This window comes from Malus domestica, chromosome 14 (assembly GCF_042453785.1).
Source record: "Malus domestica chromosome 14, GDT2T_hap1".
In the NCBI taxonomy this organism is placed as follows: domain Eukaryota; kingdom Viridiplantae; phylum Streptophyta; class Magnoliopsida; order Rosales; family Rosaceae; genus Malus; species Malus domestica.
Genome location: NC_091674.1, coordinates 3,702,532 through 3,846,710, shown reverse-complemented (window position 1 = coordinate 3,846,710; position 144,179 = coordinate 3,702,532). Strand labels below are relative to the sequence as shown.

Below are 144,179 nucleotides of genomic sequence, written 5' to 3'. Positions count from 1 at the left end.
GAGCTAAAATAACCGTTAAATTGTGATTTTTCGTTTATAATCGTCGAAAACTTTTGTTCCATTACGTAATCTATGAATGTTTGTTTTTTACGATTTTTTACATATGTGATCTTGGAATGTGTACAAATAAGTTTGACGGTTGGATCATTGAAATTGTTTTTGTAGAATCCATATTGCGTCAAAACGATAGATTAAACAAACACTTGGAGTTAATATTATACTTTTATTAAGTATAAAATAAGTTTTTGTGGTATCCACTAGTGTAAATACTTTAAATTAAAGATCAAATTTATTCATTACATTCTTATAGGGTTGAGGAGTGTATCTGTAAAAAAATCATCAAAATCGGAGATAAAATAACCGTTAAATTGTGATTTTTCGTTTATAACCGTCGAAAAGTTTTGTTCCATTACATAATCTCTGAATGTTTTTTTTTTTATGATTTTTTACGTATGCGATCTCAGAATGTGTACAAATAAGTTTGATGGTTGGATCGTTGAAAAAAGTTTTGTAGAATGCATATTGCGTCAAAACAGTAGATTAAATAAACACTTAGAGTTAATATTATGCTTCTATTAAGTATAAAATAAGTTTTTGTGGTATCCACTAGTGTAAATACTTTAAATTAAAGATCAAATTTATTCATTACATTCTTATAGGGTCGAGGAGTATATCTGTAAAAAATCATCAAAATCGGAGATAAAATAACCGTTAAATTGTGATTTTTCGTTTATAACCGTCGAAAACTTTTGTTCCATTACGTAGTCTCTGAATGTTTGTTTTTTACCATTTTTTATGTATGCGATCTCGGAAAGTATACAAATAAGTTTGACGGTTAGATCATTGAAAAAAGTTTTGTAGAATGCATATTGCGTCAAAACAGTAGATTAAACAAACATTTAGAGTTAATATTATACTTCTATTAAGTATAAAATAAGTTTTTGTGGTATCCACTATTGTAAATACTTTAAATTAAAGATCAAATTTATTCATTACATTCTTATAGGGTCAAGGAGTGTATCTATAAAAAATCATCAAAATCGGAGCTAAAATAACCGTTAAATTGTGATTTTTCGTTTATAACCGTCGAAAACTTTTGTTCCATTACATAATCTCTGAATGTTTGTTTTTTATGATTTTTTACGTATGCGATCTCGGAATGTGTACAAATAAGTTTGACAGTTGGATCATTGAAAAAAGTTTTGTAGAATGCATATTGCGTCAAAACAGTAGATTAAACAAACACTTAGAGTTAATATTATACTTCTATTAAGTATAAAATAAGTTTTTGTGGTATCCACTATTGTAAATACTTTAAATTAAAGATCAAATTTATTCATTACATTCTTATAGGGTCGAGGAGTGTATCTGTAAAAATTCATCAAAATCGGAGCTAAAATAACCGTTAAATTGTGATTTTTCGTTTATAACCGTCGAAAACTTTTGTTCCGTTACGTAATCTCTGAATGTTTGTTTTTTACGATTTTTTACGTATGCAATCTTGGAATGTGTACAAATAAGTTTGACGGTTGGATCGTTGAAAAACGTTTTTGGACCGCCAACAATAGATAATTTTGTAGTAGTGAAACCTTAAATTTATTTAACCGTCGATTATCATTTACGCTTTATTCTTCTTACTGAATTTCATTTTAAAATTTTATTTTTTGAAAACATGATCATCTGGCGGATGTAAGAAGATGATATCACGTTTCGATATTTATGAACTGAAATATGAGTCAATGTCATATAATTTGTAGAAACTTTATAAACATCAAGCAATATTTTCACTAACCGTAAAACTCTAAATATAATATCAACGATCCAAACCGTTCATCTACCTGCACCCTCTAATAGATCATGTTTTCAAAAAAGAAAATCTAAAAAAACGAAATTTGATGAGAACAATGAAGCATAAATGTAAACAACAATCAACGGTTAAATTTTGATCTATGAATTATATGATTATAGTGGCGAATTTCGAAGTTAAGCTCTTCATGAAAGTTATAAAGCTTGTCATTACGAGTGTTTATATATTTTTTTCTATATTTTTTTACACTTCTACATTAATTAAAAAACTATTAAAGACTTTAGGTAAGCGAAAATATACTTAAAACAAAATTGTGTTTTTATGTTTTGGATGTGATAATATGGAATGTATATACTTATTTAGTATTATGTTTTTCATTTGATTATTTATTGGTTTAAAATATATTTTCCTTAACGGGTAACGGGTCGGGTCATATTACCTGTTAATATTATCGGGTCGATTTCGGGTCGGGTCATTTTACCCGTTTATTTTAACGGGTGTTACACGACACGACCCGTTAAGATATCAGGTATGACACGAAAACGACACGAACACGGAAAACACGACACGAATGCCAAGTCTAGTGTTAAGAGTATAAATTTCACATTTGATAAAAAAAAAGTAACTTCCATGCGCTTTTAAGTAGTTGGACTACTTCTTATATTGTTAATTTGTTTTATGGTGGAACCTCAATTTTTTCATGGTATCAAATTAAGCAAGTTGTCCCACGTGTGAAACTCTAGGGCCACACATGCTTCACGTCATCATGTTTGTGTCCACAAGTAAGACTTGAAAAGTCGCTACACGTGAGAGGTCTTATTGAGAGTATGAATCTCACACCATTAAAGGAAGGGACACCGCGTGTTTATAAGTTGTTAAGCTACTCTCTATATTGCCAATTAATTTTATTGTGGAATCTTGACTTTCTTGAGAATAAATAATTAAGAGAGGTAAATCAAGAAAAGGAAGAAGGTACAATTCCACTCTACCACACCTCTCTACAAAGTTAATAAACAAATAACACTGTGAGTCGAAGATTTTGAGCCTGTTCAAACTCGAGAATTTCAACAGACTCACATATCATATTAGACAACCACTAAATTTTAACGTACACCAAAATAACAATAATAACTTTGTTTTAGAGTGAGTACAACTTAACAAAATTGATTTAGTCTTCCATACTACTTTTTTTTTCTTGTGTGTAAATTCCATTACACTAGAGCCAATAAAAAAGTACAGATTTCGAAGGATGGGCATTAGTGAAAGTGAAAGGAATACCTTAAACTTTTTTTTTTTTTTCATTTTTTTGACTCTCTGGACCGAAGTTTCCTTCTCTCACCAATCACCAAAAAGCAAGGCATGAGGGCATAAAATACCTAATATTTTTGTCTTTACTTTTGTGGCTCAATCAAAAGCCTCCTTTGCACCGCCAGGCCTGACCAAATATAGAATCATTGAGCAAGAATAACCCCACACATACTAAAATGTTATATTTTCCTATAACAAATTAAAAACAATAGTATTATAAAGTGAAAAATAAATGTAAAAGATGGTTAGAATAGAGGAGATACCTTGATAATGCTAGACAAATCAATTTTATTGATAAAATTTATAAATCATATGATGAGTCATCACTAGAAAATAAACACGTTAATTAACATTTAAATCATGATTCACTCATCAACAATTACATTATATGATTTACAAAATCAAATTTAAATAGATCGTCTCTTTAGTATTCCTAGAAATATATGAATGATGGATCCACCTTTATGTCGGTGTGTTTGTGGAAGGAGAATGATTGGTCCAACCGGGTACGAGAGCTCCAGAATTTTCTTCCGTGAAAAAACAAGCATAGACAAGAGATCACTCATTTCCCCACTAATGCAAGTGCAACTGGTACGATTTACTTTTCGTGCACTCTAATTTCTTTTCCCCACCGACAGACAAATTGTTAAATTACTCATTTCCAAGAAATACATGCAGTAGTTGGATTATTGACTATGAGAGAGTTTTATCCTTTCTCTAAGTTCCATTTTTTGAAGTACCTTCAACTACCACACAAGAAGACGTTCGGGATATTGATCACATCGAACAAAATATATATAGAGAGAAACATCTTGTTTTATAAGATTGATTAAGTTGATTCTTGTCTTAATATTATGTCGTCTAGATTTCTAATTTGATAATAAGTGCTATAGTAACCAAATATATATTGCAGTGTATATAAAACGTAGTATGCATCGTTCAGATCATATGATCGCACATAAGATTATCTCGTTAAATAATCACAAGTAATTTTCTTGCATGCATCTGTTAGGCTCATAGTAAGACTTTCAACTTAATAAAACGGTCAGCCAACATTACACATATCTACCGGTCGAACACTAACTATTCACACTTCTTCGTTATGTGACTGGTTTTGTGAGAAAAAAATCTCCTTTACAAGCAATGTTCAAATATAAAGAACCCTATTTCGGGTATTTGAATCCAATATTCATTCCTTTTAAGAGCTCAATTCAATCCAGCTTACTTTGTTTACTTAGATTGAATGTTTAAAGTAAAACCTAATATGCATGTTTTTTTAGTACATCGATATACTATTATACTAAAGGGAGGGAAAGTTTAGTTAAGCCACACAATATGCAACCTAAGTTGGTATCAAAATTCGTCAGAGATTCGAACATAAGGTATTTCACTTACAAATAAAGAGGAATATCATCATGCCGTAAGACCTATGACCTCTCATACAATGAGCAACCTATGCATGTTAAAAGTTCCAATATTCAATTGTTTTAACTACTCGATCGTTACTGCATATATATATATATATATATGCACTCCACCTTATTATAGTGTGTGCGCGAATGCACAAAGCCAACCCCAAAAAGAAGACATCAATTCTGGACATGGATACTCTCCGGATCCATTGGTCCTAATCCACCAAGTTACATCAACGGGGTCATTGAAATTTAATCCAACGACTAAAGTTATTATAACTTTTAAAATGAACTCCTGTTTGTAGCCGTTGGATTAAATTTCAATGATCCGAATGATGTGACTTGGTGTATTAGGACCAATGGATCCGAAGAGGATCCATGTCCATCAATTCTTGCCCAATTGACTTCGACAGATTTATAATTAATAGTGTCAAAGATCACATTATATTTGGCATATATTGTGAAAGTTCTCCGCCGTTGCGCATTGGTTAGTACTTGGTGTTGGTGTCTCATTCTTTGCAATCTCCACTGCTCCTAAATTGCATGATGTATTGATGTGACTCTTCAACTTTCAATAATATGATTATTATTAATAAAGCTTGTGTTTGTTTTGCTGGAACCCATTCCTAAGTAAATTGAACAACAAATTAAAGATGGACAAGGGTTTAGAAAAATGCAACTTGATTAAATTATTGTAAAAAAAAATGAAACTGAATCTACTTCATTGACTTTTCCAAGTTTGACATTGATTTTTCACTTTTTTATTTTTTTTGTTTTCGGTTTTTATTTTTAAATTCAAAAGCTAAAAGTAGTTATCAAACAAAATTTCAATTTTTTTTTTAAAAAAAGAAGAAGATATCTACAAGCTACAAGCTAAAAACTGAAACGAAAGTGATCAAATTACCCTGAAAAATGAACTTTCACAGTGAACATAAATTTATTAAATTATAAAATGAAACACATGATTCGTGAGCAAAATTATGTGAAAACTATAGGGTGTGGTACTTGTTAACTACATTGCAATGGTTGTGAATTGAAGGGAAAAACAAGGAGAAAGGATGAACAAAAAGATGAACAGAGAGATATGAGAGAGAGAGTTTAGAGAGAGAAATATGATTTGTATTAATTAATCAAATGAAGATTACACATACTGTTTATATAGAAATCATAACTACTTTAACCAAATACTAACTACCTAACTATATTACTAAATGTATTACATTTTTACCCTCAATACTCCCCCTCAATCTCAACTGGGGTAACCCAGTTTGAGATTGGAAGAACAACTACAATCACTGTTATGAAACCAGAAAAACAGAACACAGAGGACAAAAAGTTCAAAATACTTCCAATGAGCAACAGCAACTTGTAGAAACAGAGGACATTGCAATTTCATACTCATTAATCAACTTCCCAAAGAATTTCAGCCCCTCAAACAGATATCTACACCGCTGTAGCTACTGTTTTCTTTGCGATAAGGTTTCCAATATTTCACAGTCCACATTCCTAGAAGACCTTCAAATCTTCACAGATTCCACTGTATTTTCAGACATTTTGATTACTCTGACCAAATCCTTCTTCGTTCACAATCGAGAATGGTCAAACAACAAGCTTTACAATCACAGAAATCAAGAAACACAACCCTCTTCGGAAATCGGCCTTCAATGAAGAAAGGGAACAAGAACTGCACTCCGGCAATCGGCCTTAATGGAGTTGCACACAATAACAACAGACAAAACTTTTCAAGAACGTTACTCCGGCTATCGGCCTTTAAGGAGTAACAAACAATACTTGAAACAGAACTTTTCACTTCGGCTATCGGCCTTGTGGAGGAAACATAAAAGGGAAATGGCTATCGACCTCTCTATCTCAACAAATAATTAAAGAACCAATCTTTTAGCAATGGCAATTGGCCTTCATTTGCTGATCAATCAGGAAACGATAGTACACTCTTGGCAATCAACCTTCTTGAGTGTAAAATGTTCAACAATATTCAATCAAATAATCAATCTTTCACTTAGAAGAAATGGCAATCGGCCTTTATATTCTTCTAAATCAATAACTGGCTATCGGCCTTAATACAAGAATTAACACAGAATTCCTCACCGAGACAAACAAACAAACAGTTGGAGTGCATAAAGAAAGATGAAACCTGAATCTTCAGTTCTTGAGAAAAAAAGGCCAGAAAAACACATTGGAGATCAGTAACCATTCAAGATAGCACAATGCAAGTAGCAATGATCAATATTGAATCCAAATACCCCAAATATCACACTGATAAGAACTTCAATCTTGACCTAAAGAACGTTGAGGAAGCAAACCAGAACCCATCACAAAAGCTCGTTGTTCTTCTCGAAGTTGACCGGGTTCATATCCAATCCAACCCACCAATGGCTTGCACCCAGCAAACCCAGCACGTTTCGAAGGACGATTTGAAGGAAAGTAGAGCAAACCCAGGGCAGGATGTTCATGTAATGGCAGAGCAGTTATCCAGAATATTTGAGGACAGGTGGGCCATCATAGAGTCAGATTAGAGATTACAATCGTGAGCTGAGGTTTGGATATGATTATGGGGTTAATCTTTCAACACCTACACCAAGAAAGGCACCTCCACTGCTACCACCTCCTATTGATATGCGAGGATAGCGGGAAAGTAGTTGCTGGAGTTGAATAAATGGGAGTCTTCCTCCATTGTTGATCCCAAGAATCCCACGAAAAACATTGAAGAGGCGATCCCAACAATGGCAGAAAAGCAACCCAATCTCGTGGAAGCACCGAAAAACTAATGGAAATTTGGAAAGAAACTATGCTAGAAACAGATGAAAAATAATGAGAAATGGAACCACCAGAATCAATGGTGTGAGCCTGGTGGCTCTGATACCATGTTAACGACATTGCAATGGTTGTGAATTGAAGGGAAAAATAAGGGGAAATGATGAACAAAAAGATGAACAAAGAGATATGAGAGAGAGAGTTTAGAGAGAGAAATATGATTTGTATTAACTAATCAAATGAAGATTACACATACTATTTATATAGAAATCCTAACTACTTTAACCAAATACTAACTACCTAACTATATTACTAATTGTATTACATTTTTACCCTTAATGATATTATTGCGTACTCTTGTGACTACAAAGATCAAAGCTCTACTAGTAAATAAAATCCCAAGACAAGAATATAAACAAGTAGAATAACGCAAATTTAAGCTTTGCAAAGTTAACTAAAGCAATGTGATTATACTTTTACATTCAAATTCAAATTTTCCTTCCTATAGCTCAATCGATGATGTTAATATAAAAGATTGCATGTAAAAAATAAAAAACAAATAGAATAGCATACCAAATGACAAACTCCACACACCAAACAAATCAAAAAAAAAAAAAAAAAAAAAGAAGAAGAAGAAGAAGAATTAACTGATAACATCTTAATTTGAACCGATTTTTACTACACAAGTACATGAATTACTTGGAACTGAATTTGTGAGAGAACATCATAATTATGATTTGCGCACTTCTTTCAAGAAAGGCATAAGGCATGAAATCTGCATAAATACATATTACTGCATGGGGATATACGGCCAACTGCCAAGCCATCATTTTGTTCACTGTTTTCCCGTTTCTTTGTTGTCTAAGCGAACACATTTATTTAAATAGAAGCTCTAACATTAATTTGTTCGGATAAGATCACGGGAATTACATGACATTAAGGCTAATAAAGTAGTCGAACGTGACCACCATTGCTTTACATCCTCATGAGCAATGACAGAGTTAAGAATTTTTTATCGGGTGTGCTAGCTTAAAAATTTAAATCTTTATAAATAAAAAAACTTGATGCTGTATTTTTCATAGTATCAGCTAGCTTAAAAAAAATTCACAAGGTGAGCCAAATTTTTTTTGTAATTAAACAAATACGTGTTAAAATTAAACAAATCCAAACTTGTATATGTACAAGAAGTGATGAGAAAAATAATGTAAGAAAAAGAGATGGTTTGAAAACTGTATTGTATAATTTTATATAGTTAAACCTAGATAATTCAGATTAGTGACTAAATATTTGGTGGGTTACATCCGAAAATCAATCAAAATTACATGTAAAATTTTATTTGTCACAGAAAGCTACCTGGGCTACAGCCTAGGGCAGCCTTTAACCTGGCTCCGCCAGTGCTCATGAGTCAGGAAGAGGCCGGCAGCCAAAACAAAAAAAAATATGCCAAGGAGACTCTTTCATAGCAATACTTTTCATGGATTCTTCCCATCTCATGATTTTGACATAATATTTTATAATATTGACATAAAATTATCGTTAAATACGTGGCCACGTCTCTAAACCCTAAATCCAGGATTAGCACAATTTTTTTTTTGGGAAACTAGGATTAGAACAGTTTTTATTGACTATTTTAACTAATATTTTTTTATTTGCTTCTGACTTGCCCCAATTTTTTTTACTGAATTTTTATCACAAATGGTTCATGAAATTGATTTTCACCATTAAGATGGTCTCTGAAATGGAAATCAATCAATGTGGTCGTTAAAGTGAAAATAGGTGTCACAAATCAATGTGATCCTTCCGTCACAATTCTGTTAAAAATTTCGTTAAGTGCTGATGTGGCACATAAATAGGCCCCACAAGATTTAAGGGTTTTTATCACAAATGATCCCTGAAATTGACTCACACCATCAAGATGGTCCCTGAAATTAACCCACACTATAAAGATGATGCATAAAATTGAAAATCGATGAAAGTAGTCCTTGAAAATAGGTGTCGCAAATCAATATGATCCTTCCACCACAATGAAATTTAAAAAGTAGTCCTTGTGTTTAATACCTCTTTGCACAATGAAATTTTTTTCTTATGGTATGACCTATTCCGCAGAGAGATCCATTCCATAAATTCTCAAAGAACAAGGCTTAACCAAGGCCTAAGATGGGGTTTGGAAATAGTTTTCAATCAACAATAGACACACACCTCAATTATAACCTTATTATCTCAAGGCAGACCTTGCCATTCTTTGAGTCACCAAATCACCAAGGAAGCCGCCAAATAAGCTCTCCAAGATTAAGGTTGTGAAGATATTGTTCGCTTAAATGTTAACGGTGATGTCCCAAAAGTCATTGCCAATCAGCCAAGCCGTCACCAAAGGTGATCTCGATCCAGGTTCAATTCGGTGAAGGGCGTCAAAGTGTGTAAAGATGAATGTATTGGGATTTTTAATTTTTTAATTTTAATTTTTTAAATTTATTATTATTATTTATGAATAGATAGCAAAGATGGTAGAGGAATGTGGATTGGTATTGAAGGTCAATACAAACGATATTTCTATTCTAAAATTTAAAAAGCAAGGAGTTTGAACACAAAGCCACCCATTTACCTGCTTTAATTCACTCTTCTTCCAGTTTTTACTTTTGTCGTTCACATATGTCCGTTAATTAATTTCCTAAGAAAATTAACAGAAGTAATTTGGTGGTTTACACGCTATTTTCATACTTCTTTTTGTCAATATTTTTACAGTTTATCTCACCTATTCGTTTTTTTTTTTTACTGTTTGTTCGAGTGAAAGTCTTCAAACTTGTGTACACATGATGTTCTTGGATTTTTTTCGTGAGTCATTGATTCATATCATCCATATATGGAAATTATGAGTTGGTAGTTGAATAGAGATATTCAAGATTGTCGATTGAATCACTATCGACATGCATTCGAAAGAGTCACTAATTGAAGACTACTGATAATCCAACAGAAGTGCCTAATAATATAGTTGCATATATTTACCAAAATTTTCCACCTAACAGCTTAATTTTTCAGTTGTGTTTGTGAATGCGACTAGCTATTATCCCAAGTGTAATTTGATTATTTATTAGTTACCCCGATTCTGACAATTATATATCTTGTCACCATAGTTTTTTGTTTTTCATCCTACTTATAGATAGGAATGTGGGAGGAGCAAATCTACAATACAAGACTTTATTTTAGAGACAATGATATTGTGAGGCAGAGATTTTTAGCCGAATTGCACGATGTATCAATCATAATTTAGTTCAATATTTATACTAATGGAGTTGAACAAAAAAAATTCAGAGAGTAATAACACTAAATTGTTATAACAATAAAATTTATTTACAAAATCATTTTGCAAGGGAGATGTTACCAAATAATTGATGGAGACAGTCTTCTTCTCTTTTTTACCCTTCCTGTTAATGAAAGCTGATAATTATATATACGTGTCAATAAACCAACAAATACATTCTTTTCCAATTTTGAGCACAATCGCCAGTTTTTGCGAGTTTAAATTTCCTGCATTTATTTTGTATGATATTTTTATGGCATCTCTTTATCATAGATTGACATTGTGTATAAAATTAATCATATTATTTAATACGTATCTATTAATAATAAATGCTATAAAATCCACAAATAAAATAAGTACACTTGATCTCATTTTTTGCAATGACACTACAATAATAAAAACGAAATTGACGAGTAAAAGTTTCCAACAGAAAATGAAAGTAAAAAACTAAAAGTTAAAAAGGTAGCTTGTATCAGAAGCTGTGGAGTATATAGCTTCTAATCTAAAACCATTTATAATGGCTTATTCCCACTTATTGTTGATTAAACTCCACATACTTAATACACTCTACATTTACTTTTTCAATTAAAAATTATCTTAATAAACCCCACAGACTTTCTCATAATACCCTTACACCCCTCATTCTCATACACCTAATATTTTCCACATACACCCCACATTCTTCAAATCTTATAATACTCATTTTCAATTTTTATAAACTAAATTGACATAGGATTAAAACCCTGACATTCTCTAAAAAGAGAAGTCTACAATCTGGTCTGTTGAGCTTGAGTTTCATTGGGTCCTCACAACCAATCTCCTTTTCTTTGTCTCTTAAGTCTTTTGCTAACAAAAAAGGATTTATGCTAAAAAATGGCAAGTAAACAGAGCAAAAGTAAACCCCAGAAGATGAATAAGAACGGAAAAGGTGCTGCTAGGTTGGGCTCCTATGAAATTGGGTAGTATGGAAAGCAAAAGCAGGCTTAAATAATCACCGATGTCATTGAATAATTAAAACAATGACAAATATGAAATTTTACCTCATGTGAAGCTTCCAAAATATTGATATCATGTTTCATTCGTTAATTTTTTTCTCAATCAACGTGTTTATAGTTTTAATAGTTAGAATTCTATTCAACAATGGAGTGGAGGGTGAGAGGGGTTTTGATAGTTGAAGAAGATAAATAATACGTTAAAAGTAATTTGGGGTGTATTAAGAAATTTCTTATTTTCTTTAAACCTCATAAGGTCGAAATTGTCATTGCATAGTAGGTTACATAAGCCACTTAATATTAAATTTTAATGTGGGATGCTAATAAAAATAGCCTTTATAATTTATATCAGACAAAATCTAGGTCACGGAATAGGACGCTGCCATGCATGCATATGGGATCGGTCTCATGTTCAAATCCACCACAAAAATATTTTCGAGACAAAATTAATTAAGCATAAATTAAACTATATTTGATATAATATTTTGTTTGATAGGTTAGTGTTGTGGCCTATATTTAACTGGCAGGGAAAGGGGGTCGGCGGCACAGAGAGAATAGAGAGAAAGATGTGTTTGTAGGGTTATGTAATAAGAGAGAGAGAGAGAGAGAAGAAATCATTCTCCTCCAAGAAATACAAGTCCTAATAGGGAAGAATAACTAGAATAAAATCTAATCTAGGATTTGCACAATCACACTTAAACACGAAGTTTATAACACTCCCCCTTGAGTGTGTAAATACTCAAGTAGATTCGGCATCATGTAGAGGTTGAGGAAGTCGACTCGTCGACACTGATTCTGGGAACATGTTATTCTCAATAAGGTAGGAACTTGCATAAGGAACTAAGTCTCACCCAAAAACTCTATGGCTATGGTAAAAACCCGAGTAGGGACAAAACCCATAGTCTAAGGAAAAATGTGTGAGTAATGTAAAGTCAAATGAAACGTTTACTGGACGTCATCAGGGATATGATCAACCTAAAGTGGGTGCCTCGTCAAAACCTCGATAGGTAGCAAAAACGCAGTGGGAAAAATGCTCCTAATCGTAGGGAAAAATAGTACATTAAGATTAAGCAAGTATACTTTAGGATACTCCCCCCGAGTTTGACATAATTCCAAAGTGAACTAGCAATGTTACAACTCAGAAAATTTATGCATACCAATTCCTTGAACAAGCTTCTGAAATCTCACCTTCTGATGCTCTTGTTGTTGATGTGAGAAGAAGAACTTCGGCGTAATGTGCTTGGTGTTGTCTCATTCGATGTAACCCTTTTTGAGTTGTTCGATGAATGTTGCGTTATCTTCATAGATTGTCTTCGGGACATCAATGACGGGGTAAAGATCGCATGAGCTACAAATATGGTCCACAACTACTCTCAACCAAAAGCATTCTCGAGTTGCTTCATGTAAGGCTAGAATTTTAGCATGGATAGATGAAGTGGCAACTAAGGCCTATTTAGTTGACCTCTAAGAGATTGTGGTGCCTCAAGCAGTAAATACATAACTCATTTGAGAGTGTGCCTTAGGCAGATCAGATAAGTATCATGTGTCGGCATAATAAATAAGGTAAGAATCGACTTGAGATAAGGGGGTGTGGCATTACTCGAGGATCTGTAAGGATAGAACAATCCCAGGTCTGTAGTACCCTTAACGTAGCAGAAAATATATTTAAATTCAGTCTAGTTTCTGCGTGTTGGTGCATTACTATATCATACCAAAAGATTAACAGCGAATGAGATGTCGGGTCTAGTACATTAAGCTAAGTACAATAAAGCGCTTATCGCACTTAGATAAGGAACTTTAGGTTCCAAAATCTCTTCATCATCCTCATTCGGACGGAAGGAATCTCGTTTTGCATCTAGCGATCGAACGACCATAGGAGTACTCAAAGGTTTCGCTTTATCCTCATTAAATCGGCGCAATACCTTATGAGTGTAGTTCATTTGATGTACTAAGATTCCATTCTAACGGTGCTTTATCTCGAGACCGAGATAGTATCAAGTATTTCCTAGATCTTTCATCTCAAATTTTGACTTCAGGTGCGCGGCAGTTCTTGCGAGCTTCTCAGGAGTTCTGATGAGGTTCATGTTGTCGACATAAATTGCAACTAACGCAAAATCGGAATATGACTTCTTAATGAACACACAAGGGCATAGTTTGTTGTTCACATATCTCTGACTAGTCAAATACTCACTTAGACGGTTATACCACATTCTTCTGGATTGCTTCAAACCATAGAGTGAATGTCAAGCCGAATTGAGAGCGTGTTCCGGGGTTTGGAAATATTTGATCCAGTCAATGTAAGTTATTCGGGAACTTTCATATAAATTTTCGTATCAAGCTCCTCATAGAGATACACAGGTACTACGTCCATCAGCTACATACTCAGTTTTTCGAAAACTACCAAACTGATAAGGTAGTGAAAAGTAATCACATCCATAACGGGTGAATAAGTTTCGTCATAGTCAATCTCGGGGCGTTGTGAAAAGCCTTATGCAACAAGACGCGCTTTGTAACGCACACTTTCGTTATTCTCATTACGTTTTCGAACGAAAACTCACTTGTAGCCAACGGACTTCACATATGGAGGAGTAAGAGCTATAAGTCCAAACACCTTATGTTTCACAAGCGAATTGAGTTCGACTTGGATTACTTGTTTCCAATTTGACCAATTGGTTCTATGTCGATGATCATCTCATTTCAACACTAAACATCATCCAATAAGCATAATAGACCAAAATCTCATGATTCTCGGGAGGTGGATTCGTCTCTTCAAGGACGCTTTCGTAATCTAGAATTTCTTCATGAGTTGGATAGAATAAGTAAACGACAGTCGAATTCACGGTAAGCTCTTCAAGTGCTTATGTCATGGGTTTCCTATTCTGGGGGTGTGAATCCTTTGAATCAAAAAGTCTGCCACGCTTTTGTGTAGGGGCAGAGGATTGGCTAGCCACTAATGTACACAGATCGGCCAAAGTGGCGTCTCGGGCCTCCAGGAGGGAAGTTCGTTGTACATTTGGTACATTCATCTTTGCAGGCACATTTGCAGTTGGAATATGTGATCTTATCACTCGTGCTAGATTGATGAAAACATCTGGCATGCTCTGAGCTATGCTCTGGATATCTAATATGCGCTACATTTCAGTATCAGACTAAGTTGTGCGGGGATCTAAATGAGACGAAGTGGGAGTCGTCAATGATAATTCACGTCGTTCTTCAGGAACGTTGGCGTTCTTATCCGGGAAGACTGTTTCATAGAAGTGATAATCCGTAAAACAAGCGATAAACTGATCGCCTGTCAAAGGTTCTAAGTAACGAATAATCGAAGGAGAATCAAATCCGACATAGATTCCCATCATTCGCTAATGCCCTATTTTTTTACGTAAGGGCAGTGAAATCGGCACATAGACCTCACAACCAAAAACGCGCATATGCGATATGTCAAGTTTGTATATGGTAACCAACTGATGGGCGCTATATGGTTGGGTTGCAACAGGCCTCAGGCGGACCAAAATGGTTGCGTGCAATATTGCATGGCCTCAAGTTGCGATCAAAAGCTTGGTATATATGACCAACGATTGAACAATTGTGACAACCTGTCCCTAAATTTACGATTTTATTAATATTAGAAGAGTAAATTGACTAAAATGCCCTTGAGGAGATTGTTGACTTTTGTTGACCGTTATTTCATGATATGTACAAGCTTCTAGTTTATCGTAATCTCGAAGTACTTGGTGGTACGAACGCATAGGCATAAACGAAATCGAAATTAGAGTTACGACTAAGATTTTACGGAATTACAAATCCGAAACATACTTTCGTAAAAATTACTATTTTATAGTTTATATACTTATTTATTTATTCAAACTTTTATATTATTATTTAATATTTTTAAAGAAAGATATTTTAATATTTTAATTATGCTTTTTTACCGTGAGGCCCACACACAGACACACAAAGCGCTCATCTCACTTCTTTCCACGCGTCCCTCATTTCCAGAGCTCTTGGGCTCTCTTTTCTCTTTTCTCTCTCTCCTTCCTTTCTCTCTCTCGCTCTTCACTCTCCCTCTCAATCTTTCTCAGCCACCCTATTTTTCTCTGATAGTAGACCATCACCACTACCACTCGTCATTTCGATGAGCACCACCTATGGAATCTCCTCATCAAAAACCTAATCTGGTGAGTTCTCGTCGTTTCAGACGAAGGTAAGGCTTGGAACCTCCCTATAAATTTGTAGATCGTACCTAGGACTACAATTGTGATGTTTTTGAGTTGATTTAGTGGTGTTTGGACATAAGAACCATGTCAGGGAAGAACTTCCCAATTTCGGATGAGCCACCATGAGTCGCAGATGCTTTTCTGAGCACGACAAGACCTTATGTTGGTATATTTCTCTTCCTCTCCTTTCAAGCTTCAAATTGGTATATTAGATTGCTAGTATTAGTTAAGTTTCGAAGCTAGGTGGAGCCGGGAACGTTTCCTGCCAAGTTTCTAGGGTTCCGACGGTTGCAGTGGCAACCGGCCGGAGAAGAAGAAAAAGAAAAAGAAAAGGTGCCTTGGGCCCAAAACCCGGTCCAAAGTCTTTGGCCCAAATTTTAGCCCAACTGGCCCAAACCTTTGGGCCAATGTTCTAGCCCAGCCCATTTCCAAAATGGGCTCAGAATATTCTCAGGAATATTCTTGGAATATTCTTAGAATGTTTTATGTGTTGACTTTTTCAGAATTTTCTTGAAAACCCTCATAGCCTAATTTCGACGCTCCGAGTCCATTTTTGGCATGAAATTTTAAAGTTTTAAGGTAGTTGACCATCATAGCATTTTGGTTGACTTTTTAAGGTTGATCGTTGACTTTTTGTTAACTTTTTATGAAATTGCCCTGGACCCTCTTTAGCATGTTTCGACACCCTGATTCCAAATCGACACTATGTTTCCCCAAATTTAATTGTTTTAGTGGAGTTTTACTAATGGATCCTAATATGATGCTTAGGTGAGATTATTATCGGTGACTCTAGCTTTCTTAGTTGGAACGGTTACGACCTCACAAATATATGTGAGTGGGTCTTTTCTTTTATGTAGTATATATATAATTGTCAGTTTCCATTTATATATTTCATAAAGAGTTTTCCACAATATGCCTAGATTAGCGTGACGTTATTAAGATGCGCATTGATAGAAATTATGACATTATGCTACATCAAATGGGATGCATAGGTATGCATATTATTATTGATGCCTTAAGTATATTTATGGATGTGAATAATATTATGTTGACTAGAATTATCAAATCATTGTGGCATGACTATATTTATGTTATCTGCTCATCGTTTGCTGCACCGGTGTTAGTACTTACCCAGGCCAGGGCCAATCTTTCATGTGTATGTGCACATCGCACTGTATGCTCACTTTGGATCCATTGTAGGTGCTAGTCCTGTCTTAGATTGCTATAGGAAATTAGGACTCGTATGTGTTGCGCATAGCGCCAATCTTCACGTGATTGTATTACTAGAGCGTATATCATTATTACACCCAGTCATGTTCATGTTAGAATATCTCTGCATGAACTATTATGTCAGCATGTGTCGATGAACACGCGATATGATATGTTTGCTTATGCGAGATTATGTGATTACAAATGTGCTTACTTACGAAATATTATGTTGTATTGAATTCTTGAGATTTTGTAGGCTACAATAAGTATTTTCTTACTATACGTAGTATGTATATTTTGGAAACTATACTTGTTTTACAGTGAAGGGTTATTATGTTTTTGAAAAGGTTTTTACAAAGCTTTGTTTTTTAGGCCCATTCACCCTTGTTTTTTGCCCCCCCAGGTTTTCGCGATGAGTTTTTGTGTCGACAAGAATTCTTGGCAAATCTTGGTATAGGTGTTACCTTTAATGGTATAATTCTCATCCTACATTACTGTATTTTACTTATGCTCTGACATCACGTGTTAAATGGGTTCATTCCCGTTTACAAGCGCACTCTTATATTTAGGCACTTTTATGTTTAAATTTATTTACATTTTCCACATCACTACACTGTATGGCTTTGTCACCCTCCGGGTGTCGGCCAACACAGCTCGATTCGGAGTCCAGGTGGACATTTAGAGTCAGGGTGTGTCAACAATCATTTGTAAGTGCTTAATGAATGTCCTGCCAGGCTATTCTGGATGTAAACATAAGGTAATGGATGCTCAACTTCAACCTAACCAATATGCAATAGTCATCAAAAGTTTTAGATGTGAATTATCCAACATTATCCAATCGAATATATTTGATCGGATAATCAGGGTGGTGAGCCCTGAGCTTGATAACCTGAGCCAACAGTTTGGAGAATGTAGTGTTCCTTGTGGACAACAAGCACACATGTGACCAATGTGTGGAAGCATCAACCAAAACCATAAAATATCTAAATGGTCTGCAAGGATGGTGAATTAGTCCACAAATGTCCCCTTGAATCATTTGTAGGAAAAATAGAAGGATTTGATCGAATCTTGTCATAAGAAGGCTTAATAATAAGTTTTCTCATGAAGCAGGTTTGACATTTGATTCCTTGCATCAAACCTAAACTTCGGGTTAGTGGATGCCTGTGTGATGATTTGAGCATACAGCGCATCATTGTTCATCCAAGTTGTCCCAAACAATCATGCCAAAGTGTAATTTCGTGCGTGATCCCAGAGGTAGGGATGGCCACATAGTGGCTTTCTATAGGGCGTATGGTCATAGTATACAGACCACTTAGGATACGCTCCATCTTCTCTAGAATACGTTTCTGGCCATATTCATAAGAAGTTATGCATAGAAATTCAACTCCATTTTCTACATAGGTTTCAACGTGGTAATTATTTTCTCTAATGTCCTTAAAACTCAACAACATTCTTCCGGAACATGGAGAATAGAATGCCTCATCAATGGTCAAAATTGTACCATTGGAAAACATTATATGTGCCTTACCGTATCATCTCGATCAGGTTGGATGAGCCTGAGAGGGTTGTCAGAGATGCATTCTTAAGTATGAAGTTATTGAAATAGATGCGTTCACGTAAAACAATGTGCGTGGTTGCACTATCTGTCAGACAACTAACTTTCCCACTAGTCATACCTATAATAAAAATTAATTTGAATCGGTCACATGCATAAAAGTTCTAAAAACAAATATCCATTCAAGATAATTTAAGTATTCAAGGATGGTAATTAATTAAAAACTTAATATCCAAACAAAAATCACCAATAAATAATCCAAACATAAAGGAAAATTGTTCAAAAAATTAAACTAAAAACAAAGGGGGGTTCAGCCACTAGGTGGAATTCGGCCCCATTATCTAAATTTCAACTAGAAAATAGTTTATGTCTAAGATTCTAATCTTCCATAGGGGTAATAGCCTCTTGAAAGTGAGAAACCTCCATCTTGGTACTCTCTGGTTCATCCACTTGCACAAAGTTTGATTCAAACTTTTTACAATGAGAATGATATTCAGCTACAACCTTATGGGGAGCTTAGCAAACACGGGACCAATGGTCTTTTCAATCCAATCACAGCGATAGCATATGTCTGCATCCATGGTTTCAGGTGTTTTGCTCTTATTCTTGAAGTTTGGGGCATTTGGAAAGAGGTTAGGGCGCTTTTGGGCTCGGCTCCCTCCCTTAGATGGGCCTTGGCTTTGTTGACCTTGATGGGGTGACTTCTAGCCGCCCCTACCATGCCTATATTGGCGTTTTGGGCATTTGTTTGTGTTATAATGTGCTTTAGGCACATTAGTCATCGCAGTAGGTCAAGCTTGATGATGTTTCATCAACAACTGATTTTGTTTTTCAACGAGAAGTAAAATAGAGATCAAATCAGAAAACTTAGTGAACTTATAAGCCTTATATTGTTGTTGTATGACAATATTAGTAGCAGAGAAGGTCGAATATGTCTTTTCCAGTAGATTTTCTTCAGTCAAGGTCTCGTTACAGAACTTAAGAAGTGATCAGATTTGACAAACTTCATAATAATATTCATTCACAGACTTAAAGTCTTGGAAGCGCAAATGCTGCTAGTCATGTCTTGCTTCAAGCAAGAAGATGTCATTTTGGTGATCAAAGCGATCAGCCAAAGCGACCCATATTGCTCGTGGATCCTCATCAGCAAAGTACTCGGTTTGCAGTGCATCATGATTATGTCTTCGGATGAAGATCATGGCAGTTGCTTTCTCAGCTTCACCAACCAGGTTGTCCGTCTCATCTTCAATTGCAGGATGGAAATTCTTTGCAGTGGGGTGGAGCGTCACATCTTGGATCCACTTGAGGTAGTTTCTTCTGGAGACCTCCAAAGTGGTAAAGTTGAGTTTGTTCAAATTCGACATGTTCCTCTCACAAAATAAATGGACAAGATGTGATTAGTGTAATGGAGAAAAAAAATTAATCCATTCACATAGGAGTAGAACATTCAGGTTCTAATAGACATGTATTAGTTTAAATTCGCATGAAAAAGCTTCAGGTTTTCATGGGTGATGTTTTTAAGGAAAACTTCAGGTTTTCAAAGAAGGCATGTTTCTAGAAACTTCAGGTTTCCAAATAATTATGAACTTCAGGTTCATATGTTCCTGCAAACAAACACAAATATATATAAATAAATATGCAACAAGAAAATATGCAATAGAACTTCAAGTCTATAATTATAATTGAATTAATTATTTGGACTTCGGGGCAAATTTAAAGTGTAGATGCAAAATTATAAAACCCAAAAGTACCTGAAAAATAGGCAATTAACACTCGGGGCCCAAAAATTTGGAACAAAGCCCACGGATAGGCTGAGTAAACTGGTGCCTTGAGGCCCAGGCCCAAAAATGGGCTGGGGTAAGCATAAGTGTATCATGTAGGTAGACCCAGCATCACAAAAAACATGTTGCAGGTGCAAACCCAAAGACAAAGGCCCAAACGGGCTCTGATCTGGTGCTTCGTGGACATATGTACCCAAGGGGACGTAATCCTGTGTGTCGCGGTACATGGGTGCCGTAATAGCCACGCGAGTTATGATTATCCATGGGGCGAGACACGAGAACACGTGAACACGTGGCCAAAGAGGGCTGGTGTTAGGCCGAGAAGAGCTCTAAAGCTCAAAGGGCTGGTGCTCACTGAGAACGAGCCAAGCCCAAGTGGGCTTGGGGTTTGAACCAAACACCTCAGCCCTAGTTGGGTGAACTCGCCGAAGAAAAAGATCGGCGCCACTGTTTTAGGCGATCGTGTTGTGGTGCAACAATCACGGTAAAAAAAACTGTGGGTTCGACGATGACCTAGAGAGGTAAACAGAGAGTAAAGACTCTCAATGTGTTTAGAAAACCTAGAAAAATTAACTAGGAATTTCAAAGAAAAACCGGTGAGATTCGAACCAATCTTGGTCAAAAACCCATCAAGGGACGATCTTCAGGTTGTCGGGATGTTAAGACAAGGATTGAAAGTCAGGATTGGGCTACAGGCCCACCTGTGAGGAAGAATACGCCATGGAAGGCGTTGGGTTTTTTTTTGGGTTTCAAAACAAGAGCCCATAACTTTGGCTTCTTGATCTCCCGGCTTGGCTCAACCACACAGGCTACAGGCCGAGGGCTAGTGGCTCGACGGCTTTGTGGTTCGCCAGCCACGGCTCACATAGTGGAGGGGTTTAGAATGAATCCCTAATCCATATTTTAATAATTTTTTTATTCAATTTTAGATTAATTCAATGCATATTCATATAAATAATTTAATGCATGGACATATATTTGATGCAATTCATGGCAATATCAAATTCACATAATTCAACAATTATGGATATAATGCATGCACAATTTATGTAGAATCTAAAATTTGAATAAACATAAAGTTGAGTCATGCATTATGGTGAATGTTCATGCTATCAGAGCTACAAAAACATCGAGATAAAAACCGTTGTTTTGAAAGAACGTGATTGCGTGATAATATTAGTGAACTGGTTTGATGCAAAAAACTTCCACGTCAGATTCCTAAGCGCAATGGTAGAAGCATATTGATAACGTGTTGTGGCCTATATTTAACTGACAGAGGAAAGGCGCCGGCAGCACAGAGAGAGAATAGAGAGAGATGTGTTTGTAGGGTTGTGTAGATTATGCTGTTATTCCCCCTACGCAATGCTTTTATTTATAGTAATAAGAGAGTGAATAAATCCTTCTCTTCCAAGGAATACAAGTCCTAATAGGGAAGAACAACTAGAATCAAATCCAATCTGGGATTTACACAATCACACTTAAACAAGAAGTTTATAACAATTATCTAATTAATTCATATTATTAAAGTGTAACTATGTCCTCACAGCCTCAACGAACATAAATCCCGTTCCCATCTTATTAGTCATTACCTTGGGTCGGCCGAACATCACAAACATAAACAGAAAACAAAATTAACGAAAAATATGTTTTACATGATAAACAATCTGATCAAGGAACATTTCTAGGAAAAATCTATGTAGGGCATTCCGTTCGCATGGTTTCAAATTTTTTTTTATCATTGCATCATTTCCCCAGGGACTGATGAAGGACTTTTCTAGAAAAAATTCAATGGCTAGAATCTTACGGAAAATTCAACTTAATAGAAAATTCCAAAGCAAATGGAGAGTCTTCTTCAAGCGTAACAAATCAGGCTCTCAATGAAAGCACCAATTTGTGGTAGCAAAAATCCATCTGGGGAGAAGAGGGGGATTTGACCAATGGATCTTTGATGCCTAAGGCTTACTAGTAAATGGTGGAAATGAGGTATTTAAGGGAGGTGGCCGGCCATGAGGTTAGTGTTTTTCTCTACACATGACGGGGTCCCATTGACCAAAGTTGTGTCATTTATATAATGGATGAGGAAAGATTTATCCTAAGATATTAATTAGGAGATAATATCGCGGGATTATCAAATAAGTATTATTGATTGATTGTGATGAAGATTCCTTGCTTGTTTGAGTTAATCTTCAATTAGAAAGGTATTAAAGATTGACACACCCCGACCTAAATCAAGGAATGTTGGCCGTCACGTAAGGGTGACGTAGCCATGTGCGCAGTGCGAAAGTGATAGTTATATGAATATGTGGGTAAATAAAAACCAAACTAGCTAATTTACACTAGGTAAGTATATAAGTACTAGTGAAGGTGTTTAGAGTATAGATACACATAACTTGAGCATAGGTACCAAAGTGCAGTCCAACAGGCTAAGTATTAATTATACAGGACATGAATCGAAGTCTGTCAGAACCGTCGTAGAGTTCTTGTGAGCCACCAACATGAACTTCTAACTAGAACTTGGAAGAGTGTGTGGGACGTCAGAAAATTATTCTAAAAATATGGGGATGCTCGTGGTGTTGAGTAGGCCACAAAGGTATATTCAAACATCCTAATTGAGCAACGTATGAGATGTAATTACAAGGTTTTGGTTATGTGCTTAAAATTAATGTTAAATTAGTTGTTTCGCATATAGGTTAGACATTTCCGGAGGACGAGCGTAGCCAAGCTAGACTCGGGGGTTACGACCTTGCTATATACCAGTGAGTGGGCTTTTGGTTATATACAAGGAAGAAAATATCGGTAATATCGAAAATATCGGTAGTCCGAAAACACGGAAATATCGATGGAAATATCGGGATAATATCGATATCGATAAAAATTACATGGAAACCACGGAAATTGTAAGAAAAACTTGGAAATTTTTAATGAAACTTTGCAGGATGTTTATTTAGTCAATTATCTATTAGTTTATCACAAAAAATTGGAAGGAAATGCATTGCATGATGGATTTAACTTATTTAAGTTGATTATATAGCGAGCTGTCAAACATTGTGAGTGTAGAAAATATGTAGTAGTTAATGAAAGAAGTTTAAACATACCATAATCATTTATATATAATTAATTAGTACAATATTGAGAGGTTTTATTTAGGATATTAAAAAAAAAAAAGGAAGTGAATAAAATGATGAAGAATAATGTGCCGAATTTGACACTGGTTTTCCGGCCAAACCACGGCGAGTTAGCCGGCGTACAAGGTATCAATCTCTTCGTCTCGTCGAGTAGTACAATTTTCCTTTTTGTTTCACTCAATTTCGTTGAGTATTGAAAAAGTTATACTCATTTGAATCTTACCCAGTTTCCGGCCACCTCAGTGACTTTCGAGGAATTTTCCGGCCAAACCACAACAATTCAGACGTCGTGTGAGGTACCATTCTCTTCGTCTCTTCGAGGGCTACAACTTTCGTTTTTGTCTTGCTTGATTTTGTTGAGTTTTGAAAACGTTATGGCCGTTTAAAGTGGGTGTGGATTTCCGGCTGAAATTCCTATTTTCTTCCTTGGTCGAGTCCCACATCGCCCATGCGAGGGCAGTGAGCAACCAAGAAGGCTTATAAAACCCACATTCCAAATCTGAGAAAACCATGACTTGGTTGGCCTTTGGGCTATGATCAAGTTGAGTATGTGTTGAGATTTCTCAACATTTTTAAGTATTTTTGAATATTATATCGTGATATTATCGATAATTTTGAAAATATTGCGATATTTTTGATATTATTGATAATATTGCGATATTTTGACGAAAATCATTTGGATTGTTAAAAAAATATCGGACCTTCAAAAAAACGATAATTTCGCTGAAATATTGCATTGATTTTTTCTTCCTTGGTTATATATATATATATTTACATTTTCCCAGAAATTGTTTTAAATGGATTTACGTTTTTAAATGCCATGTCAATTGCATTACGTTTTAGTTTATGCATTAGTATTGATATGCATATTATTGCTTAATGCTGCGGACGCTCGGGTAAGCTTCATGTGAGTATATATTGATAATAATGATTGTAGTGTGTATGGTTATGTTGAGATACATTTAATGCTCATTATCCTGCACCCCAGTGTTAGTGCTCTGCCCGAGGCTAGGGCTTAGCCTTCACGTGATCGTTCACCTCTTGCACGAAGATCCTTACGTCAGATTCCCGATCCTTACGTCGGATTCCCGATCTGACCGTCAGATCGTGGTAAGATTTTAGTATGTTATTCTAGAAACATAATGTGGATCATGTAAGCCTTATATGTATATTCCCATATCTACCTAGCACGAGGCCTTTTGGGAGCTCACTGGCTTCGGGTTCCATCAGAACTCCGAAGTTAAGCGAGTTTGCGCGAGAGCAATCCCATGATGGGTGACCTACTAGGAAGTTCTCGTGTGAGTTCCCAAAAACAAAACCGTGAGGGCGTGGTCGGGGCCCAAAGCGGACAATATCGTGCTACGGTGGAGTCAAGCCTGGGATGTGATGGGGGCCCAGGCTGGGATGTGACAAAGATATAATTTGATGATTAATCCTATCGTTAATGTCTTTGACATTACTCAAGCCTCCAGGGATGTTAAACTTCGTGTGAGAATATTTGTGTGCCCGACCTATTTAATGAAGGCAATCTAGGAAAAATCCACATGTCGTCATTTGAATATTTTTAGATTATTTTTTACTCCACATGAATCATGACCACACATTAGATTATCTCGTTAAAATTGCGAAAGTAATTTTCCTACATGCAATTATTAGGCTCGTAGTAAAACTTTCAACACAATCAAACCAACTTTACACGTATCAACAGGTCGAAGACTAACTATTCACACATCTTTGTTATGTGACTGGTTTTGTGGAGAAATTTTTCGTTGTGACGGGAACACAAGTGGTACATCACGTATTTTAATAGAAATGATGAAAATTTGTATTTTTTAAGTTATTAACTTTTTAGCACACATATCTCACCATTTGTGTAGTGACACGTCGTGTACCATCCCGTGTACCGGTCACATTGAAAAATCTCTCGGTTTTGTGAGAAGAAAACCTCCCTTACAAGCAATCAATGAACTTCAAAAATAAAGAACCCTATTTGAGGTCTTTAAATCCAATATTCATTCCTTTTAAGAGTTCAATTCAATCCAACTTACTTAGTTTACTTGGACTGAATTGTTAAAGTAAAACCTAATATGCATATGTTAAAACCAATGTAATTTAGATTTGCTTATATGTTCATTATATTAAACTACTCGATTGTTAGTTGTTACCACATAAGTATGCACTACACTTTATTATACTCTATGTACAAATGCACAAGGCCAACCCCCGAAAGAAGACATCAATTCTTGCCCAATTGGCTTTGACAGATTTATCTATCTTCTTCTATATATAAAGAGAATGGAAAATGTGAATAGTGTTTTGATGTCACCAAGCTTCAACAAAAATATTTGGACAAATATGCCCCCCAAAAGAAAAAACTTCAAAGACATTCCCAAATAATGTATCAAATAAGGCAAGGGCATTTTTGTCATTTTAATAGTATTTTTTTAATAATTAATTTTGTTTGTTTGTTTGTGTGTATGTTTTTTGTTTTTTGTTTTTAATTAGTACCTCACAATAGGCTAGCAATAATGTGATTCAATTTCTCTATTTTTAAACACGTTCAAAACATCTTAAGAGGCGTGTAATGCCAGTTATAAAAAAATTCATTCGCACGTGGATAATAATGTGATTAAATTAGTTATCAAATGATTGTTTTTTTTAACAAACAATATTATCTACACTAAGGGGAGGTGGGCTTAACCTCATAATGAGTTAGCAATAATGTGATTTAATAAGTTGTTTATTAAATATTATTTTCTCTATTTTAAACACGTTCAAAACATCTTAAGAAGCATGTAATGTTAGTTATAAAAAAAGAAATTTCACACGTAGATAATAATGTGACTAAATTAGTTATCAGATGATTTTTTTTTTAACAAACGATATTATCTACACTAAGAGGGAGGAGTGGGCTTAGCCTCACAATGGGCTAGCAATAATATGATTCAATCAATTGTTTATTAAATATTATTTTCTCTATTTTTAATGTAAATTCTATAAAGACCGATTTTATTATGTGAATTCAGCTGTTTTAATTGGTTTATGAGAGATTTCTTCTAGCATAATCTAAGATTATTCATTTACTTTAAATATTTGACTTTCCTTGTTAAAAAAACAATCATTTAACAACTAATTTAATCACATTATTATCCGCGTGCGAAAGATTTTTTTTTTATAATCGGCATTACACGCCTCTTAAGATGTTTTGAATGTGTTTAAAATAGAGAAAATAATATTTAATAAACAACTGATTGAATCACATTGTTGCTAGCTCACTGTGAGGCTAAATGACACACCCTGACCTGGAATGTCCACTAGGACTCCGAATCAAGTTGTCCTGGCCGACACCTGGAAGGTGACGAAACCATATAGTGTGATGATGTGGAAAATGTGAATAAATTTAAACCTAAGAGTGCCTAAATACCAGAGTGCATTGTTGAGCGGGAATGAACCAATTTCACACGTGACGTTATAGTATAAGCAAGTATAGAAGAGTGAATTAAGAATTGTACCCTCGAAATAATCTCGAATCCTAAGAATCGCCACGAATCTTCAACAATAAGAAAGCTCAGCTAATAAAACCTGGAGGGTGAAGACAAGACAAGGGTGAGTGGCCCTGTACATAAAATTTTAATAGAAACCATATAAAACATTATAACCCCTCGCTACAACACCTGTATAGTTTCAAGAAAAATCATAAATATACCACAACACATCATCTCATCAACAATATCAAATAATCATGTGATTAATAACTCATACTAGCACGCAAGTCGGAGTCACCTATGGTGACCTGTACGACTTACCCACATCTCATCACATATACTAGTTCATCACATATGCTAGCTTATCACATATGCTAGCTCATCACATATTTCATTACATATGTCATCACATATTTCATCACACATGTCATCACATATTAGCTCATCACATATGCTAGCTCATCACATATTCATCACTTATGCTAGCTCATCACATATTCATCACATGTGCTAGCTCATCACATATTCATCACATATGTTAGCTCATAAGTCGGAGTCACCTCTAGTGACCTGTACGACTTATCCATAGCTCAATAAGTATACATGCACATGAGTCGGAACCACCTAAAGTGGTATATAGGACATGACTGAGTGTAAATAAATATGCTCAAGTGCTATGATCACGTGAAGACTGTGTGAATAATCGCGGGTCACCTACGAGTCGGAACCACCTATAGTGGTCTGTACGACAGGACTGTGCACCTACCTTGGATCCAAGGTGAGCGTAAGGTACGGGAGGTGAACATCACGTGAAGGACTGTGCCCTGGCCATGACGGGAGCACTAACACCAGGGTGCAGGTTTATGAGTACGATTCATGAGCAATCCGTACGACAGTGTCGGAGTTGCTCAAAATATAATATAGTCATGCCTTCACTCGATCGTTCTAAAAAAAATGTAATCACAATTATGCATTCCACATTTCATAACATATGCCCACCTAAACTTATCTATGCATCTCACGTTCACCTTTGTACCTTAAAGCGTTCATAATAATTATGCTCAATAATATACTTATGGACATGCCTTGATGCAATTCAAAACTTAACCATATCGTAGTGTTGCCATATATATATATATACACACACATTTTCGACCATTGTCCCTCACCTTGCACAATTTTCCAAACAAGGTTATTGTCTTAATTATTTAATCACATTTATGTTATGACTGCATCTAACGTTTCGTTAGACTGTCTACGTACCCTAAATAGGGATCAAGCCATTCGTAGTTCGCATTACTACTTCACAGCATTCACAGTAATTATATGCAGTAATCAATTTATAACCGTTTGTAGAATTATCGATTATATATATATATATATATGTGTGTACGATAGAGGGGAAAAGACCCACTTACCTGAGGTCCGTGCTACAACTCTCTAGCACACATATCTAGACATCACGAACCCTCGTCACCTGTGACCAATTATCAAATCACATCTCAGAGTTATAACCGATAAAATACATAATTTACATAAAATGCATCCTTACATAATTCAATTTGGAAGATCTGCATCATGGATTTCTGATCCGTTGCTTCCAAAGATCCACATTATACTTCTAGAACAACATCCTAAGGTTTCATTATGATCCAACGGTCGTATCTCCACCAATTGCCAAAACTAAGTGGCGATTAACCTTTTATTTTATGAACTTATAAATCCAATTTGGGAAGATCCGTATATCGAATTCCCGATCCGTAAGTTCCCATGATCTTCAAATATTATGTATTATAACGTATTAAAGTTTGGTGAGAATCCAACGGTCAGATCGTCGATTCATGTTTTTTACCAAGTAATATATCTTAATGAATTTAGGTCCAAACGATCAACCTACATTATACAATTACCAAAACTGAACTCAAGGCATCTAATTTAGCCTAAGAATAACATTGACAGTCCCCTGGCCACGCCCCGCCTCGGGTGGCGGTCGGCCGCCCCAACTCACCAGAAAATTCAACTATTTCTAAAAATTACCAAATTTTACAAAAATGAAGATCTCAGTGAGTGGAGCAACTTTCATACCTGTGACCAAGGCCAATTTGGCGGTGAAGAGCTCCAATTTCACTCAAATCCGCCGGAAACCCTAGAATGGGTGTTCTTCAATTCGACATCCTCGGTGTTCCAACGTCTTCACCACTTATTGGGCTATGTTTCTAGGGGAGTGTTCTAGTGGTGGTAATTGAAGGAAATGGTTTCACATTGGATGGATTTAATACATGGTTCCCGGCGGCACCCACATGTGTTTTTCACCAAATTACAATCAAATCCCTTCCAAATTTGGATGGAAATGGAAGAGGAAAGGACTAGGTGATGATTGGGAGTGGTGCCTTGATCCAATTGGTGAGAAATCCGGTGGAAAACCGCTGGAAAATATGGAGAGATTGGTGCACGGGTCACACAGGTTAGGGAACCCGTTTCTCCCTTTCCCCCCTTTCTCATTTCCCTCCTTTCTTGCTTTCTGATTGGCCAGCCCTTCCTTTCTCCTCTCCTGATTCAGCTAATCTCTCTTTCTCACTAGTTGGGCAGTTCTGCCCTTCCTCCTCCCCTGTCGGTTCTCCTATTTCTTTCTCCTCTCTAATATCCACATCCTCTAATAATAATAATATCTTTTTATACCAAGATATAAAATAGCAATATATATATATATACACACACACAAAATTTATCGAGAACTTTAGGAATACACTATAGAAATATTTCGTACGTCTCACTATACGTTGGTCCACGAAAGTCAATACCCTCGTCTCTAGGGTATTCTCGTGAATTCACATTTTAAAATTTATAAAATTGTAAAATTTGGGACGGGTTGTCATAGTAAACCCACATCCCTCCTCTTTAGTATTGATAATATTGTTTGTTACAACAACAACAACAACAACAACAAAAAAAACCAATCATTTGACAACTAATTTAATCACATTATTATCAGCGTGTGAAGGATTTTTTTACAACCAGCATTACACATCTCTTAAGATGTTTTGAACGTGTTTAGAAATAGATAAATTGAATTAAATTATTGCTAGCATATTATGAGGTACTAATTAAAAAGAAACAAAAACAAACCACAAAATAATTTAATTATTAAAAAAAAATACATCACCAAGCTTCAACAAAAATATTTGGACAAATATGCCCCTAATACAAAAAACTTCAAGGGCATTCCCAAATAATGTATCAAATAAGGCAAGGGCATTTTCATCATTTTAATAGTATTTTTTTAATAATTAATTTTGTTTATTTGTTTGTTTTTTTTTTAAATTAGTACCTTACAATAGGCTAACAATAATGTGATTCAATTTTTCTATTTTTAAACACGTTCAAAACATCTTAAGAGGCGTGTAATGCCAGTTATAAAAAAAAGTCCTTAGCATTGGGATAATAATGTGATTAAAATAGTCATCAAATGATTTTTTTTTTTAACAAACGATATTATCTACACTAAGGGGGGATGGGGTGTGCTTAGCCTCACAATGAGTTAGCAATAATGTGATTCAATCAGTTGTTTATTAAGTATTATTTTCTCTATTTTTAAACACGTTAAAAACATCTTAAGAAGCATGTAATGCCAGTTATATAAAAGTTATTTCGCACGCAGATAATAATGTGATTAAATTAGTTGTCAAATGATTGTTTTTTTTAACAAACGATATTGTCTACACTAAGAAGGAGGGGGTGGGCTTAGCCTCACAATGGGCTAGTAATAATATGATTCAATCAATTGTTTATTAAATATTATTTTCTCTATTCTTAATGTAAATTCTATAGAGACCGGTTTTATTATGTGAATTCAGCTGCTGTAATTGGTTTATGAGAGGTTTCTTCTAGCATAATCTAAGATTATTCGTTTACTTTAAATATTTGACTTTCCTTTTGTCAATTTACGCATATAAATACATTTAAAACGTGTAAGTCGTGCGTAGCACGCCGTGATTCAAAAAATACCTTCTGCACGTGCATGAGCGCGTGCATGAAGGCTAGTTATATATAAAGAGATAAGAAAAGGTGAATAGTGTTTTGGTGTCACAAAGCTTCAACAAATGGAAGGACAAAAATACCTCAAAACAAAAAAACTTCAAAGGCATCTCAAAATAATGCATCAAATAAGGTAGGGGCATTTTCGTCATTTTAATAGTATTTTTTAATAATTAAATTATTTTGTGGTTTTTTTTGTTTTTTTAATTAGTATCTCACAATAGGCTGGTAATAATATGATTCAATTTATCTATTTTTAAACACATTCAAAACATCTTAAGGGACGTGTAATGCAAGTTATAAAAAAAATTATTCACACGCAGATAATAATGTGATTAAATTAGTTGTCAAATGATTTTTTTTTTTTTTGTAACAAATGATATTATTTATACTAAAGGGGAGGGAGGTGAGTTTAGTCTCACAATGGGCTAGCTGATTCAATCAGTTGTTATTAAATATTAGGGTTAATCTCTGTTTACTAGCCTCATGTTTCGTTGTTTTCAACATTTAGTATCAAGTTTTTTTCGTCCCAGAGTCATACCTAAAGTGTAAATTTTGGGATAGTCTCATACATCCGTTAGTCAAACCGTTAACTCTCTAATTAATTGATGACGTGATGCCCATTTGGACAATAATTGGGCGCCACGTGTCATTAAGGGTCCATGTGGAAATTAAAAATTAAAAAATTAATTAATTATAAATAAAAAATAAAAAATAAAAAACCTAAAAGCTTCCTGTATTCTACCTCCCCCATTTCTTTACTCTGCAACACCAACCCCCCTCTCGCGGCGCACCCTCTCCTTTCCTCATCCCCCCGCACCATCTCCCTCCCTTCTCTATTCTGCAACACCTTTTCCCTTCCTTCTATCCTCTATCCTCTTCTGCAATCCAACTGCCAAGTCTTCCTCCCGCTGTCGTGACCTCAGTTCCCCCTTCTTCTCAGGTAATTGTTATCTGGGTTCTCTTTTCTTTCCCCAATTCTAGAAGTTCTATTTGTTCCTGATCAAATATTTGAAATTCTCAACTGGGTTTGGTTTTTTATCTCCGATCTCTCTCTTTTTTTTTTTCTTTCCTTCTTCTTCTTCTTCTTCTTTTTCTGGGTTGGGGGGGGAAAAGGACGAATTAGGTTTGGTTTGATTTGGTTTTTTTTTTTTTCCTTCTTCTTCTTCTTCTTGGTTGGGGATGGAACTGGTTTTGGGTTGGGGGGGGGGGAAGGACGAACTGGGGTTTGTTTGTTTTTTCCTTCTTCTTCTACTTCTTCTGGGTTGGGGGGGGGGGGAAGACGAACTGGGTTTGTGTTTTTTTTTTTTTCCTTCTTCTTCTTGTTCTTCTAGGTTCTTCTTCTTCTAGGTTGGAGGTGGGACTAGGTTTTTTTTTTTTTTTCCTTTTTTTTTTTCCTTTTTTTTCTTCTTCTGGGGTTTTTTTTATAACTTTTATTTAATTAATTTTTTAATATTCTTTAATGACACGTGGTGCCCAATCATTGTCTACATGGGCGCCACGTCATTACTTAACGGGAGAATTAACAGTTTGACTAACGAATGTATGAAACTGTCCCAAAATTAACGTTTTAGGTATGACTCTGAGACGAAAAAAACTTGATGTACTAAATGTTGAAAACCACGAAACATGAGGGTAGTAAACAGAGATTAACCCTAAATATTATTTTCTCTATTTTAAACATGTTCAAAACATCTTAAGAGGCATGTAATGCCGGTTATAAAAAAAGTCTTTCACACTAGATAATACTGTGATTAAATTAGTTGTTAAATGATTGTGTTTTTTTTAACAAACGATATTATCCACACTAAAGGGCAATAAAGGGAAGGGAGTGGGCTTAGCCTCACAATAGGCTAGCAATTATGTGATTCAATCAATTGTTTATTAAATATTATTTTCTCTATTCTTAATGTAAATTCTATAGAGATCGATTTTATTTTGTGAATTCAGTTGCTTTAATTGGTTTATGAGGAGTTTATTCTAGCATGATCTAAGATTATTCATTTACTTCAAATATTTGACTTTCCTTTTGTCAATTTATATATCAATTTATATATATACACATTTAAAACGTGTAAGTCACGCGTAACACGTCGTAATTCAAAAAATATCTTCTACACGCGCATGAGCATGTGCATGCACGTGCATGGAGGCTAGTAATTAATAATGTTAAAGATCACAGTATCTTTGGCATTTTGTTTGGTGTCTCATTCTTTGCAATGCCCATGCTCCTAAAATTGCATGATGTATTTGTCCCAAAAACAAAAATTGCAAGATGTATTTGATGTGACTCTCACTTTTAATAATATGATTAATTATTTAAACTTGTGTTTGTTTTGCTGGAACCCATTCTTAAGGAAATTGAACCACAAATTAAACAAAGGTTTAGCAAAAATACAACTTGATTAAATTATTGCCAAAACATAAAACTGGAAATTACTTCATTGAGTACTTTTCAAAGTTTAGCATTCAGTTTTCACTTTCTGATTGTTCATTTTCATTTATTTTAGTATGAAAACTGAAAGTTGTTAACAAACAAGATTTCAATTTTCAAAATAGTGAAAATTGAATACGAACTGGTTATCACACGTTCCCTAAGAATGAGTTTTCACAATGTATATAAATTTATTAAATTATAGACTGAAACAAATTGTTTGGTTATCAAAATTTAGTGAATAAGTATGGCATGTAGTATTATTTGTGACTATAAAGATAAAAACTCTACTAGCTAGTAAAAGTAAAATCCCAAAACGAGAATATAAACAAGTAGAATTAAGCAGATTTGAGCTTAATCAAGTTGACTAGAACAATAGTTTCTAACACTCAAGTTCAAATTATCTTCTCTATAACTCAATCAATGATGTTAGTGTAAAAGATCGCATGTAAAATAAACAAATATAATAACATACCAAGTGACAAAATCCACACACAGAACAAATATAAAAAAAGAAGAAGAATTAACTTATAACATCTTAATTTGAATAGATGTTTACTACAAAACTACATGAATTACTTGAACTGAAATTGTGGGAGAACATCATAATTATGATTTGCGCACTTCTTTCAAGAAAGGCAAAGGGCATGAAATCTGCATATATACATATTACTGCATGAAGATATATAGCCAAGCCATCATTTTGTTCACTGTTTTCCCGTTTCTTTGTTGCCTAAGCCAACCCGATTTATTTAATTAGAAGCTTTAACATTAATTTGCTTGGAAAAGATCACGGGATTTACGCGACATTAAGGCTAATCAAGTAGTCGAACGTGGCCACCATTGCTACTTGCCATACATCCTCAGGAGGCAGGGGAGAAAAAAAAAAAAAAAATCTGGGGGACAAGTCGTGCCCAGCTGTATTTAGTGTTTCTTCTTCTCTGGTCAATAGTATACTGATCTGATCAACAGTGATGTGCGTGCGTGGTACCTTTGCCACCGTCCACCGCAACTATCGTTAAATACGTCGCCACGTCTCTAACCGTAATTCCAGGATTATTGACTCTTCTAACTAATCTTCTTTTATTTTCTTTTGACTTGCTTGGCTCTGTTTTTGACAACAATAGAGGAATATACACTAAAATTTATTTAAATTATCGGAAAAGAAATTGAATACGGGATTTTGAGTGCAATAAGTAATGCTTTTAATCAATTGAATTGCAAACTATTTGCATCTTGCTCGAATCTTGAATATAAGAGATATTTCTCTTTCAAATGGATAATGTTAAGAAGATTAAATTTGTAGACAAAATTTACAAACTAAATGATGTGTCACTAATAAAAAATAAGCATTTTTATCAACGTTCAAGTAATAATCTAATCATCAACCTTCATGTCATTTAATTTACAAAATTCTAGCTATAAATTTCATCTCTCTAGCATTACCTCATTCAAATCATTTTGAAAAAAAGAGGAATTTGAACGGAGGACACCGAAAGTTAAAGATACCAGCTTTAATTCATTCTTCCGGTTTTTACTTTTGTTATTCACATATGTACGAAATAATAATCAATTTCCTAAGAAAATTAACAGATTTAATTTGGTGGTTTACACACTATTTTTTTTTTTTTGGGAAACTGGTTTACACACTATTTTTTTTTTTTTTTTTTGGAAACTGGTTTACACACTATTTTAAACTTTATTTGGTCAATGATTTTACAGTTCATCTCAGACCTCAGATTTTTAATGTAAGTATTCTATAATTTCGTGATTTTTTTTTGTTATTGTGATTTCAAGTGAAAGTCTTCAAACTTGTGTACACGTGATGTTCTTGGATTTTTTCGTGAGTCATGCATTGATTCATTCGTCTATGGACTATGAATTGGCAGTTGAATAGAGGTTGAGCAATCAACATTGTCAAGACAAATCTTAGCTTATTAGCAGACTGATGAGTGAATAATTTTATACAAAGCTTGGACAATCTAGCTAGTTTTCAATAAATATAGGGGGAAAAACAGAATAATTTTATACAAAGCTTGGACAATCTAGTTTTCTATCAATATTTGACTGGAAAATTGGAAAATTAAGACGGAAATCGATTAAGTGGCCTGGATGGGCAGATGTTTCTAAATGAAAAACCAAATACTTTAGTTTATTAGCGGACTGATGAGTGAATGTTTTTTCATATATATTTTAGAAGAATATTAACCAATAACAATACATAATCTTGCCGTTAATACTTATATCGTAGTTATATAATTTGTTGTAATGTAAAATTATGTATTTATGGTTAAATTTACTATTTAATAGGACAAAAGTATATAAAAATAAAAAGGCTTAATTGGATTAATAGTTCCCGTGGTGATATGGTAGTTGGAAGATAGAAAAAAAAAATTATTGGATTTAAACCCCTGTGGTAAAGTCTATTAAGATTTATGCTCAAAAGAAAATTTCATCAACTTTGTGTTAATTATTAACACGTGAGCCATCCCCACATGTTAACAATTAACAGAGATGTATGCTTTAGCCTAATATGTGTATGGAGAGTTCCGTTTTAGCCTAATATGTACGGCTCACATGCTAATTATTAATATAAAATTGATGGAATTTTTAATTTTGGGTATAAATCTTAATCGACTTTACCACATGGGCTTAAATTCTAATTTTTTGACCACAAGAGCTATATTCCAACTATCATATCACCACGAGACTGTTAATCCAATTAGGCCAAAAAACAAAAAAATCAACACCTCTATCTGTCGCGCTCACACACACACACACACAAACATAAAAATAAATCGCGAACAACCCACATGCATTCATAAGAGTCACTCTCATTGAACACTACTAATAATTCCACATGGCTAGAAGTGCCAAATAATATAGTTGTGTATCTTTATCAAGTTTTTCCACCTAATAGCTAAATTTTTAGTTTTGTTAGAGCCAATAATATTTGTGAGGCAAAGATTTAAGTTGATCGGTACGATAGGCCAGTATCAATTTGATATCAAATCCACTATTTAATTAATGGAGTTAAACAAAAACTTCTCAAACAGTAACAATAATACTAAACCACAATACTAGCGACAATAAAACTAATTTACAATATGAGATTTGCAAGGATGATGTTGTTAGCTAACTAAGGATCGAAATAATAAAACCCTAGAAGACAGTTTTGTAATGTCTGTTGCATGCTACTGCATTCAGTGCAGCATCAACATAATTAGGGTTACAGTTTTGTAGTTAAGGCTTCTTACTTGTAGTCGAAGACATTGAAGCCATGATCGAACTTGTTTTCTTCTCTTCTCTTGGACACAAATTAGATCCCAGAACACACGATGGGGTTGGTTCTTTACCGAAAAGGAGATCACAGTAACTACCCGAGAAGAGAGACCAACAAGTTCTTATATCAGTTGCTATTCGTCCACTCAAGGATGCAGTTGCAGTCAGTTTTAAGTGGCTTAACTGCCACTTAATTCAAACAATTAAATTCATTTGTTTTCCCTCTAATATGACTTTGATCCGGTGCATACCATTCTTGCATGCTCCTGCCTTTTTTTCTTCTTACTACTATAACAGACGTTGTTGCATATCAGTTTAAATCCTTGAAATTCAAATTCTCAATTCAAACTCTTTTCCATTCCAGGCTAGGCTTAATTTTTCTCTGCATCCGTCTTATTGCAATCTTCACTTCCCCTCCTTATTCTATTAACTTTTCTTTGGCTTTAATTTATATTTTTAAAAACTCTTACTCTTTACCCCATGTTTGGGTTTTTGGATGTGTGCAATATTTTTAGTTCTCTATTAAATTTAGGTTCTTTGAATTTTTATGCAATTACTCCAATATTTCATGTAGAGTTCAAATTACCTATGTAAATTAGAGCCCCTCATACATAAAATTTTGACTCCACTACTGCTTAGAAGTCTACATTAAATACAACCATTTTGTTCGAAACTATTGCACCATATGTGGAGAGATTTTTCAGTGTAATCGGAATACAGGATGATATACTACGTGTCATTATACAAATAGTGAGATATGTGTGTTACAACTAAAATTTCGCCCATATGTGACCTGATGAAACTCACTACCGTTAAGGTTTCTTACAGATGTTACCAAATAAATCCATGATATAGACAAGAGGTCACTGAATAATTGATGGATAGATCGTCTTCTTTTATTTTTTACCCTTCCTATTATTGAAAGCTGATAGCTATACGCGTCAATAAACCAACAGATACTTCTCTTACAACTTTGAGCACAATACGCAAGTTTTGCAATGACTTTATCCTTATCCATTTGAAATGACAATACAAAATAAAACAATTTGCCATGACAGATAAATATAAAATAAATTGACCACTAAAAATTTCCTACAAAAAATGAAATTAAAAGTTGCAACTGGATCTTTATTACAATGATAAAAATATGATCTGCTCCGTGAGTTCGAAACTCGTTAATTCTCTAATCTAATATCTAACTACTAAAACAATATTGTCTATCCAAAAAAAAAAAAAAAGGTTGCTTGTATCAGACAGAACCTGTGAATTAGCTTCTAATCTATAACCATTTTCTAGTTTATATCAAACAAAATCCAGGTCATGGAATGAGAAGCAGCCATGTATGCATATCAGCATATGGGATCGGTTTCATGTCCAAAGCCACCACAAAATTCCAGACCAAATTAATTAAGCATAAATTAAACTATTTATTATAATATTTTGTTTGATAGATTAATCAATTATTAATTCATATATGTGTAATTATGCCCTCACGGCCTCAACCAACCATAAGTTCCGTTCCCATCTTATTAGTAATTAACTTGGGTCGGCTCAACAGCACAAACATAAACAGAAAACAAAATTAAAGAAAAATGTTTTACATGATAAACAATCTGATATTATTTTCAGTCTAACATAGCATGCTATAGAATTACAATTTATAATTAACTAGTCAAAGTTCCACCAGCTAATATTTGGTCGAATAGTAGTTTGTTTATACCAGGTTGGAGTAGATTCAAGTTCTCATGACATGAATGTGAATTTAGGGTTTTATTTGCAGCGAGTTCAATATTTTGTTGTGGCAGATGTCATACCCAAGTTATTTTGGTCTAAATATAAGTTCTTGGTATCGAACTTGAGACCATAAGCTAGTCGTATGTAATTAGGTAGTGAACTTGCCATCAATAAAAACCGAAACTAAAATCTCACATTTACGATTGGAAAAGAACATTAAACCGTAATACGAGTGGCTAAATGCAGGCTTATATACTAAATGACATCAATCATCAATTATAAATGTGAAAATAACTTTTACAAACTATTTTTCTCTTTTCACACGACTCTTGTTTATTTCGGCATCTTAAATTTCTTAAATTTATTAACCTTAAACGTAAAAATAAACATAAACGTGTATGAAGAGAAAAGTAGTGTGCGAAGACCGCTTTATCTATAAAGCATTGAGCATATGTTTGAAGGACAATAACGCTCTTTGGTAGTTGGAAAAAGGACGGTGTGGTATGCGTCAAACGTCCAGTATGGATGAGACATGCACAAACACAATAAGGAAACATTAATCCTAATTAAGACATGCATCCGACATTTCCAATCTTTCATATTTGATTCTATGGGAGTTGAATATTTCTCATAAAGATCCGCCTTCGGTGGTTGCAACTTGCTCCGAAAGCTTGTCTCGTTTTCGTCCGAAAAAGCAAAAAAAGTAAAATTAAAGCTTAAACCTTTATAGTTTTTAATTCCATTTTTAATCAATATTTTCCAATAACTACTCGGAGTCTGTGAGTGAACAAATCTTTTGTTGGTCGTGGTCTTCAAGTTAAATCCGAATTCCTTCGCTTTTTTTGTCAATTGGGTTCCAAGATTTCACAAGGGCAGTCCACCAAAACCGCCATTGATGCTTGCATAAAGCTTCTTCTCCACAGCTTTCTGGGTTTTCTTCAATGCTTCTTCTGAAGCTGCAGATCTGCCATGGAAGAACACCATAGTGCTGCAGCGAAGCTTCCTCTCTCACTCCTCCTCCTCCTTCTCTCACTTGCTTCATTTGCTCTGAGCGCCACAGACCCGAACGACCTAGCAATCCTCAACCAGCTGAGAAAAAACCTACAAAACCCAGAGCTCCTGGAGTGGCCGGAAAATGGCGACGACCCGTGTGGGGCCAGTTGGCCCCACGTCTTCTGCGCCGGTTCGAGAGTGTCCCAGATTCAAGTCCAGAACCTTGGCCTGAAGGGTCCTCTGCCCCAGAACTTGAACCAGCTCACTGAGCTCTCAAACATTGGCCTCCAGAGGAACCAGTTCAGTGGGCCCATCCCTTCCCTCAAAGGGCTGTCGAAGCTCCGGTTTGCTTACTTGGATTTCAACAACTTCACTTCGATTCCCGTCGACTTCTTCGAAGGCCTTGATTCTCTTGAGGTTCTGGCGTTGGACGGCAACAATTTGAATGGCACGACAGGCTGGAATTTCCCTCCTCAGCTGGGGAACTCGGCGCAGTTGCAGAACCTTAGTTGCATGAGTTGTAATTTGATCGGTCCGTTGCCCGATTTTCTCGGGAACATGTCGTCCTTAACGGTTTTGCAACTGTCGGGCAACGGACTGTCCGGCGGCATCCCGCCGAGCTTAAAGGGCCTTAATTTGCAGATTCTTTGGCTGAACAACCCCATCGGCGACGGATTGAGTGGTCCGATTGATGTTCTGACCACAATGGTGCAGCTCAACAGCGTGTGGCTTCACGGGAACCAGTTTTCCGGCGTGATTCCGGACAGCATTGGTAATTTAACTTCTTTGAAAGATCTCAATCTTAATCAAAACCAATTTGTTGGTTTAGTTCCTGATGGTTTGGCTAATTTGGCACTTGATAGATTGATCTTGAACAATAATCATTTGATGGGTCCAATCCCGAAATTCAAAGCTCGCAATGCGAGTTTTGATACGAATGCGTTTTGTCAATCCACTCCTGGGATTCCTTGCGCCGCGGAGGTTATGGCGCTCATCGAGTTCCTTGACGGGTTGCATTACCCTTCAACGCTTGTTTCTAAGTGGTCTGGTAATGATCCGTGCGGGTCGTGGTTGGGAGTGAGTTGTGGGAACAATGGGAAGGTGTCTGTTATAAATCTGCCCAAGTATAATCTGAATGGTACCTTGAGTCCTTCGGTTGCCAACTTAGAATCTCTTGTTCAAATTAGGCTTCAGAATAACAATTTGCAAGGTTTTGTTCCTGACAATTGGACTAGCTTGAAATCCTTGACTGAGTTGGATCTTAGTGGGAACAATATTTCCCCTCCATTGCCAAAATTCAGTAGCACCGTCAAAGTTTCCGTTGATGGGAATCGTTTGTTTAATGGTAATCCATCTGCGGCGGGTGCTACACCAAAGGGTAGCCCTTCTTCATCGACAGCACCAAAGGGTAGCCCTTCCTCATCGACAGGCTCAGGTTCTCGTGTCAATGGTACTTCTGAACCAAACCAACAAAAAGGATCGAAAAGGTCTAGCATTGTTTTTATTGTAGCTCCGATTGCAAGTGTTGCTGCTATTGCTGTTTTGCTTGTACTTCCTTTATCTATGTACTGCTGTAAGAAGAGAAGAGATGCAATTCAGAATTCAAGTTCACTTGTAATTCACCCGAGAGATCCATCTGATCCAGATAATATGGTTAAGGTTGTTGTTGCCGATAATACCCATGGAAGTGCTTCTACAGTTACAGGGAGCTCTGCAAGCAGAAACAGTAGTGGTAGAGCTGAGTCTCATGTCATTGAAGCTGGGAATCTCATCATATCAGTTCAAGTTCTTCGAAATGTGACAAAGAATTTCGCCCCAGAAAATGAGTTAGGCCGTGGTGGCTTTGGGGTGGTTTATAAGGGAGAATTGGATGACGGGACAAAAATAGCAGTGAAAAGAATGGAGGCTGGTGTGATTAGCAACAAAGCGTTGGATGAATTCCAGTCCGAAATTGCAGTTCTGTCAAAGGTCAGACACCGTCATTTGGTATCACTTTTGGGTTATTCTGTTGAAGGAAATGAGAGAATGCTCGTCTATGAATATATGCCTCAAGGGGCTCTGAGCAGGCATCTTTTCCATTGGAAGACCTTCGAATTAGAGCCGCTCTCTTGGAAGAGGAGGCTAAACATTGCCTTGGATGTTGCTAGGGGGATGGATTATCTTCACAATCTAGCTCACAAAAGCTTCATACACAGAGATCTTAAATCATCAAATATCTTACTTGGTGATGATTTTAAAGCAAAAGTTTCGGATTTTGGATTGGTGAAACTGGCTCCTGATGGTGAAAAATCCGTTGTGACCAGGCTTGCCGGGACTTTTGGTTACTTAGCACCAGAGTATGCTGGTAAGCTTTCTGAGACTTTTCCAACTTATATTACTGATGATTGATATTTCATGTACATATGATTTGTATATTTCTCCACATTCAAATAGTATAGCTGACACAACATGAGTTTAGCAGCATTACCCGCTGCACAAATACGCTATTGCGAACATATATGAATTGAATTTAATGTATCTTCCGAAATATATGTTTCTTGGGACCGAATATTAGAGTTTGTGAATTATTATCAAACTATGACACCATTTGCTAGGATTTAAAGGTTTAACTTCTTTATTCTGCAGTATATACTTCATTAATTTCTGTTGTCTTCCTTTGATGCTTGTGATCAATCCTGCTAACTCCACCTCACTTGCTGATTGATTCAGTGACGGGAAAAATCACAACGAAAGTAGATGTCTTCAGTTTCGGGGTTGTGTTAATGGAGCTATTAACTGGAATGATGGCACTAGATGAGGATAGACCTGAAGAAAGCCAATACTTGGCTGCATGGTTCTGGCACATAAAATCGAATAAGGAGAAACTCATGGCTGCTATTGACCCAACTCTTGATAGAAAAGAAGAAACATTTGAGACCATCGCTATAATTGCAGAACTCGCTGGGCACTGCACTGCAAGGGAACCCAGCCAAAGACCGGATATGAGCCATGCCGTGAATGTATTGTCCCCGCTTGTTGAAAAATGGAAACCTGTCGATGATGAGAATGAGGAGTATTCTGGGATTGATTATAGCCAGCCGCTTAACCAGATGGTGAAGGGTTGGCAGGACGCAGAAGGAAAGGACTCCGGTTATCTGGACCTGGAAGACAGCAAGGGAAGTATACCGGCAAGGCCAACTGGCTTTGCAGAGTCTTTTACTTCCGCTGATGGTCGGTAAAGGAGGTACTTTGTCACTTTCATGTTTCGCTTCATTTTCCTTTCTAGAGGTTGTTTTTCCATCCTCTGTTAGGTGTAGATAGTATGTTGTGTTATGATATCTGCTGGGGGATTAAATGTCAACATATATTTTGTGATGTTGGTTTTGAGTTGGAGATTTCGGTAGAGATCTCCCGTGTAAGCTACGATATATTCCGCTTTTAAGATTTTACGCGCTAATGCTGTAGATAGAGCGCAATTATGAACAAGAACTGGTTCCTTTTGCTCTTAATCTTTTACTTTAAATTCCACGTCTGAGTTTCATGAAAATGTTTGCATTGTTCCGAGTCTTGTGAAGACTTTTATGTACAGAACTAGAACATACCCAAGTTGCAGATTGAAAGTAACAACATTTTTGTAACCGGAAATCTGAATGTTCCGGCGTTATATTTGGTTGTAAAGGCTGAAGATAACCAATAGGGTTTAGGGTTTGGTACTAGGGGGACCCCAAGCCAATAAGGTTCCCACTTTGCAAGGGTCAAGGGTAACGTTTATAGTACACAGCCTTATCCTTACTTTGCAAAAAGGTTGTTTCCACAACTTGAACCCGTGACCTTTCGGTCACAAGGGAGCAACCCTTCCATTGCGCCAAGGCTCGCAACTGCTATCTTGTGTAGGTTGGAGACGAGAATTATATATCATTTGTGGCAGCTTAAAATTAATGAGAAGGGAGCTTCTTGGAAACCAATTTTTTATTCAGGATGGTAATCTCACCAAACAATTTAGTGCTGACTTGGGAATAATTAGAAATCCAGGAAGAAATAAAATATATTCACACAACGTCACATTGCTTCACTTTAGGATAATATATGATTTGATCATATCAAGGGGAAGTGATTACCGAACGTCCTGTTTCTTCTCCTTTACACGCATGTTTCTTTCAGGTCTTTAGACTGAAAAGGTTAAAAAGAAGAAGAGTAACCGGAGCAGGCAAAAGAAAAAAAGAAAGTGTGCAGAAATCATTTTTGTTTGATCAAACCTCCTTCAACAGACAAGGTTAAGTTGAAGTAATTTGATAGCTAGTTGGCTACATTGAGTTTAAACTCAGCAGCTGAGACGGGGTTGAAGATCTAATTCAATTGAGGGTGACATAAAACCAATGAACCAAGATTAGTGTATTGAATTTGGTTCAATTAGGCCGCTAAAAAATTAATCTCTAAACAGCCTCGTTACTGTAGTGGTGAATTGTCCTAGTGGATATGACATTTTCCCTTCAACCCACTGTGTTTTTTGTTCCAACTCTCCTTTTTGCCTTAATAAAGCATAGAGTAGTTCTATTGCTTGTAGGAATATAACAATATCAAAAAATAATAATAATAAAAGAATAAAACCTCATCAATCATAAAATTAAGAGAACTTTCACGAAAAATTCTCGGTACTGTTTATTTTAACGAAAAATCACATTTTTACACTAAAAAATCAATATTGATACTATTCATTTTACCTTTTATTTTGTCCTTATTGTTAAAACTCAAAAAATTCAAACTATTTTTATTAATTTTCCTTAAAATTAAGTGTTTTGAATCAATGAAAGAACACACGGAGCCCACCACGCTGTTCATGCTTGTGGGCCCTACTGGAATTACATATTTGGTCATGGGGGTGTCAAGTGGAACTTTTAGGGGGTTCAATCAGTCCATAAGATTGAGGAAGATGACAAGGTCTCGTGGGCCCCTCTCTATAACGCGGAAAGCCACGACCAATCGAAGGAGCCAAAGGCGTGGTGGTGGCGGTGGTCAGCATTATTAGTGCTAATAACACCAACCAGCGCAAGTGAGTTCCTGACATGATTGCCGTTGCATGACACCTAATCACTCTTTCATTTTCCACAGGTGGCAATGTCTTGTTGGTTTGGTCTTGTCAGTCGTCCACGCGTGTTTGAAATATGTAGGCCATTGATACAAATGAATCCCACAACGCACCAACGTCGCTCACGGGGCTATATGGTCTCATTAATTAAGAAGATTAGCTTGAATATGACTTAAAAATATTTTCAAAAATAAAAAAATAAATAGCTGACAACTTCCTCATTTTGTCCAAATTAAGGGTTACTCATAAAGAAAAGATATCCTGCTAATCCCTACAATTGTCATCTGTTTCTTCCTCCAAAATACCTTCAATATAGCCCCGCACAACCGAGTCACTCATGACAAGAAGGGTGGGTTACTGGTCTTGTTTAAGGGCTCATTTGAAAGTTTTTTTTTTTTTTTTAGTACATCGATATTTTTACATTAAAGGAATGGAGAATTCGGCTAAATCACACAGTGGACAACCTAATTTGATATCGAATTCGCCTTCAATGAGATTCAAACCTAGGACCTCTCATTTCCAAGTGAAGAAGAATACCACCAGACCGTAGTATTGAATGGTCATATGAAAGTGCTTTAAATCGATTGAAGGTGCTTTTGGTGAGTATTTGGGTTCTAAAAGCACTTGAAGTGCTTTTCCAACTTCACTTGCATTTTTACTAAGAACTAGTTCCGAAAGCAATTTCATCAAAAGTGTTTTCTGCCATTTTAAAAGCACTTCCAAACAAACCCTATAACAATACTTCCTAAGCCCTAAGGAGGCGTACCAAACACAGGCCACAAGTTCTGAACTTGTAACACCATAATATTTTGTAGTCGAATCAGCAAACTCTGAAAAAGCATGTGAGTTTCAAAGGAACAACACTTGTAAGTTGTAACTTCGTACATGTCAAAGAGAAAGTTGATTGGCAAGGCAATTGAGGAAGCACATTTGCCCAATCCCTTTGTCCCCGTTTCCCATTTTCGGACGTGACCTCCTTAACAACCTAAATATTTCAATCTGATCTCTCAATGCAAACTACATTCACATTACACCCGAGCGGGCTTCATGCAAGTATGCAACTATTGCACTCAAAATGATGATAGGAACAGCATGTAGGTGCCATCTACTCTTGCGAGTAAAAGGTATACATCCTACAAGCCGAACAACGAATCCCACAACAGGTATATCGAATTTCCTTTTAACCTAACATGGAATTACGACGGTCCGCTGCAACAAACTAGAATTACAAGTTTTATTTCTCAAATGTCAAGCACTCGGCCTTGTTATAGAAGTAAGATCACATACATGAATGTCACGAATTCTGTCTAGACACTGCTAGCATCTTTTTCTACAAATAAGATCTATTGGGCAATATCAGAAGGGCAATTTCCCATAGCACAACTGTGACTTATGCCGATTAAAGATAATAGCACCTGAATCGGAGGAACACACATGCTAGTAAACTTTAACAAAAACACAATATTCGAAAAAAAATAAGACAACCTATCATTAAACAATCAAACCATAACAAGGAAAAGGAAGAAAGGCAGCATGGCAATTCAGTTAGAAAGAAAAGCGAGTACAACTTCTAACTAGTGATCAACATGTTTCTTATGATAATTTTCTTGATTAAATAAACCAACGACCAACATAACGGTTGTTTCAACAGTATGAACCAAAAAAGAGAATAAGGCAGCCTCATAGTAAATTTCATGATACGCAATCATATCATTAGTATTCAACAGAACATAAAACTGTCAGACCAGTCCATAGGTGCCAATACAGCTAACACATACAATTGACAAGACCATCATGAAGTACGAAATGACTGTAGAATTTGCTAAAGACCAATTGATGATGGAACCAACAAGAAAACTTTTGTTCATTTAATGCATTGTCACAAGACTCGAAATTAGATTATAGAGCAGATAATTTGATTGTAACCATCTCCCGAAATACTGAAAAAACATCATAAATGAAAAGTTCACGACCCAGTTTCAACACAGCTATCAAACAAATTAAGAAAAGACGTAAAATTCAACATTTGAGTGGGAGTTCTTTGAATGATGTGTTATAAGTTCTTTATCTTGCCAATTCCGTATCTGAGACAACAGACAGTTTTTACCTGTCAACAGTGGAGATCACAATTCCTCTGAGAAACAACCTACATGGTAAGCCCCGGAAACATTCAAACTTGATGACACATTCAATGTAGTGAACTGCCGATAAGGACGATAAACTGGCGGTAACAGTTGAGCTGATTTCCGGTCCATTGCTAGCAGCCGTCCACACTTGCTGCATCAAAACTGTAACGTCAATAACTTCAAAGCCAGTAAAAGATTTCAGACATATAAAGTGAGAAGGTTGTACCTGCAAACTTTTGTAAAGAGAGTTTGATAGCTGCAGATCCAATGCTATAGAATGAACACAGAAAGTTAGAATTTAATGTGTATAAGCTGGTGCACGCATATAATTTAATAAACAGTTGGTTCACAGGGACACGCTAAAGATGATACCAAAAGACAATGTAGAGCTGTTTCAGCTCGAACTCCAATGAAATACTGCAAAGCAGTAGCAGCATGTTCCTGAAAGAAGAAATGATACGCAATTTAATAGAAAGACCATTACTTGACTAAAATAAACTTGAATAGACGATTAAAGCTTTTACCGTGATATGCTTATAGACATGATAAATTGAAACACCTCTTGCATGTATGTAGCTGCCTCCCTGTTATAGAATGAAAATACAATCATGCTCCGTTATGATTGGAGGAAAAAAGAAGAGAAACACATTCTTATATGATCCAAAAACCAGTGAAAATCTAAAGGCCTTGTAACAGAACACAAGCTACATGACACCTCAACAAAGCATGAAACTGGAAAATGTGTTTTTAGGTTGAACAAGCAATGATTACAATAAATGATTTAAGTTCGTCAAAGCCAGAGTTTACGATAAACCATCTTCTTTTGAACACGAATGCAAGTATCAGTTCTACAAAAGCATGTCATAAAGTTCAATCGTACGGTATGGATGAGTTTCGAATACAGGAAAAGTACAAAAATGCTCAGCGCGATTTTTTTTTCTTTTCTTTTGGGGGGAAAGAGAGGGGGGGGGGATTGAAAATCTAAAAGCTTTGTAACAGGATACATGACATGTTTTAACATAGCATGAAACTGGGATACATATGTTTGAGGTTGAACAACAAATGATTTAAGTTCATCAAAACCCAAGTCTATGATATATCGTCAATTAAACGCGAATGCTACTTCAGGATGTTCAACCGCACGGTTGGTTACAGCATGACAGATCCACTGTAAGATTGGATAGTACTACAAACTCTAATATCATACAACCTAAGTAGCATCTGGAGCTAGTTTATCATGGGATGACTATGTAATTTGATCAACTGAAATATGCATGGTGGTAACCAAGATCACCTCATCTGGAGAAAAAAATGCCACTGCATCTGGGTCAATAGAACCAGCAGGATGCAATGAAACTACAGCTCTGAAGGTAGAAGGAAACAGCAACTCAATGACAGCAACCTTATCTGGTGCAACATCAGGCGGACCTGATCGTAACTTACTTGAACTATGATAACTATGATCCTTTAATGTTTCACTGGAACTCTCATTTTCTGGCAGTGAAGATGCTCGTTTCAACCAATCCAATCGTTCATATATGGAAACTTTCAAATGAGGAACCTTTTCCATACGCACTAAAACCTCTGATAGCGTTTTGCAATCTATACCATCTTCTTGATTATGTGCTGCGGGTGCTTGAGAAATGCGTTGCTTCTTCGAAGCTGATTCATTACACTGATCATTTGATGCATCATCAAGGTGAGGAAAAAATCGCCTTTTCTGATCAGTGAATGCCTTGAGAGCTAGCCTAAAACATTGAATAAAAGAATTCAAGAAATGGTTTCAAAGGTCAACACAACAAAATACACAACCACTAAATATAATCCTCAATAAACCAGATTCGAAACCTGCTATGAAATTACGAAACTTGTACTGGTTCCATATTTTTTACAGTGAAAATTATTCAAAATCTAGACTTTTTGGGAACAGAAGCTTCCATATGCTTTTGAATTTCAAAAAAAAATCGCTTAATCATGAATTTTCAAGTAAAGGAAACAGCGAGGCAATGCTAACAAGCAGGAAGACCAATTCCATGAAACTCGAAACCAACCTGGTCCTGTCAACTGCAGAAGCACCAGCTTGGCCGGCGAGCTGCCGCTTCCAAGCATACGCAACCACGGCGCCATCCGGACAAACCAACGGCATGTGTAATCCCCAAGAATTGCTCCGCGATCGCAGAGACTCGTTCAAAACTCCAGATTCTTCCAGCTGTCTTCCTAACAAAAATTAGCACCAAATCCCTAAAAATTCGAGGATTTTTCAATGCGAGATAGCATATTGTGAATTAAACCCTAGAGAGAGGGAGGAGAAGGTACCGACGGAGCGGAGGTCGAGGAGGTGTTGGCGCATGGAAGCGTCCTCGTTGAGGAACAACTGGAGAGGCTTGGAGCTCTGGTGCGGCTGAGCGGCCACGAACAGGGCTTCGAGGAGGCGGTCGGCGCCAATCCTAATGTCCGCGATGAGGCGGCTGGCTTGAGAAAGCCGCTCCATCGCCTGCGCCACCTGTTTTGGCGGTGCTTCCGCCGTGGTGGACCCCGCAAAGGAAGGCTGCGGCGGCGTGGAGTTCTGCGTCGTTGCTTGCGGCTGTTGTTGCTGCTGCTGCATCGTCGTATATGGTACTAGGAGACTACAAGGTAAAAAATGAAAGCGGATGAGTTCGCTTGCGATAAAAACCGAAAACGGGATCCTTCTTGGTAAAGCAGAAGCCGAACCGGTTCTTTAACCGAAAACCGAAGTTGCACTGGTTTTCATAAGGTAAAACCGAATTTGGACCGGTTGTTTTAAACGCTTGAAACTGAAACCGAACCTATTGTTTAAGCTCAAGAGCAATGCTAACGCCCTCCTCTCAAAAGTCGGACTCCCGTAAACTCTTTTTCATCTTATTGTTTAACTCAAATTTCGTACTAATATTATTTTAAAAGGTTGATATAGAGTCCATAAAAATCTAATTTTAAAAGAGTTCACAAACACAGGTTGTTTTATATTTAACATCGGAATTGAACCTGTTGTTTAAGCTCAAGAACAAGAAGAATGCTAACGATCTTCCTCAAAAGTCGAACTCTATCAACTTTCTCTCATCTTACTATTTAACATTAAATCTCGTACTCATATTATAAAATATTATATCAAAATGATGAGGCAGCAGAGAATTTATAAAATATCTAATTTTAAGAGAGTCCACAAAATGGCTTTTTTTTTTTTTTTTAAGCTTAAAACCGATACCGAACCGGTTGTTTAAAGCTTAAAACTGAAACCAAACCGGTCTTAAGCTTAAAACCGAAATCAACCTATACTTTTACAACAAAACCGATTGCAGGTAAACCAAAAACCGAAAACGTTTTGGGGGAGGGTCCGAAACCGAACATTTTGAAGTCGTCGTTGCTTGCGGTGGTGGTTGTTGCTGCATTGCCGTTTATGGTGCTAGACCACCGCAACACCTCCGTCCTCTCTAGCTCTCTCTTCCGCTAGACCACTGCAGGTGACGGAATCCGTCAAAATTTCGGCGTCAAATGAAGTCGTCGGACCTCAACGGGTCGATTAGTGTGTGCGGCATCCAGTGAGAGTCCAACTGAATAGCTGGAGAGAGACTGAGACAGAATGCATAAGGGTAAAAACCGAAATCTGAGCGGTTAGTTAATGTAAACCGAAAAATAACCGATTCTTCTGAGGTAAAACCGAAAGAACAAGGGGATGACAGAGACAAAAACCGAATCCGGATAGGTTCCTATACAATAAAATCGAAAGAAAAAGAGGACAGAGACAAACCCGAAACAGAACCGATTCTTCTCAAGTTACAACCGAAAGAAAAAGGGAAGGACTGAGACAAACCGAAACAAAACCGATTTTTCCAAAGTAAAACCAAAAGAAAAGGGGGAGGACCGAGACAAAAACCGAAACCGGAAGATGAAAACCGAAACCGAATTTTTTAGCCAAAAAAAACCGAACTAACCGAAATTTCGAGGTAAAAAACGTGATAGAAGCAGTTTTTATTTTTATTTTTATTTTTTTAGAGAAAAGTACTATATTCATTAAGCAAATCAGAACACATACAAATTGAGAATAATATGCATAGTAAATTCCGATAAATACCTTACCAGAATTTCAACCGATAAAAAAAAAGAACGTCACGCACAACAAACCTATCCTCAAATGAACAATAATAGTTGAAGAGGAAAAAACTGAGAGTCTGAGACCTTACCAAAGGTAAAAACCGAACCCATTTTTCGAAAGTAAAAATGAAATCGAAACTGTTTAAGCCTCGGTGAGGAACAAGTGGAGAGGCTTGGAGCTCTGGTGCGGCTGAGCGGCCACGAACAGGGCTTCGAGGAGGCGTATGGCGCCAAGCCTTATGTCGGCGATAAGGCTGCCGGCGTGAGAAGGCCACTCCATCACCTGCGACACCTGTTTTGGCGGTGCTTCCGCAGTAGTGGACCCGCAAAGGGAGGCTGCGGTGGCGTGGAGTTGTGCGTTGTTGCTTGCGGTTGCTGTTGCTGCACCGTCGTCTTTTGTACTATAAGTGCTCGTTTGTTTGGCCTCATTAAATGAGACTGGACTGGACTGGATTACAGTCCCATGTTTGATAGGTGCTGGAACTAAGTTAAATGGGACTAAAGGGGACTCGCACGGATTATCTCCTTCACTAGGAGCTCTTAGCCAATCCCCCCAAAAACCATGGGATTGCTAAGACCATGCTGCGTCCCGTTCTCTCTCCTCTCATCTGCTCGCTTCGCTGTTGCCTACACTCGCAAACTCTCCTCTCCCTGCTTGCTTCGTCTGCTCGCTTCGCCGTTGCCTGCCTACACTCTCGAACTCTCCTCTCCCCGCTTGCTTCGTCTGCTCACTTCACCGTTGCCTACATCGTGAACCCAGGATCTCTTCATCTGGGTTTCATGATTCAAATATGGGATTTGCACTTCCAACGAAGTTGGGTTTTGTGATTCAAGCGAATTTGGGATTGAATTTGGGTTTTGTGATTTGAATATGGGTTTTTTGGTTTGAGCAAATTTGTGAAGATGTGCAAAATATTGAGATGAAGTTGTGGTTGCAGAGGCTCCACATGGGGATTATCAGAAGAACCCAATCAAGCAGACGATGATTATGGGTTGTGAGGATAACATTTCAAGAAAAAATGGAGAAAAGGGAGAACTTTGTCAGACAGAGAAAGTGTTCTGGAAAATGGTAAATGAAAAAGAAAAAAAAATATTATTTTACTTGTTAGTCCGACACTGGAACAAACACTTCACTAAATTAATCCAGCTTAGTCTAGTCTAAGCCAGTCTAACTTAGTTCCTGAGCTTAATCCAGTCCGAGATAGTCCAGTGCAACAAACGCCCCCTAAGCCTACAAGCCTAGAAGGTAGAAACTGAAATAGAATCGGTTCTTTGAGTTAAAAACCGAAATTGGGATCCCTCTTTGAAGGGTAAAACCGAAGCCGAACCGATTTGTTTAAATAAAAACCGAAGTTGCACCGGTTTTCGTAAGGTAAAAGGGAATTTGTACCCGTTGTCTTAAGCTTAAAACCGAAACAGCACCTGTTGTTTTAAGGCAGAAAACCGAAGACGAACCGGTTGTTTTAAGCTGAAAACCGAAATCGAACAGGTCTTAAGCTAAAAAACGAAATCGAACCGATTCTTTTAACAAAAAAACCGAATTGCAGGTAAACCAAAACGGAACGGATTGAGGAGAGCGACAGAGACAGATCGAGAGCAAAAGCCGAAACCGAAAAGGTGGAAACCGGAGCGTTATGACAATAGTGAAAGACTCAGGATGCAATACTTGCATGGATTATCACAAAACCAAATCTTGGGTAGAAGAAGCTGTTTCGTAGCTTCGACTGAGTAGGCATATTGACGAATGCCTACTCAGTCGAAGAAGAAGCTGTTTCTAGCTGCTTCAACATAGCCATAATCATTGGTTCGGCTCGATGGGAGAGCAATTACAATCTACCAAGCTCTGAATGCCTGAAACCATGCGAGTTCGTTGAACCTCGCCAGCCATGGTAGTAAGGTCCTGGTGCGGCGTCAAGCGAGAATCCATTTGAATAGCGAGAGACAGACAGAATAAGGGTAAAAACCGAAACCTGAGCGGTAGTTAATGTAATAACCGAAAAAGAACCGATTCTTCTGAGGGAAAACCGAAACAAAAAGGGGAGGACTGAGACAAAACCGAAACCGATGGGTTCCTATATAGGTAAAACCGAAACCAGATGGGTAAAACCGAATTAAAGGGTAGGACTGAGACAAAACCGAAGCAGAACCGATTATTCTGAAGGTAAAACCGAAAGAAAAAGGGGAGGTCTAAGACAAAACCGAATCAGAACCGATTCTTCTGAAGGTAAAACCGAAACCAGATCAGTTTCCTGGGGTAAAAACCGAAATCGAACGTTTTCATTGAAGGTAAAAACCGAAACCAAACCGGTTTAAGGGGAGGAATTGAGACACATAGAGGGTAAAAACCGAAAGATAAAACCGAAACGGGATAGGTTATTAACGAAACAAACCGAAACCGAAATCGAAATGGACGGCGTAGAGTTGTGCGTCGGTGCTTCCGGTGGTGGTTGCCGCTGCATTTAGCGTCAACTTTCAGGTCAGTCCTCTTTATCCCTCTCGTCCCGAGAATGTTATGCTCTTAAAACGCGGCATGGAGATCGAAAACGGAAACGCCGCCGGATTGACCATGCCTTGTGCGGGTTGGGTCGAGTACGAGAATGGGGCCAGGGAGCAGCAGTCTGGGAAAGAGAGGTAGTTGACGGACATGGGGCTGGGACGGGCCGATGGGCTCGGGATTGGGCTGGGCCGCCGTAGTGGAGCGACGGCGTGCGAGGAGTGTTAGAGGGCGAACGAGATGGGGAGAGAAGTCGGGTTCCACTGGTGCGCTTACGACCCTGTGACTTTCGGGTTCAGGTCGCCGGCGGGTCCGATTTCCCGACCCGTTAAAGGGTCCGACTAGAAAAGTCGCGGCCTTCTGGGTTTTTGATTGGTGATAGGCAGGTCGCCGGCGGTTCCACTGATTTTGCATGATTTGCAAGTGTAACAGGAAAATCCGGTCAACTTGATAAAAAATGTTTGATATTATTGCTACCAAAGATCATTTGAGTTTCCTGACAAAAAGAAACAAAATTGTACAGGAAAATAATATTGTAAGCGCACATCGCTCGCCGAATGCTGGACTGAATCTCAGTCATTCCACTTCATCTAAATCTCCAAATTGTTCTTTCCAGTTAACTGATGCTTCTTCTGGAGTTCGAAAAGTCCAGATGTGAGACTTGCCTTTCTCCCGAGTTTCCAAAATTTCCTGCATTAAAAAAAGTCCAGATTGTAATTGCCCGAAACACATATATATATCATCGATTGACAAGCGAGACAGAGAACAAATGGAATAGATGGCTCTTCCTACATTTGCACCATATACATGAATTGCAATTACCACAGGCGGGGAAGGAGCTAATTGGATCTGTGATGGTTTCCCATGACCCGATATAAGAAGCCACAACCCCTTACCCACTGGTAAAACACCAATTGAAAGAACATGAACAAACTTCAAAGACTCAAGATACATCAGAATTCATAAGAGACAAATAGAAGGATGGCTCTTCCAAGTTGTCCACCCCCTCAAACTTCTGCCAAAACTACACTGGGTGTGGTGCCAGACGGGGAAGTAAATGAAAATGCAACTCTTGGGTAATTTGAAGGGAAATATTCCAAATAAGCCACAAATCTCCTGCACTGCTGACAATCATTAAATGAAAGGGCAAGCAGGAAGCATCAACACTTCTCTAGAGGGTCCAACACCAACACACTACTGCTATTTTTCAACAGATTTTAAAACAATACATACAAATATGTTGCAAGTTTATGTGGGTGCCTGTTAGGAATAGGCTAATGGGCAACCAATCAGTTTTTTTAATTCTGTATAGCAACCAATAAATTATGGAAGCTCAGGAGCCTGAGAAAATTGAGCCTAAAGGAAGAGTAAAAGTAGAGCTTTTTTATTTCTGAATTCCCGAATGATTTTTAAAGCAACAGACCCTTTAGCAACAGCTCATAAATCTGTTTCTGATAACAAAAAACAACCATAGGAAACCAACCAAATTTCATCTAATTCATCACAAAACTAAGTTAACCCTCTTATCTTCTCAAACTATTTAGAGGCTTTACATGTTCCGTATTAGTAGCAATCATTTGAAAAACCACAGCACTGCTTTATCTGTATTATTATCCAGCATCCTCAAACAGATGGAGGAGAGCCAACCATCTCATCTGTTTGCTTCATATTTCACTTAATGAGCTGAGGACATGGGCATGGCAAAAATGTCAACAAGCTGATCAGTGCCAAGAATGTACTTTATTGAAAAATGACTTGAATTGATCAACTATAAACGCTGTGGACCAGTTATCCACCTTAACGTACAAGAAGCAGGCTAGACAACAATCCACAAGCCGGTCCTTAAAACTAATTTGAGTACTAAAGAACAGCTCCTCTTAATCAGTTCAAATAGCCGAAAAAGATAATCCCAAAATTTAGAAAACACTGAAGCCCAAAGGAAAGGACTGCAACTTTATCCCATCACTCCATCTCAACTACCCCAATATAGTTTCCAAATATCCTTTTGACACAGCAACCCAATAATTTTTGCTTTATAACCACCACCCAACATGGAAGGAACACTTGGGGGGGCCTTTTACCAACAACACAACATGAGAATCTACCTCTACTTGAAACCAATTCACAAAAAAGAATTACAACTAGCTGGAACCATCCAACTCACATTTCCTTCCCTAAACAGCAGGACTCCAATGCACCAAATAGCCAAATCCTTTTGGTGAAACACCGTCCAAAACAAAGTGATGGTAAATTTCAGTTGGCATGGGGAGAAAACATGCAATCACTAAAAAGTTCAAAAATTCTGGGGTGAGTTCAGCTGTTATGATAGTCTTGGGTCAATATTCAGCTTCTATGGAGGACCAAGCCACAGTGGCTCATTTCTTGGCCCCTATTAATTGGTTTAGGTCCACAACACACAAGGAAACTAGTGGTGATTTACTGCCATTGGATTGAATATTTCCTCAAAGTCTAACCAACTTCAAGAAACCACAAGTCCTGCTTCATAACTTGTAATGCCAATACTCGAATCTATAAAACGCTTAAGTTAAAAGAGTGTAATAGCTAATGTCAAGTGCTATTAAGAGCTGATTCATTTGTCTAAGAAGGACTTAATTTCTATCAGTCTCCTATTATTTAATAAGTCTTTTAATTTAAGGTATTCTTTATAAAGAGACTGTACAAAATAAGATGAACTAGTCCCACCCAAGCCCAAACCGAGATCAAATATCAAAGAGAAGAACGGTCTAGAAGAATCAAACTAAGGGTAATATCATTCAATGTTTTAGACCTAGAAGGAAGAAAAAAAAGATTGTCCTAAGGTGAAGCCACAGTGTCTTCTTTATTCTAAAAGTTTCCCTATTTATACTCCACCAAACCACCAAAAAGAAAAGCCAAAAAAGCAGAGTTTCACAAGGTGATCATATCTTGTTAAAACCATTAACCAAAAGAGAAATTGCAGAGCAAAGAGTAAAAGTTTCTCAGAATCACCCTGTCCACCCCAAAGGAATGAAGCACAGTGCACCAAATTTGAGTCACAATGGAAAAAATGTAAGATGTGATCCGAATATTCACCATTAAAGCTGTATTGTATACACCAATGAAGAAACAATGAAGTGTAGGGCTTTCTTTTTTTGAAACAAATCCAAGGTTTTAAGTTTTTCATGAAATCAACCAAGCAAGAATGTGAAATTTAGTGAAATAATCTTGTAAGGACGAAAGGCATGAAGGAAAGGAATATCAAGGTCAGAAAGGACGGGCAAATAGGCCCCTGGCTAACCCAAATTCTTTTATCAGGACAAGGAGGAAGAAACACAGCATTGCTAATGCACAACACACTGATGAGAAAACTCATTAACCTCCCTCTTACTAATTTTGTTTACTTTCCGATGAGTCTTTTAGGATTTTAATGACCCATTTAATATTTCTAGCAGCCATTGAGAATTCTATTTCCCTATAACCAAGGTATAAAATATCGATGATATCGGAAATATCGGTAGTCCAAAAACACGGAAATATCGATGGAAATATCGGGATATTATCGATATCGATAAAAATAATATGGAAACCATGGAAATTGTAAGAAAAACTTGGAAATTTTTATTGAAACTTTGCAGGATGTTTATTTAGTCAATTATCTATTAGTTTATCACAAAAAATTGGAAGGAAATGCATTGCATGATGGATTTAACTGATTTAAGTTGATTATATAGCGAGCTGGCAAACATTGTGAGTGTAGAAAATATGTAGTAATTAATGAAAGAAGTTTAAACATACCATAATAATTTATATATAATGAATTAGTACAATATTTGACACTTTATACATTGCATGGTAAGATACATTAGTGACTTAGTACCACATAGAGTTCCTATGAGGTTCAAAATTATATATTGACGTAAAATACTATGTCAAGAAAGTTGCCGTACAAGTTAGATGGCTTTATCTTTATGTCTCCTTCTACCAATTTTTCATAAAGCAATCCATCAGTTGGTATATTTCTAGTTTAGAAGGGTCACATCTTCAAATAAGGCCTTAAGGTAAAACCCCTCCCTTTAGTCTATAATTTTACTTTGTAGGTTTTTATTTTTTATTTTGAAAAAAAATTATTGTTTTTGGATCTTAATTAGTGAGCCCAAGGGGTCCACCCCCTTATTTTTGTCCCCGAGGCTCTCATCTCTCTTCTCTCTCAGTCCTCTCTTTCTCTCCACTTTCCCATGCTCTCCCTCTCTTTGCAACTCTCATTCCTTCTTCGGTTCTTCCCCGGACTCACACACACACACACACCAGCACTCCCTCATCTCCCTCGTTCTTCTTCTCCCTCTGCTAGTGCAGACAAGGATGGTAGCACCATGGAAACCGGTGCAAAATTTTTGGAGAAAACCAAAACCCAATTTCCGGTGTGGACCGTGGGTTCCAAGGCGAAACTCCGTGGAGCTCCGACAACGGCATGCCTTGAAAATGGTATAGATCTCTTCCTCTTCCCTTGGGCTTCAGTTTGGTAGTTTATTTGACATGTGTTGGTCACGTTTTGGGGTTGACCAGAGCTTGTAAGCTCCAGCGTCCTCTTTCCGTCGAAAGTGAAACCAAGCCTTGGGTGTCGACGAACTTTCCGAACACCTCCGACCGTTTCACGGCAAACGGAAGTTATAAAAACATTCATCTCGTCTTCTATTTCATTTTGATACCTAGATCAGAGTCTAGGTGCTCTTTTACAGTCGGCCGGAGCTGTAGAAGCTCCGACGTTTTGCTCCGATTTGCACAGATCCAAAATATCGGGATATAATCGGTAATATCGCGATATTTTGACGAAAACTCATTGGATAACCATTAAAATATTGGTAACGCCAAAAACCGATAATATCGGCGAAATATCGCCGATATTATCGACATTTAAGACCTTGCCTATAACTAAGGCTATTCCCTATAAAGCAAAATCAATATGGCTTAATGAAAAAGTATGTCATGTTAAAGGCTAGCTACACCTCCTCCTTTACTTTCATCTCTTTGTCGTCCCTATTATTTTCTATTTTTCCAATTTCTTTAAAATCACATTGACCCTAAACTTTCTTGCTTTAAATCATATCTATTACTTAGTCCACCGTAATTATCGGCAACACCCACCTTACATTGTCCTACATCATCTAGATAAATAAACACTTAGGGCTCATTTGGATGTGCTTTTAAAATGACTAAAAACGCTTTTGGTGAAAATATTTTTGGAAACAATCCTTAGTAAAAATGTTAGTAAATCCTGGAAAAGCACTTAAAGTGCTTCATGGTAGAAACACATAACTGGTGCTTTTTGTAGAAAGCGCTTAAAGTGTTTTTGGAACCCAAAAACATTTTCTCTAAAAATGCTTCCGGTCATTTTAAAAGCACGTTCAAACGAGCCCTTAGTAATCCAATGTGTACGAGTGTATTGTTTAGTTTTAGTTAGTAACTTATGCAAATGGTAAGGCCTTATATTAGGATAGCAAACACCTCAAAAATCCTTGAAACTACAACCTGGGATGAATGTATAGCTACATGCACGGAGATTTAGCAGCAGTTACCTACTAGTCAGATGATCAATTAAAACTACTATAGTGGCATTGGCATGAAGCCAGAATTGAAGGGAAAGAACAACTTATACAATAAAGTGAGACCAGTTTCAACAATATGTCCGTGTCTATGTTCTCCTACTCCATTTTGTTGTTGTGAGTGCATGAGATTTTCTATGCAGGATATCACACCATCAGTCCTAAGTATTTAGATTTTGGTAGACATCAACTTCTCAAAATTGGCCTTAAATTAAGGGAAACCCCAATAAAGCAATCTGATTTATAAGCCGAAGGAAAATATCGAAGTGCATGTTGTACAATTACCAATGGAAAGACACATGGTAATGAAGCGGAATACATTAACGCACGGAAAAAGGATGGAAATATGCAGCCAAACTCAAAATCAAACCTGCACTTCAGATGACCTCTTCGTCTTCAAAACCAAGCAATCAACCAGAGAAGTCCATTTCCCGGAACAGTTATCAAGTGACCCAAGTCTATAATACTGCTGCATCTGATGCACCGGAGCTGCCAAACACGAGTGCCCATCAGATTAAATGCAAGAGATAAAAATAAACAGACGCTACAAAACAACCCCAAATAGAATGAGTAATATAGCAAACATCTGGAAGAAACAAAATGTTGATATCAGAAACAATTAGCAATAAGATTTAAAGATGTATGAAGCTTCACTGACACAAAGAATCATCCACAAAATTTAATTGTCAAAAATAAAAAAAATATACCCACCAAGAATTTGCTTTTATAAGCTTGTAAGACTATCAGTGAAATTGCCAGAAATTACCAAACTTCTTTTGTGGGCAGTAAATAAATTGGCAGTAAAAACATTTCACCAGAAATTCAATAAAACCAAGTTGAAATTGACCATATATAAAACATGTTATGAACAATTATGCAAAACCCATGTTTCTGTTGAATTAAAATTAAGTTATAAGAGCCGAAAAGTACACAAATTTGAGGGAAAAATCATAGCATAAGCCAGCTATACAATTGTGAAATTAATTCGACCGAAATGAAAGAGGAAGAGAATGCAAAGAAGGAGGAGCGTACAATAGCAAAACCAGAGGGCGTCGAAGTAGGTGGCGCACGACAACCGACGCTTTGGAGGGGAAGGTGTTTCTTCCATTGAAGACATAACTGGCTGTCTCGATTGAGGGATTACGAGGGCGAGCTCAACTGATCCCCAACGCTCTCTCACTTAAACAAGAAATCCTGGGAGAGAGAGGAAACTTGGTCAGCGTCTATGAATATACGGAGTTGTCATCCGCGAGGTGGGCTGGTCGTGGGTATGGGTGATTCAGTGGCTATCGGTAGAACTGAAGAATTTGGCGTTTACTCTACCTTTGTATTTCTGGGTTTTCGGTTTTAAATAGCAACACAAAACAAGAAGAAAAATTTGGTAAAATTGTTTACCAAAAAATTTGAAAGAAAAGACAAATGTTATATACTTTGAGCACAAAACGGTTCAGCATTGCATATGAAAACCTCAAAAGTAGGGTGGGTCTAACACACATTAACAAAGCAGGTATGAAAATTTATGCACCATTTGACAAACCAAATCAAGCAGTGTCCAAAGATTAGAAAAATACTAGCAAATGTACCCGCGCGTTGCTACGGGATTTGAAACATTGTTGAAAATGTTAAAACTTGCTAAAACATATATGCTAAGATGTGGTGTGTATGCATGTGTTACATCCATATGTTAATCAAGAGCTATTTACATTTGTATATAACATTACAAAAATTGGTGATGCTAAAGAAAAACAAATCAGGGATGCTGAAGGAATGTATTCGGTAAGCTATGGTTCTATCTCGTCTTAAATTGCTCATGTTTACAGCTATACAAAGTTAAAAAAATCCAATATTATTCCACTGAAAGCATCCAAATCCATAAATTGAACATCAAAAGAAGGAAATTAAAAACAGATTTTGATGACTCGCTGAATTGAATTATGTTAAATTTCATATAAATTGAATTTGAATTAAACTGAATGAAAATATAAAGACAAAGGGATAGTTCTCATAACTTTACTATGCAAGAAAGGGGTCAAAATTTTATGTTCGCCTAAGGATATTTGAGGTTAAAAATTTAACTCTACTTAGTTTAGCTTGCGATGATTTCTTTGTGCTTATAAGTGGGGGTTACAATTCCTAGTCTGTCAGACAGTTCAATCTCTTTATTTTTTACACAATTAAACTTTAACCTATGTCTCTCAGTTGTAATCTTACTTAGTCTTTCCCTCAAACACTTTGCAGTACTACTTCATCTAAGCATTTAACAGAAAGGTGATAACATATTTTAATCAAATTGGTTAGTCCTTTAACACAATTTAGTTAAGCAACACAGATAAATTTGTGTACATGTTTGTGAGATAAAAATTATTACAAAATAGTAGGACTCTGATTTCTTTTTTTGTCTTTCAATTATTGAATGAATCAAAATATGATACTATATTTTTAGAAACATCGAAAGAACCCTAAGGAATTGAGAATGATAAAAGTGTCCAAACTAAAACCTGGGATGACATATTGTGAACCACAAAGAGTAAATTGCAAATAAAAAACAAAGTCAACATAGGATCAGTGGATACCGTACCTTAAAAAAAATATGTTCAAGAGTGATCTGAATTTGATAAAGGTCGTACTCAGTGCACAAGGCTCCCGCTTTACGCAGGATCTGAATTTGATAATCAGAGATAAAATCAACGGTCAATAATGTTAAGTTTTTGTATGAACACTCATAAAATGAGAATAAAATGATGAAAACTGCTAGGTTTTGATAAAACAGAGAGCAATCTAGTGTTGAAGGGAGCAAATGCTGGCTTAAAAATGGAAGGGGCAGTAGACAAAGATGGATCGGATATGTTTGGTTCAGTGTTTCTGTATACATTGAACCAACCTGAAATACCTAAACCCTCAACCCTCAATGCTAAACCTTAAACTAATTAGCATGACCAACACATTTACATATTACAATCCATTACATCTATGTAGGATAGTTTTGCAATAGTTTATATGCAATTAATTTAGTTTAATACAGGGTGATGAATCACTGTATATGTAGATGGATATAAACACTGTATATGTAGATGGATATAAACAGAATGCAAAGAGAAAGTTGAAAACAACAAAATATTAAACAAAAAAAGAGGGGGGGGGGGGAGAACAAAGATGGATCATGTAAGATTTTTCTTTCTTTAAACATATTGTATTGCATTATTTCAAAACTAAAGCAACCAAATGAAATCTCTAAGATTAAATTAAATGACTCTATTGACAGAACGAAGCAGAGTTTCCCACCAACCTATTCCAAAACTAAAATTTGAAGAGGAAATCTTTATCAATGATTTGATGAAATGACTCAAATGGGAGAATCAAGCGGACTTAACCTCATGTACCGATATGAAAATTTTCAGAAACACTGACAAAAGAGATGAGAAGCAAGAACATACCCAAACAATTATCAATTTCTAAATAAGCATCCAATCTACATTTGTTATAAGTGTCTAACACAACAAAAAACCATGAACTCCCATAAATTGCTGAACCAACCAATAGACAAAAACAATAAAAACAGTCGTTGGACACAGAAAATTTCCATTAAAATAGACACAATGTAATCAAACTAACTTTGCACAACTATTTCAAAAACCTCAGATAAATACACATTTGTCACAACGTGGGTAAACCCATAAATCAGAATAAACGCTTAATTGAAACCAATTTAATCCCAATAAGGCCCAAAAGTACGAAACTTATTTATCACCAACTAACTCAATTTTCTCAGCAACCAAACAGTAAATAAAGAAAATCCAAAATTGCTTTAAAAATAAAAAATAAAAAAAAGAACTCATGGTTTTTTTCGTTTAAGCTCTACTCTTGGTTTCCAAACTTCTATCTTTCTATTTCATTCTACAATACCCAAAATTGATTACAGTAATCAGAAACCCACCCAAAAATTACCTTCAGAAAAATACTACCAAATACCCATAAACTCCCACATTCAATCAAAAACCCAAAAACTAAAGATTCTGTTGTGCTAGGATAGCACCAAACCCGTTGGAACCAACTCAAGCTAACCCACAGATAATTTATCAAATGAAAATGCAAGAACAAAATATTAAAGACACCAAGATTTTAACGAGGTTCCTCCACAGTCAGTGTAACTGGAGTACGTCCTCGGAGCAGTAGGAGCTCACCCAATAATCCACTATCAACCAAATGGGAGTTTACAAAGTGTTGGCAATCTCACAACCCAAATAACCCAATACACCCAATAACTCTCACACTCTAAAGAAACAAATAGAGAAGAAAATATAGTGATTAATTTCTTCTCTATACAAAGCTTAAAGCTATTACAACAATAACACTTTGATGGAGTGAGAACTATCCAATGAAAGGAACAACAACTCCTCTCTGAAAATGATACTGCAGCAGTACCTTCTTTCTCTCCCTCTCTTCTCTTCGGCTCCCCAATTTTTTCTGCTCTCTATTTTCTATTCTTCTATCCGACTCTCTCTACTCATTACAACCAAAACTTATTATTCAAAACCTCAACCGTGACTTCCCATGGACCAAGACAAAAAAACTTTTCCCTATTTTCCTCCCCAAAACAAGAAAAGGTGTTGTCCACCTTTGGTTTGTTTAATCTAAAGTATATGGCCACTTGGCCACATAATCCAACAGATTCCTCAACAACTTGAACAAACCCAAAAAACCAAGGAAAACACAAATAATCTGACAGAAAAATACCACAAAAAATGCTCACCAGATCATCGCTGAAGGTTAGGGATTTCTGGAATTTGGGGGTTTTTTTATCTAAGAGAGTAAATACATGTTCTTCCCCACCTAAAGAAAAAAAAAATATCGGGATCAGATTAATAATTCACATAGCGTTTTAACCACTCCTACGCGAGCAATTTTTCAATGTATCGAGAAAACAGTATGATACATCAAGTGTCTGATACAATCAGTTGAAATTTTATTTTTCAAATTTTCAACGAATTATATTATTATACTTTGTATATTAAGCCGCACACTAAAAATCTCTTCATCAACACGAGCTTGTACTATCGTTGCAATCTGCATCAGTCCATGTCCCGAGTCAATCAGCGAACTGGCTTGTTAAATATTTAACATTTTAAACTCTTAGTTTTTGTAGGAGGCAGATTGTCTGCCCTCCTGTTATGGTGTCATTCTCATCCCCTCTTATTTATGCAGTTACAGTTAAGCCACGTCAACATTTTATATTCCTATTGTTTTTTGTCTTATCTCTATAAAAAATCAATATAAAATGTTGACATGGTTTAACTGTGACCGCATAAATAGGAGGGGATAAGAATGACACCATAACAAGAGGGCAGACAATCTGCCTCCGTTCTCGTAATGCAACTCATTATTCATTTAATTTAGGGAACTTTAACGAAAAACTCTAGGTACTGTTTACTTTAACAAAAAAATCATATTTTTAGAATAAAAAGTCAATTATGATACTATTCATTTTACCCTTTATTTTGTCCTTATCGTTAAAACTCAAAGTTTTCAACCCATTTTCATTAATTTTCCTTTTAATTAATTACAACATTAACTACAATATTAACATGTATTTTATACAATTCTCATCTGACGACCATATATAATTTTACATGAGTATATGTAAATTAGAATCCTATATTTGATCGTTGAAATGATTGTATTAAATACATGTAAAAAGTAACAAAATAAAGAGTGATCAAATTCAATAAAATACAGCAAGGGTTCATTCAAAAGGGGCAGAAGCCCCAAATAAATTTGCAAGGCTACATAAGTTAGGCGGGAAAACTGACTCAATCCCACTATTTCTGCGCGCCAAAAGCAAAGTAAATGACGATGGAAGGGCAACGAACTCAGATCGAATTCAAATCAAATACGAAGCATTCATGAAATGCAATCAAAGATCAGTGCCTTCTTCAAACCCTCCTCCTCCTATTCTTCTTCTTCTTCACCCAAACCAGCAGCCCCACCTCCGATTGTTACCGGTGGAAACGACGACGAATTGACCGTCTGGGAAAAGACGCAGCACCAATACTGCAACACCTATAAGCGAAGAGCTCCAAACCCGCAAAGGTATTCGTTTTTTGTTCTGGGATTTGAGCTGTTTGGATGCCGAGAAAAAGTTTTTTATTTTTTGAGTTGTTTTGTTTCTGGGTTCGCTTCAGTTAAGAGAATTAGGAAATGGGTTTAGAGTGAATTTAAATTCTGGGATTTCCCTTGCAGAAAATCTTAGATTTTTTTTTATTTATATGAACCCTTTTTATTTATTGGATTTTGTTTCCCTTCCAATCTTTTCTTTGTGTACTAAAGTAGTGGAAGGGACAAAAGTTCAGTTCAATTGCCGGAGAAACCCTTTTCGGATGATAATTCCAGGAAGCCGGAATCGACCACATTGGGAAGAACAGTGATCAAGAACAAGAAGAGAAGCTATGCTCAGTTCTATTTAGACTTTGGTCAGTCTGATTTCAATTTGCACACGTGCTCCACGTGCGGGGTCAAGTATACCGCCGGAGACGAAGGCGATGAGAAGGCTCACAAGGCATTTCACAAGGACTATACCAATGGAATTCCATTCAAGGTGCAAATTTGTTAGAAGTTATGTGTCTCCTTTGTTTGGTCCATTGATAAAAAAATGAGTTTGTTAGAAATGGGTGCTTGTTTCCTCAAATTGCTGACCAGATTTTGCAGGGATGGTGCAATGAGAGGGTTGTTCATCTGCCTTCTGTTGAAGGAGGTCGGATTGTTTTGGTGTTAGATTCTGATCCTCCGGCGCAGAGAAACAAGGTTCGAATACAAAATCTGTTTTCTTGAATTTGATACTTTATATGTTAGTAGGGGATGTTTTAAGGATACAAGGAGGTTCGCTTAGTGGCGCTACTATGTTGTATTGGCAGGTCGGGGAAGTTGTGAAGAGGATGGAGACTGAGCTTGGAAATGGATGGATTTTGCACAAGTTGTGTAAGGTGACTGGTTGGAATTTTTTGTTGCATCAAATGTCATTGAGAATTCTTGAACAGCCATTGATTTCGGCATTTGCGCACACTTTCATCTATTCAAGATTTTCTCTTAACTTTCGTGAATTTTTCGGTGCCATGTAATTTCATAATTATGCCAATGTCTATGCGTTCCTCTATGCTTATAGGAGGACAATATATCTCAGTTTTTCTCTATGGTATGATTGAAATATTAGCTCCGTTTCCGGTATCTCACCCTTATGTTTGCAGGTGTATCTGTACATTTTGTCTCAAAGGGTTGCTGGATGTCTAGTTGCGGAACCAATAAAAGAAGCACACAAAGTTCCTTCATGTGCAGTCGATGGAAGTTCTGATGGTACTACTACGCATGAAGCTAAATTATCTACTCTCCAATTTGGGGATATCAGGTTTCAGAGGGAAGTCAGGAAAAAAGCCCATTTTGCATCCGAAGCATTGAATGAGAATCTCAATGGCGCTATATTCTGCGAAAGGGAAGCAGTGCCTGCTGTCTGCGGCGTTAGAGCTATTTGGGTCACTCCATCTAACAGAAGAAAACACATAGCCACCCAGTTATTGGATACCCTGAGGTATGCCCAAGTCCTTGCTATCATATCCTCTATATTTTGAAATGGAAATCGAATGTAGGATAATAAAACTCTGCGATTTGGATCACGAACTGCTAATTACGTCCGCCAACTTTAAGTAGATTTTGGTATAATAAATTGTCCAAGTGTCTGAAAGAAACACAAGTTCTTTTCATTCAGTCCTTATTCATACCGATGATGTCCTTCGGAACTAAGAAATTCTTTTGAACCTCTGATCATTGTTGGTCCTTCTAGAGATCGTAACCATCAAACCCTAATCTGTGTATGGAGAATTTATTGCTTGAGCGGCAGACCACAGTTATACCACCGCTTGAGCGACAGAATTCAGTTACACCACTGCTTGAGCGGCAGAGAATTACTTTAAAGGTTGATGACACTAACCTGCATTTCACGCCATGAAGATCACTGCAGCAATATAACCTTTTTCTCTCGTGTGATCGAAAATATTACCAAACTCCCAATGGGACGAGTTTATGTCTAAATCTGAAATGGTAAACACCTTTTTCACACCGAGAGAAGGGACCATATCACTATATCTATATATATATACTTATGGACACTAGCGGAGCCAACATGGGGGCATTGGCATCCTTTGACCCCAATAACCTTGTCAAGTTATCCCTTTGAAAATTTTATGAACCCGTATAGTAGCACTGCAACAGCAGCTTTGCAGCAGCACGTTGCTTTGTAAACTTATCCCAATAACCTTTTACTTGTAAACTTATCCTTTTCTAAACTTATCCCTTAAAAAAAAATTAATACCTTTCTAATTTAACAAAGCTACGTCGTTTGCATAATGAGTTTTCTGCGTTGAAAGGGATTATTAGCCTTGCACAAAAGTTGACGGAGACAAAGAGGGACAGACAATATCCCTTGGTGTACTCGCTAATGAAATTAACATTGATTTTAACTGTTGCGACTGCTTCAGTTGAAATAGTTTTTTCGGTGATGAAAATTATGAAGAGTCCACATCTTAATAAGATGGGTTGAATGATAGTTTGGTTGTGTACATTGAGAAAGATGTTTTCGGTTCTATTGATAAAAATGTTCTAATTCTATGTTTCTAAAATATGAGAACACACCATGCACAATTATAAATGAAAGTATGATGGAATTTTTAAAGCTATTTTATGACCCCATCGTTTTAAATTCCTGGCTCCGCCACTGCTTATGGAAGTTCCTCCCATCAAGGAAAGGAGTTACCATCAGTTACATCTTCAATGTAACCGTCTGATTCAAATCAATATGAATCTCTTTAGGTTTCCCTCCAAGACTTTGTTCCGGAAACTGCATTAGTGCATTAGTTAGGCTAAGTTCAATATATATAACTCACTTAGCTTATAATAATACACTTGTTGAATGTTTGATGAAACTCACATTAAGTTTCTTACAATCATCTGAAATCATTATCTGTCCTATTATCGCAGAAGATTGATTCGCTTGCTTCTTGTCGATGTCTGTTCCATCTAGCATTTGGATGTTTACATATTATTTCTCCATCACAGGAAAAGTTTCTGCATGGGATTTGTCCTCGAACGCTCTCAACTGGCATTCTCTCAACCAACATCGGCTGGAAAGGCATTGGCGTCCAATTATATTGGTGGTGGAGGATATTTTCTGGTGTACAAAACCAACCATATTGTCCCATGAAACACAGATATCTGTGACTGCGTCCATGCGTACCATGAGTTTCATTTCTTTAAAAACAATCTTGACATGTCCGTTTACAACACGATATTGTAAACTACTCTTGTTTATGAGAAGGGGATTCAAACTCAGGTGCAGACTGGGTTCGTATCTTAATTATAAAAAACATGTACATCGGTAATTCCGTAATTTGATATAATCAAATACAATCAATGTTGTGCTAGAGCATCAAATGGAACAAATAAAATGAAAGAAATAACTCTTAATTTATTAATTGATTGAGATAACAAATGTACAAAGAGAATCTCACAATTGGCTCACACAAATTATTTCTAGGTGAGCTTCTTTTATTACAAAACAAATGATTTCCCTTCTAATATGTAAAGCCATAAACAAGTTTGTGATGGAGAGAAAAACAAGGATAATCGATACAAAGTAATTGACTATGATTTATATCGAGCCACATGTCAACAACTAGAAATATATAGAAACCCAAAACTAATTTGTCCTTTTCAAGTTTGCAGAGGAATTAAAAAGGAGTGAAAATCACACATTTCTTGTGTACTGTACATCTACAAAAAGAGATCTGTTCAAAGGTCAAACAACTTTGTTGCTAATTGTGGGTTATGAAAGCAGCGTGTTTGTCTTCTTGCACTTGAGTTCAAAAACACCGAATCTATATTTTTAGTGATACAAGTGGTGCAATGGAAAGTAGAATCAAACTCAATATCTCATACAAATCCCAATTTGGGGTCACGGCTTCAACAAAACAAATTGGACCAAACGCCCTCAACAAAAAAAATTCAAAACTTGCCCAAAATAATATATCAAATCATGCAAGGGTAATTTGGTAATTTGGACATCATAAAATATAATATAAATATAAATGGGAAGAGAGAAAAGAATAAAAAAAATGAAAGGGAAGAGAGAAAAGAGTAAACAAATGACAAAGTTGATGGTGCCCACGTGATGGGGATGAAAAATATAATAAAAAATAGGAAAAATTAGTATCCGGTCCCTAGCTTTTACTGTTCATTGACTAAAACCTTATTAGTTCTCAAATTTTGATTCAAGTCCCTAGCATTAATGTGATAATGAATTTACTTGTTTATTATATAATTTTTTAATATAAAAATTAGTAATTAATTTAGGGTTTAATACTCACACCTCTATTAAACTTCTAATTAATTTTCAATTCAAACATTTCCAAAATAATAAAAAATTAAATTAACTTAAGTTTGTACCTATTAGTTTTTTTTATATATAAAAAGATTCTCAATTTTTTAATCTTAAATGTACCCATTCATATAATTTTTCAATTTTTTTAATCTTAAATGTACCCATTCTCAAATATATTTATTTGTTATATGTAAAATGTCACAGCCCGTTCCAAAATATTACATTCGTGGCTGTGAATGGACGAAATTGCCCTTAAGAAATACTAAGTATGTGAAGCTCAAGTTGATAATTATCTAGGTTCCTAAGTTTTGAAAATAAAATGAAATTTAATAAGGATGGAACTTAGATTTTTAGGTTAAAATTTTGTGGTTTGGAGTTGGGGATTGGAAAAGGACATCCCCACATCCCTCAATCCTCTCCCTATTTTCTGCATGCTGTCTCTCTCTCTCTTCCCTCACGACTCTCTCACTCTCTCTGTCACTCTTCTTCTCCGTTCGAACCAAACCAACCACAAAACCACCCTAAACTTCTACCAACGACGGAGTTAAAACCACCATCAAACTCCTGGAACCTCCACGATCACGATGGTATCCATTTCAGGTAAGTTTTGCTTCGGAAAACCCTAGTTTCAAAGTTCCCGTGAAATGGTACTGTTCATGATCTTCTAAATGACTACGTTTTAGGCTAAAACAAGATCACAGCGGGCTTAGTGAGGTCCCAAGGAAGCTCGGAGTGCTTCGTTGGAAGTTTTTGGACGTAAGAACACGGAGATCGACAAGTTCAAAATTTGGCCGGAACTTTCTAGGATTTTTCCGGCGAATCCCCGGCGAGTTAGGAGTCAAGGTAGGTATCAATATCTTCGTCTCGTCAAGTACTACAACTTTCCTTTTTGTTTCACTCAATTTCGTTGAGTATTGAAGAAGTTATACTCATTTGAAAAATACCCAGTTTCCGGCGACCTCCGAGGCTTTCGAGGCAGTTTCCGGCCAAACCACGGAGAACTAGGTGTTGTGCAAGGTACCATTCTCTTTGTCTCTTCAAGGGCTACAACTCTCGTTTTTGAATCACTTGATTTCGTTGAGAAATGACAAAGTTATGGCAATTTGAAAAACCGCCGCTGGAAAAACCAGTCCGGCGACCCAAGGAAGAAGAAGGTGCGCGTGGGGGCGCGTAGGTCCGTGCCTTCCTTGGCGCGTGGGGGCGCGTGCTACAGTAAAAAAAATTATTTTAAAAATATGTCGACGTCCGTGACGTCGAGTAGATCACCGTGGTATATTCATATACCCAATTTGAGCACCGTATGAGAAATTTATTACGAATTGTTGGTTAGGTGCTTTAAATAACGTTTTATAGTTTTTGCAATAGGTGAAAATGTGAATTAACGATCCGACCGTTGGATGGTGATGAAATTTTAGGAAGTTGTCCTAGAGGTATATTGTGGACCTCTGGAAGTTATGGATTTAAAATCTGAGTGGCAGATCTTCCGGATCGATCTACGTAGTGACGTATTTTATATAAGTTATATATTCTATCGATATGAATTCTAAGGTTGGAATTGATTATTGTTTTAGGCGCCGATCGTCATGACGCCTTGGCGTATTGTGCTAGAGAGTTGTAGGGCGAACTCCAGGTGAGTGGGCAGTTTTGTTTTCCGTATATATATATACTTGACGTTTTCCCAGAAATTGAATTAGAATGAAATTATGTTTTAAATGAAAGGTATATAAAATTATATGAAAACGTGAATTGAGATGCCATGCATAAAAGTATATGAAAAGTATATAGAAATGTGAATCGAATTGCCATGCATGAAATGATATGAAAAGTATGAATTGATATATGATGCATATGTATGAATTGGTGCGGCGGACGCACAGGTGAGTATCAGGTGAGTATTTAAATACTGTTATGATGATGTTGATATATATTGAGCTCAAATCCTGCACCATGGTTTAGTGCTTATAGTATTCACCGCATCGCACGCTCGCCTTGGATCCAAGTAGATGCTGGTCGCACAGTCCACGTGGAGTGGGTGCGACGGGCCAGTCGTAGAGTGTTAGTGAGATTTCGACTGGTGGGTGACCTTAGATTATGTGCACAGATGATTGATGAGAAAGCACTAGAGCGTAACTTGTGTGCAGAAGGCCGTACAGGTCACAGAGGTGACTCCGGCAGAGTGAGAGTGATAGATTTTAAGCTCTAGGTTCAACCGTACAGGGCTATTAGAGGGCCTCCGGTTGATTACTTTCTTGCACCTGATATGATTATTGTTGATGCATCCATACTTAACTGTTGAATTAGACATGGCATGGCATGATTGTTAAAGAAAAAAATGTTGAGATAGTAAAAATGAATTATTGAGAATATATATGTATATTTATATTTTACATTTCTGGGAAAGTATACAAGTTTTACGGAGAGGGGTTACAACGTTTGCGAAATGTTTGGATTTGGAAAAGAATTGTTTTACTGACCCACTCAATTTTGGTTTTGCGCCCCTCCAGGTTCAGGAATCACAAAGGTGTGGTGACTACAAGGAATTTGACGGTGTTCTGACAGATTGGACAAAATTAGGACTCACCTTCAGGTGTATCAACTTATAAATTGTATCTTAAAGCTTCCGTACTGTGCAAATGGTTACGTCACTCTCACGTGACGGCCAGCATGCCCTCCTTCGGGACGGGGTGTGTCAGTTGGTATCAGAGCATGGTTGCAGTCTTGGACATTTTGAGAAGTTCTAGTGAATTCTGTCAGAACTACACCGCCTCGTAGCAAGCCACTTAGTTAGAGGAATTTAGTCTCCCTGATTTAGCGGTTTAGGGGAAACTATTATTATGGTGATTCAGTATATTATCGAAATGGACATTTTAAGACGGGTTATGAGTTGAACTTGAATCACTTAAGAGAAATGATGAACCTGAGGGAACAAAGTGACGGATTAACCAATGGGAAAAGATGTTTCGGATTATGCAAGTTAAAGGAAATTTCCTTCTGACAGGTGGGTCGAGACGACTACCTGGTTTTGGTTATGAATTTGTATCCTGGTGGAAACAGGAGTATGATTTGTTGTCACCGGAGGAACAGCCGATTTAAAATTGTTTAAGGACTTGTTTAAGGAAAAGTTTATCCCTCCGGCATTTATCGATGGTAGTAAGCAAGAGTTTGCAAATGTGAATCAAGGAAGTTGACGATAAATGAATATTATAGAAAGTTTTCAGACTAGCCTCGTTTCCATTCGGATATTGCTGCTAATTTGGTGGAGGTGTTATGTTGTTTTAAGCTGGGTGGCAAAAAGGGAAGTGGTATTTTGGGTGACCACTATCCATTGTACTTCTTACTAGGAATATACGAGATGCTGTTGAGTCTTGAGGACTCTGAGAACATGAGCAACGAGAATAAAGAAGAATAAGAAATGAATGGGAATTAAAAGAAGACGATAAAGTTAATGATTCGTCATATCAAGGATATAGAAAGATTTAGAGCTTCGAAAGAAGTGAAGCTAGAGTTAATTCTTCCAGCTGAGGTTTTAATGTCACTGGTCAGAGTAAAAGTGATGGATATACTGGTAATCCCAGATATTTGAGACAAGGTGTCTCGAGTAAAGGAATTGTACCTTGTGCAGCAGGTACAAAATTAACACTTTGAGAAATGTGAAATCAAGGAATGTGTTTATGTGAACAGAGGGGACACAGAATTGTGAATCGTCCCTAGAATCAGTTGTACTCAACAATTTTCCATGATATCATAGTGTCGATTCAGCAGAGTTATGGACTTAGTAGTTTGGTCGGATTGACCGTGGGTACAGAGAGATTTGATGAGTTATATGTTCAGCCATACATGCCACGAGAGGTGGATCTGGCTGACGCATGAGAAATTGGTGAGTTATAGGCTCGGCCGTACCGACCACGCGGAGTGGATCCGGCCGACGTATTATTGAGATAAGAGTTGAATCAGCCGTATTGGTCATTCTAGTTGACTTCGGCTGATATATTTCTTATTATGTATGTTATTATCTAGAGAGTAGTAAATAAATGTAGTTGAGACGAGTGTATGTATTTTGCATTAGTAATGTTATATCTTTGAGGACAACGATGATTTATCAGTATTGCGGGCTGCAGACCGTAATATTAATAACTCATTCGTGGATTCGTTAAGCAAGCAACCCGGTAGATTATTTTATGTTAGTATTGTACTTATTTAGAATGCTTAATAATAATAGAATATATATTGTATCAGTTAATTCTGTTCCATTAGATTGGTTGGTTATAATTGTGACAAGACGGAATGTTACGGGAAACCAGTACTTTCCATCGATCTGGATGACCAGAGATTACTTTTGTAAGTATGCAAAGTGAAGTGAGTTCAACCATTATTTATGCTGTGAAAGCAAAGAGATTGTTTTGAAAGGCTGCCCAAAAATACTTAGTTCCTGTGGTGCTAAATGATGTTGTTTGGAGTAGTGTGAATAATGTCGAAAGGGTTAGACTTTTCTTGATGTCTTCCCTGAAAGTATACCTGGATTGTCTTCAGGCAGAGATATGAGGTTCATTATTGATTTGTTACCAGGTATAAATTTATATTGGAGATTGGTTCAGGATGAGTTAAGGGAATTGGAAATTCAGTTGAAAGAATTGGTTGATAAAAGCTTCATTCAACCTAGTACAACACTTTTGAGGAGCCCCAGTTTGTTGGTGAGGAAGAAAATGGATCTTGAGACTGTTCATTGATTATAGACAATGGAATTGGTAACGATCGAGAACCGTTATCCATGATAGTGTACTGATGTTTAGTTGATAAGCTCAGAGATGTTTGTGTAATTTCAAAGATTGATTGAGGTCTGGTTATTACCAATTGAAGATTTTGAGCGACATTGATCATAAGATGGTTTTCTGGATTTGTTATGATCTTTTATGAGTTTTGGTGATGCTATAAGAAAACTCACGCTGTTTTAGGAGTTTATGGATGAAGTATTCCACGAATGCCTTGATAAATTGATATCATTTTCATTGAAGATATTCTGGCATATTCTGAGCCAGGGCAGAGCATGTAAACGTATTAAGTCGGTGAAGCAAAGATTGAGAGAACGTTGGTTGTATGCTAAGTTTAGCAAATGCGAATGTTGGATGAATCAGGTGGCATTCTGAGATTGGTTATATCTGCTTAAGGTATTCAAATGAATTCTTAAAAGGCAGTAGAATTGAGAAATTGGAACAACCACAAGCCATAATTGAGATTCGGAAATTCTTAACTTACCAGGCTATCTTGAATGGTATTGGATGCATGTTAATGCAAATGTTAGGGTGATTGCATACGTTTCACGACAAATGGAATCTCATGAGATGAATTACCCTACTGGTGATTTGGAAGTCACGATTACCATCCTTGCTGTGAAGTTATGGAGACATTATATTTTAGTGAGAATGCAAGATTTTTTTTACGAATCCAAAAAGTCTTCAATATCCATTACTTGGAAGGATTTTGATATGAGGCAGCGAAAGTGAATTGTATTGCTTAATGAACATGATTGTACGATCAGGGTGATCGTAAAGTTTGTTCTAGCTGAAGCACTTGGTGAGAAGACTACAGTAAGATTAATGTCTGGCATGTTTACCAAGAGTATCATCTTGGGGATTGAAAACCAACGGAAGAAAAAAAAAAAATTAAGAATGGAAGATCGAGAAGAAGTTATACTTGTTAATTTTCAAGTTAGGCCTGTTTGGTAAGGTCGTATTCGAAACTTAAATGTTTGACGAGGAAATTTAATAAATTACCAAGGCAGAGAAAGAAAGGAAAAAGAATGAGTACATGATTCGTGAATCAAATGGTATGTGGATACAAGAAAACAAAAAGTATGTGCTTAATGTTGTGGGTTTAAAGCAAGAAATTTTGGACGAAGTACACTGTTCAGCTTCTGCAATATTCCGGAAGTAATAAGATTTATCATACCACTCGACAGTTTTATTTGATCAGCAGATTGAGGCGGAAAGAGATAAACCTTTGGATTGAGACAGCTATTTTCTGTTTCTAAACAGAAATGGAAAGAGAATTGGATTACGGAACTGCTGAGTTTCTTAAGTATGTTGGGTGCGCAGTTTCCGAAATAACGCCATAGGGTCCCTGAAGCGTGTCATGTGTGTCGATTTTTGCTGAATTGTGGATGGAATGCTTCTGGGTAGAGAAAGATTCGATCACAAAAGAATTTTAGTGGGCCCGAAATTTTGGATGAGTCTCTTCTAAGAATATTCAGGTGAGTAAGTTAACCTGAAAGTAGCCAGGAATGGCAAAAGAGATTAACAGATGGATATGCCACTAATCGAGTATATAAGGTAAATGGTTTTATATTTTCGAAGTGTTCACCATAGAAAAGTATAATTCGGGTTGGAAAGGAAGGCAAGTTAAATCCTAAATGAATCGGACTTAACGTGATCATCGAAAGGTTGGTGAAGTTGATTATAGAATTGAATGGCTTCCAGAGTTGTCGTAAGTGCATGATGTGTTTCATGATTCAATATTTTGGAAAATTCACCATGAACAGAAATAGTAAGATTCAGAAAGGAAGACAAGATAAGTCTTGAACACATCAGTCCGTTTTGATCATTAAGGGAATCGACGAAGTTGCATACAAGTTTGTGATGCCTTCAGAATTGGCTAAGGCACATAATGTATTTTATGTTCGATGCGTTGTCACTAGGTGGCAGAGTCGTCTCATGGAATTCTGGTGCAACTATTGAGAATTAAGCTGGATCTAATTAGTGAGGAGCTATGGACGACTTTGGATTGGAAAAAGAAAATCCTGAGAGTTAAGATAGAGTAAATGGTAAAAGTTTTGTGAAGGAATTATTCAGTGGAAGAAAATTGCGTGGGAGAAAGAGAATCGGATGAAAGAAACTTACCGAGTTTGGTATGAGTATTGATGGGTTGATTGGTGGTTGGAATTTCGGGGACGAAATTCTATAAGGAGGGGAGATTGTCACAGCCCGTTCCAAAATATTACATTCGTGGCTGTGAATGAACGAAATTGCCCTTAATAAATACTAAGTATGTGAAGCTCAAGTTGATAATTATCTAGGTTCCTAAGTTTTGAAAAAAAAAAGGAATTTAATAAGGATGAAACTTAGATTTTTAGGTTAAAATTTTGTGGTTTGGAGTTGGGGATTGGAAAAGGACATCCCCACATCCCTCAATCCTCTCCCTATTTTCTGCATGCTGTCTCTCTCTCTCTTCCCTCACGACTCTCTCACTCTCTCTGTCACTCTTCTTCTCCGTTCGAACCAAACCAACCACAAAACCACCCTAAACTTCTACCAACGACGGAGTTAAAACCACCATCAAACTCCTGGAACCTCCACGATCACGATGGTATCCATTTCAGGTAAGTTTTGCTTCGGAAAACCCTAGTTTCAAAGTTCCCGTGAAATGGTACTGTTCATGATCTTCTAAATGACTACGTTTTAGGTTAAAACAAGATCACAGCGGACTTAGTGAGGTCCCAAGGAAGCTCGGAGTGCTTCGTTGGAAGTTTTTGGACGTAAGAACACGGAGATCGACAAGTTCAAAATTTGGCCGGAACTTTCGAGGCTTTTTCCGGTGAATCCCCGGCGAGTTAGGAGTCAAGGTAGGTATCAATCTCTTCGTCTCATCAAGTACTACAACTTTCCTTTTTGTTTCACTCAATTTCGTTGAGTATTGAAGAAGTTATACTCATTTGAAAAATACCCAGTTTCCGGCGACCTCCGAGGCTTTCGAGGCAGTTTCCGGCCAAACCACGGAGAACTAGGTGTTGTGCAAGGTACCATTCTCTTTTTCTCTTCAAGGGCTACAACTCTCGTTTTTGAATCACTTGATTTCGTTGAGAAATGACAAAGTTATGGCAATTTGAAAAACGGCCGCCGGAAAAACCAGTCCGGCGACCCAAGGAAGAAGAAGGTGCGTGTGGGGGCGCGTAGGTCCGTGCCTTCCTTGGCGCGTGGGGGCGCGTGCTACAGTAAAAAAAATTATTTTAAAAATATGTCGACGTCCGTGACGTCGAGTAGATCACCGTGGTATATTCATATACCCAATTTGAGCACCGTATGAGAAAATTATTACGAATTGTTGGTTAGGTGCTTTAAATAACGTTTTATAGTTTTTGCAATAGGTGAAAATGTGAATTAACGATCCGACCGTTGGATGGTGATGAAATTTTAGGAAGTTGTCCTAGAGGTATATTGTGGACCTCTGGAAGTTATGGATTTAAAATCTGAGTGGCAGATCTTCCGGATCGATCTACGTAGTGACGTATTTTATATAAGTTATATATTCTATCGATATGAATTCTAAGGTTGGAATTGATTATTGTTTTAGGCGCCGATCGTCATGACGCCTTGGCGTATTGTGCTAGGGAGTTGTAGGGCGAACTCCAGGTGAGTGGGCAGTTTTGTTTTCCGTATATATATATACTTGACGTTTTCCCAGAAATTGAATTAGAATGAAATTATGTTTTAAATGAAAGGTATATAAAATTATATGAAAACGCGAATTGAGATGCCATGCATAAAAGTATATGAAAAGTATATAGAAATGTGAATCGAATTGCCATGCATGAAATGATATGAAAAGTATGAATTGATATATGATGCATATGTATGAATTGGTGCGGCGGACGCACAGGTGAGTATCAGGTGAGTATTTAAATACTGTTATGATGATGTTGATATATATTGAGCTCAAATCCTGCACCATGGTTTAGTGCTTATAGTATTCACCGCATCGCACGCTCGCCTTGGATCCAAGTAGATGCTGGTCGCACAGTCCACGCGGAGTGGGTGCGACGGGCCAGTCGTAGAGTGTTAGTGAGATTTCGACTGGTGGGTGACCTTAGATTATGTGCACAGATGATTGATGAGAAGGCACTAGAGCGTAACTTGTGTGCAGAAGGCCGTACAGGTCACAGAGGTGACTCCGGCAGAGTGAGAGTGATAGATTTTAAGCTCTAGGTTCAACCGTACAGGGCTATTAGAGGGCCTCCGGTTGATTACTTTCTTGCACCTGATATGATTATTGTTGATGCATCCATACTTAACTGTTGAATTAGACATGGCATGGCATGATTGTTAAAGAAAAAAATGTTGAGATAGTAAAAATGAATTATTGAGAATATATATGTATATTTATATTTTACATTTCTGGGAAAGTATACAAGTTTTACGGAGAGGGGTTACAACGTTTGCGAAATGTTTGGATTTGGAAAAGAATTGTATCTTAAAGCTTCCGTACTGTGCAAATGGTTACGTCACTCTCACGTGACGGCCAGCATGCCCTCCTTCGGGACGGGGTGTGTCATAAAATGTACCCTTTTTTTAATATAAAATTCATTCAAATTTTTTAATCCATGTTTAAACTTATATGGGTACATTCTTTTTCGTTGATTTGAGAATGTATCCATGTTTTGGTACAATAACTTTTTTTGTTAATTTTGGTTAATGTACCCATACATATATGTACACACACACACACACACACACACACACACAATATAATAGAGAGTATAATTTATATTTTATTATTTTTAATCCCATAAATTATGGGTTTTATTTAAAATCTCATTAATATAAACAATTACAAATTTCAATTTTTAATTTTTAATTAAAAAAATATAGTAACTTACATTATTACATTAATGTTAGGGATCTCAATCAAAAACTAAAAACTAACAAGGTTTCAATCAAAGAATATTGATAGCTAGGGACCGCATCCAAAGTGTCCCTAAAAAATAAGAAAAATCATAAATGTTTTGTTCAAAACATCTTAAGAGGTGCGTAGCGCCGATGATAAAAAAGAAAATAACGAAATAAAAAATATTGAAGCAATTCACGCATATAAATATATTTAAAATGTCTAAGTCGCGCGTAGAGCACTGTAATTCAAAAAATGTCTTTTGCAGGTGGGAAGAGAGAAAAGAATAAAAAAAATAGAAGGATGAGTGAAAGTTGATGGTGCCCATGTGAAGGGAAAAGAAAAATATAATAATAAAAAAAATCATGAATATTGTATTCAAAACATATTAAGAGACGCGTAGTGTTGATAAGAAATTAGTAAAGTTAAAAAAAAAAAAATTAGTACCTTACAATATGTTAGCAATAATGTGATTCAATCAGTTGTTTATTAAATATTATTTTCTTTATAGAAAATGTCTTTCGCACGCGAATAATAATGTGATTAAATTAATTGTCAAATAATTGTGTTTTTTTTTTAACAAACGATATTATCTACACTAAGGGAGAATGAGTGGGGTTAGCCTCACCATGAGCATAATGTGATTCAATCAATTGTTTATTAAATCTTATGTGGAACTTTAAATGAATTCTATAGAAACCGATTTTATTATGTGAATTCAGCTGTTTTAATTGGTTTATGAGAGATTTCTTCTAGCATTATATAAAATTATTCATTTACTTCAAATATTTGACTTTCCTTTTATCAATTTACACAAATAAATATATTTAAAATATGTAAGTCACGCGTAGCACGCTATAATTTAAAAAAAAAACCTTCTACATGCACTTGAACGCGTGCATGAAGGCTAGAGTCTTAATATTTTTTGACTGGAGGAGGGCGGTTGGTACTATGGTTGAATCTTGACTAGTCAAGTTCAAAATTCTTCCTGGTTCCAATGTTGTAACTAATGAAAAACAGACAACAATACATTCATGATGCTGACATGTCTTGTGTTTTTTTTTTCACGGAAAATGACCTTTTTTTTGGGATTAGAGAAATTCCGTGATCGTAACCGTTCATTGTACATTATACGATCATTTTCATTAGGTGCAATTTATATTTAATTTTAAATTTTAAAATTTAAAATGATTTCTGATCGCACAATGTATGATGAACGCGTACAATCACAGAATTTTTTTTCTTTTTAAACTGGCAAAAAAACCATGAATTTCCGATATTGCCCAAACAAAAGCCGGAACGAACCGTTTTCAATTGATTGGGCCCCAAGCTTCCACATTTCACATCTATGGCATGAGTGCTCTTGAAATTACGATCGAACTTCCTACGAAAACATCAAGTACAGAATTCCCTAAATACCCCTACTGCCTTACCCTATTTACCACTTCGGTCCAAAACCCCGACACAGCTCCGTATAACCCCCTTCCCCTGCTCATTTCTCCACCTCCACCAAAATTCCCCAAATTTTACGTTTCGATTTTTAAAACTCTGACGAATTTAATCACCGGAAATCTGATGTCATCTCGCCGGAGACGGGAGAGAGTAGAGATGATGGAGGCCGAAGGAGGCGTCTCGTTCCCTGTCGTCTTCTCCGATGGCGAGACCGAGACCGATATCGGCGACCTCGTCGTTTACCCAAAGCTTGATTTCCCGCGGTTCCTGTCGGTTCTGAGCCACAAGATAGGAATCTTGCCGGGGCAGTTCACTGTTTTCCTATCCTCGCCGGAGACCCGCCAGCGAATCCCCATCACCGGCAAGGTCAACTTCAGCGCGATTTCTCAAGAGAAGAACTGCTGCTTCCTCGTGGAGCTCAAGCGGTCGAGGCGGCGGAAGAATCACAATTACCAGGTCCACCACCACCAAGACTTCCAAGAAGACGAGCACCACAACACGGCGTCGTTGGGAGCTCAAAATCCGATCAACAAGAATCTCCATCGCGAGAATGTTATGCTCTTAAAACGCGGCATGGAGATCGAAAACGGAAACGCCGCCGGATTGACCATGCCTTTTGCGGGTCGGGCCGAGTACGAGAATGGGGCCAGGGAGCTGCAGTCTGAGAAAGAGAGGTACTTGACGGACATGGGGCTGGGACGGGCGGATGGGCTCGGGATTGGGCTGGGCCGCCGGAGTGGAGCGACGGCGTGCGAGGGGTGTTCGAGGGCGAACGAGATGGGGAGAGAAGTGGGGTTCCACTGGTGCGCTTACGACCCAGTGACTTTCGCGTTCAGGTCGCTGGCGGGTCCGATTTCCCGACCCGTTAAAGGGTCCGACTAGAAAAGTCCCGGTCTTCTGGGTTTTTGATTGGTGATAGGGAGATTGATAGTATGCGGTTGGGTATAAGAGAAGGAAGGTATACCTGACTATGACATAATTTTAAAGTGTGTATATTTTGTGTATATGGTCGCATGGACTGCGGAAGTGTTAGAAGGACGATGTCGTTTTAGGAAATTGGAGGTGAGATTTTGGGGGTAATGTAGCTGTCTAGAGAGGGACAATGTTTCCTATTCGATGTTTGGGAGGAGGATTTGGGTTTGGTTTTTGTAATCCATGGATTGGATTACTTTCCCGTCCAATCAGAATTTGAACTGTTAGTATCATCGAGGAGGGGCTCCACACTACCTTATATGAATGGCTTTGTATGAATCCACATCTTTTTTAGTGAGAAAATAGAATTAGCAGCTAAAACCTCTTATATTCGTGTAATTTTAGATTTATTGTGTCATTATCAATTCGCAGAATTGGAATATTACAGCGTTATAAATTTTTTTTCATTTTTATTTTTTTTTATTTTTTTTATTTTTTTTTAAGTATTAATCCCACTTTGGCGGTTCTCATCCTCATCCTGCAAAATTTTTTCGTTTTGAGGCTTATCTCTTTATCAAGTGGTTTTCAATTTTGTATATCATTTTTACGATATTGTCCTTATTATATATGTATTTTCTGTTTTTTTCTAGTAGTTATAAACAAAGGCCCTTTTAGGGTTTATATAAATGTTTAATCATAAGGGCTTCTCCCTCAACAATATAGATTATTGGCTGGTTCCGTGTGGCACCCAAGAAAAACCGCTACTCAAAAGAAGCTTCTAAAATTTAGAACTTCAAAATAAAAATAATAATGCTTGTGTCTCCCCCTAGGGGACTTACTTTTCTTTTAACAAATGGACAAGGATTGTCTGCCCTCCACTTCCGGTGTCATTTCCGTGCCCTCCTGTTTTGTGTGGTCACAGTTAAGTCATGTCAACATTTTATATTATTTTTTATAGATATAATAAGACAAAAATAAATAGTATATAAAATGTTGATGTGGCTTAACCATGATCACACAAACAGGAGGGCACGGGAAGGGCACCGGAAGTGAAGGGTAGACAATCCTTGTCCTTAACAAATAGCATTCTTGTGATGAACTGTCTATTTGTTTTATGTATATGAATGATTGAAAAACCACCAAGTTAAATATCATTTTGCGTATAAGACCTTTGGATGATGATAAAGGGAATGAACAGTTTGGATGATAAACGTTTGTTAACGTAACTTTTATACTACTAATTAATAAGCACCCTATTAAAAAAAAAGGTTTGTTATTAGAAAGCATAATGCTTGTGAATCACACGATGATGGTTGAAAGAGATTGAAATGCCTCTAAGTCTTCTCGATCTCCGAAAAATCGTTTGTCTTGTCAAAGCCACCAAATAATCCCTTTAAATAAAAGAAAAAAGAAAAAGAAAAAGAAGGTAAATGTGTGTGTAACGCAAAGGAGCGCAAAATTTATTAGGAAAGCCACGGTGGAACGATATTGGGACCCACTTAATATAACCCTTCACTGACAGTCTGACACGAGGATCCTCTTTGTGTCCTATATAACCACTTTCGTTGGCTTCCCTCCGCGTTTGGACGACGGACGAGAAAAAAAACATGGACTTATTACGCAACCTCTGTCTCGTCAGATTTCTCCCTCACAAAAACCCGTGCTCGGAAATATAATCTCGCATTTTCTCGCTTGCCAAACAGTCACTGAGAAAGTCAGAGAAAATCCGGCGAGAAAGTTTTGAAAGATGGGGGTTTCGCAGGCAATGGAGGCCCTGGGAGCGAGAGCTTCGTCTATCAGAGACGCGCTGCACAAGAGCCAGACCATCACCGACAACATGGTCTCCATTCTCGGCTCCTTCGACCACCGCCTCTCCGCCCTCGAAACCGCCATGCGTCCCACTCAGGTCAATCACCTCTCTCTCTCTCTCTCTCTCTCTCTGTGTTTGTTTCCCAAGAAACCTGAGGAAAATGTCACCTTCTTCATCGTGTTTCGGAGAATGTACCAGTTTCCAAACGCCGCGTTTCGTTTCGACCGGTGTAATTTGCCTTTGATTTGGTTTAATATGTATATATGGAGCTGATGATATCTTTAGGTTTAATTGACATAAATTTAGGATTTTGATTTGTGTTTGTTTTTGAATTGGTGGTAATTGTGGATGATAGATTAGGACACATTCGATTCGGAGGGCGCATGAGAACATTGATAAGACATTGAAGGCTGTAGAGGTTATATTGGGGCAATTCGACCTCACACGAAAGGTTAATCACCCTTTTTTCGCTTCGTTAATGCAATGCAATTAGTGATTTGTCCTTGTTTGTTGATACATTTGAAGAATTTGATTGGAAAAATGTGGCGGTGTTGGTTTAGGCAGAGGCTAAAATACTGAGAGGGCCACATGAGGATTTGGAAAGCTATTTGGAAGCAATTGATCAGCTGAGAAGCATCATTCACTTCTTCAGTAGCCACAAAAATGTTAAGAGCAGTGATGGGGTGCTTCACCATGCCAATAACTTGCTTTCGAAAGCCATCTCGAAGCTCGAAGATGAGTTTAGACAGCTGCTCACAAATTACAGGTTCGTTTTAAATACGGGAAAACATCTTTGCGAGTTTCAAGTACCATTTCCTGCTTTCAAATTATTATCAGTCAACTGTTAAATGTGACATGCAAGCATTGAAATTTTGTTTACTATTTCCATTGTATCTAATTAAGCGTATTAAATTTTTGTTCTTTTGTTATTCTTTTTCCGTTTTGGTTGAGGGAGATACTCTGTAATGTTTGATCTGGAAGTATAATTTTGTACAGAAACATTGTCTCAAATATATGAAAAAAGTGATTACAACAATGAAAACGGTAGTTAGGAAGTTGAATTCAATAAGAATTTAAGTTTACTTCACCTTTGTCAGCCAAAAGGCATGATAAGAACAATGATTATGTAAGATTCTTGATAAGAACATGATTGTGTAAGATTCTTGGTGCCCTATTTTTGTTGATAAATATTGATGTTTTACTTATCGTAGAATTCAAACGTTACAGAGGTTTTTTTTTGTTGGTAAAATTCAATATTTTAGTCATGGCCTTCCACCTCATAACAAACCTCAATGTTTCTTCTTGTTCCTCATTTCCTGTTTCTCTCAGGATGCCAATTTCCTATTGTACCATGCCAATCCTATGATACAATATCAGGTCTGATAATAATTGAACTTTGAGATTATAGCCCCTCAAGTATGTTTTTTCTTTCGTATTTCAGCAAGCCTGTGGAGCCTGATCGTCTATTTGATTGTCTCCCCGACTCTCTACGGCCAGATCCAGCTGGACAGAAAAATGAAGCTAGTGGAAAGGGTTCTGACCACCCAAACAAAAGCTTAAAACCTGTCATTTACACACCACTAACCCTTATTCCCCCAAGGGTTCTGCCATTACTGCATGATTTAGCCCAACAAATGGTTCTAGCTGGCCATCAACAACAGCTATTTAGGACCTACAGGTGAATTCTTTATTTCTTTTTTGTGGTTTAACCTTATGTTGCACCATTGCTTACATTGTCAGTCATATGTGATAATTTCTGTTATTAACTTATTAGTTAAAGTATATCTTTAAATAAAGGGTGTCATTCATTAGATAAAAAGAATATACTAGAAAAATTTTCTTCATAGAGTTCCTCTCATCTTCTCTCCCTTGTCATCTAGATGACCTAAATGAGCTAGAAAGTACTTGCCTTTCTTTAAATTGGTTTTCTGACCGCTTGATTCTTACCAAACACCTGACTGAGATTGAGTTATTTTATTCGATTTATAATAAATAGGTAAAGAAATGATATACGTAATCATTTCCAATCAATGCAATGCAGCCTAAATTGCATCTAAGCCGTGAATTCTCTGCCTGGTCATGTTGTGACCTTGATGGGATGGAACTAGTCCATTGTATTTCTTAGCAACACACGATTATTGGTTTTAGGATATATGATTTGAATCATTTTTCTCTCAGAAAACTACAAAAAGAAGAAAACGGTAGAGGAGAATTTGCGCTTGTTACATTTATTCTCTAAATAGGTTTGAAAAATAAATTTGTTTGGTCTTTTTCTTTGCTACATAAGATGCCAAAGATGTAACGAAGGATATGACTATAGATAGGGAAAACTGGAAAAAAAGGATTCCAGTAGCCAACCCCACTTATTTGAACTTAAGGCTTGGTTGAGGAAGTGCATGAATTCAAATCTTTCTTTGTTTCACATATTATTTCATAAACTGACAAAGATGCTCCTTATCTATCAGGGACACTCGTGGTTCTGTTTTGGAGCAGAGCTTGAGGAAACTAGGCGTGGAGAGACTTACTAAAGATGATGTTCAGAAAATGCAGTGGGAGGTTTTAGAGGCTAAGATTGGGAATTGGATACATTATATGCGGATAGCTGTAAGGATTCGTGAGTTTTAGCTGAATTGATTGTAAATGGCTTGTTTGTTAGTTGCTGTTGCTATTTTCATCTCCGGTTTTATTATTGTTATCTTATTTATTTATTTCCCAAGTGCTATACTGTTTAAAACAGGTGAAACTTCTGTTTACTGGTGAAAAGAAAATCTGCGATCAAATATTTGAAGGTGCTGAGTCACTTAAGGATCCATGTTTTGCTGAAGTTACTGCAAACAGTGTGGCTGTGCTCCTCAGTTTTGGGGAGGCTATTGCCAGAAGCAAGAGGTCACCTGAAAAGTTATTTGTTCTTTTAGACATGTATGAGATAATGAGAGAACTTCAGTCAGAGGTATTGAAATTTTAGTTATTGCATAATATAGACCATGTATGATTACAAATTTGTGAAATTGTTGTTTACTTAATTAAACATTTTGAGAGTTTCTTCCTGCATATTGTGGGGGATAATTTATAGGGATTCATGGAAGAAATTTATATCCTGTTCGATATGGACATATGGCAATCAATTTTTTGAATGGATAACACACATACTCACACACTCACAGTCAATAGTTTATGCACAAAATTGTTTTGGTTAAGGCACTTAAACCAACTTGCATAAAAGGCTTCTGAAGTCCATCCGTTGCTGCTAATTTTGGAAAAAACATTCAGTATTTCACCATTCATGGTAATATTTCCGGTGTTCTGTAGCACATAATGCATACTGTAGTTCTGGCTTCGATATGAATGTGACAAATGATGCTATGTTGCTGATATAAATACTTGCTAAGACCTTAGTTTTGGTTTCTTAAATCACGGCAGAACTGTGTATGTTTGAATGAGACCTGACAACACCTTAGAACTCATCAATAAGTAGCATTATAATTCACAAAGTCGTATGTTTAATTCTATAAGATGATCACTGGAGTAATTTGAAGGCCATAAGGTAGAAAAGTAGTAACATGGGGGTAAGTGTAATAATGTCAAACAGAGTTAGAAATTTACATTGCAAGGAAACTAGAATTCCTGAAGAACGTTGCAGGTCAAAATGTTAGTTTAGTTATCGTTTTTATCTTTATATGTTCTTCAAATGTTGGTTTAATACTTTTAAGAAGATGATAAATGGTTTAAAATATAATTCTTAGATCTTAATTTCAGATTGAATTCCTTTTTGGAAGTAAAGCTTGCATGGAAATGCGGGAATCTGCATTAAGTTTGACAAAGCGTCTAGCTCAAACAGCGCAGGAAACTTTTGGTGATTTTGAAGAAGCTGTTGAAAAGGATGCCACAAAAACTGCTGTTCTTGATGGAACCGTCCATCCTTTGACAAGCTATGTGATAAACTATGTAAAGTTTCTCTTCGAGTAAGTAGTTATTCCTGTGCTTTCTGCTTCTTGCTATTTTGTTCCCCATCTGAGGTGATTGCAAATATAATAACTTTGAAGTATTCGTGATTACTGATGTCTTTGGGGGCGATCTGATATACTGTATCATTTTTTTGCCCCTATAGCTTTTGGTAAATTCTCTGCTTTGTTGAATTGTTAGTTACTTGGATTGTTGTTTCCATGTTGGCTGGTTATGAGGTAGTAAACCAGAAAAAACTTCCGGACAACTATTTTGATGTTACAAACTAAGTTGGCTTTAGGAGCCCGTCATCCATCCACTTGTCATGCGCTAATTGATTCTTAGTTGTGAAATCATTTTGATGTTACAAACTAAGTTGGTTTTTTCTCTAAAGTTTTGAGTTTGAAGTGTCTCTAAAGTGTGATGTTATCAAGGGTTTATATGGTGAAAGCCTTTAATTTATCAAGATCTCTATCAGCGAAGTTATTTGCCTTTTTGTATTTCTTCCTTTCCCCCAATTGCAAGTTTGGTTTTCTTTCTATTTTTCTGGGCCTTTTTTAACAGTAACCGTGCAAACATCACCATATGACTGTTTTTGATGTTCACAGTTATCAATCCACTCTGAAGCAACTTTTTCAAGAGTTTGATGGTGAGCCGGAATCTCAGTTAACAAATGTTACTACAAGGATTATGCAGGCTCTTCAGAACAACCTGGATGGAAAATCTAAGCAGTATAAAGATCCTGCCCTCACTCAATTATTTCTTATGAACAACATTCACTATATAGTGAGATCTGTGCGGAGGTTTGTTTTACAGTAATCCTGCTCTTTAAAAGATACTGATCCTATCTGCATGCTGATACTGTATTAGCTGATAAGAAATTATATACAGGTCAGAAGCAAAGGATTTGTTGGGGGATGACTGGGTGCAGATACACCGAAGGATCGTACAGCAGCATGCAAATCAGTATAAGAGGGTTTCTTGGGCAAAGGTTTTGATTCTTTGATCATACTATTTCTCCACCATATTCTTTCTGTTTTCTTCTAGTGCTGCCTTATTCCCTCGTTCTGAATTCTTGTTAGATATTGACCACTAGGGATTTGTTTGTGCTGGTCATGTTTTCCTTTTATCCATAGCCCTAATTTACCCTTTTATTTCAAAATTTCAGTATATCCATTTCATATTTTCCTCAGGACACTTGATCATGTGGCCTTGATCCACTCCCCCATCCTCCTGGTCTCGACTATTTTTTAATCTGTCTATTCTTAATACATTATAGATGATTATGGTATTCATATGTTTCGAATATATCATTAGAAGGTGTTGAAGTATGGCAACATCTTTATCATCTATAACAGGAGTAAATGGGCTCAAATTTTCAATAATTTAAATCTAAAATTATAATGCGCGAATTCTTCCCTCTACTGGGGACATTAGTTGAAATCATTCTCATCTGCTCCGGTGTTTTTATTTTATGTTTGTGGTGCAGATTCTGCAGTGTCTTACCGTTCAGGGCAGCGGAAATCCATCAGGTGGTGATAGCAGTTCACTTTCAAGAGCTATGGTGAAAGATCGATTCAAGACTTTCAACGTGCAATTTGAGGAGCTTCATCAAAGGCAATCTCAGTGGACAGTTCCTGACAGCGAATTGCGAGAGTCTTTAAGGCTAGCTGTTGCTGAAGTCCTCTTGCCTGCTTACAGATCATTCATCAAACGTTTTGGGTATGTTTTCTCATATTTTCAAACATTTCCCTTGAAAATGATTCATATTTTTTGCATTTCTGGCATCACCATTAGCATGCATTGTGTTGCAGGCCTATGATCGAGAACGGAAAAAACCCGGGGAAGTATATAAAGCTTCGCCCTGAGACCATTGAGTCGATGCTGAATGAATTTTTCGAGAGCAAGACGTGGGGAGAACAGAAGCGATAGATAGTTGACATGCTTGTTTTGAGATCTAGGGACTTAGCTTCCAATGGTATTCTTTGTACAATTAAGATGAGGTTTACTAATAAGCCATGTTATATGCCCCATGTAAAGCCTTCAATTATTCATTTAAGTTTTTTTTACCTTTTGTTGTTCAGCTACCAAATGAGAGATATGTGAAATGTTAAAAGATATACGAGAGATAATTGTTATTAGCATTTCTAAATAGTTATATTGCACTTTTTAAAATGAGAAAATTGTGTCATAAATGGGATACTGGTTCATTCTTGATTATTTTTTCTGCCTTATTAAGGACTTTATTATTTTCTTTGTGTATACCAAATAATAACTATAAACCGAATACACTTGACCTTACTTTATCTACAATACTTATTCAAGTCTTGGTTCTGAAATAAATGCTAAACTTGTAAAAGAGCAAAAGAAATGGAAAGAGAAGGGCATGACTACTCAGAGACTGAATGATTAAAGACTTAAGAGTTTTAAAAGTGAAATCGGGCAAGTTAGAGCATAATCGGACGACTTCATACGCTTTATTGGACTAAGTTATGGGAACATTTGTACTGTTGAATTTGATTGCTAACACGAAGGGCTAAAGCATGCTTAACCATGATAAACTTTTTCATGCTCAGCATAGTGCATCCCAATGTCATTGATATTGTCCTAATTTAATCACTTATTACAAGGTGTTAGATTTTATCACAAAAGACCTCAGAGATATTAGGAGTGAAAACTTCCATATATTAATTGTATACAATTTGTCATATGATCGATGTGAGGTTTTATTCTCCAACACGCACCTTCACGAGTGGCCCTACATAAGATCACAAGGGAAACCAATTTTCACATTGAGAACTAATCACGTCATTATAGCTAACTCAACTTTTTAAGAGCTCAATCATCATTTAGGGACTAGAGTTAACACAACTTTTCGAAAGTCCAATCATTTAAGGGTGCGTTTGTTGCACCGGACTATCTCGGACTTGACTAACTTTAGGGACTAAGCTGGACTGGCTTAGACTAAACTAAGCTGGACTAATTTGGTATAGCGTTTAGTGCAGTGTCAAACTAATAATTAAAATAAAGGAACTTTGTACATAAATAATTGTGCACCAAATGGATCCAAAAAAAAAAAAAAAAAAATTTGTGCCCCAAAATTTCCCTAACCTCCATCTCTCTCTCGAAAGTTGCAGAAGGAATTTGGTTTGCAGAGCACCCTTGGTTTTGATTATTTCCTTTTGGATTTGAGGCCACAAAATTTTCCTATCAAACCTGGGTTTTGCAAAGTTTCGAACGAACTTGGTTTTGCAATTCAAATCTAGGTTTGCAATTTGAATCTAGGATTTGCAAATTGTGTCTAGGTTTTGCAATTCGAATATGAGTTTTGCAATCTCAACGAATCTGGGTTTTGTGATTCGAGTGGATTTGCAAAGATGTGCAGATGTGTACAGAGAGGACGCTATGGTTTCAGAGAAGATGAAGTTGTGGTCGCATAGAAGATGAAGTTGTGGTTGCAGAGAGGACGCCAGCAGAGCAACGGGAGTAGGATGAAGCAGGGCTTAGCTAGTCTCGGGGTTTTCGAGGACTCTCGCTAAGAACTGCTAGCAACGATGCCGTTAGTCTAGGCGAGTCCAGCTAATCTCATTAATATTAACAAACGCTAGACTACACTAACAGTTAGTTCAATCTAGTCCAATAAAATTTAGTGAATCCAAACAAACGAGCCCTAATATCATTAAGTTAGAGTTAGCGCAACTTTTCGAAATCCAATTTAAGACAGAGACTCACCTAACCGAATACAATATGAAGACTACTAATGACCAAATCTAGCAGAGTCTTTGCAGAAAAGTTTGTGTCACGAGATATATATGAGTAACCATGCAAAAGCTAAGTACATTAAGGTCAGATGTGTTACTTATTACGGTATTTATAACATTTTTTGTTTCTTGGACACGTGTACATCCATGTATGACGTTGACCGATGTTAATTTAACAAAGAGTGATATTATCAACACACTTCATTTTATTTTTAGACATTCTTTTTAATTTGTGACCGTCATATCTAAATTAAAGAATATCAAAAGACAAATATTAAAAGAGTGTGTTAGTAAAAATGAGTGTAACCATTGACAAGTTGTTTTCCACTTAAACATTGTCTCAAGAAGCTCCTTGCATGCATGGCACCGTGAGTTCAAACTTTGTCGGTGGTTAATCTAACAATATATATTGTTTAACAAAAAAAAAAAAAAAAAAAAAAGCTCCTTCCTTATCTTATTACCGGGCTCCATTGTGTCAAAAAATTTTGAATTGGGCTTTATTGGGCCGACCCGGCCTACAATATTGCTAAAACTTGACCTTATTTAAAAGGAAACTAATGGAAATGATTTGAAAACTTTAAATGTTAACTAAAAACCATATAGTAATTTTATTTAATGGTTAAGACAAAACCCAACATTAAATCAGTTCAATCAAAATGGTCCAAACAATGAATTTTCAATTTTACCCTTACGGCGTGCCCTTCCCCGTTTAACATCTCAAATTTTCAATCCCCCATCTTTTCTCTGCTATTGCTTTTATTTTCAATTCAATTTCACTTCCTCCATTTTTGCAATCTCTCTCTCTCTCTCTCTCTCTCCACCCAATCTCTTTTTCATTTTCTACTCGAATTCCACCGGTTCACAAATCAATTGAATCATCGAATTCGATAAGCACGGGCAAGCGGCTCAGTATTGAGCCTTTGGAGCTCAGTTTCTCCTGTCAAATGGTATGCTTTCCTCTCGTTTCGGTTTCTTGTTTGAAAGATTTGCATATTTCTGATTTCGTTCCTGATTTCAATTCACGGTTTCTTTATTTTGTTATTGAATTTCTCCAATCAAATTAATGATGAAGGTGAAGACTCCGGCAATCGGAAGCTGGAGCTGCTAGGCTTGGAGGGCAAATGACAAACGAGGAGGTCAAGAGCTTGAACAAACGGTCAGAGATATTTCTTCATGCTTTTGCTTTTCAATTTGTTAGGTGCTTCATTTGGCACCTCCTTTTTAATATGAGGGATGAGTTTTTATTATCTAATTATCTCTTAAAAATTCTTTTAATTACTTTTTCTAGTACATATACATCTTAAATAGTTTATCACAATCATCCAATTTCCATATGGTTTGACCTCTTTTCCTTGTTGATGTGGGATTCTATCTTTGTGAATGTTGATCTATCCCTAATGAGTTTTAATTCGATTGAATTATAATACTATATTTGATGTTTTCTGGATGGAATGAGTGGATTGGGGCTTGTGGTTTTCAAATTTCAATCCTTGAGTCGGAGGACGAGTAAATGGTTTTCACATTTCATTACAGGAAGTTGTATTTGGGAATGGCATTACATTGTTCTTATGAATTCTAATCTTGATTCTGAACAAACGGTCGTACCCAGTGCACAAGGCTCCCGCTTTACGCAGGGTCTGGGAGAGGTGAATGTCGGCTAGCCTTACCCCCATTTATGGAGAGGCAAACAAAATAGTCAAATGTTTTTACATTTTTAAGATTGTTGGCAAATTGCTTAGCTGAGCAGGTTGCATCAGCCTTTTCCTGGGCGACTCGCATTGCCTCACATACAAAGCTTTCCGTGTTTGAACTGTGTAACTAAGACCTTTCTTTTTCCCTTTTGTTGTGGTTTGGATTGGGGGATGGTGTTTGTCTAAGCATTTAAAAGGTAATTGATATCCAATTGTTTACATGATAAGTGATATTATTTTGGAGTTCAAATGGTAAGCTTGTGGATGAATGGTTGATATAATGGACAATTTAAAAAGTTTGATCCTTATCCTACTTTAACAAATATGTTCATTCTTATCAGTTCAAAGCATTCTTTATTTTTTATTTTTTTTTGTCGAAATTAGTTCAAAGCATTCAACCCCTTCAGACTTTGGTCGTGGACCAGGAGGAATTTTGATCACAAATCTATTTGCGTTATGGTCACAGTGATAAGTTAGAAAAGTTATTAATCTTCTGGTTACTTGTGGATGAATAACCCACATTATTTATGAAACAGTTTCAAAATAACTCATATTATTTCTAGAGCTACAGCAAAATAACCCACACTATTCCTGAAAATGAACAAAATAAATAATGTTTTTGAAACTTTAGCAAAATAACAAACATTATTTTTAAAACTGAGCTGAAATAACCTGCACTATTTTTGAAATTACAGCAAGATGACACATACTATTTTTGAAAACTAAACCAAAATAACACACTATTTCTGGAAGGAAACAAAATAAACATTAATTTTAAACTACAACAAAATAACCTACATTATTTCGGAAATTGAACGAAATAAACTCGCACTATTTATGAAAATGAACAAAATGAACACTATTTCTAAAACTATAGTAAATTAACGAACATTATTCTTGAGACTAAACCAACTCATAATATTTCTAGAATTATAGCAAAATTACCCACATTATTTTTGGAAGTGAACAACATAAACACTATTTCTGGAACTACAACAAAATAACCCACTATTTATGAAATTAAACCAAAACTTACACTATTTCTAGAACTACTGCAAAATTACAAACTATTTCTGAAATTGAACCAAAATAACTCACACTATATCTGAAACTAAACCAAAATAATTCACACTATTTATGAAACTGAATCAAAATAATTCACACTATTTTTGGAACTACAACAAAATTGTGCATTATTTAAGAAATTTAACCAAAATAACCTACACTATTTTTTAAATTGAATCAAAATAACTCACACTATTTCTAAAACTACAGAAAAAATAGTGAAGTATCAGTGTTGAGTTCTAGAAATAGTCAGTGTTCAGTTTAAAAAATAGGGATAGTACTAGTATTCAGTTTCAGAAATAATGATAGTATTAGTATTCAGTTTCAGAAATCGTGATAATACTCATTTTCAGTTTAAGAACTAATCATTGTTAAGTTTAAGAAATAGTGATAATAGCAGTGTTCTGTTTAAGAAATAGTGATAATATACATGTTCAATTCTAAAAATAGTGTTTAGTTTAAAAATTAGTGATATCATCAATGCTCAATTTAAGAAATAGTGATGGTACCCTTGTTTAATTCAAAAAATGGTTAGTATTTAGTTTAAAAAATAATGATAGAACAAGTTTTCAATTTAATAAATAGTCATTTTTCAGTTCTAGAAATAATCAGTGTTTAGTTTAAGAAATAGTGACAGTACATGTGTTTAATTCTAAAAATAGTCAGTGTTTAGCTTAAAAAATAATCAGTATTAAGTTTAACAAATAATAATAATATTAGTATTAAGTTTAAGAAATAATGATAATATCCGTGTTCAGTATACAAAATAGTGAGTATTCAATTTAAGAAATAGTGATAATACCAGTGCTCAGTTTATGAAATAGTTAATGTTCAGTTTAAGAATAGTGATAGTACTAGTGTTCAGTTTAAGAAATAGTAAGTGTTTAGTTTAAAAAATAGTGATAGAGCCATTGTTCAGTTTAAGAAATAATAGTACTAGTGTTCTATTTAAGAAATAGTAACGGTACCCCTATCCAATTCGAGAAAAAGTTAGTGTTCAATGTTTATAATTGATAATTTTGTTTACTTGGGGAAATATTGTAGCTATTTGATCTTTTTTTCTTTCTTTCTTGAAGATGTAAAGTATCAAATTGTTAGTACGATATCAATGCATTTTTTGTTGATTTGTTTTTAGGTTGTTGCTGGGACAGAACAAAGCCACGAGCAACACTTCCTGTAAAGGTAGATAATAAGGAGAAGGTGGTGGTGTTGAAAACACCCGAGGCGGTGAAAATACCGAAGCTTTACGGGCAAATCTACAAGACCATTGTTTTATCCGTCAAGAATTGAGACCCCACTGGCAAATCTACAAAGTTTCAAAAACTGAAAATGAAACTGGGATAATTTCCAATAGAAGTTGCTCCTGCATTCTAGGAAAGTGGGTTCTAAGTGGTAAGCAAAATTAAGGGTGAATTGATCAACAAAAGAATCTGAACCACCTAATCACAAATAAGTGATCAATTAATAAAATAATATTAAAATGTATATAATAATAAAGTTGGGGAAGCAATTGCTCCCATTTTCTTTAAACGTGCAAAATGGTTTGAGGAGGTGGCCACTCTCCATTAGCCACAATGAGTTTTACCTCCCTTTCAGGAGGAAGGCGGATGACAAGAAGAAAAATAATAATTCCAAAACCTGAAGGGGGAGGGAACGAACGGCCACAAGAAAAAATGAGAGAAAGAACTGGCTGACAAAATGGCATATTTGTAAATAAGGGAAAGTTTACTTCTAACAGAATTGGCTAACAGAATAGCATTGCTGTTAGGGGCAAAGGTGTAAAAAAAAATCATTTCGTTTTAGGCTTTTAGTTCAGCCCATGTGTGTTAAATGTTTGTGGATCTAATGTAAATTAGTTTTGTTTTTATGATTAAATATGAAGTCCTTTTGGTTAAATAATAGTATAGGGTGGTTTTTTATTAAACTAAACTTAGTTCAAACCCTTTTCATTAAAGTTTCCTTATTTAAATGGTAGTGGAAGTGTGGGAAATACCATATACGAAACTATTGACATGGTAACTTTTAGGTACCAGAACTCAAACATGCCTATCTAATCAAACATTTTTCTTAAAACATTCAGATTACTAGAAAAAAAAAATCATATTGTTTATACCATATTTAGGGCCTCGTATTTAGATCTCGTACAAATACTCAGGGGACTTAAATGTAATTATGGGATAAAGGAAGGGGCAAATATGTAATAGAGGAGGAGCCCCTTATTCTATAAAAGGGGACTCCTACCCTCATTCTAGGGGGAGCCTCACTCTCATCCTCAGAGGCCAATTCCTAGGTCTCTCCTCATCCCTCTCAAAGCTTCCTCACATCCCCTAAGCTCTAAGCTCTCTCTTCCTCTTCAACAGAGAAATACAATACAATCAGTGTGGACGTAGCCCAAACCTTGGGGTGAACCACGATAACTCTTATGTCAATTACATTTTATGCAGATTCACGGTCGGATTTACGTTGTTCCAAGACCTCCGGTTTTGTGCATCAACATTTGGCGTCGTCTGTGGGAAACGACACGAAAAATTATGTCGGTTCTCTCTCGATTCTTCACATCCACCGTGAATCTGCATAAACACCAAACCAAAATCTCAGATCTCGCTCTCTAGAAACCCAGAAATGGGGCCAGCGAAAAAGCCCAACTGAGAAATAAGGAGCCATTCTTAATCTCGCCAGCCCGAACTCACAACTTACAGCTCCATGCTTCAGAAAAATGAAGGTCCCCTGCTACCCTTCCGCGAATTCTCAGTCTGAAATCACAACTTGCAACTTTCAGTCTTCCATCTCTCAGGCTGGCGATTATCGACAAATTTCGCCAAACCCGCCACCCATGTCTACCACTACCACAGCAACAGCTGGTTCCACGAATGCGCCAAGTGGTATGATCTCAACCGTCGCTTCATTGTCTCCTCCATAGACAGCGGAAGACAACGCGGTTTGTGCCCAATCATCACAAGCCGTATGATCAAATCCCCCGACTCTTCTCGGCCCTCTAGAAGTTCGGCAAACCTGCACAGACCACCCCACCGTTTCAACCCGAACCCAAATGCGAGCCCAAACCCGCAACTGGCAAACCCTTCAATCGACTCCTTGTTCGATCAGGCCACTCTGATCTGCAAGAGCATCGCGAGGAAGGTGTTCCTGCACGAATCATATCAGGAATACAATTTCTGTACGAAACTATGCCACATCAATTCGAAACCATGAGTTTTGCTGCAACCACCAAACTCCTCTTCAAAGTCCTCTGCTATGGCGATTATATCATTGAGGTCGGAGGTGGAGGGCCAAAGGTTCGACTCGGCAACCACAAAACTGACCAATCCCGACGCCCCCTGCCTCTCCGAGCTCGTCCACCACTTCCTCCAAGACGACGAGTCGTCCGCCGCTGGTTTTCCCGATAACGAGTCTGACTCGGACCAAGTCGACTCGGCCTCCGACGCGGACGCAATCAACTCCATCCTTAGGTCAGTGGCATCTTCTGAAGCGTAAGATTAGAGAACAAGGATGTGATCGACTCTATCCTTAGGTCCGTGGCACCTTCACGTTCGGGAAGAAGGACACGTCGACGGATCTGTACTCGATCTGTTCAGTCAAACAGAACAAGATTAGGAGCCATGCAATCGGGAATCAGGAAGTTGCTAGTGGAATCGATGACGGACTTCGTTTCGAACATGGTGGACAAGTCAGCGTACGCGCTGAGCGTCCCCGTATTGGTATTGGAGGCCTGCACGGCGTTGGTAGAGGAAGGCAGAATTCCGGTGCAGGTGGAGATCATAGAGGCGGGGTCGCAGCGGCAGAAGGAGATATCAGTTGCGATATATTGTTGCAGATTTGTGAGAATAGTGCTCCCAAAATTTACTGGCACGTAACCTTCGATTTTGTTAAAACCCAAATCAAGGGCGACGAGCTCTCCACCGCCATTGCGCTCCGGGATCTCGACACCTGTCAGGTTGTTATTCACCAAGTCAACTTGCTGGATAGACGGGAGGAGAAAGAACTAGAGCATCTGAAGTCTGAACTCTCTCTCTCCCTCCGCTGTCAACTCTCTTAGTCTCGCAGTCAACTCGGACAAGGGAAACAGCTAAGAAGCTTGTGGGCATTTCATTGCATCCATAACTAGCAAGAATGATGATGTTGAAAATAGAGCAAGCTTGTGCGAATACTATTGTTTTATGCGCTGGATCCCATTGTTTTTTATGAAGGAGAGAAACCGCCTGGTAGAGAGATTCTAGAAACATCTGCAAGAAATCTCCTTCTCAGTGATGGGACTAAAGTTGCTGTCAAGAACAAAGAAGGAGTGGAGACAGCGCAGGAGCCAGCATTACACACCACTTGGCCTTACGGATCAAGGACAGAGAATGAGTGGAGAGATAAAGAATAGCAAATGGTCATTGAGGTGGGGTTTCTGAAGACAAAGACATGGAGTGGGAGGCCACGTTCTTTACGTTATTTACATTTTTTACAGCTGGAGTACACCAGCTTGTGTTCAAACAGCAGAAACCAGGCTGAAAGAGAAAGGCAGTGGCGGACAAAGCAAAAAGAAAAGAGAAAGAAAAGGGAAAGTAAAAACAAAAGCAAGTGAGTGTGTCTGGAGGTGGAGAGATCAAAGAAAGGAACAGAAAAGAAAAAGATCATGTTGTTGGGAGAATATTTCGGAAAGCAGAAAAGGAGAAAGCAAAAGGAAAAGCAGAAAATGAAAAGAGAAAAGAAGAAAAGCAAAAGATCTTCCTATTATTATGATTCCTTATGTCTGCCAGATAAAGAACCAAAGATAGTGCAGCAGAAAAACACTGCAAAAGCATGGAATAAGCACCCCACCAGAATGATGTAATTTATTTTCCTTATCTTTCGGACACATCTGTATAAACCCCATCAGAGGGTAAAAAAAAAAAATAAAAAAAAAAAAAAGGAAGAACAACGACAAGCCCAAAGTAAATGGGCTGGAATGTTGTGTAGAGGGCGAAAACCCATAAGCCCAAAATAGCTCCAACCAGACGATCAAAAGTACGCCCAGTACTCCAAATTATACATGAGCACTACTCATGTCATTCATACATAAACATTCATGAGCATCACTCATGACAATCATACATAAACATTCATGACCATCATTCATGACAACATTCATGAGCATCACTCATGTTAACATTCATGAGCATCACTCATGACAACATCCATGAGCATCACTCATGTCAATCAACATAAACATTCATGAGCATCACTCATGTCAAACAGCTTCAAAAGATTCATTTACAGAGCCCTAGCTTCAAAAGCTTCATTTACAAAAGCTCTAGCTTTAAAAGCTTCATTTACAGAGCTCTAGCTTCAAAGACTTCATTTACAGAGCTTTAGCTTCAAAGACTTCATTTACAGAGCTCTAGATTTAAAAGCTTCATTTACAAAAGCTCCAGTTTCGAAAGCTTCATTTACAGAGCTCTAGCTTCAAAGCTTCACTTGCAAAGCTTCACTTACAAAGCTTCAGTGCAGGGTATACAAATACCACATCCGAACAACCGCCACTTCGGCCCATACATGGATTCAATTTGAAGTCTCCAGCCAACAGACTCTATTGACCGAAGACTTGGGGGACTACATTATGTACCATATATTAGGCCTCAACTGGGCCTCATAAAAAATACTTGGGGGACTCTAGCCCATCACTTATGTATTGAGGAGTGAGCCCTTATTCTATAAAAGGGACTCCCTCACCTTCATTAGAGAGAAACGCCGCCAGCTGAGCAACCGCCTCGCCGCGAGCATCAACTCTAGCCCATCATTTATGTATTGAGGAACGAGCCCTTATTCTATAAAAGGGACTCCCTCACCTTCAAACGCCACAAGCCGAGCCAACCAAGGCAACACAAGCTACAAGCAGAGCGGCCTCGCAACATGTGCTACTTCTAGTTGAGCATCATTTCAGATTGGGCACCGCCTCATATCAAGCATTAGTTCTAGACGACATCTAGTTACTTCGGCCCACACATGGACTGAATTTCAAGTCTCCAGCCAAAAGACTCTCTTGACTGAAGACTTGGGGGACTACTGTTTATACCATATTTAGGGCCTCGTATTTAGATCTCGTACAAATACTCAGGGGACTTAAATGTAATTATGGGATAAAGGAATGGGCAAATATGTAATAGAGGATGAGCCCCTTATTCTATAAAAGGGGACTCCTACCCTCATTCTAGGGGGAGCCTCACTCTCATCCTCAGAGGCCAATTCCTAGGTCTCTCCTCATCCCTCTCAAAGCTTCCTCACATCCCCTAAGCTCTAAGCTCTCTCTTCCTCTTCAACAGAGAAATACAATACAATCAGTGTGGACGTAGCCCAAACCTTGGGGTGAACCACGATAACTCTTGTGTCAATTACATTTTATGCAGATTCACGGTCGGATTTACGTTGTTCCAAGACCTCCGGTTTTGTGCATCAACACATATAAAAAACAACAAAATTTAGGCTTCAATTTGATTCCACGGTCATCTGGCATTATCGCGAAACATTTGCACTTAATTATCCCATTTTTATAAGAGAAGATCTTAATGTATGACTGTGAGCACGAACTATTATAATTCCAACTTTTATTAGAGAAAGTCATAAATAGGCCATCTTGCGACTCACCTCTTCCCTCCCCTTGTTATTAAACTAATTGTTTCTACTCCAATCGTCAGCCCCTTGTTGTGGCTTACGATCAGCGACCACATTTTTTCTTCCTTTTTTACCCCTTTTTGTTCAAGCTTTGCGTGCCACTTTTCTCATCCCTTTACCCACTATTTTGTGAGCAACCCTTCACGCTTTTCATGAAAATTCATTCCTGAATGAATCTCTACACTCATGTTTGCAATTAAATCCGGATGTTTAGGGTTGGTTTTGTGGTTGTGGTGGGTCGAAACTGCTTTCTATATATGGTTTTCATGGCGGTTGTGTGCTATTCGACCGTTCAACGACTAAGCTGCCTTTTATGCTAAGATCTGAACTGGGTCATGACTGTTGCAGATCCATCTTAATTCAACGATCGAGTAGATCCATGTCAGACTGTTGACCCTAAAAACTACCAAGCCTACGTGGCGCGTATCCCGAATAACTAATGAGCTAACTACGTCATTCGGTTGATGCGGGGCGTGCCAACTCGTCGGTCGAGCTCGGCCGATGAGTAAAATGTGTTGATGTTGCGTTGAGTGCGCGGCTGACTTCTCGATCTTGCGACTGCGGCCGAGGAAGGAACACGTCTCGACCTTTGGGTTCTAGAGCCTGAAGACAAGGCTGCTAATTTTACGAAGTTCACAAACCGTCGACGCTAGATTCGGCCATAGTGATTAAATTTGTAAGGGTATAAGCACGCCGAATCGACACCAGAGTATAGGGATACAGATACTCAAAACAGATATATGTTTTGATGGTAAATGTGGTTCGGCCGTCAGAATGTCGAACTCTAAAGCTTACTTGTGAGTATCCAATCATAAAACAACTCGGCGTTTAATGTGCAGTAAACTGTAACACCTTACCTTGCCGAAAAGGCTAATGAGATGACATCTGCCAATAAAGACCCGAAAGTCTTTCTCGATCGACACTTGGATAAATAACCAGTCAGCCTCGACGCAGTGTTGTTTATCCAAACTGAAAGTGTTCTGTGGTCGGCTGGTTCTACGGCGATAGTGCTGTTTATCCAAACTGAAGATGTGTTGGCGGAAAAAGAAAATAAAAATCTCAAGGTTGTTGAGAGAGTTTGTGCAGGGCAATTTATGTGTTGAATTGGAGAGAGCTTGAATGATGCACTCCTCCCTCAATTTATAGTAACAAACCTACTTCTGATCGAATCAAAACTATATTTGGATTAAGACTCCTTACCCCGATCCAATCTTATCTCGGCAAGTCCTACTCCTATTAGGACTTTGAACTCCACCCTTTATCAGGCCGCATTCATTCCCAAGTTTCAGCATCCTCATCCTGCCGAGATTCCTTCTTGTATTAGGATTCAACTACCCCATCTGTCCGTCTCGCAATGGGACTTACCCACTTCCTCTTTATCTGGAGTATTCCACTTCCTGATAGGAAACGGGCGGCCTTGGCTATGCGGCCCATGAACCAAATGACCCCCAGCGACCCCTGAGCAAGGCTTCCGGGCCGAGAACAATTCTGAACTCAGCCCAAACCAGTATTTTGGGCCAAAACAGAGTCCCAAAGCTTGAAATATAGTTTGCATCTCATCTATCTTGTACAAGAAAGTATCAAGATAATTCACCATCAAAAGATAATATCATGATTAAAACCACAATATATCCTTCAATAATAATTATCTTAACTATTCTGCCATCCAACGGTTGAGAGCTATGTTCATCAACGGCCTTAATTGCACGAGCCGATAGTGTAAAATCAGGTCCAAACACAAACCTATGACCAATATTGTAGCTAGATAGCCTTCCATAGCCATATTTGTTACATATAACCCTTGTTTGGGTCATGACTATTGCAGATTTATCTTGATACAGATGGTCAGTACGAGCGTGTCCTTTTTTGCTAAAGAGACAAGACGAAGGTGGTTTCCTTCTCAGCTTAGTTGTAATTTGTGTTTGTTTGTGCCGCCTAACGGTGTGTGTGGCACTGATTCTTGTGTGCTCCTCATTTTTAGATATGTCACCGCTAATCTATTGTGGCAGAAATGCATCGATGGTTCTTATGTTCTTGTGTGTTTGTTGTGGTGCCATGTAGGGGATTTAATATGTTTGCTCGTTGAGTGACTACTATCTCCAGACAAAAATTAGGTCACTGGAGGAGATGCACCTAGTTGGTACCATTCATGTAATCATGTTGTAATCGTGTTTTCCTATTAATGAATTGTTGTTGTTGCTTCGGTTCGAAAATAAAGAAAAAGAAAAGGTCACAACATAAGACAGTAAACACGAAAAATCATATACCTCCCTAAAATTAATACATCCAAAGGGGTAATACAAATTGCCTAGCTAGCTAGGTTTAGAGAAATGATTAATTTATGAAAATAGCACTACTATTTTCACAAATTGAAGCACACAAAAAAGCCAGGAATACGTACATTGTATTTGTCATAGCTCCTTTTTAGAAATGCATTTAATTTTGTCTCCTCTTTGAGGATATGCACCATGACTCTTACTTTCCATGCAAATCCGTAGGCATTAAGTTGTCTCTCCTCTTTTGATTTCGGATTTACAATTTTTAGTTACTTATTTACCATATATATATACTCAAAACGCATAGATTTGATATTATCAAAACATAATGGTCTCTACTCTTTTGACATTTTTTGTTGGTACAATTTGTATTCTGTGTTATAAATTCATGAAATTACCATTGTACTCCCAACGCGAAGAATGCATCCCAGCCTCTCTATATAACCCAATAAGGCGAAAACTATGACCAGCAAATAAAAAAAAAAGGACCAATATTCAAGTCATTTACCTTGTGTGCGTCGCTGAACTCTCATCATTTATATAATTAAGTTTTGAACTTAATTATTTTATTTTTCTTTAACCATATCGCTCAAAATTTCAGTTCAATCAATCAACAAATGGATTCCGTCTATCCTTTTATCTGCAATGGTCATAATCTTTGCCACTTCTGCGCCTCCACTCCATACCTTCTGGCCATGAATCTTCCTCCACACTGCCATCACCACCATCATAGGCTACTAACTATGATTGCTTCCGGTGGCCAGCTCAGTGTAGGGCAAAGGTTTCCTGAACCAACAGGCCCCTCAATGCCAAGGGTCAGGACGCCAATCATTCATCCAGTGGTGGCAGTCCCATCATCACCACCACCGCCATTAAGCCATCTTCCTTTTGCGCATGTTGTACATGCGATTGCAAGACCTCGACTCATGACTCCAACTGCAAATGCCCAACCTTCTCTAGGTTTTCAAAACCCTAATCATTCCCACCCCCACCCACCACAGCTTCGAAACCCTGTTCCATTTAATGTTGATGCCGTAGCTCCACCTAGTTCTGGCGGAGGGAATGGTGACGATGAGGTTGTTGAGGTGATTAACATTGAGGACTGACATGAAGTTGAAGATGGAAGAGCATAGATCGAGTGAAAGTCGGATGAAGTACTAAATGGGTTTTTTTTTTTTTTACTTTTTTTTTTTGGTGAACAATGGGTCTTTTTATTTTATTTTAAAGTTTATGTTATATTGAATTAGAGTTGAAATATCTAGTGGACCATCTAGTTTTTAATTTGTAATTGCTTATGTTTTGGTTTATGGATGAGATTAAGTGTGGTTTATGATGCCTTTGAGGATTTTATTCTATTTTATGTTTTAAAATGTTATAATAAAATTGGCGTGCGATATTGGCGGTTGTATTAAAGTTATTACATTGGCGGCAATACAAACGTTATATTTAAATTGTTAGTTATACAAACCGTTATGTAGATACAAATTGGGTTATAATAAATTGGCGCGCAACATTATAGTTATATCGAAAGTTCGTTGCAATATACAACATATACATTTTATGTATAATTTAAATTTCCAGTAATGTGAACCCATATATTTAAGAAGAAATCACACATAAAGCCAAATAATAAGACTACATTTTGGAGAGAGACAAATTTTTTTATTTACTTCATAGAGGGGACAAAATTTATCTATGAGGCAGGTGAATCGTGATTGTTATTTAATTGCCTTTGCATTTACAGTTTTACCTCTCTATGTTTAAAGATGAGTTTCTATTTACTTATTTCTCTCTCTGTTCTTTTCGAGTAAATTGGATTTACGCTTTATGAAATATCATGCTTTATTTAAGATATGATGTTTGAGATATTGAGCTCCGATTGAGATATATATATTTTGGAAATATTATGTTCATGTTTTTATGTGCTTACTTAGTGGTTATTCATATAATCTGCCTACGGACAAATGATATCATTATATGGCTTTGGTTGGGTGATGTAGGGCCTACGGGCGAATGATACTGTCTTCAGGCGAATGAAGATTTATTTTTGCCTACGGGCGAATGATATCATTATATGGCTTCAGTTGGGTGATGTAGAGCTTACGAGTGAATGATACTGCCTTTGGGCGAATGAAGATTTATTTATGTCTTGTGATACTGCTACTAAGCATATTATATATGATATATGCTTTATGAAAGGTTTTATGGCATGCCAGGGTTTTTGGAAAACTTATTACTTATTATGCTATATGAGTTTTCTAAACTGGGGTTAGTACGTTGAAGAATAACAATTTTAGTATTACTTATATATAAACTTGGTCCACTCATGTTTTGTTTTGTGTCCCCTTAGGACTTAGAATCGAGGCGTACAATCCCAACATCAAGGCACTCCCGCATCAGTATCTTCGAGTCCTCTTGGTGTATGACCCTTTCCTTTGTTTGTATATTTGTATACAATTCCTTCTTAAATGTTCTGGATTAGTTGTATGCTCTGAACACGTTCCACTATTGCATATTCGTTATAGTTAAATTTACAAGTTTTATTGATGTTTGTTCTTTCTTCATAGTTCGTGTGCATGTTAGTATGGCTTCGTTACCTTTGGGTGTCAGCCAGTACGTGCCTACCCTGGTGTTCGGAGGATATCAGGGTCGGACGTGTCACCGTTGAATACAATTTTTTGCATCCAACATGCCAAGTTGTGCCAGGTGGACTCAACCTTTTTCAATTTTTTTTCTTTTTATTTTTTCTGATTAAAAGTCAGATAAATATGGACCGTCGAATCTAAGAAATCCAACGGCCCACATAAAAAGAAACTGAGTAGGCCTGTAGCGCACGTCCCACCGACACATTTTGGTTGGTCACTCTCCCCCACTCATGCGTGGAGGCTACACGCCTTGCGTAAAAAAAAAAAATGTGGCCAACGTTAGCTTGAAGTCAAATTCACTCAATCGATCATACGAGCAAGAATGGCCCGATTACTTAGTCTGGGGGGTTGGGCCCACTAAATAGCCCCATTGATTTTTTTTTTGGGGGGGGGGGGGGGGGAGGGGGTTGGAGCACTTTTTGTTGGTGTAAGTGGATTGAACCACCCCATTGCAAGGGGGATTGCAAGGCTTGGAGTTTCTCTTAATGACCTTTTACTATAAAAAAAATTGGCTCATATAATTGGCAATGCAAACTGTAATATATATTGAAGTTTAAGTATAACAGTAAGTTTCACTCCCCTCTAAACTCAATTTTTTTGCCACTTAGTATTATGGTCTAGTGATATTTCTTTTCACTTGTAAGTGAGAGGTCTTAAATTTGATTCTCGTCAAAGACGAATTTGAACTACATTACTGCTAGTCCATTGTGAGGCTAAGCCCATCCTCTCTCCCTTAATGTAGATAATATCGTTTGTTAAAAAAATAAAAATAAAAATAAAAACCCTCAATTTTTCTTACTTTCTACCGTCATTTTTTTTTTTACTTGATTAAAATTTAAAACCCGATAACTAGAATGCGACTTTATATAAGTATATACACAGTTGGGATCCAAGTAAATAAATTTATTAATCAAGCAACATTCTTTATAACAATTGGATGTAGTTTTATCCATTTGTGGTATATAATTTATGATAAATTAGGTTCTCATCCTTCATTTTCATTTCTCATTAATTGAAAAAGTATTATTATTATTTTTTTCATTTTGATCAATTTTTTTTTTACTTTTATTCATGTCATTATGTAACATCCCACATCGCCCAAGGGAGTGATATTTAAATGTATATTCACGTCCCTACCTAGCACGAGGCCTTTTGGGAGCTCACTGGGTTCGGGTTCCGTAGGAACTCCGAAGTTAAGCAAGAATGAGGCCAAAACACTCCTAGGATGGGTGACCCACTGGGAAGTTGCTCGTGAGTTCCCAAAAACAAAACCGTGAGGGAATGGTAAGCCCAAAGCAGACAATATTGTGCTACGGTGGTGGAGCGGGTCCAGGAAGTGGTCCACCCCGGGCCGGGATGTGACAATTATTTGAATATTAAATTATTTACATATCTTTATTTGTCAATTTTAAAAATAAAACACTTATTAACATTTTCAAATATATCTTTTTAGCATTTTTTATATTTCTATTGTTGATGCACAAAACCGAAGGTCTTGGAACAACGTAAATCCGACCGTGAATCTCCATGAAATGTAAATAACATAAGATATATCGTGGTTCACCCCAAGGTTTGTACTACGTCCACACTGATTATATTTCTCTGAGAGTATTTGTGAGGGAGAGAGAGAGAGAGCTCTAAGAGTGAGAGCTTTGAGAGGGGGTGAGAGGGAGAGCTTAAGGCCTATGAATTGGCCTCCGAGGGTGAGAATGAGGCTCTCCCCAATTGTGAGGGTGAGGGGTCATTTTATAAAATAAGGACTCCTCACTTATTACATATTTGCCTCTTCCCTTATTACTGTAAACACGAAATTTTCCTGAAACAAACAAGACAAGAACACGTGCACAAAATAATATTTGTATTTAATGATTTTGGGTTACAATCTCTCTCAAATTTGATCATCTGATTCGATCTCCGTAAGGTGTGTAATTGTCGATGTTGTTGATCCAAATGGCCGTTGGGGCTTGATCGTAGGATGGACGAATGATGAACGATGAACGCTTTCTTCAAGGGCTTTTGGGGCTTGATCTTGAAGAACTGTTGATGAACGGATCTTCAAGGGCTTTTGGGGCTTGATCTTAACGAACAGTTGATGAATGGATCTTCAAGGGCTTTTGGGCTTGATCTTGAAGAACAGTGATGAACGGATCTTCAAGGGATTTTGGGCTTGATCTTGAAGGACGGTTGGATGTGTGAATTTGTCGACGTTGTTGATCCAAAGGGCCGTTGGGGCTTGATCTTAGGGTGAACGGATGATGAACGATGAACACTTTCTTCAAGGGCCGTCGGGGCTTAATCTTGAATTGGTGGAAGTTCTTCAAGGGGCCGTCGAGGCTTGAGCTTGAATGCGGATTTGGCGAAGAACGAAAAGAGTTTTCTCGATCCTTCGGAATTTGCTTGAGAGCTTTAGAGTTTCAAAACTTCAAGGTTTTGGTGTCATATCAATTAGTGAAATGAAATGAATGAAATTGGCTTCTATTTATAGAATTTTCCAAGGCCTAATTTTGAATATAATATTCCAGATGAAATAAGTCGTTTCTGCCAGGTGTTGACACGTGTCCTGTTTGATGACTTTTCTGACTCATTTCAATTTTTCGTCGAGTCACACGCTACGTGTAAAATTTATGTAATACATGAGCGTTGAAACTTTGATTTATCGGTCAACATTTATTTACCAAAATTTCGATGTCTACAATTACATAATTACATTTGAGTCCCCTGATTATTTATACGAGATCTAAATACGGAGGCCCTAAGTATGGTATAAACATCTATTTTTAATTTATACCTATTTTATAAGTTTGTACCAATTTTCTTTTTAATTTTATTTGTACCTTGATTTTATTTTAATATACCATATTTTTTTTAATTTAATTTGTACCTATATTTTTTTGGTGAATGTAGCATGCTAATTACATGTATTTTATTTTATGTTTTAAAATATATCAATAGTTTTTTAAATATATTAATGATTACGTGGGTGCATTTTTTTTTTTTTGCTAGAACTATGTGAAGAATAATATTACTCTATTATTGATTTTTAAGTAATTATTATATTGTAAAAGTATTATTTGAATGTGTTTAAATTTCACATTTTTGGGATATTGAATGCATAAGTGTAAGAGTTAAATCCCTTAAATGATGGTAGGGACCTTGATCAAATTATTTAAACAAATAAGGCATCATTCTAACAATTAAGTTGACTAGGTACGAGAACCAAAATGACCATATAATTTATTGCAAAGTTGACTTTTTAGTCATTAGAGGTGTTAAATTTCAAACAGATCGGTGATGGTGGCATCGCAACTCTGTCTGTGCAATTTTGCTTCAAAAGCTGTTGAGTTCATGATCGGACTTCTGAGGTATTCATATTCTAATTTGTTTTACTCCGGCCTTGAAAAATCATGATCCCACAATTAACATGAGACAACCAGTGATGCCTTATGTCCAAGAACTAGTTGCATCCATAACTCAGAAGTGTGATACGTTTGTGTTGACCCTAAAAACTACTTAGCTTACGTCGCGTGTAGGCCAAATAGCTAATAAGCTAACTACGTCATTCGGTTAAATGCAGGGTGTGCCAACTCGTCGGCCGAGCTAGGCTAGGAGTGAATGAATGTTGATGTGGCGTTGGGTGCATTGATGACTTCTAAATCTTGCAACTGCAGCCGAGGAAGGAACATGCCTTGGCTTTTAGGTTCCAAAGCCTAAAGATAAGGCTGCTAGTTCTACAAAGTTCAATAAATATTCGGTTTTCAGTGTGCTGAATGTTGTAACTTGGTAACACCTCACTTCGCTGAGAAAGCTAATGAGATTACCTTTTTCAACAAGGACTTAGAAATTCCTTGTTGACCAAGACTTGGATAAATAACCAGTCGGTCTTGAAGCAGTGCTATTTATCCAAACTGAAGGTGTTCACTGGTCGGCTGCTTTTACGACTCCAGTGCTGTTTATCCAAACTGAAGATGTTGCCAGTTGCCAACACAGTACTGTTTATCCAAATTGAAGATGTGTTGGTGGAAAAAAGGTAAATAAAAACATCTCAAGGTGTTTGAGAGGTGTCACGTAAAGTAAGTGTTTGCACAAAGCCGATTTGTGTGTTGATTTGGAAGGGCTTTGAATGATGCATTCCCCTTTTTTTTGTATATATAGTAGCACTTCCCATATAGCCGAAGTAGAGTCCCACTCAACTATAATTCCTTGATCAAATCCGAATGGGGCTTCGACCAGTCCTAGTTTATGTAGGATGCTGAATCCAGCCTTGTTATCTTCTAGATTCAACCTTTGATTCTTGGCATATTTCCTTATTCGAGGCATAATTGGCCTCTGAGGACTCCTTGTTATACTAGGATTCGGCCGATCCTTTTATCCAGATAAGATTGTGTTCTAATAGGATTTAGCCGAATGTTACTGGGCTGGGCTTTTCTTGAGAATATTATGAGATTCCTGATGTCCCATACATTGGGCTGAGCCCATAATCACCCTCGGCCTAAAAATGTCATTTTGGGTCTAAACAGATTGACAATTAGGTAATTTTCTATTGGTACACTTCTATGTTTGGTCAAATATTTAGGATTGGAACTTCTTTGCAATCCTATCCCTACAACTTAAGGTATTTGTTGGACTCATTTTAATCAACAATGAACCTTCCTAATCCGTTATTAGGTCACATGCTTGATTGGCAAATGTTCTCACTTGCCCTCGTCTTCAATGACTCGATATTGGATTACTACAAATAACCAATTACGTGTTCTCACGTCAATTACTTTCCGGCCATACTCCAACAAGAGAAAGGTATACAAATGCGATTTGGGTTAATTAATAACTGATAGGCGTTCACATCTAGGTACTTTACTTTTGGTGGAGGTCTATTGTAAAAGCTAAATTTCGTAGCACGTCTTATGGGATTTGTGAATTGTTGTAGTTGAAGAATTATCATGAGATCGTGGGTTTGGACCAAAGAAAGCTACACGTATATATTGTGATAATAAGACAACTATTGAGGTTTCTCATAAACCGGAACAACATAATAGTTGAAGTAGGTGGTGCAAGTTGGATTGGAAAGTCCAATCTAAATCAAAATTTCAGTTCCGAATCCGATGATTCCACAAAATTTGGATGACAATTGGAATTTACCTATTCGGTCCATAATTTCTAAAACTTAGTACTATAGAAAAACCATTCTTATTCTTAATTTATTATGTTTTATTTTAGATATGCTTTATTTTGTATCTGTATATTTAATCATACCATTATATATTAAACATGAAGAGTATAATCAAAGTCACTATTTTACCTTTTTTCTAATATAATTTATGTTATATACATAGGTAACAACATACAAATATCTCAAAAAAATTTAGATAAATATTAAATGTTGGATACATAAAAATTTTGAAAAGTTTCAAAGTCTTACCAAATGTTGGAGATCAGAATTATGCTTCAAAAATTCCTAAATAAAACCGATTACGAAATTTTTGGAAAATTTCGATAATTCAAAATTAAAAAATTGGAACTAATATTTGATTCCGAAACATTTTTGGATAGGCATTGAAATATGCTTGTTTCTGATTCGATCTGACAAAAAATCCTCCCTAGGACGAAACATGTAGCTAGATGGATTGATTGATCATTACTGTATTAAGAGGAAGTTAGATGCAGAGACTATTACTATTCCTTTCATGTGGACTGAATATCAACTAGTTGAATATACTAATTAATTACTAAAGTTCTCTTTAGTAGTGTGTTCTCCCATGCGCTTGATAAGTTGGACATATTTAATATCTTTACTCCAATTTGAAGAGGAGTATTGCGAGTTAGGTACTTCTAATAACATGTAGATAACATTTGTAGTCTTACCTTAATTAGGTTTCCTGTTGTACTTCTAATTACTTGTATAGCAGGCTTATAAATCCCTCTATATACCTGTATTCTCTAAGAGAATACTACAATTCACAATTCTCATCAACAAAGTTACAAAGTATTAGTGTTTTTTTTCCCTCGTGTCTTTATTGTTTTCAAGACATGGGAGGGTACTGTGCTTTAAGGTGCATGAACTTGTTTTTGTTTTATTTTGGCATTTAGAGAGAATTGTATAGATGAGATTAACTTTTCTTAATTAACAATTATCAATGTTTAGAAATTCTAGTAGTTATGTTTTTTTTGTTATAGAATTCTAATAGTTATTCTTTACTCTCTTTTAGTAAATGTTAGTTCGCGATCAATTTCAGGTAATAACGACCACTACACCACAAATGGCCTCCATACATTTCTTCATTCCCATTTCTCTTATTAAGTCGTTATTATGTCGACCTTACTCTATTAGTTATTCAGTTTTATCTTCTGCATTTTAAATTAACTTTCTTTCACCCGTTTTTTCATTAATCCCATCTCTCTTTACCAAAAAAAAAGAAAAAAAGAAAACCCCGTAATAAGAAGAACTAATCATGGAAAATACTGCAAAAGCTCACCCCTCAGCTACAATGCCATTGCTCCCAATTTCAAACAACCCTTCAAACCCCATTCTATCCCATTCGATCACGTCACGCTGCGTTGCGAAATTAGTACTTGTCCACCACGCTTTATTACTTGCATTAGGTACATTCACATTGCTATGTGTGTTCATGTACACGTCCATAATTTCAGAATCCCCCAAAATCCGAATTGACTCGCTTTTCGTGTCCAAGTTTAACGTCTCAAACACATCACTTGGGTAAATTGGGATGTGGCCTTCACAATAGAGAACCCTAATCTTGTTTCGTGGGTTCGATTCAAGAGCATAGAAGCTTCAATTTCATATGAAGATAATCCCCTCTCGAAATTCCCTGTTGGTCCATTTGAATTGGGACTGAAGGAACATAAAAGGTTGCGGGTGAAGTTTTCTACAACCGTGTCACACGAAGGTCGGCCGGGTGTGAAGGAGAGGATTTTTGAAGAGATCAAAAGGCAGCATGAAGATGATGCAATGAATTTTAACATGCATTTGTTTGCATGGGCAACGTATAGTAATGGTTGGTGGGGAACACAAGATATTAGGATGGAGGCTCAGTGTTTGAATTTAAGAGTTGGCTTCTTACCTAAAGTTGGGTTTGGTAGCTGGATTAGCGGAGGGCCAATGATTTGCTCGACTGGTTCGTATGCTAGTTGATTAAATCGGAGATTTTTATTTTATTTTTTAAGTTAGTACTAGGGTGTAGTTTGAGATTGTACAATTTGATGGATGTAGAAGATTCTTGTAAATCATAAACGTATCAAAGGTGAAGGTAAACCTTCTATGATATTTACCCTGTGTATATGCCAAAGATCACATTTATTAACATGAGATAACCAATGATGTCTCAAATCTAAGGACTAGTTGCATCCACAACTTAGAAGTGTGATAAATAGATAATCTTCCATTCATACACTTCTATGGTTGGTCAATATTCAGGATTGAAACTTCTTTGCAATCCCGCCCCTACAACTTAAGGTATTCCTTGGAATCATCTTAATCACAATGAATCTTCCTAATCTGCTATTAGGTCACACGCTCGATTGATGGATGTTCTCACTTGCCCTTGTCATCGACGACTCGACATTGGGTTGCCACAAATAACAAATTATGTATTGTCACGTCAATTATTTTTCGAGCATACTCCAACAATGGAAAGGTATACAAATGCGGATTTCGCTTAATTAATTACTAATAGGCGTTTCAGATCTGGATACTTTACTTTTGGTGGAGGTCTAGTGTAAAAACTAAATTTCGTAGCACGTCCCATGGTGTTTGTGAATTGTTGTAGTTGAAGAAAGTATTGCAAGATCTTGGGTTTGGACCAAAGAAAGCTGTGAGTCTACATTGTGATAACAAAACAATTGTTGAGATTTCTCATAAACTAGTACAACATAATAGTACGAAGTAGGTGTGCAAGTTGGACCGAATATTCCAATTTGAACCGAAAATTTCTGTTCGAATTTGAAAATTTCCGATTCCAAAAAGTTTGGAAAATTTTGGATGGCAATTGAATTGTACCTATGTGGTCCAAAATTTCTCAAACTTAGTACTATAAAAAAAACCATGCATGTTCTTATTTATCATGTTTTTAGGCTTAGATATGCTTTATTTCGTATTTTTATTGTATTTAATGATACTATTATATATTAAACACAAAGAGTATAATCATACATACTATTTTATCTTGTCTAATATAACTATGTCATACACATACATAACAACATAAAAACATCGCACAAATTCAGAAAAAGATATTCAGTGGTGGATACATAAAAGTTTGAAAATCTTCAAAATCTTGCAAAATGTAAGAAATCTTATTTATGTTTCCAAAATTCTAAAAAAAAAAGAAAAATCGGATCCAACATTTCCAATGAATTTCGATAATTCAAAATTTCAAATTTTGAACTAATATTTATCCTGAATTTTTTTATGAATTGGCATTAGAGTGCTTGTTTCCGATTTGATCGGAATGAAAATCACTCTTGGTACAAAGCATGTAGATTGATCAATCGTCATTGTATTAAGAAGTTAGATGATGAGGCTATTACTATTCCTTTCGTGTGGACTAGAGATCATCTAGTTGAATATGCTTACTAAAGCTATTTTTAGTAGTGTTCACCAACTTGCTTAGTAAGTTGGGCATGTGTGATATCTTTGTTCTAATTTGATGGGAAGTTAGGTACTTCTAATAACTTGTAGAGCTTATATGTAGTCTCACCGTAATTTGGTATCCTATTTTATTTTTCTCGTGTATTTATTGTTTTCAATACATGGGAGGGTAATGTGCTTTAACGTGCATGAATTTATTTTTGTTTTATTTTAGCGTTTAGAGAAAATTATATAGTTGAGTTAATTGTTCTTAATTAAGTAATTAACAATTAACAATGTTTAGAAATTCTAGTAGTTATTTTTTTTTGTTATAATAGTTATTCGTTACTCTTTTTTAGCAAATTTCAGTTTGCAATTAACTTCAGGTAATAACGACCACACATCACAAATTGTCTCCACACATTTCTTTATTCCCATCTCAATTTAGTCGTTATTCAGGTTATGTCCACCTTACTCTAGTAGGTATTCAGTTTTATCTTCTCCCTTTTAAATTAACTTTTTTTACTCATTTGTTCACTCACATCTCTCTTTCTTACAAAAAAAAAAATTCCTAACAAGAACCAACATGGAAAATACTGCAAAAGCTGACCACTCAGCCACAATGCCATTGCTCCCAATTTCAAACAACCCTTCAAACCCCATTATATCAGATTCTATCACGTCACGTTGTGTTGCGAAATTAGTACTTGTCCACCGCGCTTTATTACTTGCATTAGGTACATTCACATTGCTATGTGTGTTCATGTACACGTCCATAATTTCAGAATCCCCCAAAATCCGAATTGACTCACTTTTCGTGTCCAAGCTTGACGTCTCAAACACATCACTTGGGGTAAATTGGGATGTAGCCTTCACAATAGAGAACCCTAATCTTGTTTCGTGGGTTCAATTTAAGAGCATAGAAGGTTCAATTTCATATGAAGATAATCCCCTCTCGAAATTCCATGTTGGTCCATTTGAATTGGGACTGAAGGAACATAAAAGGTTGCGGGTGAAGTTTTCTACAACCGTGTCACACGAAGGTCGGCCGGTGCTGTTTGAAGAGATCAAAAGGCAACAAGAAGATGGTGCTATGAATTTTAACATGCATTTGTTTGCATGGGCTACGTATGGTAATGGTTGGTGGGGAACACAAAATGTTACGATGGAGACTCAGTGTTTGAATTTAAGAGTTAGCTTCTTACCTAAAGTTGGGTTTGGTAGCTGGATTAGCGGAGGGCCAATGACTTTCTCAACTGGTTCGTATGCTAGTTGATTAAATCGGAAATTTGTTTTTTTAGTTAGTACTAGGGTATAGGTTGAGATTGTACAATCTGATGGACGTAGAATATTCTTGTAAATCATGAACGTACGTATCAATGTTGAAAATAAACCTTCTTTAATCTTAACCATGTGTATATGTTGAAAGAATCCTACAAGTGTTGAGGGAAAAAAAAAAGAATTTATTGAACATTTGTTTCTATACTTTGTACATATATAGTTAATTAGGGACTAATTTAACCAAGTTTCCCTACACAGAGAAAATAAACGTAAGATCCTTAAACAGTAGAGCTAACCAATTGATCAACTTTTAATTCTTCTTGCATTTTCATACATACAATAACTGCTGATGATTCAAAAACTCATACACAAACATCTAATAAACATACAAATTAACAAGTCATCCCAAACATAATCAAGAGGTCAAACATGCCAAAAGAAGCACCACAACTTCACAATTAAAAATTCATTAGGAATACGATACAATTAGCTACGGAAAACTCACTTCCAACCAACATGAAAGATAACACTCATGAGGACTAAACTGTGCAAGTTGTAGAACTATCTGTAAAGGCACCACAAGATAAAGACCACATCACCCTTTTAATGATCTTGTAATTCTCGAAAAGCAGTATTGCTATGAGTCACCTTCTACAAAAATTGAGTTTCCTTCTCATAGTTCTTTATCATGCGCACAAAACCATAGGAAACATAAAAACTACCACTCATAAGGTGGTTGATCAACTCTTAACATTAGAAGCTTGTATACTTTATAATTTATATATCCTTTCATTTGCATTTTATATTTACAAATACAAGCATATTTTTTTTATTTTTTTTATTTTTTAAATATAAGTAGACCCTTAATTTATACATTATTGTTTAGGCTTGAAATCCCAAATTTGGGTCGAGAAGGAGTTTAGCCTACAGACAAGACTGCGAACCTCGGCTCAATGGTGAAATATTTGGCCCAATGGCTAGATGTTGGTGACTCAACTGAGTCCTAGAGGAATTGAGATTGGTAGTGATCAGGAATGGATCACGATTCGATCGAGTCCTGGTTAGAGTAGGACTTACGATGGTTTTGATAAGCGTTGGATTGAATTGTGTAAGGGTCAAAACTTGTGGCTGGGTGAGGAATGAATTAATTAATCACGAGAAAGGACTAGGTTCAAATTCCTAGTTCGAGTAGAATGCATTGATGCTTGATAACGGTAGAATTCCGGTGGAAAAACTATTCATGGAGATAATTCCAAATGTTGTTAGATAAACCCTTGTTCGGGTCAAAGAAATTTGCTCATATAAATACAAGAAGGTTTGTAACGTGGACAAGACCTTCAACGCAACACACAAACCAACGCTCGCAAACCCTCTCATCCCTTTTGAGAGAAAAAAAAAAAAACACTAACTACTTTACTAACTACAGCCGTTGGATGACCATTGCATGGTTAAACGAGGTTTTCGAAGGTAACTAGCAAAGGTGACTGTCCGGATAGATGAGGCCAGAGTTGTAGGACCAGTTTAGCTTAAGAGTCTCGACTGTCTAGTTAGAGGGCGAGTTTTTCAAGTTTGACGGGTTAACTATCTCAAGTCTCCGTCGGTAAAGAGTCTTTGGTTCTCTTGCTAAAAAATATCACTTCATTAGCCTTCTTGGAGAAGTTGAGCGTTTTATAATTGGATATTCTCAAGTCACTTTCAGAGTTTGGCATTCAGACAGTCGAATCACTTTTACAATTAAAACACTCATTTTCTTTGAGTATCCTTGTCCCTATAGTTTGATATAGTTTGGTGGACTTATATTCTTACCAATATAATCAAGGCCACCGAATTCGGTGCATAAGATCCAGAACTTCACACTGATTTGCATAACCTTGCTTTCAAATTACAGAATCCAAGGCTGAGAATGTTACTTCCTCAGTCGAAATCGCTCGATTCAGGAATCAGAAGCGCATTACACCACATCCATCGCATTCAACACATTCGCCGGATCGAGTGCAATAGGGTATCACCAAAGGACATAGTTAGCTCCTTAGTTACTCGACCTGCATGCCACATAGGCTGTATAATTTTTAGGATAATAGTTGTACAATAACTTTCATTAAAACAAAAAAACTGCCTAGACCCATAAACGCTAGACCTTCACACTGTCCAACTATTGCCTAGTGATTTTTAAAACATTGGTTATAGCTTGTACTTCATATGCGCAGATCTTTCGTATGTAAAGTGTTTAAATTTATATCATCGTTTACAACTGATCAGGTCATGTAAAAATATATTGGTAAGATTTTATCTCATATATAATGAAGTAGGTGGATCAACAATATTTCAGCAACCTTCTACTTCGAGACATGTAGCGCAGTTAATCATTTTATTTGTTATCAAATGACTGATGTGTGGAAATTCCTCTAGTTATTTGTTACTCCCTTTTGGTAAATTTTGGTTCGAATTAATTTCAGTTTATAACGACCTCTTCTATCTAGTAGTTATTTAGTTTCCTTTTCTCCCTTATATTAACTTTCCTTCCCCGGCTCATTTCTTCATCAAATCCCATCTCTCTTTCTCTGAAAAAATCCCTAGTAACCGCCTACATTATATTACAAGCATAAACTTCTATTACCCATGGGGATTAGTAAAACAGCGCAGCGCTCAGTCACCATTCCGCTGCTGCCAGTTTCACACAGCCCTTCGAGTTCAAACCCCTACATATCGCAGCCTATTACATCGAGATGGGCATCAAAATTGGTACTTGTTCACCGTGTTTTGTTATTCGCATTAGGGATAGTCACCTTGATATGCATCGTCATGGCCACATCCCTCGTTCCACAACCCCCAAAAATCCGACTCAACTCGCTCTTCATGTCCAAACTTAACATCTCAAGAGGAATGCTAGGTGCCAACTTTGACGTAACCTTCACAATAGAGAACCCTAATCTGGTTTCATGGGTGCGCTTTAATCGCTTAGATGGTTCAATTTCGTACAAAGATAACGTCATCCTGACATACTCGTTGGAGCCATTTGTGTTGGGATTGAAGCAGCAAAGAACGATGCGCGTAAAGATATCGACAACGGGGTTAGAAGATGATGATCAACCAGTTGTGGAGGAATGGGTGTTGGACGAGGTCAAAAGGCAACGTGAAGATGGGGCTGTGGAATTAAGCATGGAAATGTTTGCTTGGGCTACGTACAAGACTGGTTGGTGGGGAACACAATTTGTTATAATGAACCCTCAATGTTTGGCTTTGAGGGTTGGTTTCTTGCCTAAAGTAGGGTTCGGAAGCTGGATTAGTGGAGGGCCTACGATGTGCTCGGTTCCCGTGCTAATTGACTAAATCAGACTTTTCTTAATCAAATAGCCTAAATAGGATTTTATTTTATTTATTTATTTTTTATTTTTTGTTTTTTCTTAAGGTGGCAAAAGCAGGCAGGCCAGATTTAGCTTTTTAATTAGAGGTTGTAATGTAATGGTTCGATGGAGAAGGATTTTGCAATTGCAAATTGTCAAGAGCAAACTGCCGTTTGACTTCCTAAATTATTATCTTAGTTGAAATTGATTTTTTGAACTTTTTTTTTTTGTAAAGAGAGCTGTTATACCCACCTCACTCCTATTTTTCCCACCCACATTTTGATGAAAAATTTATTGACACATTTAACCTTTTGTAAAATGACTTCTAAAGCCCTAATAAAAATTAATCCTAAATATTTTATAGCCAAAAGAAAAAAATTAAAGACACGAAGAGAACGCATTGGCTTTCTTTGGCAGCTTGTAAGTCTTAAACCCTTCATGAGGGAGTGGATTAAAGTGGAAAATTACCCAATTGGTTTTATTTTTAATGTTGATTACAAACCTTCTTCTTTGTTAATTACCACCAGATCTTCAAATGTACTAGTTGTTCCATTGGAGAATACGGACATCATGGATTAAAGGCCTTGTGAGGTTGGGCATTACAGATGTGCAGGACTACCAATTCCCATCTTGAACTGGAGAACACATGCAGTGGAACCTAAAACTGGCACTGAGTTTCCTATGATTTTGGACGGTATTTTGAAAGGAGAGAGTAATTCCAATTTAAGTTCAGAGGTTGGTGTTTGTACTTTTGTTCTTCTTCAGTGCAAGGCAGCCATGTTTATGTTCAGATCTTTCACAGTTTGCTATGATTTAATATCGACACTCTTTTAAAGAATCATTAGAAACATACTAGTTTTTAATTTTTGAAAAATAGTTAAATTAATGGACATTTTAGGAATATGGTGGGTGAGAAAAGAGTGTTTTAATTTTTTTAACTTTTTATGAGGGGTAAGATTATAAGATGGGGTGGGTAAATAAGGTTGTGGGGTGGCTCTGGCAATTCTCTTTGTAAATTATCTCCCATAACTATTTGAAATTAGCCAATTAATCCCTCATTCTTAGATTTGATAAAATTTCATCCATTTTGCTGTCAAATACTGGCACATGACCAACACAAGATGCACTCTTAAGGGTAAAGTCGTGTTAGTATTTAACGGAAAAGTTGCTGAAATTTCATCAAATCTGACCATGAGGAGGGATTAATTGACTGATTTCAAATAGTTCATGAGATTAATTTACCAAAAATGTAATTCGAAGAATTAGATTCAACACTCAAGAGGTCAAACGATAATTTATCCAATTATTCATTGAGATGAATCCTTAATTTTCTTCTAATTGGAACCTGTACCGAAGAAGTAGAAGGCATATGAATAGAGGCTAGTGTACACCGACCCTGCCGGATCGGCACGAGAACAATTCGCTAGTAAAAAAAAAATCTGTGTTATCAATTTGCTAGTTAAATTTCATCATCAACAACAAAATATCGTTTTACTTAAAAAATAAAAAATAAAAAAATTTCATCAACAACAAAAATCAAAGCAAATTAAAATTAAGGAAAACTAATGAAAATAGCTTGAAAGCTTTGAATTTTAACGATAAGGACAAAATAAAGGGTAGAGTGAATAGTACCAGTATTGACTTTTTAGTGTAAAAATATGGTTTTTCGTTAAAATGAACAGTACCGAAATTTTTTCGTTAAAGCTCTCTTTAAAATAAGGATGTAAGTAATTAATAGCAACCAATCTAAGTCCCTCACAAAGCACAGCTGACTTGCAGAAATGCTTTTTAGATTCTGCCTTCAAGCGAAGCACGTAATTTATTTTTTATAAAAACTCAATTTCTAATGGGAAAAGTATTTGAAATGACTTTCTTCTAAGAAGTACTTCACGTAATTTTCTAACTCAAAACACTTTTAGGGTTAATTTGTTTGGATTTATTTTTGGAAGAGTTCAAAGTGATTTTTGACGTTACAGATTTCTCCAAAATGTTGCATAACTGCCGCTTTAAATATGTGTATCATCTACATAATTTTTTTTCTTTCTCAAGTAACACCACCACGTTAGAGGTGTGGAGCCTATTCTACATTGACAAATCATGAACTATCAAGTACTCTTAATGCCTTAAACAATGCCAACATATGAGTTTCATAGCAACCCGGGAGACCCCTCGAGACTGGTCTCCTTCGTCTCGTAAAGGAGATCACAAATCTTCCTTCGAATTCACCATTCCAACTCCTCTTTGGCTACTACCAGCACTTGCAAACACATTTGTTGTTCGCTTACGCCTCCTATCCTCGGGAGAAGCCATTCCAATTATTGGTCCCAAGTTAAATGGGTTAATTTGGGTCTTCTTCTGCAGTTATGACAACATGCATTTTCATTCAACCTCATTTGGCAGCTTCTACAATATTTTTATTTCTTCAGAATCTCTCTCTTTTTGTAGTATCTACCTCTTGTACGTATTCGTTATCTTATTGCATATATAGGCTATAGCATACATTTTCCTTAAGAAAAGTATATAATCGCACATAATATAACATATGCATGCGCTAATAACGCGAGCGGTCTTTCAAAACCATATGATTTCTCTTAGCTAGTTTTCTTGTCACTTAATATTATAGTCTAGTAATATTTTTCTTCACTATTAATTATTAAATGGAAGGTCTTAGGTTTGAACCTTGTAGATGACGAGTTAGATTCCAAATTTATGACTAGCTTATTGTGTAGCTTATCAAAATATATCATTGCCAACTCATCATTGCCAGCTCATCAAAATAGTTTTAAAGGATTGAATGATGTAATAGTCCGTTGAAAGAGTTTGTTAGAGTTTGTTACTCAAAGCTTAGGAGCTGGTCTTCTAGTCAGCTATATATAGCTATTGTAAACAGATTGTAAAGTCAGTACAAAACCTTCATTCATTATTTTCTCTTCTCTCTGTAAAACTTAATTTCTTGGTTTTATAATTGTTCATCTCTGCTACTTCTCCAATGTAGTTAATAACGATAAATCTCCACTATTAGTGTAAATAATATTTTTGTATTTAAAAAAAAAAACTAGTTTTCCCTGCCAAAAAGGAAGACTAGTGTATATATTTGGCATCGTTAGTTTAATTGAACTGAATTTGATTAACGTTAATCAGTAATCAGTATCAATTCAAGTTAATGAACAAGTTCATTCGTGATCAAATTCATGATGTGTAGAAATCTTCGTGCTCATGTTTGTTGGAGTCTAGTTATTCAGTTTTTTAACAGTCTTTGATAGTATTCAGATTTTTAACAATATAGCAGCTTAAACGGTTTTCGTTACATTCTTTTTTATATATTAACTTTCTTTACCCATTTTCTTCAAGCATCAATCGCTTCCTCTCAAAGATCTTACAAGGATTTGATTAACTCCTATTAACCATGGAAATTAATTCAAAAGCTCATCCCGCAGCCACTACGCCACTACTCCCCGTTTCAAATAACCCTTCTTCAAACCCTAACACTTCTCAGGCTATTATTAGATGGATTGCCGGTTTGGTCCTTGTCCAACTCATCAATGTTCTATTAATTATATTTATGTTAGGAACCTTCACAATTTTTTGCAATTCCATGCCCTTGTCCCTAGCTCCACAACCCCCAAATGTCCAACTCAATTCCCTCTTCATGTCCAAATTTAACACCTCCAGCACAACCCTAGGGGCTAATTGGGAAATGTCCCTTACGGTAGAGAACCCTAATCTTGTCACATGGGTTCGTTTCAACCACGTAAAGGGCTCGATTTCGTACAAAGATTATTTCGTCGCGATAAGCTCTGTGGAGCCGTTTGAATTGGGATTGAAGGAAAGTAAAATGATTCGCTTGAAGATATCGTCGAAGATGACAGGGTCGGAGGAGGACTATCATCGCCTTGGTCTGCCGGTGGTGATCATGAAGTGGGGTTTGGATGAGATGCTGAGTAGGCAACGTGAGGATGGAGCTGTGCGTTTTAACTTGCAAATGTTTGTTTGGGCAACTTATAAGACTGGTTGGTGGGGGGAACAACATGTTGTAATGAGCCCTCAGTGTTTGGATATGAAGGTTGAATTATCGCCTAGAAATGGTTTCGGAAGTTGGATTAGTGGAGGGCCTATGAGGTGCTCGGTTCCAGTACTAATTAGTTGACCCAATCTGACACATTTTCTTCTTCATTGTTCCTTTTTTTCAATTAGTTGGTGCTTTTTCAACTTGAGATTGTAATTAATTAGATGGACAATTAGTTTGAGCAAAGATCAAACTTTCTTACCTTCTGTTGATGAACTTTCATCGGTTGTAAATTCAAAAGCTTGATTATGAACATGGAAAAACTTCCACTAACGTTTCTACCTATTTTAATAGAGGATTCCATCAAATTATGGTTAAGCGGAACTGTAAAAAGTCAAAACACAAATAAAATAAGGGTGGTGTTATCCACTCATTTTACCTCTCATATTTCTTTGAATTTTTTGTCATTAAATCGAATAAATTGAAGAAGCTCAATGAATAAAAATTAACAAGAGTATGTGGGATTAAAAAAATGTGTTTGAAAGGCACTGCCATAAACTAAACAGAAGATTTTCACTCACCATTTGTGCCGTCATTAGTACAATTTAATTGTTATACATAAATTGATTTTTTTTTTAATATTAGATGCTTTATTAATTAAAAACACTATAAAATAGTACAGTGAATGTCGAAAGAAAGACGATCAAAAACCTAACATGAATATAGACACCATAAGACAAAATATTGTTGGAAATTTCAATAAACATTTGGTGTTGAAATATGCAGGCACTACAAAAAAAGAAATTTAAAAAAAAATGTTGCCTCAATTGACTAGTCATAATAATTTGGTTCGAAATTATTTTTTACTAGAATCAAACCTAATACTACTCATACACAAGATTTGAAAATAATCTTCCTACGAGCCTAACATTGATCATCTTCCAACTATATCTGTGATACTTTAACAAACAAAAAAAAAAAAACCTGTGTCTGTGATACTAATTATACTGTAACGTTCATACTTAACCGCAAACATGAAACATCGTTTCGCCAACCGTCATATGCATATTAATTATCTTCCCCTACAAATATAATATTCCTGTAACGTGTAACTGCTGCCTTCTTCCCTCACTTGTTCTTCTCTCTTTCGATCAGTATCTCCACTTTTTTCTCTAAGTCTGCTCATTAACTACCTCCATATAATTGGATTAATTGCTCGCTGTCCAAGAAATTTTATCATTACAAGGTATGATTTTATTTATTTTCTAAGAAAGTTGTAAAAAATTCTAGTGAAATTAAATTGTCAAGTCAGTTTATTGGCGAATGGATTTTAAATCCAAGTCTCCTAAATGATTTCACTCTTCATTTCAATTCTAAAAACAATGACAATTTACACACTGCAGGCAGTGACCATGAGATGAAGAAATAGTAAGAATTCACTTGCAAAAATTCAGATTGATATTCCCCTTGTGGCCTGTCGGAAAGGGTTCCTCTCTGGATCCCTTCCTCCTAATCCACTAAGTCCAGAGATTCGGGCCATTGAAATTTGACCCAACGACTACAAACAAAGACCCACTTTAAAAGTAATAATAACTTTAGCCGTTGGATCAAATTTCAATGGTCCGAATCCTCGAACTTAGTGGATTAGGAGGAAGGGATCCGGAGAGGATCCCTTTCCTGGCCTGTCTACCATTACCATATGTTCCTCTATAGTTATGCATTTAAAAAGGATTTGCATACTCTATTTTCCTTCAAATTATTTATTTGTTAAAATATTATTTCTTTTGCAGGTTTTTTTTTTTTTTTGGGGTCAAATATTTCTTTTGCTGGTTAGTGAGATAGATTTTAGGAACATTAATTTGGTACCTAAACAAAGAGAAACGATGTTTCACCGCATGTCTGATATACTATGTTATTAAACTGTAAATCATGATAAACCATACTGTGACGTACGTAATTTCACCTTTGTATCCTCTTTCTTTCAGGAAGATTTATATATGGCTTCTTTGCGGTGCAAACTATCTCCATATTTCAATAAAGCTCGTGGATATATTGTCCTTGTTATGATAGTGGTAAGTCTAGCAACCGCCATCGGATTTTCTTTATGGTTCGTAGGCAACTATGTGGATTGAAAGTGCGGTCCAGGAACGGACCCCCTTGTGCTTCGTTTAGATGCATTTTCTCTATCAAATTTCGAAGTTTCGAATTCGTCACTTTCAGCTGAGTGGGAAGCCAAGCTGACATTGGGAACCAAAATGGCGGCTTAATTGTTACCCTCAACCCTTTTGAGATTTATGCGTATTACAAAGAAAGTGAGGCTCTATCATGTGCTTCAGTGGATGCAACACTGCACATTCCTCCGAGGAAGCAGAAAACTGTGCAGATCAAGTTTGATTCCACGGGTTGTGAGGGCGAACAGTCGTATGTGGAAGATCGAGTGATGAAGCACTTGAGTGAGGATAAAAAGAAGGGTTACCTTAGTTTTAGTTTGAAAATGCATATAGATGCTTCATATGGTATGAAGGAGCTATTGGGAATGGGAACCCAAGTGGCTTTAAATCCGAACTGTTCAGGTTTGAAGGTTGAGCTTTTGGGTTCAAAAGGTACTGAGGGAAAGATAAATGGGGGCCACAAATGCTCCATTCCGTTGCCTAAATGATGTAATTGATCTTATTTTACATGTCAATAATATTGAAGTTTGAGCTAGTTGCTGCTGTAATATAGGCGAGGGAATGATGTTTGGTTTTAAAGGATCGTTGTTTGTAATTTACGTGGTGATGTCGTTGTATTTATAGTTACAAACTTTCAATGATCATATAAAATAGTTCTCTATAATTTTTGAGCTAGGCAGATAACAAATTGTGCTTCATGTGAGGAATATGAAGAACATTGTTCAGTTTAAAAGAAGCAGTAGGTGTACGTAATATAAAGGAACCAACATGATTAATTGATAAACCTTTACCATTCCCGATGTATACTTTTTCTTCACCATTGTAGGGAGTAGGAGAATTGATGGTTGAGATGTCATTGGTGATGTATGAGGTAGCACCAGAGTCGATCAGCCAAGAAGGGGAGGGCTTTGCAGTATAGCGTGCACACATTGCTTGAAGTTTAGTAGGGGGAATTCGACCTGAAATCTCTGGATTCATGTGATCAAAACAGTTGATAGCTTCATGATTGGGATTGCCACAAATTTGACACAGTGCTCGAAGACCAGAAGATGAACCACGAGAGTTGAAATTGTTGTTGTTAAGAGTGAAACCACTAGTATACTGATTTCCTTGAGAGTTGCCTCTAGTTCCACGATTATTATTGTAGCGACTGTTTCGTCCTCGATTTGAATTGTAACGAAAAGAGTTCTGAAGTAGTTGATTTTGTATTGCATACGCCTGAGGCAGTGTGGGAATAAGAGGTGGTTGACCTTGTACAGATAGAGCATGAAACGGTTCAACATTGTTGGATAAGACAACTTTCTTTCGACGATTCATATAAAGCTCCTGGGTGACTGGTAACCCATGCAATTCATCCAAAGAAGTGGAAGATAATCGGAGCATGATTAAATCTGTGAAAGACTCAAAATCATCAGGAAGACCAGCAAGAGTGGCAACAATCAGATCACGATCAGAGATTAAAGCTCCAGCGACAATGAGAGAGTCATAAATCTCTTTAAGTTCTTGTAGGTAATCAGACATTGATTGTGAACCTTTTTGAATGCTCTGAAGTCGCGATCGAAGTTGATGAATGTGTGCATCAGAAACGCCCTCAAATCATTGTTCGAGTTTGAGCCAGAGATCACGAGAAGATGAAACTCCAACATTAAATGGAATTACCTCTTCAAAGAGTGTGGAATTAAACCAAATGAGAAGATTTTGATCTTTCTCATACCAAGATTCGAACGCCAGATTGATAGTTCGATCAGGCAGAAAATGCGCCGGACAAGATTATGTGCCATCAACAATACCAAGAAGCCGATAGCCCTGAAGAATTAGGGCAAAGAGAGCTCGCCATGGCAGATAATTGAATCTCTTAAGCTTGATATGCACCATGCTGCCAATGTTTTGGATCGTGAGACATGTGTAAGATTGAGAAGAATTAGGATTTGAAGAGGAATTGGGATTCAAATTGGGCACTGACTCAGAGGACGCAAAAGGAGACGCCATTAGAGATCAAGAGATACATGACGATATCGAAGATCGGAGTACAAGATCGACGAAGAAATCAAGCAAATGATAGAGAAATTAGATAAGCAAAGCGGAAGAGAAGAGGATCGAGAGAGGTCGTGAGGCGGTTGGCGATGAAACCATATAGAATACTAAGAACACAATATTTTATGAATATTCCTCTTTGATTGAATGAATGGATAATTACATCAATAGTCATATATATAGCCTTAGTTATTTACAATATTCTTTCTAATTGACTAAACAAACTTATTAAACATGGCAAACTATAATTGGTTAACGAAAACAAAATATATGTCATGATCTGGCATCTTCATCTTTAGTAGTAGTGTTCAAATGGCATGGCTTTATCCTTCGGTTTTTCAAAGTTGCAGTTTGCATGTGATGGCAACCATTCACATCAAGAACCACGTCCAGTCGTGTGCGGCATGATAATTGAGTACAACAAAGTTCTTGCTTGAGCATATTTCTGAGTTTCTTTACACACAACGGTATGCAAATGGTGTGTCACACCGGTTGACTCAGTTTGGGTTGTCCATGAATATGGAGAGGCTTTGGTTCGAGGAAACACCAAACTTTCTTTTAGATGCTTTACTTAAGAATTGTAAACACACACCAAATTAATTGATTTCTCTTGTGCTCATAGGGGGCGTGGCGTGGGGGCGTTCTATCAGGACTCCGGCTCATTCAAATTTCTTAGAGCATGGTAAGGGTAAATTGCTTTGGCAGCCATATTCCAGGTCTTGGTCTGTAGTATGGCTCATCAAATCACTTCACGCATGAGCTAAGTTTTCTCCCCTTCGGTTGTAATTCTTTTTTATAAATATCATTGTTTTCTCTCAAAATTTGGCGCATAAACAAATTATACTTGCAGTACGTTGATCATTGTGTGAGGCTATGACATATATAGCATTGTCAAATGAGAAATTCTTGATTGAGATTGTCCTTTGTAGTAACTGACTTACAAAAAATGTGACCAGGTGGAGGTCACCTCTATGTGAGTGAGCTACCACACAGCCGCACATGACAGCCTCACCCAAGATTTTCTATGTCCACGTATTTCATGAATGAAAGCTTGACTATATATTTGGAAATTGGATTATCTATGTACTCAGCTGTCAACACCATTGCCATTTTCCAATTCTGCTAGCTATATCAATGCATTGACACTCATAAATTATTTACTTAACATAGAACTTCTAATTAATTACCTTGTCCCACGCTCTTTCCGCGCTTTTCACACTCCACGAACCTATTTTAACACTGTTATTTCCTTCAATAATTATTCTCCCTCCAATACCACATTGTTCTATCTCCTACCCCCCAAAACCCTCTCTCTCTCTTCGGGGAGATTCTTGAGGGCAGAGAAATAGAAATACATAAATATAATAGAAATTCATATATGGCTTCTACAACCCAAAGTAGTCAAGCCCACACAGCAGATCAACCTCCAACTCAATCCTCAGAGACCGATCAGCCTCGCATCTCCACTGTCGGCCACCCCCAGCCCGGGTACCCTCAATCTACTATGAACTATGCTCAGCCTCAAAATGGGTATCCCCCACCCCCGCCCTACCATGGCTACCCTCCAACCGCCGGTTACAACCCTTATCAGGCGGACCCGAATGCGTATTACGCCACCACCTATTCTCAACACGATGAAGCCGCGAGCAGCTTCGCCCGCTGCTTCTGCATCATACTATTCCTCTTACTCACTGGGACCCTTCTGGCTAGCATCATCATGTTCGCAGTCGTCCGTCCCGAAAATGTCACCTTCAAAGTCGAGTCTTTCGGCGTTTCCAATTTCAACATGGTCCCGACAACCAAAGTAGTCTCGGGCAAATGGGAGGCCACGATGTTCGTGGAAAACCCTAGCTTTGGTCTGAGGATGCACGTGGACAAATGGGAAACTGCCTTGTACCACAAAGATAACTTTTTGTCGTCGGGAGGGTCGTTCATGCAGGACATGCGGTTGGACTCTAAGTCCAAAGGCACCATGCAGTTGAAGATGGAGATGTCCAACTCCACGGCAGGGAGCTCGTCAGTGGAGGACATGGAGAAGGAGCAGAAGGAAGGAGGGGGTGTGAGCTTCAGCTTGAGGATGTCGCTCACATACACAATGCAACATGGGTGGTGGTATAGTATAAACTATAGGGCCGGGATACTCAGGGTGAAATGTACGGATTTGAAGGTAAATCTTCCGGTGGGTGCAAGTAGTGGAAGCATGCCTGGTGGGAGCTCAAAGAAATGCGACATTACCGACGGTTGGTAACTCAAATGATGCTTGAAATATATAGTCATGTCATGATAGGCGAGAAAATGGGTCGGATTTTTGTTTTTTTATTTCATGATCTCATTGATGATGATCTTCTTCCCATGTCTCCATTTGTGGGAGATTATCTATTAATTGGTTGTATATTAGCTGAAGTGGTGTTTTTTCTGAATTTAGAAGCCTCTGATATCTGATTGTTGTAGATACTTTAATTTTGTTAAATATTGGAAGATATCCCTAGATCCCTTCCACAAACAATGAAAGAAAAATAGTGGGGCATCTTGGTATTGAGAGCTAAGAAATATAAAAGTAGACATAAAAATGCATGTATTATGTTGATGAGTAGTGCTAGGTTATAGTTCCACACAACTCATAAAAATGTGTATTATAAAATAACTTACATAGCACGAGTACACCGTCGTGTGTCATTCATGTAAATAAAATGAAGATATGTAGACAAAAACTTACATATATTTTTATTTCATTAGCACGAGATGCTATTGTGATAGTGTACTTGTGGCACAAAGTCATTTTTGAAAAAAAAAGGTGTTATTAGCATTTCAAAAAAATTGCACTGCCCTGAGAATTTTTCCTCTTCCCTTTTCTCCCTTCCAATTGTAACATCTCACATCGATCAACGGAGAGGGGGTGATGTGCCTTATATGTACATGCCCACCTCCATATAGCACGAGGCCTTTGGGAATCACTGGCTTCGGATTCATTAGGAACTCCGAAGTTAAGTGAGATTGCAGTGATATCAATCCCAAGATGGGTGACCCACTGGGAAGTTCTCATGTGAGTTCCCAGAAACAAAACCGTGAGGGCGTGGTCGGGGCCCAAAGTAGACAATATCGTGCTACGGTGGAGTCGAGCTCGGGATGTGGTGGACCCCGGGTCGGGATATGACAATTTGGTATCAAAGCCAATCCTTAGCCGGAAGTGTGCCGACGAGGACGTCGGGTCTCTAAAGGAGGTGAACATGTACATATAAGGCATAGAGGATCCATTTCCCTAGGCGATGTGGGATCTGATGCACCGGATCCCATCAAAACTCCAAAGTTAAGCGAGATCGCAGCAAGAGCAATCCCAAGATGGGTGACTTATTGGGAAGTTTTTGTGTGAGTTCCCAGAAACAAAATCATGAGGGCGTGGTCGGGGCCCAAAACGGATAATATAGTGCTACGACTGAGTCAAGCCCGGGATGTGGTGGACCCCAGGTCGGGATGTGACACTAGCACATCTTCAGTTTGGATAGACAACACTGTGAAGGCAACCGGCGACATCTTCAATTTGGATAGACAGCACTGGAGCTGTAGAATCAGCCGACCGAGGAGCATCTTCAGTTTGGATAGACAACACTGTTTTAAGGCCGACTAGTTATTTATTCAAGTCTCGGCCAATAAGGGTTTTCGAGTCTTTGTTGGTGGATGTCATCTCATCAGCCTTCTCGACGAAGTGAGGTGTTACAGGTTATTAGGCTCGGCACATTGAACGCTGAGTTTTACTTTATGATTGGATATTCATAAGTACATTTTAAAGTTCGGCATTTCGATGGCCGAACCACGTTTACCATCAAGACATTTATCTCTTTCGAGTATTTGTGTCTGTATAGTCTGATACCAGTTCAGTGTACTTATACTTTCACGAATATAATTATCGAGACTGAACCCGGTGCCGACGATTTGTGAACTTCACAGAACTAGCAGCCTTTTTTTTCAGGCTCTAGAACTCAAATGCCGAGACCTGTTCCTTCCTTGGCCGCATTCGCAAGAACAAGAAGTCAGCAGCTCGCCCAACACAACATCAACGCATTCTACTCCCTGGCCGAGCTCAGGCGACGAGTTGGCACGCCTGCACACAACCAAATGACGTAGTTAGCTTATTAATTACTCGGTCTGCGTGCCATATAGGCTTGGTAGTTTTTAGGGTCAACACGCCCTCTTGGAAAAAAAAAACATAATTTATTATTGACTAGAGATAATGACAATGTACATCATATCTTGAGATTCCGAGGCCCATGCTTGATTAGAAGGCTTTGTTAAAGGCATGTTGTTTTTTTTTAGCAAATGATATTATCTACATTAAGGGGATGAGGGTGGGCTTAGCCTCATAATGGGCTAGCAATAATGTGGTTCAAATTTACTTTTGATGAGAATCAAATATAAGACTTCTCACTTACAAGTGAAGAGAAATATTACTAGACCATAATACTAAATCGCAAAGACATATTGTTTTTACCTAGCAGAGCAGAATTATAGAGTGAGGATAATTTTGTCTTTACATTTTACTTTAAAAAAAAAAAACTTTGTTTGGTAATTACTTGGAGTTTTGAATTTTCAAAATAAGTGAAATTAAAAATTAAAAATTGTAAATGAAATGTTGATCAAACAACGCTTAATAAACTAGTCCATTATGAGGCTTAAATCACTCTATTATCTTTTTAGTGTAGATAATATCATTTGTTTAAAAAAAAAATTCTAACATATCCCAAACTATTTTATTTGGGCTTATACAAAATAATAAATGTAAGTCGCGTTGGCGCTTTAGTTTTCAAGGACGGAGCTTGAAAAAGCAAAGTGAGCCTAGAGTAGCAGTCCATTACGTTTGTTTTTAGTTCCCTTAATTAATATTATATTAATAAAACGCATAAATGATATCGTTTGTTTAAAAAAAACCACATTTAATAAAAATCTAACGGAACCCAAACTATTTTTTTGGGGCTTTTATAAGCGTGACCACATAATGTAGACATAATCTTGTTTACGTGAATTTGGGCTTTATATAGAATCCATCACCGATGGGGCAAATAGCAAGCCTGAATCAGCCCAAGGTCAGCCGTGAGAGTTACCAAAAACAAATCGAGAGAGACCGTGTGGGGACGACACATGACGACAAGATAAGTGTCGCCGCCGTGTTGAAGGCGCTCTAAGATTCCTCAATACGTTGCTTTCAACCCAAAGCCACCGTCGTGCCGGAGATGCCAGCTTTTGGTTTAAGTGCTACTGATTTTTTATTTAATCTTTTCCCATCCCCAATGAAGTATTAATTTATGACAGCTTCCAACCATCTGTCAAAAATATTTGTTATTATTAACCATTAATCTAAAACCAAAGCTCTCTGATTTGAAATGGCTGCTTCTTCGTCCCAAGGACAACACAAGACTGTCACCGGCTATCCAGTTCCGCCCGCCCAATTTGCCGCCGGCTACCCTGCCGCAGCTCCCTACCCTTATGCGGCCCCGCCGCCGCACCCCAACCGCAATAATTACCATCCCACGGGCCCACCCCCTCCCTACTACAACCCTCAGCCCAATGGGCCCTTCAGGCGCAAACCCACCGTCCTCTGCCGCATCATCATCGCCGCCGTCGCTGTGTTCGCCGTCATGTCCATCATCTTCTTCATCTCCTGGCTCGTCCTCCGCCCCCAACTCCCCAAGTTCCGGGTCGAATCGGCCAGCGTCTCTCCGCTCAACGCGACTAGCTCCGAGCTAACCGCCACGTGGGACTTCACCCTCCTCGCCACCAACCCCAACCACAAGCTCACCATCTTCTACGACCGCCTTACCGCCTCGCCCGTGTACGGCGGAGTTCCGCTCACCACGGCGGCTGTGCCTCCCTTCGTCTCAGCCAAGAGGAACCAGACGCGCGTCAATTTCAAGCTCGCGATGGTGGGGGAATACGTCGGCGACGACGTGGCGAGGGGAATCGCCGACGGGAAGGATCGCGGGTCGGTGACGTTCGGAGTGTGGGTGGCGGCGTGGGTTCGGTTTAAGTCTGGGGTGTTTCAATCGAGATCGCGGTTGTTGCGCGTCTACTGCAATCGGGTCGAATTCACCGGGTTTGCCCGAAATAATGGGACCGGGACTTTGACGGGTCAGTCAAGTCCGTGCGAAGTTGAGTTATGAGACTGTGAGTAATCAGTATAATAATACAGATACTTTTTTCATATTTTATTTTTCTTTCGTTTTTAACCCAAAAATTGGTGAACGTTACAAACTAGTCCTTATTTATGATTTTGGGCTATGGAATACAATTGCTTTCTGAATCATAGCATCGTTTGTACTATTTTGCATATTTCTGTGTAGGACCTTGCCACTTTGCTTTTAGATTAATATTAAGGAAAATTAATAAAAATAGTTTGAAAATTTTGAGTTTTAACAATAAAGACAAAATAAAGGTAAAGTGAATAGTAGTAGGATTAATTTTTTAGTTTTAAAATGTGATTTTTTGTTAAAATGAACAGTATTATGAGCTTTTCGTTGAAGTTCCCTTAAAATTATGCGTAGAATAGGCCGATTACAAAGGGGATTGATTTCCACACCCCTTTTTACCTCTACACTCGTACGAGGTCAAAATAGAGTGCAGAAATCATTTCCTGTAAAAAACCATCCTCCTGGTGTAAGTCATATGTCGATGTTGCCCATGTGGTGAAACCTGTTATTGTTCTCAATCCATCCGAATTCTATCCAATTTTGCCAATACACGCGTTATGTGCAAGGTTAAAAAGTCTTTTAAGCCATTGAAGCCTTTCTTAGACCCCTAAGTCACGTACAAGTGATGCACACTTTGGTTCGAACCAGACTGAATTTGGATGGAAAGTATGATTTGAACTGAGATTGGTAAATAGGCTTGACAACTAAGAGTTATTTTTCCCCACATGGCATATAACTAACCCTCAGCATGAGTTTTGAAAGCCTTTCCATTGTATATTCAAACTTCAGAGTTCAGACTATGAGTATCGAATGAAGCTTGGTGAAGTTCTTTACACCGACTCAATTTGTAGGGACGCATAAATTCGTTATTGAAGGGTTGATTGTGCCTTTACGATACACATTTGCAACAAGCATTAGTTTTGGAAAACTCATCTCCTTCTTCTAAAGACATCCTTGCCTGTTACTCGTGAATGATATCGAAACATTAGTAGGCTTCTATGTTAGGATGTCTAGTTTACTCTGTGCCTGAATGGCTGGTTGTAAAGTTAGTTTTGTGACTGAAGCTGTTGTATTGTGATGATATGATTATAAATTTGTAGTCAGTGTTATCAGGAAGTATACAAGGTTCTTCTTAGGGAAGGGAAGGTCGATCTACGTATACAAGGTTTTTCCTGGGGAGGGAAGTTCGATGCTAGTGTTTATCTGTTTGGTTTCAAACAAGGTTCTTCTTTGAAGTAAATTTGTTGGTATTTGTTCTCTCATAGATGCTACATATGTGCTTGTAGTGTAAATTGTCTGCTTGTAATGGTCAAGTTGTACTATAGACAATACTGTTCGATATGGATCAAGAATTCAAAGGAGTGGTTGGGAAAAAATGTAGTTAGTTCGACTCAGCCGAAGCATTTCTAGCACAATGTTAATGTTAAAGAAGGTTTTTATTTGATTTCAGTAGGTATGGTAATAGTGGAGTTATCGAATGTAAACTCTTGTTCTAGTTTTGTGTTTACATGTCTTGTTTTGTATGTACTTCTTTCCTAGCCGTTTTCCGGTTAAGGTACTCTACTTCAACACCGGATTGCACGTTTTCTCTTACGAGAAGAAAACAAACTACCATTCCGACAGCGTTACAACTTCACTGTATTGCACAATGTTAAATGTTTTCTCTTCGGAGAAGAACAGCAGCTACTGCTCTGACTCGATTTTAACTGTGTCAACACGCCGTTGAGTTGCGCAGACAGGGCACTTGTGATGCTGCGTCGTAGTAGTACAAAGCTTGCTTGTATTAGCTTCCACTTTCACTTCAATAATTTATCCGATGGTGCTTTCGTAATAGTGGTAGTTTTGATTTGAAAAGTTCACGCTTCGTTGAGCTAACTATTTGCTTCTCGAGTCTCCTTAAATTCAAAGAATTTTTATTTTGTTCTTGTCGCTGAAGTGGTTTTCTGATGACTTATAATTTGCTCTTCAATTTTCTCTCTGGATGAAAACGTATAAACCATTTTCCAGAAATTTGAATAGAATAGTCGGGGTTGATGATGGAGTACATTCTATTTTCGTGACATTTTTGAGAAATATATATGAGAAATGGTAATAAAAATCCCCTTTCCAAAATGTTAATACAATTTCATTTCTTTTCCCACACTTTTTTCATGAAAAAAAAAACACTTCACCTGACAATCACAACTATTTTATAACATGTAAATGAATATTTTGTGTCATTTCCACTCGTATAAGAATGAGAAAAGTGAGATGAACCAATGGTAGCATGTTTAATTTCAAACCGTTCGTCCAGCAATAAAGAACCCGAAGTCCTTAAACTGTTCCTGATTAATTTTCTCTATATACATATTATATTTTTTTTGTTATTGAGTTAAAAATTGGAGGAAGCTAAATCTCAGTTTTATCATCGAAAAGCTGGCTAAACTGGTCAAACAATTTACAGTTACAGTTTGGGTTGATTTTATTTCGAATTTTAGTATCAAAATCAAGCACAACCAAACCCATAATTTTAGAGCGTAACTAATCTAGTTCTTTTAGGGTTTATCATCATTTTCATGGACAATTGTAGACACTGGACTGATTAGGTTTCCATGATCATTTGTGTTCACTACATTTCCTACAAAATGTGTGTGCGATAAACAAACCTTTGAGTTTCTGGGATTGATTAATGTAGTAGGTTGCATGTTATAAAATGATGCCTCCATCTTGTTGCAATGATTTATGCAGGCTAAGAGAGCAAGAGAAATTAAAGTGAAAATAAAGGATTCAAGGCATGAGACATCAAATTAGGTTTACAATGAAGCGATAAGTGGTTGAATAAGGTTATGGTTCAGCTTTGGTTGTGTTTGGGTTAATATTTGAACTTTGGGCTGAAGGAACAGAAGCCCAACAAGAACCAAGAAGGCATGACTCTGCCCGAAGGCCCAGCATCAAACCCATTCGCCCAGCCCAAGGCAAAATGATGATTCCACATTTAATGCAAAGGCTAGTGGCTTGAAAGAAGTGACACTTATGGAAATCAGCCTACTCTCAGCCCAAAAACACTTTTTGGATGGCAGAGTACGTAAATTACTGATGAGTCACTACCCCTCAATTGCTTTCGGGCAGGAGCCAAGCTACAAGTAGTTAGGCTAATTTGCCTATAAAAGGAGGAAGAGGGCCCAGAGACAAGGGCACTCAACCAATCAAACAAACAAATACACAAACTCTGCTCAAGTCAGATTTGCATACGAAGTTGTAGTCAGCCCCCAACCTCAATCCTTTTCAAGATCAGCTCTCACAAAAGCCATCTTTTGTTTAGTTTAATAGCTGCTGACTCATGTAGCTATTGATTAGTGAGTGTAGTTTTTTAATTAAGCTTGTTTAATTCCAATTAATTATGTTTACTGTTGCGTATATAAGTCTGGGAGATTCTAGATTATTTACTAGAGAATTGCATTTGTTGAGTTAATAAAAGAAAGCTCTCTCTCTCGTTGGTGTGAAAAAGATTTCATGGGATTTGTCAATTTCAGGCATGGATTTTGTGAAGATTGCTTTTATGATACCAGAGCATGTTCTCTGCGTGTGAAATCCAACAGTCACACTTGGTCTACGTCATTCCATTTGTGTTATCCACGTATTTGGTTTGAAAATTCTCCACAAGTGAGGGGACATTTTGACGAATCTCATGTTGATGAGAGAATGAACCTTAGACAGGCTTATAAGTAATTGAATTACTCTCTATATTGTCAATTGGTTTTATATTGAAACACCAAAATTCATTAGTCTGGCTCAGTGTTTGTTAATCCATTATTATTATACTCGTAACATGTTATTAGATGGATCATTACATGTTTATGCTGTTACTTATAGTGTGGCATATTTGTTACGTACTGATGGACTCTGGTCTTTTTTACCTTCATTTTAGATCTTTTATCCACATATTGCATCAAACCCAGCTCATCCATGCTTTATTGCCCTTGGTCATCTCCCTCTTGTTGGGATTTGGATGTTGAGCTTAGGAGGCTGAGCCTCCTGAGTAAAGCACATTGGATTTTGATCCAACAGCTATAATTAGCTTCAAAGGATCCAAATCACTCTTTGTTGTATCATATTGCTGCCAAGTCAATGAAATAATCATGCCACATCATCCTGTTTTGAGTTTTACGTTCTATATTTATCAAGAATATTTAAACTATTCTAATCTACGTGGAGGGGAATTCGAACTTGAGTTCAAGAGAGTGAGGACGCTACTTAGTACTACGGTATAGTGGTATTCCTTTTTACTTGTAAGTGAGAGGTCTTAGGTTGCTAACTCATTGTGAGGCTAAGCTCACATCCCTCCTCTTAGTGTAGATAATATCGTTTGTCGAAAAAAAAAAAAAAGTAAGAACAACTTTGATCAATTGGTCTAACCCATATACGTTTTATTTCAAGTCTTTATATTATAAATACAGTATATAAACTATATATAAAATGACAGTTTTTCTTTCAATTTCAATTGTCTAATCATTAATTTTGGTGCTTGTGATGATTTGGATAATCACTAGCTTCAACATTCAAGGCAAGTTGAAAGAAAAACTGAAAAATGTTCAAGTTGAAGGAAGAAAATAGATTAGTAATGAAAGAAATTATCCATTCAAATCCTCGCAAAATAGTAGAATATCAACACTATATAACTTATCATTTCTTATCCTCACAAAATAAGATATTCTTCTTTCTTACTTCAACATGCCTCGAATCCTATGAGTTATCTAATGCAACCCACTCCTAGACACCAAATGAATCCTATATGTATAATCAATACATTTATCACTATGACGATGTAAAAAACACATGATAACTCAGAGCATGTATACTTATTGATTAAGAGCATGTATAATTTGAACTTGGACTAGCAAGAGTCTAATCCCTTCCTCCCATATAATTATCAGATTTTTAGTAGGCATCTTGGTTCCACCTATTGTTATGGTAATTAAGGAGCCAGTGGATGATGCAATTGTGGAGAAACCTATTTGGCCATGGCCTAAATAACTTTATGAAACCTTATGTTATACAAGTGACAAGGGAATTATATTTTATATATAGTAGTTTAACATTTGATATGATATTAGAAACATGATAAGATTCCTAGACAACGATAAGTGTGTCCATATTTGTATATCTCCAAGTTGGACATGATTAGGACCCTGGTGGACGTTGTGGTTGAGATCGAAAGAGATTGACATCGATACTTAGTGCATGTAAAAGTAATTGTGTTATCTGGGTTTTCTTTCCATTTGTTTTTCTGGGAAGGTCATAAATTTATAATGTCCCCGTGAAGAAACAGTTTGGAATTCTCTTTAGCAAAAACAGAAGCAAGACTTGTTGGGTAAAAGCAATGGGCTTATAGCTCAGCCGGTTGGGAACATTCTCGCTTACTCCCAAGGTTTTCAGTTTGAATTTCCCCTCCCCAAAGAAAGGAGAATAAAAAAAATAAAATAAAAAAGCATTCATAAAGAAAATCCAAGTTTGTGAGATTGATCTCAAATTGAGATGCGTTACGTTTATAGAGAATTAATTAGAAAAGAAACAAGGCCATCGTACTTCGCTTGAGTAAGACTGATCCTAATTAGTAATAGTTTTCACATTTTGGAGGAGCCTTTACTTGTGTTAAGTCTGTTTTGCTTGATGATTATTTCTTAATTTCGTTTGGCTATGCCTTAGTTTACCTAAAAATTAAAGATTTATTTCATCCGAGTGAGATAATACGAACGAGTTACAGTTAACAAAATTTCTCAAGTAAGAATAATTTGACCAAAGCAAAAAAAGGTTAATTCACTTAGCAAAACTATACTACAAATATCAGACCATATAATTCTCTAATAAAATTGTGTTATATCATGTAGTTGTAACGAATCATTACAAAAGGAGGCCAAATGAAGGAAGATTCAAACTCAAACATGGAAGGGTAAATGTTCGATTCTTCTGGAGATACAAACACTACTGCCCTTGAGAAAACTTCGATTAAAATTAAATTTTGTAAGATATACTGGAGATATTAAATTAAACCTTGTAGATAGGTACGTATAGGTTCTCTTTTGTGCTTTGAAAAAGAAATAGTACAAGAAGGTCCAAAGGATGAGAACCATGTCCATGTGATGCCATGTGGAAAATACGATTCAAACGACTCTAGTCGTTTACACTTATTATTATGCAACATTCGTAGTCAAAACACAAAACAATGTTTCAACAAATGCACCTAATATTAGGCTGTTTCGTGGCCTTGAAGGCACATAGAGGTAATAGGGAGTAGAAACAACTACCCAAAAAGTAAAAGAAAACCCACAAGAACTTGAGTGCATCAAAAAGTTGGTTAGATGGCATGTCATTTGATCTTTACGCTTCTTTATAATTCATCGATGATGTTAGGAGACATACTTTAAAGTTGTTGCTTGCATCAATACTTATGATCTTCATCTCTAATCCAAGGAAAGTGTCTAAAATCCAATATCCTTTTTGTGCTTATTTGCAACATATTGAGTGTTTTTTTAATATAGGTTTCGAAGATTAATCTTAAATGGCTAGTTTTGAATTTTTTTTACTAATTTGTTCACTTTCAAGGACTCCGATAATACTATGGATTTCGCTTCACATGAGGGACTATGAAAAAGTTGAATTCTAGAACATTTTCCTTTCATCATAGATGATTTTTCTCCACCTTTATCAAGAGTAAGAAATGTTCATGAGCTTCCCAACATGGTTTGCATCCCCTTTTTTCTCTCTCAAAATTTGCTTTGAAGTTCATTTTCCATCATATTCCAACACCTTTTTTAAAGAAATTTCTCCCATCGGATAACTGGTAGATGCATCCAAATGATTCTATAGGCTCATTGGCTCACCAGCCCACTATTTATTTCACTTTTTATTGTTAATAGGGTCAGTCAATAAGCTCCCAAATTCACTTTTAATCAATCCAATTAACTAGAGAAACTGTTATTGGCACTTAAAATATCTCTTATGCACTATTTACAATTGTATTTAAAAAAATATATAAAATACTTTTAGAGTGTCAATAATGATTTCGTTAACTAAAATAAATTATAATAATGTGGTACCAAGATTATTATCCCTTTCTTTCACCTCCATGTCTTCTCTTCCCCACTTTTTTCTCTCATTTTTTGGAACTTTTCCCTTATTTTTGAATGACCCACCAACCAAAGGTTCTCCTTTTCTCTCCCCAATGCTTTATTCTACAACTTTTTCATTTTTGTATCTTTCATTAACCTTGGTTACGAAGGAGAACCAGAGCCACTGATTCCAGTCACATTTTAGCAGCAAAGCGCATGAAAACAACAAACCAATCCTTGGGTGCAAGTTGTATGAATGGGCCACTTGTTGCTTCCTTATTGGAAGTGTTACACACTCGCTCTCTGTTGGTGTCTGAAGGCCGAAAATTTTATAGGTGCAGACGGAATAATCTATAAAACCAGTGATTTATAAGAACGTTTCTTCTCCACAATCCAAGTTACTATTTTAGCTTTGGACCTTTGCATCAACTACAATGGGGAGGTGAAGTGTGATTTACAAAACAATTATTCTAATGAACAATTGGGATTTGGTGGTTCAAGGAAGATCTTGTAGGGACTTTGTAATTGCCAAAGTAGGGGATAAGAATCAGCGTGGATGTCAATGAAAGTGCAGAAGAGAATACCTTTGAGTAGAGAATCTAGAAGTCGCCATAGGCCACAAACCACCCCACCTTTTACGTGCATTTGGGATATCCTTGCCTTCTTTTGCCGCCTTCAGTTTCTGCAAAAGTCTTATCCGATGCATTTTCTTCTTGTTTTAATGATAAACTGAGAATCATCTACAGAACTGGGCAAATGGCACTACTCCGCACAGTCACTGCAGAAAAATGTTCTTGGATTCATTGGCCACTAGTACATAAGAGATGCAGCACTTAGGAAAAACAATCAAAATTGGGACACAAGGGAATTGTCAGGGATACAACACCATTGTATCAAATAATTAGGGTTTGAGGTTTCCCACTATGTCCTTGACTAAGGCTGCAATATTACTGCTGTTTTCTTTGGCAGAAAATTCGTAACTTAAAAATGGGGTTTTCAATCAGACTTAAAAATGGGGTTTTCAATCAGAAGGTTTTTTTATTTACGAATTGTAACGTGATAATACTAGGCACGGTTTAGACAATGTTCGTACGTCAGATAATTTTCGTTCAAGTTGATATTTCATAGGCAATTTAGGAGAAGGATGCAGTTGTTACAAAGTTGATGTCATGTGAAATGTCTAATAAGAGAAAGAAAAAAAGGTCATTTAATTAGTATTACGGTTTAGTGGTATTCATTTTCACTTGTAAATAAGAGGTCTTAGGTTCAATTATCGCCAAAAGTGAAGTTGAACCACATTATTATGGTAAGCCCATTGTAAGGCTTAGCTCAAACCCCCAATCCCTTAGTGTAAATACTATCATTTGTTTAAAAAATAAAAAATAAAAAAAGAAAAAAGAAGAAGAAGAAAAAAGAAGGAGAGTCGTGTGCTTTTACTAATGCCAATAGGACAATGAAGGGATGGATTTTGTGGAATTTTCTACAATTCACGGTATGGAATATTTTGAGTGTTTTAACCGTTAAATTTTTATTCAAAACACAAAAATTATGATTTAACAATTAAAAAATTCATAGTATCTTATATTCTGGAACATTATAGAACTTTGTCAATTTTATCATTTCATGTTTTAATCTTTTTGACTGTGTATGTTTCTTGGTGTACACATTTGATCATCAATCACCTTCTTTTCTGCAAGAGGTTTATATCTTGATGTTTGATTTTATTAGATTTTGCCAACATTTGACTCTTGCAACGATCAAGTTCACTCATGTGACTCTCCAAGAAAGAAAACAAATTAGGCCCTTCTAAAAATATTTAACTTTTATGAATTATTTAATTTGTGCAAATTGATTGTGCATGGTTTGAAATTTGATTCTTTTTTTTTTCCTTCTTCACTTCGTCTCTTGCCTGTTACAAACGATAATAAAATTATTAGATAAAAATTCCGTAGTAACACATCTAGAAAGCTAGAGACAAGGTGATATTTGTAATATTACCATATTTGGGTTCTAATTTCTATATACTAGAGGAGCCTAGTGTGGAAAGAAAAAACCATTTTGGTATAAGCACATAAAAACTTGGGATCTCATGTTTTAGATAATAAAATGAAGGGAAAGAAATGCAACGAAGGAATACTTCTACAATTGTTATACTTATTTATATAATGAGACTTATCTAGTTGTGCATGAATGACTGCATGACTATATCGAACATATTTTATACAACCTAATGTAGCTTTCATCAGAATTTGTGTGTGAGAGAGAGAGAGAGAGAGTATAAAGAGAAAAAGTTGAGAAACATGTGTCGTGGGTCGTATTGGTGGTTGAGAGGGAAGACTTAGATTTGGATGTGGATAGCATATGTGTGAAAGAGCACATCATCAGTCTTATACTTCATACTTCATACTGTGCCAACCGACATAATCGATTTCTGGTTTCTAGCCTCAATTATGTATAGGAGGATAGTTTGGTTTGGTGGTTTTAACACTCTCTTTTATCTCTCACGTACTCTTTTCAAATTTCGACTGTTAGGTCGAATGAATTGAAATATATTAAATAATATAAATTAATAGAATGTATGTAAGAGGTAAAAATGAGTGTGTAAATAATTTCATCCTAACTAAAATTAGCATATTGATTAAAATAATAGCTCTTTTTTAATCTTCTCACCACTGATAAAATCAAAGGAAAACTAATGAAAATAGCTTGAAAATTTTGAGTTTTAACGATAATGACAAAATAAAGAGTAAAGTGAATAGTACCATGATTGACTTTTTAGTGTAAAAATATGGTTTTTCGTTAAAGCAAAAAGTACCGGGAGTTTTTCGTTAAAGTTCCCTAAAATCAACTTGCTCCGATTGTTGTTTTCTAAGTAACATTTTTGGAACTTTGAAAAAGAGAAAATAACAATTAAGGAAAGGAATTGATGGAAGAAAGGCCTTAATTTTCTATTTAGGAAAGAAATGGGATCTTTATAAAGTTTAAGCTTTTAATTAGACCAAAGAAAGTCTTGTTAACTAATCCTAATTGATTCAAAGATAATGAAATTTTATCATCCACAACAAAATCATGCATTTTTTTGTTAAACGAGTTGTTCTTACAGCGATGATCTTGTAGAGATTTTAACATACATGTGGTCATAATAAATATACGCTGTGACCGGATTAAAAAACTATGAAAACTACATCAAATTATTATGATACATCTAAATTTAACTACCGCATTCGCTGCTATGTTAGCCTCTCGAAAAATATATAGAGCATAAACCTTTTCCTGAAATTAATGACAACATGTTGCGGGCCGGTCGATCTGGAGGTTTCCTCTGTCATGATAGGTGGGACCAACTGGTTGCAAGAGACGTGTCACTTAAGCTTTTCCTAGGTAATTATATTCAATCCGACGGTGGCGAAGGCTCTTTGCTTTTGAAAGACATTTTTCTTTGTTCATTAGTATTAGCCCACGAAAAAAGTCTTTCCCTTTTCTCACTTATTGAAGTCACAATCGATTTATTAACAATTGGATAATGTTAGAGAAATTAAATTTATAAATTAAATAATAAATTATTAATAGAAATGAACACGTTTATCAACATTTAAGTAATAAACCAATCATCAACTTCTATATTTTTTAATTTTCAAAATTTAATCTTCTTAGTATTACTCTTTACAATTAAATATGTAATCATGCATTACTTGATTGAAAATGATTTACGTACGGACCATTATTTTTTTTTTCGCATTCATGTTTGTTTTTGCACATCATTTTTTTATGCGACAGTATTCAGATTAGCCTAACTTACGTAATAAGTTAAAGCATCGAAGCTTTCTTTCAAAGAAGTCGATTCTGAGAGCTTTTATTAAGGCTTTTTGTCTTTCTAAATTTGATTGAGATGGAAAAGTAGTGAGCTTCACTTTTTGACTAAGCGAGCACAGCATAAATTATTAAATTATAGGGTCATACTTAGGCTTGGTTTGGAACTGAGGTGATTCTGAAAAAAAAAAATGGGTATCAAAAAAAGTTGGGAGCTTTTTTGTGTTTGGTAAACATTCAGCTTCAGCTTTTTTTTCACAGTTTTGGGTGAAAAAAAAGTCAAAAATACAAAGCTGCAAAACCGGTTTGTTTTCACATCTGTTTTACATAAAAGTTTACCAAACACTATAATACTGCTTTTTTTTTCAAAAGCACTTTTACAAAAAAATTTACAAAACACTCTGCTGCTTTATTTCACAGCTGCTTATTCTCACTGCACAACAGAATCAATTTTTTTTCAAAGCATGGTAATACCAAACCAGCCCTTACAATCATACTCATTATACCATTTATATTAACAAAGCAGATCGATGACAGAAAGGATTAATGGACGGTTATTATATTGTATAAGATAGTATTAGGAATATCACATTTTT

General features: G+C 36.8%; 9 protein-coding genes and 3 long non-coding RNA genes across 21 annotated transcripts; 10 read left to right on the top strand and 2 right to left on the bottom strand.

The window, feature by feature from the left end:
- The first annotated feature begins 38,860 nt into the window (after positions 1 to 38,860).
- LOC103424287 (receptor protein kinase TMK1-like) lies at positions 38,861 to 42,962 on the top strand. The gene is made up of 2 exons (XM_008362374.4): positions 38,861 to 41,780; positions 42,146 to 42,962. Exons 1-2 carry the CDS (start codon positions 39,413 to 39,415, stop codon positions 42,652 to 42,654), a joined length of 2,877 nt encoding a protein of 958 aa, XP_008360596.3. The 5' UTR covers positions 38,861 to 39,412; the 3' UTR covers positions 42,655 to 42,962.
- A 2,749-nt stretch (positions 42,963 to 45,711) lies between these two features.
- On the bottom strand, positions 45,712 to 49,414 carry LOC103424288 (mediator of RNA polymerase II transcription subunit 27). Its single transcript, XM_008362375.4, has 8 exons — positions 48,944 to 49,414; positions 48,679 to 48,844; positions 47,922 to 48,375; positions 47,152 to 47,211; positions 47,000 to 47,068; positions 46,854 to 46,897; positions 46,609 to 46,778; positions 45,712 to 45,916 (listed from the first exon to the last, which is right to left on the bottom strand). Exons 1-7 carry the CDS (start codon positions 49,230 to 49,232, stop codon positions 46,625 to 46,627), a joined length of 1,236 nt encoding a protein of 411 aa, XP_008360597.1. The 5' UTR covers positions 49,233 to 49,414; the 3' UTR covers positions 45,712 to 45,916; positions 46,609 to 46,624.
- Positions 49,415 to 53,678: 4,264 nt separating this feature from the next.
- On the bottom strand, positions 53,679 to 63,679 carry LOC103407815 (uncharacterized). Of its 7 annotated transcripts, none has more exons than XM_070811656.1 (5): positions 63,233 to 63,309; positions 61,389 to 61,469; positions 59,843 to 60,004; positions 59,181 to 59,299; positions 53,679 to 53,921 (listed from the first exon to the last, which is right to left on the bottom strand). In XM_070811656.1, exons 3-5 carry the CDS (start codon positions 59,925 to 59,927, stop codon positions 53,808 to 53,810), a joined length of 318 nt encoding a protein of 105 aa, XP_070667757.1. In that variant the 5' UTR covers positions 59,928 to 60,004; positions 61,389 to 61,469; positions 63,233 to 63,309; the 3' UTR covers positions 53,679 to 53,807. The 7 variants fall into 7 exon arrangements, with proteins under 7 accessions (XP_070667757.1, XP_070667756.1, XP_070667755.1 ...); XM_070811655.1 differs by having other exon boundaries at positions 62,992 to 63,307; XM_070811654.1 differs by lacking the exon at positions 63,233 to 63,309 and adding an exon at positions 62,097 to 62,425.
- An 893-nt stretch (positions 63,680 to 64,572) lies between these two features.
- LOC103430990 (protein CHROMOSOME TRANSMISSION FIDELITY 7-like) lies at positions 64,573 to 68,304 on the top strand. Of its 4 annotated transcripts, none has more exons than XM_070812458.1 (6): positions 64,573 to 64,897; positions 65,138 to 65,402; positions 65,513 to 65,608; positions 65,719 to 65,787; positions 66,049 to 66,386; positions 67,910 to 68,304. In XM_070812458.1, exons 1-6 carry the CDS (start codon positions 64,716 to 64,718, stop codon positions 68,052 to 68,054), a joined length of 1,095 nt encoding a protein of 364 aa, XP_070668559.1. In that variant the 5' UTR covers positions 64,573 to 64,715; the 3' UTR covers positions 68,055 to 68,304. The 4 variants fall into 4 exon arrangements, with proteins under 4 accessions (XP_070668559.1, XP_028949034.2, XP_028949035.2 ...); XM_029093201.2 differs by having other exon boundaries at positions 65,504 to 65,608; XM_029093202.2 differs by having other exon boundaries at positions 65,135 to 65,402.
- Positions 68,305 to 69,586: 1,282 nt separating this feature from the next.
- LOC139191604 (uncharacterized) lies at positions 69,587 to 72,414 on the top strand. Its single transcript, XR_011575700.1, has 5 exons — positions 69,587 to 69,830; positions 69,914 to 70,073; positions 70,179 to 70,247; positions 70,802 to 70,860; positions 71,735 to 72,414. It is a non-coding gene; the product is annotated as an uncharacterized lncRNA (long non-coding RNA).
- A 2,049-nt stretch (positions 72,415 to 74,463) lies between these two features.
- On the top strand, positions 74,464 to 78,589 carry LOC139191605 (uncharacterized). Its single transcript, XR_011575701.1, has 2 exons — positions 74,464 to 77,019; positions 77,574 to 78,589. It is a non-coding gene; the product is annotated as an uncharacterized lncRNA (long non-coding RNA).
- A 4,239-nt stretch (positions 78,590 to 82,828) lies between these two features.
- LOC103424286 (exocyst complex component EXO70A1-like) lies at positions 82,829 to 89,220 on the top strand. The gene is made up of 11 exons (XM_008362373.4): positions 82,829 to 83,154; positions 83,414 to 83,509; positions 83,619 to 83,824; positions 84,500 to 84,736; positions 85,524 to 85,662; positions 85,796 to 86,008; positions 86,815 to 87,020; positions 87,609 to 87,803; positions 87,892 to 87,991; positions 88,490 to 88,722; positions 88,815 to 89,220. The coding sequence occupies exons 1-11, from the start codon at positions 82,996 to 82,998 to the stop codon at positions 88,930 to 88,932; spliced, it is 1,902 nt and encodes a 633-aa protein (XP_008360595.3). The 5' UTR covers positions 82,829 to 82,995; the 3' UTR covers positions 88,933 to 89,220.
- A 2,280-nt stretch (positions 89,221 to 91,500) lies between these two features.
- On the top strand, positions 91,501 to 95,416 carry LOC103424285 (uncharacterized). Its single transcript, XR_527749.4, has 3 exons — positions 91,501 to 91,708; positions 91,834 to 91,917; positions 94,653 to 95,416. It is a non-coding gene; the product is annotated as an uncharacterized lncRNA (long non-coding RNA).
- Positions 95,417 to 114,256: 18,840 nt separating this feature from the next.
- Positions 114,257 to 114,946, top strand: LOC139191545 (uncharacterized). Its single transcript, XM_070812428.1, has one exon. It carries the CDS (start codon positions 114,257 to 114,259, stop codon positions 114,944 to 114,946), a length of 690 nt encoding a protein of 229 aa, XP_070668529.1.
- Positions 114,947 to 117,570: 2,624 nt separating this feature from the next.
- On the top strand, positions 117,571 to 118,281 carry LOC103454225 (uncharacterized). Its single transcript, XM_008393817.3, has one exon. It carries the CDS (start codon positions 117,571 to 117,573, stop codon positions 118,279 to 118,281), a length of 711 nt encoding a protein of 236 aa, XP_008392039.3.
- Positions 118,282 to 127,884: 9,603 nt separating this feature from the next.
- Positions 127,885 to 128,754, top strand: LOC103454226 (uncharacterized). Its single transcript, XM_008393818.3, has one exon. It carries the CDS (start codon positions 127,885 to 127,887, stop codon positions 128,752 to 128,754), a length of 870 nt encoding a protein of 289 aa, XP_008392040.3.
- A 3,127-nt stretch (positions 128,755 to 131,881) lies between these two features.
- LOC103454155 (uncharacterized protein At1g08160-like) lies at positions 131,882 to 132,658 on the top strand. Its single transcript, XM_070812427.1, has one exon. The coding sequence runs from the start codon at positions 131,882 to 131,884 to the stop codon at positions 132,656 to 132,658; it is 777 nt and encodes a 258-aa protein (XP_070668528.1).
- Positions 132,659 to 144,179: the final 11,521 nt, after the last annotated feature.

Excerpts from the sequence above, each read along its gene's own strand:
- LOC103424287 (XM_008362374.4), top strand. The coding sequence starts at position 39,413 with ATGGAAGAACACCATAGTGCTGCAGCGAAGCTTCCTCTCTCACTCCTC. Across the intron at positions 41,781-42,145 it reads CTTAGCACCAGAGTATGCTG|TGACGGGAAAAATCACAACG; the intron begins GTAAGCTTTCTG and ends TGATTGATTCAG.
- LOC103424288 (XM_008362375.4), bottom strand. The coding sequence starts at position 49,232 with ATGCAGCAGCAGCAACAACAGCCGCAAGCAACGACGCAGAACTCCACG. Across the intron at positions 47,212-47,921 it reads CATTTTTTTCTCCAGATGAG|GGAGGCAGCTACATACATGC; the intron begins GTGATCTTGGTT and ends ATTCTATAACAG. Across the intron at positions 46,898-46,999 it reads CAGCTCTACATTGTCTTTTG|CATTGGATCTGCAGCTATCA; the intron begins GTATCATCTTTA and ends TTCATTCTATAG.
- LOC103407815 (XM_070811653.1), bottom strand. The coding sequence starts at position 59,927 with ATGTCTTCAATGGAAGAAACACCTTCCCCTCCAAAGCGTCGGTTGTCG. Across the intron at positions 59,300-59,842 it reads CGCCCTCTGGTTTTGCTATT|CTCCGGTGCATCAGATGCAG; the intron begins GTACGCTCCTCC and ends CGTGTTTGGCAG. Across the intron at positions 53,922-59,180 it reads AGAGGTCATCTGAAGTGCAG|GAAATTTTGGAAACTCGGGA; the intron begins GTTTGATTTTGA and ends TTTTTAATGCAG.
- LOC103430990 (XM_029093200.2), top strand. The coding sequence starts at position 64,716 with ATGCAATCAAAGATCAGTGCCTTCTTCAAACCCTCCTCCTCCTATTCT. Across the intron at positions 65,403-65,503 it reads CCAATGGAATTCCATTCAAG|ATTTTGCAGGGATGGTGCAA; the intron begins GTGCAAATTTGT and ends ATTGCTGACCAG. Across the intron at positions 66,387-67,909 it reads CAGTTATTGGATACCCTGAG|GAAAAGTTTCTGCATGGGAT; the intron begins GTATGCCCAAGT and ends TCTCCATCACAG.
- LOC103424286 (XM_008362373.4), top strand. The coding sequence starts at position 82,996 with ATGGGGGTTTCGCAGGCAATGGAGGCCCTGGGAGCGAGAGCTTCGTCT. Across the intron at positions 83,155-83,413 it reads CCGCCATGCGTCCCACTCAG|ATTAGGACACATTCGATTCG; the intron begins GTCAATCACCTC and ends TGTGGATGATAG. Across the intron at positions 84,737-85,523 it reads CAGCTATTTAGGACCTACAG|GGACACTCGTGGTTCTGTTT; the intron begins GTGAATTCTTTA and ends CTTATCTATCAG.
- LOC139191545 (XM_070812428.1), top strand. The coding sequence starts at position 114,257 with ATGGAAAATACTGCAAAAGCTGACCACTCAGCCACAATGCCATTGCTC.
- LOC103454225 (XM_008393817.3), top strand. The coding sequence starts at position 117,571 with ATGGGGATTAGTAAAACAGCGCAGCGCTCAGTCACCATTCCGCTGCTG.
- LOC103454226 (XM_008393818.3), top strand. The coding sequence starts at position 127,885 with ATGGCTTCTACAACCCAAAGTAGTCAAGCCCACACAGCAGATCAACCT.
- LOC103454155 (XM_070812427.1), top strand. The coding sequence starts at position 131,882 with ATGGCTGCTTCTTCGTCCCAAGGACAACACAAGACTGTCACCGGCTAT.